Raw genomic sequence first — 105525 nt, forward strand, 5'->3', positions numbered from 1 at the left:
TGCCATATCTCTTGTGACCATGGCTGTTGGCTTTCCTGCTCACATGGTGTCACTGGGGTCTCTGCCTCCATGCAGCTGTGCACTGTGCTCACTGAGGCAGACCCAAGCCCTCCAGGGCAGCCTTAGGAGCAGACTCCTGTGGATGACCCACAAGCAGGAGTGGGGGTAAAACCACAACTGACCTCTGGGGACAGAGGAACTAAGGAAGAGGACCAAAAACCTTTCCAGCAGCTGCACAAGCTGCAGATTAAATCCACATGATCAACTTGGTAAACTCTATGCCTATGGAATATATAAAAAGACAATGAGTGCTTCCATAAAAGAAAACTCTCTAGCTGTGGATTGCAAAATAAAATTGTTTCTTATCACATTGATGATATCTTGGTGATTAAGATGTATGTGCGTGCGTGCATGCTAAGTCACTTCAGTTGTGTCTGACTCTTTGCAACCCCATGGACTGTAGTTGGCCAAGCTCCTCTGTCCATGAAATTCTCCAGGCAAGAATAGTGGAGTGGGTTGTCATGCCCTCCTCCAGGGGATCTTCCCAACCCAGGGATCAAACCCAAGTCTCCTGCACTGCAGGCAGATTCTTTACCACTGAGCCCATGGTTTTTTTTTTTTCATTTCTACTGTTGGTATTTTCTTTTTTTCTTTTTTTTTTTTTCATTTATTTTTATTAGTTGGAGGTTAATTACTTTACAATATTGTAGTGGGTTTTGTCATACATTGACATGAATCAGCAATGGAGTTACATGTATTCCCCATCCCGATCCCCCGCCCACCTCCCTCTCCACCAGATCCCTCTGGGTCTTCCCAGTGCACCAGCCCTGAGCACTTGTCTCATGCATCCAACCTGGGCTGGTGATCTGTTTCACTATAGATAATATACATGTTTCGATGCTGTTCTCTCGAAACATCCCACCCTCCCCTTCTCCCACAGAGTCCAAAAGTCTGTTCTGTACATCTGTGTCTCTTTTTCTGTTTTGCATATAGGGTTATCATTACCATGTTTCTAAATCCCATATATATGTGTTAGTATGTAGTGTTCTTTATCTTTCTGGCTTACTTCACTCTGTATAATGGGCTCCAGTTTCATCCATCTCATTGGAACTGATTCAAATGAATTCTTTTTAATGGCTGAGTAATATTCCATGGTGTATATGTACCACAGCTTCCTTATCCATTCTTCTGCTGATTGGCATCTAGGTTGCTTCCATGTCCTGGCTATTATAAACAGTGCTGCGATGAACATTGGGGTGCATGTACCACTGAGCCCAATTAAGTTGGGCTTCAGGGAATCCCAATTAAGGCATATCCTCAGGACAAAAATCATATCCCAGAAGTATTCTTTAGGTACAGCTGAAGGGTAGAAGTATGGTCTATATAAAGACTTCTGAGAAGGTGAAAACCATGCCAACTAGTTCCTTTCATTTAGACAAAATGACTGATCAGCAGATGCATTAGCATGAAGATAAGTATCTGTTGTTTCAGGCCATTAAGATATTGTGGTTGTTTGTTAGGCAGAATTCTCAAAGCAAAATTGCCCCTAAGTTTGGATGCATGTTCACAGTGGGCCGTTTCTCTCACCATACAAAGCAGAGGATCACGTGCGCTGCCTGAAGGTCTGCTAACTAGGAGGACTGCCTGTCATCTCTGGGTTTACGGCCACTCCCCAGAGGGGCTCTAGCTCAGCAGTGATTCATTTCCGGTTTACCTCCACACAGTGACATCACCCATCTGTAAACCAAACCAGTCTTTCTCTGCCTTGTCTGTCAGCTGATTTTAAGGAACTTTGCTGATATTATAGGTGTAACTTGATGGGAGATGCAGGTGCAACACTGGTGGATGGTGTGGAGTCTGATCTGCTTGCTCTTGCCCTCTGAGCCCGCTTATGTCTGATGCTGAAGGTATCACTTTGTTCTTAGAACAAAGGTCTTTGTTTAAAGGAGGCTCAGCACCTACCTCCTTTTCTGCCTTAGTGAATCTGACAGAACCCAGCTCATCATGGGCAGCTCTGGCCACACGGTCCCTTGATGTGCCCTGAGCAGTCACTCCATCATTTCCAGCACCTGGTAGCTGCAGCCTTGATTTAGAAATCCAGGGGGTTTCTTTTGTGATTCTTATACTGAGGTTTGCCATATTCTTCACACTGTCTTTTCCCCTTCTAGCTATCTTTGTAAATTTCTACTCTTTCCTATATGAGTGCTCAGTTGCTCAGATATGTCCTCTCCTTCAGTCAATGGTTTCCAACTTGAAAAACAGCTCGAGTAGGGTAACTAAATAATATATTGTAACATTTTATTAGAGATGGCATCTCTCAGCCTCCTGATTATCCACCCTTGTTTTCTTTTGGTTGTGTAGGTTGAGTTATGTCCTTGTTGGTCATCTACCTTTCTTGCACCTAGGGTTGTCATGTTCTATTAACCATTCCCATAGCTTTCTGTAGGGCTTCCCTAGTGGCTCAGAGAGTAAAGCGTCTGCCTGCAATGTAAGAGACCTGGGTTCGATCCCTGGGTTGGGAAGATCCTCTGGGGAAGAAAATGGCAACCCACTCCAGTACCCTTGCCCAGAAAATCCCATGGAGGGGGGAGACCAGTATGGGGTCGCAAAGAGTCGGACGTGACTGAGCAACTTCACTTTCACTTTCTTTCACTTTAACTTTCTGTAGTTCAGATACCGTTGGTTACCACCCCAGCCTTGATGCTCATTGCAATAACTGTACCTGTTTTGCTTCTGATCTTTAAATGCTACCAGCTGACTTCTGTTATTTTGTGATTTTTATCTTCTTTTCCTCTCTGCTCTCAGAGAACTCTGTTATTTCTCCCGTTTCTTTTTAACTGTGCTTTGCAGCTTGTGGGATCTTAGATCCCTGACCAAGGATCAAACCTGAGCCCCTGCTGTGAAAGTGTCCAGTCCTAACCACTGGACCTCCAGGGAATTCTGAGAGAGTCCTATTCTTTAATAGAATCCCTTAATGTTAGCCCTAGCCTGCAGAGGGCAGCCACCCCTGAGGTTCTCAACAATGCCACCAATGAATTCCATATTGCTGGGTGAACACAGTGTCCTTTGGACTCTCCTATGAAATACAGATGACTGGTGGGAGTTTTGACCTTATGTGATATGTCCACTCTAGCCTGCTCACTTTGATCTTTTTGATCCCTTCTCCCATCATCTCCTATGGAAGTTCTGGAATTTCTACTTCACTTGGTGTGTGCTACTAGTTTTCTAAGTATCCAAGAGAGAGTCTAGAGGAATGTTGCCTAACCTTTGACAAATATTAAACCTTGAAGAAACTTTATATGTAAGAGGTGTGTCATAAAAGGAAGAGAAAAACAGTTATAGATTGTCCTGAAATGTTGGCTATGGGGATTTTTTTTTAAAGGCAGAAGAACTCATAGTCTTGCCAAATGCTAATTATAAATGTATCAGAAAATTTTCAGGAACAATGTATTTGAAAGCCTTTTGCTTAGTCTGAGAAAATTTCACACCCTTTGAGTGAACTGTTCAAACTCCGACCTTGCCTTTCTGGGTGTTCTTCCATTACAGTTATTTTCACTTCCAACCTTAGTCAACAACCCACATATCTGGCTGTTCTGTGGCCTAGTCCCCTCAAAAACTTACTTCTTATCTGATATCTTCCACTAGAAAATGCATTTCAATATTTTTTTCTTTAACCAGTAATGTTTGATATGTCTAACTCTCTAACCTTTCAATTAGTCAACTTTTGACCTGTATCATATTACTCATAACACAGCAATCCCTGGGGTTTTAATCTGTCACTTCCTTCATTCTTTCTTTCTTCTGTATATTCAAAACAACCTCGTGGTCCATGATTTCAGTTCTATACTTACTTGTTTCTTAGATTCGTTTACTCTCTCAACCTATTGCTGAATCAAAACAACCAATTACAAATTCCGAGTGAACACATGCATCTATGTATCTCCCTCTTTTTTTTGTCTTTCAAATTGAATATTTCTGGCGTAAAAATCATGATGATGTTGATGATCTGTATATTTCATATGATCCAATCTGACTCAGACCAGGAAACAATGCTATTTACCAATCTTTTTAATCATTTCCATTTGACTTCCTGCTTTAATATCCATGATGACTATTTTGACTGTTTTCATTCTATTGAGGTCTTCTACCACATCCTTGATGCTCTGCCTCTCTGGTGAGAATGCAGGAGTCATTCTACGCATATTCTTTCAACTTGCTCTTACCTCAGAATTTCCTCAGGTGTTAACAACTTTGCTTTCTCTAAGGCACTCCACATATCCTTCCTCATGCCAAGAATATCTACATGAACATATAAAGATTGTACAAATGTGTACCAAGCTCAACAGTAAGTGAGCAAGGGTTAAACAGTACAGCTATTAATTGCTATCTCTGGGCAGAGTGTTTAATTGTAGGAGGAAAAATTATAACAGATTTCATGATTCTACTGAATAGAAAGAGAATGTCTTAGATCCAGTCTAAAATTAGTGTTCTAGCAAAAAGCAAATAAGAAAATATAAAAACTTACAAAACAAATGAAAAAAATTCAAAACCAAACCAAACAACACAACATTGTAAATCAAGAGCAACCAAAGACAAGTACAGTATAGATTTCCCATTGTTTGAACACAGAGGCAATTAGCCAGAGGCCAAAGGGTGCTCAAAACAGAGAGGCTTGAGCAAATCACAAGGCAACTGCAAATAAAGACACTTGTCATCCATGGATAATAATTAAAAATGTGGCAAGTACTTTCTAAAAAACTTTGTTTATTAATTTATGGCTGTGCTGTGTCTTCATTGCTAAACATGAGTTTCCTCTAGTTGCAGCGAACGGGAACTCCTCTCTAGTTGTGGTGCATGGCTTCTCATTGCAGTGGCTTCTCTTGTTGTGGAACATGGGCTCTAGGTGCATGGGTTTCAGAGTTGTGGCACATGGGCTCAGCGGCTCTGAGGCATGTGGAATCTTCCTGAACCAGGGATCAAACCCGTATCCGTTGTATTGGCAAACAGACTCTCAATCACTAGACCACCAGGGAAGTCCTGGCAAGTACATTGTGAAGCTTAATTTTACTTTAAATTATTAAATTAAGAAGGAGCGTGAATTTTTTGGATAAAATTTCCAGGTTCTCTTGCATCTGATTTCCAGTTAGGCTGTCGATGGGAGGTACTGGAGTGAGACTGGAGTTGTAGAGGGGAAAAGACCCTTCTTCTGCTCCCTGCTGCCTGTGTTAACTGGTGCCTCTGGCAGTGTCAGTCTGTCCCTGGCAGCTCAGCCTTTTCACCTTTCCGATATAGTCTCAGGAGTGGGAGACACTTGCCATTAACATAAGTCTCTGGGTTGCCTACTTTCTTCCAAGTTTGGCTTTTTAACTCTTCTGATGCTTATATAACTAATTTCCCATAATTAAATCCTCTATTAAGTTACCTGTCATGGGTTCTTTTCTTTTGTCTGAACCTTGACTGATAAAAAGATAGAGATTATCTTCATTGTATGGGTGGATTAAGCCTTGTACAACATCACATAGCTAGTTTAAAAACAGTCTTTCAAACCAGTTGTGCTTCATTTCAAAGCCCAAGTAAAATGACTATGCTGTATGCAAAGGATATTCTGAATGAATGTTCAAATAAACAATTTTCATGCATTGCTTATTTTTATTACTTGGCTCAAATTGTCTGCATGATAGCACTAAACAACTATTATTAATGTTTAACTCTCTATCTCTCCCTTTAGCTTGTGGTACTGCTTGAGAGTAAGCACTTATTGTATTTAACTTTGTACTCCTAGCACCAACTACTGTGATTGGAATGTAGTAGAGCCTTAATAAATATTTGTGGAGTGAATGAATAATAATCACTACTGTTTACAGAGTGATTATTCATTCTAGTAAGTTAGCTAGGAGTCTTACATAAATTTTATAACTCAATTTTCATAACAATCTTGCAAGGTAGGCATAAATATTCCAGCATCATAGATAAGGGAAAATAGACTCAGAGTTTAAACAATTCACAACTAAACTAGAATTAAAGTCTGATTATATCTGGCTGCTTCCATTAATGTGAATAAACAAATGTGTAAATAGTTGGGTTGGAAAAAAAATCTAAACATATTATTGGATTTACAGTTTTTAGAGGAGCTTCATAAACAGATGAAGTCTTATCTCTATGAGAAAAAGGGTTGGGAAAAAAATCTAAACATATTATTGGATTTACAGTTTTTAGAGGAGCTTCATAAACAGATGAAGTCTTATCTCTATGAGAAAAAGGAGTTTAAACAATTCACAACTAAACTAGAATTAAAGTCTGATTATATCTGACTGCTTCTGTAAATGTGAATTTTTGAATCTAAAACTATGCTTATGAAGGCAAAAGAAAGAGAAATTGGGATAAAAATATGAAAATGAAACAGTTCAAGTTGCTGATGTAAAAAAACATTGGCTACTCCCATAATTATCTAATCATTCTCTAGAGTTACTTGGCATGAAATGTAACACTGATGATATTCACAACCAGCTCCCCTAAAGACGTAGAAGACAGATTTTAGCTTTACTTTTCCAGGTCTTGGTTTATTATCCAATGTGTGTGCATGCTAAGTCACTTCAGTTGTGTCTGACTTTTTGCAACCCCATGGACTGTAGCCTTCCAGGCTCCTCTGTCCTTGGGATTCTCCAGGCAAGAATACTGGAGTGGGTTGCCATGCCCTCCTCCAGGGGATCTTCCCGACCCGGGGATTTAATCTGCATCTCTGGTGTCTCCTGCTTTGGCACATGGTTTCTTTACCACTAGCACCACCTGGGAAGCCCATATTATCTAGCACTAGACGGTAAAGTAACTGGGTATCCAAAGTAACTGGGGTAGGTATGTCTATTGCTGGACTACTGATGATGGTTTTTACTTATATTTCTGAGTGTTCCATTATTTGCTTTGCGTAGTAAAATCATATGTGCAAGTCTATGGCCTGATTAAGTTTTTCCCTTAGTGTTAGCAGAGTGATGCATTCCTGATACCTCCTCTGAGTTTGCACTTAAAATAATGCCTTTATTTGTAAGGCTGATTTGCAGAATCCATTGTCTTATTCTTTGATTTCTGATGAAAAGGAACTAATAGAAGCAAGATAATTTGGTAGGCATCAAACAAAGAGCTGTTGTTGACTCTCCTTGTGCTTCTTTGGCATGTACTTGCCTGGCTTGGTATTCGCTGATATGATTTCAGCTGATACCACCAGGAGGCTGTTCTCTTCTTTGCCGAGCAAGGACCCACTTGAAAATTCTGGAAATAAACAAGTTTTGTAAGATTTTTGCTGGTGTGACCCTGTCTTTTTTCCCAGGGAAAGGATGTTCTCCTAAATCTTCTTCATGTATGTACTATTAGTTTTGTCATGATAAAGTAAAGCTTTTATTATGTTAATTCAATAGTGTAGAATAATATAAATTAAATGTATGTATTTCCCCAGGTAGTTTGTAACAATAGAAGCTATGTTTGTGTATTTATCATTGGGAAAAGAGTTCAATAAGACCATTTACTTGTTTTATAAAAAATTGTATTCTTTTATGGTTGAGATGCATCATTATGGGCTGGATACCAAGGGGTGTCAAAAACCCCAGAGTGTTGCTGTTTCATGGGTATAGACTTTCAACCACATAAGATGAAAAATTTCTAGAAATCCACTAACCAAACACGTGCTAATTGTTCTGGAGTGAACAATTCCGTAATGTGATTTTACCACAATTAGAACGAAAACAAAAAGAAGACACAAAAGGCAGAGTTGTGACCAGTAGACTTGGAAAAAATTCAACTACGTTCATGCTGCACAATTACTTGCTCCCATTTGAATGCTCAGAAGGAGTTAGAGAAATAAACTGATTCTCTACTTAATAAAACTGCCGCAAGGCATTTTCATCAGCAGTGATGATTGATGGGGATTGGGTCAGTGATGCTGCAGTCCTAGGAGCGGAAATCACCATGTGGACAGAGCTGTGATGACAAAAGGGTTCATAAGGCTGACTCTAGTCTGGTCTTCAGGATATGAAGGAAAAAACATGTGTAGTCTCTGATTTAGGGCCAAAGTGCTCAGCAGTGATGGTGACATTAATTAATTTTGTTAAGTAAGAAGAATAGAACGTATTTATTTATTTCCACTAAAATGTTTCCAAAGTGTCTGAAAAGCTAAAATGTTTTCACTGTATAAGTTGGCAAATTTGGGAAAGTTTAGTACTAACTGAGGGCTTCTCTGGTGGCTAAGATGGTAAAGAATCTGTCTGGCAATGAAGGAGACATGGGTTTGATCCTTGGGTTGGGAAGATCCCCTGGGGAAGGGAAGGGCTACCCACTCCAGTATTATTGCCTGGAGAATTTCACGGACAGAGGAGCCTGGAGGGCTACAGTCCACGAGATCTCAGAGAGTCGGACACGACTGAGGGTTAACACTAGTGCTAATTGAGTCACATTTAATTCTTTCCAAATCCTTAGCTTTAAACATTGCATTTTGTTCCAGTTAAGACAATTGTTTAAAAACTTCTTTCAAGGCTGGAAACACATTTTGTAACAAATCCTTGAGGCATGATGATAAAACCTGCACAGTATCACAATGCTTATAAGGAAACACAGAATTCCCCAAGGTAGGGATTTTCTCTTACCAACTCCAACTTCTATGCCTCTGCAGCAATATGGGGAAAATGGGCATCTAGAATAGTCATGATTTTAGCCACCAAAATGCAAGAGTACAACTTTGATACCAAGAGGAATAAGTTCTCTCCCTCTTATTGTTTAGTTGGGTGGTTATATTGAGCTCTAATACATTGAAATATAAGCAAGCAAGTATGGGGGAAAAAGGGAAAAAAAGCATAGGAGAGAGGGATTCAGAAATGAATGAGAAGGAAAAAATGAGGGCAGGTAAGAAGTTTATGATAAAACCAGATAAGGACTGTGTGTGCTCAATCTCTCAGTCTGACTCTTTGAGACCCCTTGGACTGTAGCCCGCCAGTCTCCTCTGTCCATGGGATTCTCCAGGCAAGAATACTGGAGTGAGTGAGTTGCCATTTCCTTCTCCAGAGGATCTTCCCAATCCAGGATAGAGCCTGGGTCTCTTGCATCTCCTGCATTGCATCCGCATAGATGAAGACCAAAAAAGAGGAGTTCCCAGTCTTTTGATAAATCATCCCTGTCTACGGGTTTTTTTTTTTAAAACTAGTGTCATGTACTTGCACAGTACTTAAGGTGATTTGGAATTTTATGGGAGGGATTTCAGTGTGAATTCATTTGTATTGTCATTCAGAATTGCTAAGGTTGGTCTCTAATATTTTCACTTGTGACCTATGAATTTTTTTTACCACTCACATACCAAACATTTTGCATTTGATCTCACACTGTCCAGTTTTATTCCAATATGTTTTACTGAAGAGTTTTACCTTTCCCAAGAAAAATATAAGTTCCTTGGGATCTGGGTTCAAGTACCATCCACAGAACCTTATTCTTCTCTAGTGATATATATTTATTGTCTTTAGGGCAGCTTATCTGTCCTGTTCACAGCTGGAATGCTGTGACACAGCATTATGCTTAACACAATGATTGGCATAGAGTAGGCTTTTGATACATATTTGTTGTTTTCATAAAAGAAGGACTAAAGATAATTAAATTCATATATAATTTTTCAGTGGCTATTGCCTTAATGCGTGTAGGGAATTAGATTCAGGTTTTTAAAAATTAAGACCAGTCTGGATATTGTTAAATGGATATGTTTCAGAAGATTTTAGTCAATTAATCCTGGGGATACTGTTATGATAGCATCTGACAACTTGAAGTAAATTTACTAGAATAAATATTGTCAGAGTGAAATAGTTTGGTTTTGGTACAAAATATTGCCCTGGTTTCAAGAAAGGAAATAGGCAAAATCTTTGACAACGCATTAGTAGAATTTAAAAGACTATGCCATCTTTTTATTTTACATATAAAAGCATGTATCTCTATACTGTATATATATACTTAGACACACATATGTCTGTATTTAATATATATGCATATGTATAGATCACCACCTTTGTTTGGTCTTCTCCTAGACCTCACTTCTTAACTGGCAGCTGTAAGATTCCTTTCCAGATCAAAGAATTATTTGTTGTTTTTACTTAGGCTATTTCCATGATTAAAATTCCATGTCTCCCCAGGTTTCCGTGAATCAGCAGTGCCCCAGAAAGTGTTTCCCGTCTTGAGACTCCACGGAAGTCTTGGAATCCAAAGAACTTGAAGAGGGAGCCTGGCCAAACGAGATTTTTGAGTCTTTGTAGGCTTGCTAAACCCGATACTTAGCACACAAATCAAAGTCCGTGTGTTCCTAAAAGCAGCATTTTCATGTAAGTCCAGGGAGCTCATTGTGGTTTTATTTATTTTGGCTAAAGAAGTGAAAAGTTTTGTTTTAACCTTGTGATTGTTATTTTGCAAGGAGAACATAACAAATTATTTTAATCTTTAATCTCACTAAAGAGTAACTGAAGTGATTGGATGTAACTTTTTCAATGGAAAACTAACAACTAAATCTTCTCTAAGGTCATTACTTTCTGGATCTGAATCAGAAGCTTCCTAGGTATTTTTGTTACACAATGGATTCTTGATTCTGTTATTCAGAGTCAGTGTTTTCTTCACAAGAATGATGCTTTATGACTGTCAGTAATTTAATAGATTTTTGTCTTCTTAAAAGACTAGAATTAAGAAATATCAAGATTTAGAACATAAATATCTTGGACTATTCAGAAGAGCAACATGGGAGAAACTGAGGAAAGAATGGAAACTCACAGAATAAGATGTCTTTCCAAGGTGAAGGTATGGACTTGCTTTGTGTGGATATATGTATATGCACTGTATTTTCTTTTTAAACCTAGATCTTGTAAAGTTGTTTATATCTTCATGCAGTAATCTGATAATAAATTATATTACCTGATATATTGATCATTTCTTGCTTTAATGAAACTGATTTGTATCTGAGAGTGTGTCTAAATAGGATTATTGATTCAGGAAATTTAATCAGAATAGCTTTGAAGGATTTAAATGGGAGACAGGATCTTAAACATTTTCAAGCACACATAATACAGTATGATTTACTTTCCTGGCTGCTGCTGCTAAGTCGCTTCAGTCGTGTCCGACTCTGTGCAACCCCATAGACGGCAGCCCACCAGGCTCCCCCGTTCCTGGGATTCTCCAGGCAAGAACACTGGGGTGGGTTGCCATTTCCGTCTCCGATGCAAGTGCAAGTGAGAAGTGAAAGTGAAGTCGTTCAGTCGTGTCCGACTCGTAGTGACACCATGGACTGCAGCCCACCAGGCTCCTCGGTCCATGGGATTTTCTAGGCAAGAGTACTGGCGTGGGGTGCCATTGCCTTCTCCAAACTTTCCTGGATCAAAGGCCTATTTAACGTTCACCCTTCTGGTGAGAGGGGTATGGAGCTCTCTCCTGGAAAATGGTATATTGGACAGAAAAGCTTTGCTAATCTGTATTCAGTGATGACTTCACAATGACCCACTAAAACATGCTCACTTCAAGCTTTGGCAACATACCAGTCATTCTCTATAAGAAAAATGCCCATTTTGCTAGCTGTTTTGGGTATTCTTAACTACTTCAGAGCAATCCTTTTTGCATAGCCATAAAATCATTTTGCCTTCAAGCAAAATTTGAATTTATTTTAACTCAGAAGATCTGGATACTTGTCCTGATTCTACAGCTAGTGCCTGCAAGTGGTTATCAAGCTATGACACTGCCACCAATTTTCTTCCTATCGAAAGTCTGTTTTCTCTTTATATGTGTGTAGGAAAAATCTACGTATGTACAGGAAAGTTGAGAATCATGATATAGAGTTAGAAAACTACTTTTGCCTGAAATGCTGCATTAATTATGTATTTTAAAAATCCCCTTAAATTTTTCCTTAATTCTGATGTCCATCTCCTAAAACCGAGGATTTAAAAATAAAGCTTGAAGACCAGGCTTCCTAGATTTGTGCTGAGTTCAACTGCTGGTTTGCAACGTGCCCTTGGATAAGTTGCTTAACCTCTTTGTGGTCCATTTTTCTCCTCTGAAAGAGATAATGATAGTTTACTATCTCATAGAATTTTTTTTTCTTTTTACATGCTCTGAACAATGACTGGAATATTGTAAGCTTTCAATAAATACTAGTTATTATTAATAGCATTTGTGGATAAGAGTCAAGAATTATATATTAACAGTTGGCTTTTAATTTTTTGTAATGTTGGAGTTTGGCAGGATTAGATCTTGATCTGAATGTGACAGCCACGTATTGCAAGCGCAAGTTTATCAGGTAAAAGACAGCTGCTTAATAAGTCGAGCATTTGTGGATAAAAGTCAAGAATTATATATAAATGATTGGCTTTTAATTTTTTGTAACGTTGGAGTTTGGCAGGATTAGATATTGATCTGAATGTGACAGCCACGTATTGGAAGCACAAGGTTATCAGGTAAAAGACAGTTGCTTCATAAGTCGTCTGGGTTGCTCTGATTCTCTGACCTTAGAAATCTGCTCATTAAGCAAGCATTTTTCGAAAGTAATAAAGGACTCTCTTCAACAAGTTTGCTTCAAAGGTTGGGGCATTATTGAAAGCTGATAGGACTAGCTTTATAAATATTAAGGTTATTTTGTACTAGACACGGGTAGGAATAGCCACTAGTTAGACAGCCTACCTAGATGTTTCAAGAAAAGGAAAGTGGGATCATGATTTATCGAGTTTCCTTTCTTAAAATGTTAAATAAAAGAAATTATTCTTTAAAATACGATTTGTACTGTGCTTGGTTGGCTTTGCTTGTTTTTAAATACAAAATTTGAATTATAAAATCATGTGAAGGTATTTACAGTGTGCTCTGCAAAGATTTACAAGGAGATGCCAGACATGGTTTTTATAAATGGGATTTATTATAAAAGGATAAATAGCTAGAGATATAACTATGCTATCTAGTCATATGACTAGATATGTCATATGTCATATGTTATATGACATATGTCATATGACTATATGACAATATGCATTTTGACTTATATTGAACTTGATATTTAAATTTCCCAAGTCTTTTCCACATATATTTATATTCAGATTTCCCAAATTAATTGGTGAGGTAACTTTTGGCTTAGATGTAGTTAATCCTATTGAATTTCATCTATAGTCAGCTTACTTTCAGATCTGACTGCTTTTTCAAGATGTTTTTGAATGCTGATTCTGTCATTTATTCAATAAATTGCACTGAGAACCTATTGTTTGTGAGACTGAAGACACAAAGGTAAATAAAATATGGCTCCTATCATTGAGATGCTCTCAGGATAGTGAAATAAGAGGTTATAGGCATCTAAACACAGAAGTAAAGTGTACTGTGGGGAATTCCCTGGAAGTTAAGTGGTTAGGACTCTGGCTTCCATTGCAGGGGACTAAGATCCTTGTGCCGTGTGGCATGGCCAATAAAAAAAGAAAGTCCCTTAAAAATAATAAAGTGCATTGTGCTGAGGGCTGTAATAGAGGCAGAAACACAGCAGAGTGGAAAGATAAGGAGGATACCTGGGAAGTAGAAAGACAAGGAAGACTACACAATAGAAATAATGGTATAGTGAATTTTAAATATTGAGCATACATTTATCAGATGCACAAAGTGAAGAAAACACTACAAGTGGAGGACCACCTGTAAAAGTCACTGAGATTTAAAGTAGCATGATGAATTAAAAGAACTATAAGTAGAATATTATGCTTGGGGACAAGGGGCAGGAGATGATAGTGAGATATAAATGAGGCTTTGTTTGCATGTAAAAAATAGGGGTTTTTGTTAGTTGGAATCCACTGAAAAGTTTCAGGAAGTGGAATCACATGCTAATTATGAATTTTATTCATTAATTGGATGAATAACTATCATGCTCCAAGTTAGTGGTGGTGGCAGGTAGAAGGGAGATTGGAAGTCGGAAAGAGTACAGGAGACAAAAAAAAAAATGATTGCAATTGTCTAAGCTAAACTGTATATCAGTTTGAGAGATTTCAGCATCTGGGTGGTAGTTAAAGCTATAGAAATATGAGAATTACTAGAAAGAAGATATCAGGTGAAAACTAGAGGGTGTGAGACAAATGCCTGAAGAAGTTGGCCAAAGAAGAGATGACTGAATACAGAGTCTAGCAGGTAGGCAGAGACATAAATATGCATTGGGAGAGGAAATTTTAGGAAGGAAAGAGAGATTGATGATGCTAAATGACTGAGACATCAAATTAGCTGAGGACCGAGAACTGTCTATTGGATGTGGAAATCAGGAAGTTGTTAATGACCTTCTACAGAGTAGCTTCAGGAGGGGCTAGACTGTAGTAGACTGAAGGGCGAGGGGAAGGTTTGTGTAGGCAATGAATCTAGACTGTTCTTCCAAACAGCTTGATAGTACCTGGTGCAACCACCAGGGCAGAAAGAAGATTTTTTAGGACAGAAATATCTTGCATGTATTTATAAGTTAGTAGAGAGGGAGGTAGTAAAGAGTATGAGGTTGAAAACAGAGGAGGGGTTTAGTAATTGATGAATTAGGATTTCAGCAATGGAAAGAATGGGTTCCAGAGCATGGATGGAGAGATTTTCTTATATAGGGGGAGGGATCCATCCTTTTAAAAGTGGAAGGAAAATTAGAGTGGCAGGGAGAGGTAAATTTGAAGGTGAAGATGCTGAGACCATTTTCTGATCAAGAGGAGCACATGGCTGAGTTGGAGTCCTCCCTCTTGAAAGGAGTGTATAAATTATGGAGTTGGTTCAAGATTGAGAAATTGGAGGGGTAAGGATTTTAGTGTATGAGTGTACTAGCTGGACAGTGAATTGAATGGTCTTTCAGGATGGAAGTGTCATCACGAAATACTTTTAAGGAGGTCAAGGAAAAAGCCCCGTGGTATAAGATTGGAGACCACCATTCAGGTTGACATAAACCTATTTATCCATAATTTGTTGATTTTGAAGCAGTAATTAATCTACCTAACTTATGATTACCCAGTATACAATGCTCCTTTTTCAAATCCCTTTCTAAGATCTAAATCTTTTCCCTTCTTATTTAATACAATTATCAAAATGTTAGCCTTTCATATTTAACCATTCTCGTTCCTACTGATCACAATGATTCTGTTAAGTTGTCCTTGATTTTTGTTATGGATTATGTCAGTCTGGCAGCTGTCTGGAGTTATACCAATACATAGGAAATGTGATTCAATATGTGGAATATTGTATTCATATTTGTTTATCTTAGAAAGTATCTGTTCAGTTTAGAAATATTTCTATTATTGTTTATAATTAAATATTGCTTTAAATAAATTAACTGGCAATAAATAGCAAAATACTGCTGTATACATTGCATATAGCTTTGCATAAAAGAGAACTTAAGCAAATTTGCTACAGAAATAATGCCTTTGTGTAATGCTACATTCTTTTAAAAAAATTAGCATGCATGTATTCTTTTGTTCTACGATAGCATTGTAATGCTGAAAATCTATTTAAATCATTTGCTATGTCTTATTTAGAATGCTAACTTGTTTCTATGTATGTATAAGACATTTCCATAAAATAATGAGGCTACCAATGACCTACAAAATTCAATATCACTAATCAATTAGTTCAACTTTGAATTTTTAAAGTGAGAACATAGCATAGAAAACAAGAAGAGTTCACTTTAAAGGGTTCTCTCAAACATAAGAGTTACTTGAACTGGAAACAACCAGTATTTTGGTAGAAGATATTTTATCAACAAGTGGCAAATATACAATTTAAAAATAAAATTTTCATGTTTTCTTGTACTTTTTTTCTTCCTAGATGTTTCTGTTGGCAATAACTTGTGCATTTGTATCCAAAACCCTATCCGGATCTTATATGAATACCATGCTCACACAAATAGAAAGACAATTCAACATCCCAACATCTCTAGTTGGATTTATTAATGGAAGTTTTGAGATTGGTAATGAACTGTTTTTGCATTGCTTCTTTGTATGTATTGTCTATGGAGCTAGTCTGAATTTTACTTTCCTTATTTTCTGCTTTACGTCATTCAGTCTGACTGCATGTATTTTCTAAAATGGCTTAAATAACCTGGCTCACTTTGGAATATATTTAGAAAGAATTCATTTAAATATTATCCCCAAATAACACTTAAACATTGCCACATATCCAATCACAGGGCTTTTTATTCTAATGGTTAAATTTTTAAAAATCTAATAGTCTTTTGGTCAGCTAGCATGAGCAGCAGAGTGTTTAGAGTATTAATATTTAATCTATCATTTAATGACCTTTAGGGCTTTATCTTCATGTTTAGAAGATATCAAGGGGAAAAAGGGAATTCATTTTTTTTTTTAAAGCAAATATTTTTATTCTCCTGTTGTTTCTGGAAGGTTGACAATTCTCTTTTCTAAGTGGAAAGAAGAAACAGTTTTCGTGTCTCACTGACTTTATTTTAGAAACAGCCTATAGGGAAGCATAAAGTCTATTCTTGGGCTCTGATATTTGTGGTTGATTGGGAAGATGCGAGGTCAGAGAGAAAGAATGAGGAAGGGAAAGATTTCTCCTGTGAACAAAGTGGTGGGAACTACAAACGCTACTCCTGTAGTTTTAGAGTGGGTTTTACTTCCTTTAAGAGGAAAGTTGCCTTTAATACTTTTAATCAGTATCTGACAGAAAAGTTAGAATTGGAGAGAGGCAAAACTGAAACCAGTGATGCTTGATCTTGTCTCCTAGTCTTCTGTCCTGTCAGACCTCATTCAGCATCACATACGTGACAGATCCTGGCCTCGGAGCCAGAAGTCACTCCTTCTATAGGCCCTTTGAAAACCCAGCTCACAGTCTAATGAAGGGCATAGATGCAAAATAATTTAGTTGAATGCAGTAAGTTTGTGACATAGGTATATGACAGTTCCTATAGGAACACAGAGAAGGGACACTACCTCCCTTAAGGAAGATAGGCTCTTGACGTAAAGGTTTTACAGATGAAGAAAGAGGGTTGATAAGTTTGAAGAGAATTCCCGTAGAAGAAGAAGCATAAGGATGAAGCAGTATGGTAACTCATGTGTGGAGCAACATTAAGCCCAATATTACCAACTGGCCAAGCTTCAGGTGGGAATTACTAGATTATAAATCTGGAGAAATGGGCAGGAGTGAGAAATAAGCTACTGGAGAGCTTTGCATGCTCACTACAAAACTTATCTTTTATCCTCTAGGTAACAGAGAGTCACTAAGAAATTGGCCAGGGTTATTAATATTTCTGTGTCAAGGACCTCTTTGGCAATCTGATGCCAAATGTTCTTAGAATAACATTTTAATTGAATAAATTAAAAATTACAAGAGTACAAAGGAAGCCAATTATATTGAAATAAAATTATCAAAATATTAAAAATAAAATATATTTGCATTTTTTACCAACACATTAGATAACAATATCTACACCAGTTTTGAAGTAATCATCCGTGTCAATAATATTTTGAGGCATCTGCATCAGCTGTAATGTCATATGCAAATACCTGTAACTTCTGTTGGTGATAGTTGGTGACAAAATTGTACATGCTTCCAATACTACTGTAGTTTGCATCTGCTTTCATTGTCAAAGGAAATACTAATGTTTAGTTAATTTAGTGAAAATAAAGATGCAATTTTATTTTTCTCACTCAAGTTCATGGAACACCTGATTTCTATTCATGGACTATTTCAGGGTTTATAGATTGCAGGTGAAGAACCTCTGTTGAAACACATTGTAAAACAGAGCCCTCCTTCATGGCAGGAGTTGTGTTTTAATCACTTATTATTTCGTGCACCTCTAGCACCAATTCCAGTATTTGAGATATTTATTATACAATGAATGCTAGATAGTTAATGATTAGGTGAGGCTGTTAATTCAGACTTTGTTCATAATTATTGAAATATTCATTTCTCACATCAATTTTTTTTCTAGGAAATCTTTTGTTGATTATATTCGTGAGTTATTTTGGACCAAAACTGCATAGACCAATAATGATTGGTGTTGGATGTGTGGTTATGGGCCTAGGGTGTTTCTTACAATCACTACCTCACTTTCTCATGGGCCGGTAAGTATTGCAGCTTCCGACGATTTTTTAGGTGCAATTTTCAGCTGCAGGAAATAAGCTTGGATTTCCTTTCTAGAATAATGCTTCCTAAAGGCACAGAGAACTGTCATAAGAACTGCAAGAAGAACTGTAGGTGCAGATTCTGTCCTACCTACCTCTTCTATGCTCTTGGCTGTCTGACTTCCATTTGACATGTCAATTTATGAAACAGAGATTTGGGACAGAGTTGAGTCTGATGAAGATTCTTTTTTTAATTTTAATTTTTAAAATTATCAAACTATGATAACACATTTATCAGAGACTTGGAAAATACAGAATGAGGTTACTATATATTACAGTTATTTTTTTAAGTAGATAAATTGAGATTTCTGTTGGAGTTTCAATATCAAAATCTTAAAAATTAATAGAATGAATATACAGAGAAGTAGAAGGATATAGTGAACCAATTCAACATAATTAAATTTATACAATTTTCACACAATCAGTTCAGTTCAGTCGCTCAGTCGTGTCCGACTTTTTGCGACCCCATGAATCGCAGCACTCCAGGCCTTCCTGTCCATCACCAACTCCCAGAGTTTACTCAAACTCATGCCCATCGAGTCGGTGATGCCATCCAGCCATCTCATCCTCTGTCGTCCCCTTCTCCTTCTGCCCCCAATCCCTCCCAGCAGCAGGGTCTTTTCCAATGAGTCAACTCTTCGCATGAGGTGGCCAAAGTATTGGAGTTTCAGCTTCAACATCAGTTCTTCCAGTGAACACCCAGGACTGATCTCCTTTAGGATGGGCTGGTTGGATCTCCTTGCAGTCCAAGGGACTCTCAAGAGTCTTCTCCAACACCACAGTTCAAAAGCATCAATTCTTCAGCGCTCAGCTTTCTTTGCAGTCCAACTCTCACATCCATACATGACCACTGGAAAAACCATAGCCTTGACTAGACGGACCTTTGTTGGCAAATTAATGTCTCTCCTTTTTAAAATGCTGTCTAGGTTGGTCATAACTTTCCTTCCAAGAAGTAAGCGTCTTTTAATTTCAAGGCTGCAATCATCATCTGCAGTGATTTTGGAGCCCAGAAAAATAAAGTCTGACACTGTTTCCACACAATAGTAGGATACAGATCCTATTCAAATTTCCATCGGCTATAAACTGGGGAACACTGGAATGTAGCCAGGGACATCAAACAAGGTGCAAAAATTTCATGGCCTAAGATCACACAGTCTGTTCCCTTATTGTGGAATTATGTTAGAAATTGATGAAATTTCTTAGGACCTGGAAAAATTTGGGATTACTCCTTTCTAGGGACAATTTTTTTCCAGTTATTTCTGTTTAATTATGTTATTCTGTACAGTTATAGTTTTTGTTTAATTATAGGTCACCAAGAGATAGACTAGTCTTCAGGTTGATTTTTATTTTAACTTTTACCACATTAATGAGTACAAAGTTGCAAAAAGTAAAATTATTTTGAAAAAGTGTTGTCCTCCACCCCTTCAACATTGCTTATGTTACTGCTCCTCAGAGGCAGCCACTCCTAACTCGTTTTGCTCTTTTGCTCTTTGCTTCCATATTTCTCAGTAAATGTTTATCCTTTTAGTTTTTGATACTTTAGTGTTATGTAATAAACATATTGCCTTCCTACTGTAAAATCATAGTCACTATTCCTGTGACTATGTAAATATTTTTATATTTCAGCTGAACCATGCTATTTTTCCTTTTTTATATCACTTTTAATTTTTCCTAGATTAAATAATTGCCTTATTTTATGTATATTAAAAATATCAATTGATTTATTTTTGGTTGCATCAGGTCTTAGTTGCAGTGCATGGGTTCAGTAGTTGTGGCCCATGGGCTTAATTGCTTTGCAGCATGTGGGATCTTAGTTCCCTGACCAGGGATTGAACTTGTGTCCCCTGCATTAGAAGGTGGAATCTTAACCACTGAACCAACAGGGAAATCCCCCTCATTCTATATTTGATTCGTTTTCATTTCCCTTGAATCATCACCAAATTCTCTCCCAGTAGGGTGATGTCTTCTGAATATACTCAGACACATCAGAGTGTTTCATTTTTGCCTTTGAGTTGCGTCCCCTGTCACCACTGAATCTCCACCTGCAATCTGGACTAGGAACTCTCCACGTCTGCTGCATGGCTGCTTCCTTGAAATTTTCACTCACTGTTCTCCTTGGAAACTTGTTTTGCCTCTTTCTTCCATTCAAATACTTACTTCCTGGGTATCATATCTTCCGCTTTCCTTTTCATTCTTACTCTTTGTGGAAAACATTATCTAATAGGTTGCTGAGAAAGTGTAAGAGATGTAACAATTTTAAGACCTTGGACATCCGAAAATATTCCTATTTTCCTTTCATACCTGGTTGACAGTTTACCTGGTGTAAAATCCTGGTTTGAGGTTGTCTCCCTAGGGATGTTGAAAACATCATTTTCAACGTTTTTCTCGAGAATCCTGTACCATTTTAAACCCTGTGACCAGTTTCTTCTCTCTGGAGTTATTGGGATTTTCCTTTAAACTCCAGAGTTTGAATTCATGGTAATTGCCTTGGTATAAGTGTTTTTCCTTTATTGTTCTAGGTGCCTTCAATCTGGACATTTATAAAAATTATTTGTATTGTTTCTTGGATAACATCCCCTCCCCCCACGTTCATTCCCCTAAGGCACGGTGTGTGTGCTCGGTCTTGTCTGACTCTGCGACCCCACGGACTGCAGCCCACCAGGCTCCTCTGTCCATGGGATTTTCCAGGCAAACATACAAGAGTGGATCACCATTTCCTTCTCCAGGGGATCTTCCTGACCCAGGGATCCAACCCAGGTCTCCTGCCCGGCAGGCAGATTCTTTACCAACTGAGGAATGGCGACCGACTCCAGTATTCTTGCAACACAACTGAGCACACGTGCTCTGGAACTTTCACTCCTCCACTTCTCTTTATAAAACGTCCAGTCATCCCTGAATATTGTTACGCTCTGAGTTAACCTACAGTTTTCTCCTCTTATCTCTCCAATTTTCTATCTCTTTGTCTTCTCATTACTTTCAGGGGAGATTTCTTTTATCTTGCAAACATTTGAGTGCATTTCTAACTTTTGCTCTCATATTTTCAACTTTCAAGGTATTGTTTGTTGTTCTTTGAAGGTATCTTTTTAAGAAACACCTTCCTGTTTTTTAAGCATGCAATGTCTTTCTCCATCTGCTTTTCCTTCATCTGTCTTCTTGTCTCTGTCTCCTTCGAGTGTACAGTTTTTATTTGCTTTGTCTCTGTCCTTATGTTACAGGTCTTCATACCTCTGGTGGTCCTTGGTTAGTTACTCATACTTAAGAAACAGGGATAACAACAACAAACTAACCGGAAGTTCTGTGTCCATGTGTATGACGTGGTGGTGGGAGGACTTCTTCACAGCACAGGGACCAGATGGCTCAGAGCTGGCTCAGAACTGCCCATAACCCGTCAGCTAATCTAGGCAGGGGTTCTCCAATCTGCTGTCTGAGACACGGTGCAACGTGGCTACCAGCCAGGTGTGAGTGGGAGTCTCACTCTTCAGTACATAGATTCTTCTTTTACTTAATATCCCTAGTTTTTAGTGTGGCCTCTTATACGACTTAAGGACTAAATAATAACCACAAGCTATCCTCAAAGTGCCTGTTCTGACTGTCTGCAGTCAAAGGCCATTTTTTTTGGGCTGGTGGACAATGCCTATAAAGGTTTAACTGCTCTTTATACACATTTTAAATCAATCCTCTGATTTTTGGGATCATATCCACTCCCACCTTGATCTAGTATCCTGTCTGAAATTTCTAAGGATGTGTGGCTCATGTTGGGTTGCTCCCCTGCAGGCACTTCCTCAGGCCTGTGCTTCTCATATTTTTTAGTTCAGTGACCACCCACTTATTGATTTTCCCATTTTCCAAATCTTATCTTCTTGTCAAAATTTCAAATTCTCTTACTTCTTGTCAATCTTCCCTCCTCTTTACCTTTGTGGCATTATATTTCCTTTGCCATTTTATAATCCATCAGCTGTTATTTTGCTGAAGTTTTTGGGATGAACAGACTTGGAATGAATTATTTTGATGAGTTTCATGGATCAGATAAATGAAAATGATATGACATCTTCTCAGGCATTTCTGAAGGGATCAAGAGTTGTCAGGCAAAAAGTTTTTCTTATCCTTTTATTTTCTATCCTGTCCAAGACAACATCAAGTAATATTCAGCTATTATTTGCATTTCTTTCTACCCTCTGCTAAAGGTGCTAGTTTTTTGTCTGAAGCTGGCATGTCTCATGGGATCATGGGTGTGGCGACAAAAGCCTTTGTCCACAGTTCACAGCCAAGCTCTGTGGCCATGACTGGACAATAGTTCTAAGGGGAAGGTATATTGACCTTTTTTATTATGTTCAATAGCATAGAAACTAGACTTATCAGTACTTCCTAGTATAATATTCTTTAGCTTATTTGTTGTTCAGAAGGGCAAGTCTATTTATATATTTATTTTGACTTTTTCTTATCGAGTAGAAATATAGAAACTAGTCCAGCAAAAAATTCTAACAAAGAGAGACTTAGCTGGAGATATTTTCTTCCATTATTGCAGCTTATAATTTACTTTCAGAGAAAGGGCATGGGGATCTTGATGTATGCACACTATGATATTTAAAATAGATAACTAGTAAGAACTTGATGTATGGCACAGGGAAATCTACTTAATGCTCCATAAGGACTGATAAGGGAAAAGAATCTAAAAAAGAGTGGATATATGTATCAGTCTCAGTTCAGTCACTCAGCAGTGTCCAACTCTCTGCTACCCCATGAACCACAGCACGCCAGGCCTCCCTGTCCATCACCAACTCCTGAAGTCCACCCAAACCCATGTCCATTGAGTTGGTATGCCAACCAACCAACTCGTCCTCTGTTGTCCCTTTCTCCTACTGCCCTCAATCATTCCCATTGTCAGGGTATTTTCAAATGAGTCAGCTCTTTGCATCAGGTGGCCAAAGTATTGGAGTTGCAGCTTTAGCATCAGTCCTTCCAATGAATACCCAGGACTGATTTCCTTTAGAATGGACTGGTTGGATCTCCTTGCAGTCCAAAGGACTCTTAAGAGTCTTCTCCAACACCACAGTTCAAAAGCATCAATTCTTCGGTGCTCAGCTTTCTTTATAGTCCAACTCTCACATCCATACATGACTACTGGAAAAATGATAGCCTTGACTAGATGGACCTTTGTTGGCAAAGTAATGTCTCTGCTTTCTAATATGCTGTCTAGGTTGGTCATACATTTTCTTCTAAAGAGTAAGTGTCTTTTAATTTCAAGGCTGCAATCACCATTTGCAGTGATTTTGGAGCCCAGAAAGATGAAGTCAGCCACTGTTTCCCCATCTATTTCCCATGAAGTGATGGGACTGGATACCATGACCTTAGTTTTCTGAATGTTGAGCTTTAAGCCAACATTTTCACTCTCCTCTTACACTTTCATCAAGAGGCTCTTTAGTTCTTCTTCACTGTCTGCCATAAGGGTGGTGTCATCTGCATATCTGAGGTTATTGATATTTCTCCCAGCAATCTTGATTCCAGCTTGTGCTTTTTCCAGCCCAGTGTTTCTCATGATGTACTCTGCATATAAGTTAAATAAACACAGTGACAATATATTGTTTTGATGTACTCCTTTTCCTATTTGGAACCAGTCTGTTGTTCCATGTCCAGTTCTAACTGTTCCTTCCTGACCTGCATAGAGGTTTCTTAAGAGGCAAGTCAGATGGTCTGGCATTCCCATCTCTTGAAGAATTTCCCACAGTTTGTTGTGATCCACACATCCAAAGGCTTTGGCATAGTTAATAAAGCAGAAATAGATGATTTTTTGGTAACTCTCTTGCTTTTTCGATGATCCAGTGGTTGTTGGCAATTTGATCTCTGGTTCCTCTGCCTTTTTAAAACCACTTGAACATCTGGAAGCTCACGGTTCATGTACTGTTGAAGCCTGGCTTGGAGAATTTTAAGCATCACTTTGCTAGAGTGTAAGATGAGTGCAACTGTGCTGTAGTTTGAGCATTCTTTGGGACTGCCTTTCTTTGGGATTGGAATGAGAACTGACTTTTTCCAGTCCTGTGGCCACTGCTGAGTTTTCCAAATTTGCTGACATATTGAGTGCAGCACTTTCACAGCATCGTGTTTTAGGATTTGATAGTTCAACTGGAATTCCATCACTTCCACTAGCTTTGTTCATAGTGATGCTTCCTAAGGCCCACTTGACTTCATATTCCAGGCTGTCTGTCTCGAGGTGAGTGATCACACCATCATGATTATCTGGGTCATGGAGATCTTTTTTGTACAGTTCTTCTGTGTATTCTTGCCACCTCTTCTTAATATCTTCTGCTTCTGTTAGGTCCATACCATTTCTGTCCTTTATTGAGCCCATCTTTACATGAAATGTTCCCTTGGTATCTCTAATTTTCTTAGAGAGATCTCTAGTCTTTCCCATTATATTGTTTTCCTCTATTTCTTTGCATTGATCACTTGGAAGGCTTTCTTATCTCTCCTTGCTATTCTTTGAAATTCTGCATTCAAATGGATATATCTTTCCTTTTCTCCTTTGCTTTTTGCTTCCTTTCTTTTCACAGCTATTTGTAAGGACTTCTCAGACAGCCATTTTGATTTTTTGCATTTCTTTTTCTTGGGGATGATCTTGATACCTGTCTCCTGTACAATGTCATGAACCTCCACCCATAGTTCTCAGGCACTCTGTTTATCAGATCTAGTCCCTTAAATCTATTTCTCACTTCCACTGTATAATCATAAGGGGTTTGATTTAGGTCATACCTGAATGGTCTAATGGTTTTCTCCACTTTCTTCAATTTCAGTCTGAATTTGGCAATAAGGAGTTCATGATCTGAGCCACAGTCAGCTCCTGGTCTTGTTTTTGCTGACTGTATAGAGCTTCTCCATCTTTGGCTGCAAAGAATATAATCAATCTGATTTTGGTGTCGACCATCTGGTGATGTCCATGTGTAGAGTCTTCTCTTGTGTTGGTGAAGAGGGTGTTTGTTATGACCAGTGCGTTCTCTTGGCAGAACTCTACTAGCCTTTGCCCTGCTTCATTCATTCCAAATTTGCCTGTTATTCCATGTGTTTCTTGACTTCCTACTTTTGCATTCCAGTCCCCTATAATGAAAAGGACATCCTTTTTGAGTGTTAGTTCTAGAAGGTCTTGTAGGTCTTCATAGAACTGTTCAGCTTCAGCTTCTTCAGTGTCACTGGTCAGAGCATAGACTTGAACTACCGTGATATTGAATGGTGTGCCTTGGAAACGAACAGAGATCATTCTGTTGTTTATGAGATTGCATCCAAGTACCGCATTTCAGACTCTTTTGTTGGTTATGATGGCTACACCATTTCTTCTAAGGGATTCTTGCCCACAGTAGTAGATATATGTATATGTGTAACTGATTCATTTTGCTGTACAACAGAAACTAACATAACATTATAAATCAACTATACTCCAAGAAAAATTAATTAAAAAATAATTTAGTTTTTGAGAAAGGGCCTAGGATTCTTGTGGTAATTTGCCTATGGTACATAAGATATATGTTCACAATCTATTAACCATTTTGTGCTTATGAGAAGAGAAAATGTCATTACACTGCACAGTGTTTGAATATCCAAAGCTCTCTCATTATGACAGGCAAATGTGTTGTTTTTCTTGGAGCTTGGTGAATGCATGAAAAGATTATTGTTTGAATTCTCAGAAAGTGGGAGTATGTATTTTATGAGCCAACCTTAGAGAAAACAACGTGGGAGACTTGTTTCGTTATGTTGTTCCTCTCCCCCCACAAGCCTTTATTTTCCTAATTATACTTTGTAGAGTCTATTATTTTTCTTAGTTTTGTTCCTTATCCCACAGTAATATTTCCAGTAATGATCACCTAAAAACATCACAAAAGGTTGATGTTAGGTAATCTAAAGTGTAGAGATGCAGATAATCAAAAGGTAACTGTGAGTGAATCACACATTTACAAGACTGGCAAGTTCTTTTTGGCAGCATCAATCCAGAATGACTAGGTGTCAAAGGTAAAAGGACACCTCATTTCCTGGGTTTGGATGTTGTCTCTTAAATGAAGCATGAACATCTTCACAATGCTCACATTGTCCTCATCGACTCCGTAACACAAGCATGCTTTTGTGTTCATACAGATATGAATATGAATCTACAGTTTCAATTTCCGGCAATTTGTCCTCAAACAGTTTCTTGTGTATGGAAAATGGAACCCAGATTTTCAAACCAACAGAAGACCCATCAGGTTATAAATTTCATTACTTTGGTTAATTTGTAACTGAAGACTTTCTATGGAGGGGCTTTGAATGAGTTATTGGGTTTGGTTAAGTAAGGTAAATGAACAAAAAGATATTTCCCCCCAGGATTTTTGAGAGGATCACAGAGAATAGGAATGGAGAACAGAGAATATTAGTCGTCTTATATTTGCATATACTTACTAAGCCTACTTTGTCTATTCTTTAAAACGGTTATTTAAAAAAAGTCAGGGACTTCCCTGGTAATCTAGTGGCTAAGACTGCATTCCCAATGCAGGGGCCCTGGGTTCAATCCCTGGTCAGGGAGCGAGATCCCATATACCACAACTATGGGTTCGCATGCTGCAACTAAAAAGATCCCACCTGCCACAACTAAGAACTGTTGCAGCCAAATAAATAAACAAATATTAAAAAAAATAAGTCAAATATATCCTCCCAAGGGCCGCTGTAGAGTTAATTCCATTTGTGGAAAGCATCTTAGAAGGATAGGTTTGTACTGACGTTTTGGTCTATACAATTTTCTAAATAGGAAACAGAGGTAGAAAGAAAAATCTTAAGATTTGTGTTATATTATTGGCCACCTTATGCAAAGAACTGACTCACTGAAAAGGACCCTGATGCTGGGAAAGATTGAGAGAAGAAGGAGAAGGGGATGATAGAGGATGAGATGGTTGGATGGCATCACTGACTCAGTGGACATGAGTTTGAGCAAACTCCAGGTGATAGTGAAGGGACAGGAAAGCCTGATGTGCTTCAGTCCATGGGGTCACAAAGAGTCAGACATGACTGAGCGACTGAATAACAAATAATTGATATTCTATAGCAAAGAGGTGATCCTACAGACTTGCCTCAGACCAGAACTTCTTTTCCTCTGATGGGGACATTTTCATGCTGGATTCATATTAGTGAAAGTTATGGTGGTCCCCTAGGTTGGAAATATCAGTACCAGCATGGAATAAGAGGGAAGCAAAACAGTTTATTTTTCTTTAAATTTTCATTGATGTATTCTTGATTTAAAACGTTGTGTTAGTTTCAGATGTACAGCAGAGTGAATGTTATACATATATATATATCCATCCTATTTTAGATTCTTTTCCCATATAGGCCATCATTAAGTATTGAGTAGAGTTTCCTGTGCTATTATCTAATGGGTCCTTATTCAAAATAGTTCAAAGGAGTTTAAGAATAGCTGTCTCAGAAACTCTAAGCTAAAGGAACCTCCTGGGGAAACAGAGGGAAACGGTGACATCAGCAGTAGCCCGTGTTCCCCTTCAGCTGGTTTTTATCAAAGAATGATTCAGGTCCTATTTCCTATTTTTGTTCATGTGCTTTGTAGTAGATAAACAAACCTTCCCAATATGGTGTGCCTCCAGGAGAGTGTGTTGATTCCTCGATTCCTTGGTATATTCATTTTTGCCTCAGAGGAAACCTAGAGTTTGCTTAATACCTATAGACTTAAATCTTTATGCTCGTCAAAGATAAAATATGAATACCAAGAAATGGAGATTACGATTTTCTGGACTGGACATGACTGACAGATAGCCTCACAAGAAATTTCAAGATCCAGATGTGTTCAGGACCCTCACTTCTGCAGGTGGCACAGTTTACTAATCATTGGGAAAATGCAAATCAAAAACCACAATGAGATACCATCTTACACCTGTCAGAATAGCTGTCCTCAAAAAGATGACAACTAACAAATGTTGGTGATGATATGGAGAAAAGGGAACTCTTCTAGGCCCCTGATGGGAATGTAAATTTGTGTAGCCACTGTGAAAAACAGTATGGAAGTCCCTCAAAAGATTAAAAATAGAGCTAACATATTGCTGTTCAGTTGCTATGTCGTGTTTGAGTCTTTGTGACCCCATGGACTATAGCCTGCCAGGCTCTTCTGTTCACGGGATTTCCCAGGCAAGAATACTGGAGTGGGTAGCAATTTCCTTAGGATTCAGCAATTCTACTCCTGTGTGTGTGTGTGTGTGTGTGTGTGTGTGTATAACAAAAATATTAATTCATAGAGATACAGGCATCTCAATGTTCACAGTTACATTATTTACAATAGCCAAGATATGGAAGCAAGCTAAGTTTCCATCAACAAATTAATGAATAAAGAAGATGTGGTGTATACACAATGGAATATGTTAGCCACAAAGAACAATGAAGTTTTGCCATTTACAACATGGAGGGTATGCTTGGTGAAATAAGTCAGAAAAAGAGAAACACTGTCTGTTTTGACTTATATGTGGAATCTAAAAAATGAAACAAATGAATGAATATATCAAATCCAAAACAGGCTCATAAGTACAGAGAACAAACTAGTGATTGCCAGTGGGGAGAAGGATAGGAGAGGGGAAAACAGGAGAAGGGAATTAAGAGATACAAATCACTAGGTATAAAATAAATCAGACAAAAGGATATATTGCACAACACAGGGAATGTAGCCAATATTTTATAGTAGCCTTATATAGAGTATAATCTATAAAAATATTGAATTACTATGTTGTACACCTGAAACTAATATAGTATTATAAGTCACTGTACTTCAATTTAAAAAAAAGTTATTTGGGGGTCAAGTACATAGTGGACTCTATATTACTACCCAGTTAAATATTTTTAGTTTCTATAAAATAATTATAACTGTAGAGAAGTTAAACTCTTAAATCTTATAAATACAGTAACAATTCTAGAAAGAGATACTTGTGTTTTTTCCTCTCCCCAAAGTTAGTATATAAATTGGGTAGCAGTTATAGCAGTTAGCTAAGTTTAGTAATTGCTAGTAAATTAAGTCTCTGGAGGGGAAAAAAAGGCTATGACATTTAGTGCTTGTAAATTTCTGTGGTGTAAATACTCTCACCAAACTGGTGCTAAATACTGAATTGGGAAAAGATGTGTATACTCATGTCTCCTAACCCAGTAGAAACCGGCTCCAGGATACCACTTATTGTTGGCCATACCTAAGTATCTGTTAGACAATGCAAAAAAGATGGCCCAATGAGTCTTTGCTGGCATAGTAAATTTTTTTCACTTTATGAAATATTGCTTTGAATTCAATATATATATATTTTTAATAACTTTTTGTTTTATATTGGAGTCAGAGAGATTGCCTGGAGAAGGAAATGGTAACCTGCTCCAGTACTCTTGCCTAGAAAATCCCATGGAAAGAGGAGCCTGGTGGGCTACAGTCCAGGGGGTCTCAGAGGATCGAACACAACTTAGTAACTAAACAGCACCAATGAAAGGGTTGATTAATGGGCTTCCCTGGGGGTGGCTCAGTGCTAAAGAATCTGCCTAAGATGCAGGATATATGAGTTTGATCCCTGGGTTGGGATGATCCCCTGGAGAAGGAAATGGCAACCCACTCCAGTATTCTTGCCTGGAGAATTCCGTGGACAGAGAAGCCTGGCTGGCTACAGTCCCTGGGGTCACAAAGAATCAGACATGATGCAGCAACGAAATGACAACAACAAAATAGCTGATTAACAGTGTTGAGATACTTTTAGGTGGACAGCAAAGGGTCTCAGTCATACATGTACACGTGTCCATTTCCCCCAAACTCCTCTCCCATACTATAACTCTGGAATAGTAAACTGTTGGCAAGTGATGGGGTCACAGAAAAACTGTGACATGCTTACCAAAAACGCAGAGTTAAATATTGCTAATATTTCACTACTCAAACACTAATGCAATGCCTTTTTTCTTTTAATGCAGAGTGTGTGAAGGAAGTTAAATCATTAATGTGGGTGTATGTACTAGTTGGAAATATTATACGTGGAATTGGTGAAACTCCCATCATGCCTTTGGGTATTTCCTACATAGAAGATTTTGCCAAATCTGAAAATTCTCCTTTGTATATTGGTGAGTTGGGAAATCTACCTTAGCCTCTTTTCAGGACAGTAATTTCCTTGAGCATGGATATGAATTATTTATTTAGATGCTCAGGCATTTCCAGAATGTTGAACAGAGTGCTTTGGTGCAATAGGCCATCAATTAAAGTTTATTGAATAGAGCAATTATAAGCTGTCTCCAAGTAAGCCACTTTGCTAAAACTGCTTCTTACTATTGAAAAAACCAATAATCTAGTTCCCCTGGAGTTCTATTTGCCTTCTCCATTTTCTTGGCACCACTATATACCCAATCTGTGAAGAAATTTAGCAATGTTTTTTCTAAAATGTCATTTATTCAAAATCTTTCTCACTATTTTCATTACTTCTATTTTTGTTCAGGTCTTTGTTAGCTTTGATATTGTTCATTTGATCTGTAGTAGTTAAAATCAGTTTCTTATAAATTTTTTTGCAGTATAATTTTTCTCAAATATACTAAATGTTTTCTCTCTCATGTTGATGAAGCATGCTGACTCTTTACTAAATATGAGCCCTCCACTTATTCCTAGCTCTGCCCTCAATTTATCTATTTAGTTTCTTATGTAGTTTCTCTTTATTACAATCTCTCTATGATATCACAACCTCTCTACAATATTTTCCATAAGTATCTGTCTTCAGACCTTTGGTTATGTTTCCTGAAATTTCCTTTTCTAAATTCTATCAGTACTTCCCACAATAGGCAACTTAACATCCACCTTTGTATGTTGCCTTACAATCTCCTAAGGAGTCTTAATTTATTGTGCATTATTTGTTTATATTCCTTAGTTACTCCATCTGTTGTTAGTTGTAAAATCATAACTTTGAATACTGGGACATTTTGCTATTGATATTGAAATAGCTTTTTAAAACCAGAAAAATCAAAGAGGGTGAGAGAAAGTAGGAACAGAGCTACATATAATGAGGAGTTAAAATATTTAGGAGACATTATTTGAAGCAACTTTGGGAGATTTTTGATGACATTGATTTTGCAATAATCTTTTTCAGTGTCTTTCTATTCAATCCTTTCAAATCCCTCTACATACTTATATTGGAAGAATACAAAATGCTCACCTGCAATAAATTAACAAATGTCTTGTTACAATATGTATTTCTTTCTTCAACAAATATTAGAGTATATAATACATAGAAACAACTGATAATCTGTAGATGTATTAAGATGAGTAAGACATTGTCCATGTAAAATTTAGTATATAAGTAACTGCATGTGCTCAGTTGTCAAGTTGTGTCTAGCTCTTTGTGACCCTCTGGACTGTTGCCTGCTGGTCTCCTCTGTCCACAAGATTTTCTAGGCAGAATACTGGAGTGGGTTGCCATGATCTCCTCAAGGGAATCTTCCTGACCCAGGGATTGAACCCTTATGTGCTGTGTCTCCTGCAGTTAGATTCTTTATCACTGAGCCACCTGGGAAACCAAGTAACTACATAATTATAAATAAATGAAATTTGATAAATATGTATATAATTAAATTTGAAAAATTACATTGAACTTAGGGGAAAGTGAAATAAATATGGCCAGGTATAATTTAACTAGCTACATACCAAGAAAAAAATTTCCATGTATGTTTCTGGAGTTTAGGAAAGAATATAAAAGCTAGACATAAAATTTGAGAATCATCTATACAGAGACAAAAATAAAATCAAGAGGGAGAAATAAGATTGTGATAGGATGACTCATGCTATATAGTGAAAGATCCCAGGATAATATATTAAGCAACATTCTTATTTGTAGAGTAGAAGGAAGGAAGGAAGTAGAAGGAAGAAAATTTAAAAAAGGGTAGTCATAAGGGAAAAAGTAGAACAATAGATGAATGTATAGATTTCTGAGTCTTAAGAAGAAGAGCGTCAAAAGAAAGCTGGCCGGATGAGAAGATGAAGACTATAAAAAGGACACTAGATAAGTGGCTAAGCAACTAACATAGATAAGTGGCAAAGAGATCACTGAGAGTGTTTTGAGTAGAAAGTGATAGCATTTGAGTAGAGTGAGTGATGAGGAAGTTGATGCAGAGTGTAATGACAGGAAAGAAATAAGTGTGAATTTAATATATTGCAGAAATCAGTGGATGAGGGAGATTGAACAGATGCACAAGAGAGAGTGTTTGGTTGAACAAGACATCAGAGAAGACAGACAGGGTTAGCATCAAGCAGTCAGGTGTGCACAGGGTGGACTAACCCATAGAACTATGGAGAAGGCATAAGCAATAAGTGAAGATCTATTTTGAAGTAAAGAGGAAGAAAGTTGAAAAAGCTCATGCCTTGATTTTTAATGGAAGCAGGAAAGGATCACTATAGACTCAGAATTATAGACAAGTCATGAGATAGCTGATGAAAACAATCCAGACGAGTAAAAAGTCAAGTGAGGATGAAGTGGGATGTGGAGGATAAGAAAGGATATGACAGTAAGACAGAAGAGAAGTATCATTAAAAGTGAGGATAGAACCAGAAAAAGTTCAAGTGTTCTAACTTGAGAGTATTCCCCAAATTGATCTACACATTCAGTGCGATGCCTAGGAAAATTATAATACCAGTTGCTTTTTATTTTTGGAGAAATGGACAAGCTGATCTTAAAATGCAAATGGAAATGCAAGGGGCACTGGGCAGCCAAAACATCCTTAAAAAATAACAGTGGACTTCCCTGGTGGTTTAGTGGTTGGGAATTCCTCTGCCAGTGTAGGGGACACAGATTTGATCTCTGGTCCAGGAAGACCCCACATGCCTGTGGCAACTAAACCCATGCAGCACCGCTGCTGAGCCTGTGTGCCCTAGAGCCCATGCTCTGCAACGAGAGTAGCCTCCACTCACCACAACTCGAGAAAAGCCCATGTAGCAAGGAAGACCCAGCACGGTCAAAAGTAAATGAATAAATAAAATTAAAAAAAAAAAACAACCCACAAAACAACAGACTCACACTTCTGATTTCAAGATTTGCTACAAAATTATAATAATAACATTGTGATTCTGGCACAAGGGTAGATACATAGGTCATAGAATAGAAGTGCTAGTCTAAGAGTCAACCCATACCTCTATGGTTAATTGATTTTAAGATAGATGTTAAGATCATTCAATGAGAGAAGATTATTTTCAGCAAATGGTGAAAGGGCAACTGGCTATCCAGGTTCCAAAGTATGAATTTGAATTCCTACCTGATGCCATGTACAAAAATTTAACTCAAGATGGATAAAAGACCTAAATGTAAGAGGTAAACTGATGAAACTCTTAGATGGAAACACAGGTGTAAATCTTCATGACTTTGAATTAGACAACAGTTTTTAAATATGAAACCAAAAGCACAAGCAACAAGAGAAAAAAATAGGTAATTAGACTTTATCAAAATTTAAAAGTTTGTGCATTTAAAGACATTATCAAGTTGTTGATTTGGGAATGAAATTTTTCTGAAAATATGCCATAAGAAATTTATCATAACCTGATATTGCTTTAAAATTCATTCAAAAATATGACTGTGGAAAACATCAAAAGGGTTTTGCTCTATATTGTGACTTTTTCAATAGCAAGATCTCAGCTGTAATCAAAATATCCACCCATGATACAGTATTGAAAATTCTATCCCAATATGGGACACATTAATGGTTTACTCACAAAACACAACAGAATTCGCCATAAAAGGCTATCACTTTAACCAACGTACAAGAGAACCAACCTCAAGAGAAAATGGTTTTGAATCATAATATGGACAGTCTACTAATCTAATCTTTGTCTTATCTACTTACCAGGTCAATTTGAGATTGTGGAATCTGATGTCATAGAATTTAAAGATTCACATTTCCTTAGTTTCATTTCAAAATTATTATTAAGGAATGGAGTCATACAAACACTCTGATCATTTTAAGTAAGTTAGTCTTTCATTAGTGAAAAGGGATATTTTCATCTTGGAGAAGGGAGTTTGCATACAATATCCTCATCCTGCTGCAGGCAGTCACTTCTAACCACAAGTCTTTACTTGTAACCTGGCATGAAAGAGAATTTGGAGGCATAGAAAAAGTGGCGTCAAATTATGAGATTCCTTTTTCAACATTTAAAGAAACAATTGTGTTACTTATTGTAAACCAAGTTTAAGTTTCCAACAGATTGAATACGTAAGGCAAAAATATCTAAGGTAAAAACAGTTCAATCCTCAGACTCTTCATGGGATTAGACCTCTTTATGTGGGTGTAGTGCTGTACCATAACTTTATGTTTACCTTCATTTTTAGGGTTAATCGAAACAGGAGCTATCATTGGTCCTTTGATTGGTCTTTCATTAGCGTCATTCTGTGCAAATGTTTATGTTGACATTGAATCGGTGAACACAGGTAATTCCATAAAAATCTATACAATGTCTATAATACACAAAGCATCATCAAGTATGTCATCACATTTAAATTTTGCTTACTTGACCTTCAGATAGAATCTCCACTTTTCAGGTGACCCAGTTGAGGTTGAGGAGTTTAAATAATTTTTCAAGTATTTCAAACCAGTGAACAGGAGAGCATGATAAAATGCTGATGTTCTAACACAGAATCCAATGCTCATTCTATCGCATGAGTCATATTTCTTTTTTTCAGGAGATTTAAGCACATAGGTTTGAATTTTTTAAAATCAAGCAATCATTTGTGGATAACAAAGTAGAAAGTGAAAGTAATTCGCTCAGTTGTGTCTGACTCTTTGCGACCCCATGGACTATACAGTCCACGGAATTCTCCAGGCCAGAATACTGGAGTGGGTAACCTTTCCCTTCTTCATGGGACCTTCCCAACCCAGGGATCAAACCCAGGTCTCCCGAGTTGCAGGTGGACTCTTTACCAGCTGAGCCACAAGAGAAGCACAAGTATACTGGGGTTGGTAATCTATCCCTTCTCCAGTGGATCTTAGTGACCCAGGGATCAAACCAGATTGCAGGCGGATTCTTTACCAACTGAGCTATAAGGGAAGTCTCCTTATAGCTAATTAATATGTACATATTTATATATATATTTTGTGTGTGCTCAGTTGTGTCTGACTCTTTGCAACCCCATGGACTGTAGCCCACTAGTCTTCTATCCATGGGATTTCCCAAGCAAGAATATTGGAGTGGGTTGCCATTTCCTACTCCAGGGAATTTTCCTGACCCAGGGATCAAACTCCAGTCTCTGGCATCTCCTGCATTGGCAGGGGAATTCTTTACCACCTGAGAAGCCCTTGTGTCCATTTATTAATTCCTTACCTGGTAGGACAAATAGTCAAACTAGTTTACTGCTAGACAATATTGTAATACCATATGTTTTCAGACAAGTTTTGTCAGTGTCTGAATTTTATGCAAATTCTATATTTGGCTAGAACTTGACAGTTGTAATGGTAATAATTTTCTATAGTTTGTACAGGAAATGATGACAAGCTAATAAAAAAATGTGTATATCTCTTTACAGATGATCTGACCATAACTCCCACTGATACTCGTTGGGTTGGTGCATGGTGGATTGGCTTTTTGATTTGTGCAGGAGTGAATGTGCTCACTGCCATTCCTTTTTTCTTTTTGCCCAAAACGCTTCCAAAGGAAGGTCTAGAGGATAATGCTGAGACCATTAAAAATGACAAAGAGAAACAAGGAGACGTCAAGAAGGAAAGGGATGGAATCACTAAAGGCAAATATAAACATTTCGAGTTTATATAATTTCCTTTTATTTTCTATAATTGTGTCTGTATTTTAGTCTGACATTACAGTGTGCTAGGCTACATGAAGACAATTTGATATTAACAGACAGCAGTCAATTTCTAGCTTGTCTGATTCTTCACATGCTACTACATGGAAATAAGCAATATTATTTAGAACCTGAATTATCTCAGATCAGCATTTATATAAAATTTTACGTCAACCTGGGCATTCAAATAAGTAAGTAAGTAAATCTGTCCCCATTTGCCTTAAAAAACTATTTTATATAGAGCATGCTGCTGCTGCTGCTGCTAAGTCGCTTCAGTCGTGTCTGACTTTGTGCAACCCCGTAGATGGCAGCCCACCAGGCTCCCCCATCCCTGGGATTCTCCAGGCAAGAACACTGGAGTGGGTTGCCATTTCCTTTTCCAATGCATGAAAGTGAAAAGTGAAAGTGAAGTCACTCAGTCGTGTATGACTCTTAGCGACCCAATGAACTGCAGCCTACCAGGCTCCTCCGTCCATGAGATTTTCCAGGCAAGAGTACTGGAGTGGGTTTACCATTGCATTCTCCGATAGAGAGCATAGATCTAATTAAAAAAAAATTCAAACCAAGGATAAAAAGAGGAAAGATACATGCAAATCAAAATAAGTACTATACAGTTCTGAGACAAAAATACTAGCTTATCTGTGAGCTTCTTGGAAGCTAAGGCAGAAAAAGAAAAATGACAGGTCATGTAATTCTCTATATTTGATAGAGGAAAGGATAAAAAGGACTTAACTCAGTATAAGAAATCTAGAAAATAAATAGAAACTATTGAGACTCATCTATTATAACAGAATGTCAATAAACATGGGTAACTTAAGAAGCTTCAAAGAGCTCTGACACAAGTTTCTCCCCGGCCATGACTTTATTCATAAATATGAATCCTACAACTAGATTCATCTCTTTCCTTCTCTTCCAGTTTATTTATTGATCCTTTGATCTAGAATGGTTATTAGGCAGTTTATGAAGCAAACTAAGATAGTATATGATAAGCAAGGAAATCAAGATGAAGAACGTGAAGATAGGAGAAGTAAAAAGAAACCGTAAGTGACACTTTGACCCCAAATGCAGGCAGCATGACCCAGAATCTTTGCCAGGGCTAGGCCACAAATTTGACTCTGAGCTTTCTTAGTCCATAAAAACAGGAAAATGTTTTGGTTAAAGCATTTACACATAAAGAAAGAGTATCTTTATTATATACCAAATGATTTGCATGGTATATTCTTAGTCTATACCAAATGAATCAGGATCTCAGGCATGAGATCTATTTTAAGAGATTATTTGTGAACCATAAGCAGAAGCACCAAAATTGTACTGCAGAAGCAGAGAACCTAGTACTTGAGAAAATTTTTATGCTGTGAATTTCCACATGTGTCTTCATTTTAAATGCTCAGGAATGATAATATCAAATGTGAACTTCTCTATCAAATTAATTTCCTTCCTGACTTCAGAGAACAGAACAAGAGAACAAGTATCTCTCATGCTAGACGATATCTAGAGAAGAGAGGATAGTAGTAGAGGAAAAAAGAAGGATAAAAAAGGAAACGGTGTGAACTCGAACAATATTTTACTCATGTTATGCTTTTTCCTGAAGGCACGATAGTAACTTAGTGAAGGTAAATGTTTATGTTCTGATCCCTGTCCAGTCAGCAGTCTCACTGACTTGCAGAAGCTACCAAAACAATGATACAACTTTACGTTTCAAAGGGTAAAAAGAATCAAAATCAATCATTTTATAATGCACATCTTGTAGTGTGCATTACAAAACAGGAAAACAGAATTTAGAGGGCAGGTTGATATTTCAGAAAAAGTCAGTCATAAAATGCAAAGCCAAGTGAGTTTGACACCTTTGTCATTCTTTCCTTTCAGATTTTTTACCCTTCATGAAAAGTCTTTTATTCAACCCAATTTACATGCTTTTCATACTGATAAGTGTGCTGCAGTTCAATGCATTTGTCAGTATGATTTCCTTCATGCCTAAATATATGGAACAGCACTATGGAAAATCAACTTCAGAGGCAATCTTTCTCATGGGTATGTTTGTTCTTCTCTGTATTCATAGCTCGCTTTTTTCCCCCTTTGAAATGCTGAACAGTGTGATAATGAATCTAAGAAACTCCTCAATTGAAATCTGTTGGGATATTTTTGCCTCTGGTACTCTCCCCCTTTTGCTTCCAGGGAAATTGTGAGAGGGTAGGGAAGGGGAGAAGGCAGAGAATCCTGATTTTCTTTTTCTCTTTGGGTCTTTCTCTGGGCTTCCTTGATGGCTCAGAAGGGAAAGAATCTGCCCGCAATGCAGGAGATCTAGGTTCAGTCTCTAGGTTGAGAAGATCCCCTGGAAAAAGAAATAGCAGCCCACTCCAGTATTCTTGCCTGGAGAAGTCTATGGACAGTGGAGCCTGGTGGGCTTCAGTCCATGAGATCACAGAATTGGACATAACTGAGTGGCTAACACACTTAGGTCTTTCTCTAGTCAGAATGCAAATTTGAAATGTTTGTAGAAATCTTGGGGAATGCACGTATGACAAAATTTTCACATTGGTAATTTGTTCATGTAAAAAGTAAGACCGTTAACTCATCGGGAGTTGTATTTCACTTCCAGATTTTGCTTTTCTGGCTCAATCCATTAATTCCATGGTTTCTAACTTAGCTCCTCAGCTCCTCTGATTTTATTTATTTATTTATGCATTTTTGACTGTGCTGGATCTTTGTGACTATGTCCTAGCTTTTTCTAGTTGTGGTGAGTAGGGGCTACTTTCTAGTTGAGGAGCAGGGGCTCTTGAGTGTGTGGGCTTCAGTTAGTTGAAAAGCATGTGGGCTCAGTAGTTGCAGCTCCCATGCTCTAGAGCACAAGCTCAGTATTTGTGGCACCAGGGTTGAGTTGCCCCATGGCATGTGGGATCCTCCATGATATAACCCATGTCTCCTGCATCAGCAGGCAGATTCTTTACCACTGAGCCACCAGGGAAGCCCCTCTTCTGGTATTTTGAGATATCTCTGCAGCGCATATATTCTGATTTTTCTGCTACCACACTAATCTCTGTGGACTTAAAAAATATTCACAACCTAAAAGCTGAATTATGGCTTATTCAGGAGAAATTTTTAGAACTTTTAGCCTGGGAAATAGCATCTCAAGTAACCCCCTGAGAGAACTGCTTCTAAGAGGTAAGGGAGTGAGGAGCTAGGTTATAAAGTTTTTCAACAAAGGGCAGGTAGTCAGAACATCAAAAGATGGTTGCTAATTAAAGGAAATCAGATATGGCAAGTTAAGGAATTTAGCACTTTTCTTTGTATGGAAATATACAAGAGTCTGGGCTCACTGAAATCATTCCTTTGAAATGCATCTCAGCTATCTGGGACCGGTTCTGGATGTTTTAACATCCTGAGTTTCACATCCTCAGGGCTCACCATAGGCAGTGGCTGCAGTCTGATGGCTGCTAGATGTCACGTATTCTTTCTTTCCTGAACTCCTTCAGGGCTCACCAGATCGCCATCTGTGGCGGCTACAACTGCTGATGACTGTGCTGTCCTTTATTTACTGTTATGGCAGGAAGCAGTCTATTTCTCAACTCCACAGTTCTATTCCACCTTGAGTTTTTCCTGAGATCTTTTTACTGTTTTGAAAGGAGAATTTCCAGATTACATGTATCTACATCACCTAGAGTGTTAAAAGTCCATATACCTAGGACCCATCTCAAACATACTAAATTGGACTCTCTGTTATGGGACTCAAGAATGGATATTAAGCTCTTCCAAGAATGTGATTCAGTAGATAGACCTGGGTATTGTAAGGATGTAACCTAGGGCTATCTTTCTCCCCCTTTTTTCTTTCCTTTATTAGGGGATTAGGGGAGGGAGAATGCTAGTCAGTAGCAGTAAGTCATGGAATGTAAAGACACTTGACAATTACAGGCTCAGCAAAATACCTTTAAAATAACTTGAGCTGAGCCAAATTCTTAACAATCAGAGTGAGAATAAACAGCTGTAGAATCATACAAATCATACTGTTTATGATTTACTGTTACTATTTATGATTTAACAATATACATTACATATATATATATAATATATAATATAAATTACATTATATATATAATCCCACCCAAAGAGCAGAAAGTAATAAATGGCTGGTTGACTTTGATTTGTCACTTCTACCTGCATCCTAAGCAAAAAGATATAGAACATAACCCTTTCAGACAAGAAATTTATATACTGCTATTAATTAAATACATGATAGTAATAACAGTCTTCCAATATTACTTTGATGTTGTGGGGGTATTTAAAAATCTCCCTGTATGTAATATGTAACTAAGTGGGGATAAGTTTAAATTAAACTTCTTCACTATAAGTTGGACCTAAATGATTTTTTACATAAGACATAGTATATCAATGTGTTATAATATTTGTTCGTTCGCTATGTCACTTTGTATATAATATTCTAATTGCATTTATAGGTATTTATAACTTCCCTCCAATATGCATTGGATATATAGTTGGCGGTTTAATTATGAAGAAGTTCAAGATTACTGTCATACAAGCTGCCCACATAGGATGTTGGTTATCTTTTACTGAGTATCTTTTCTATTTTTTGTGTTTTTTCATGATCTGTGATAGTTCTTCAGTTGCTGGCATCACCACGTCTTATGAAGGGTATGTTGTTTTCTAATGAATATTATACTCTTTCAACTGTTAATATTTTCCACAATGATTATCCATGACCAAATTAGTTGCCTATTGGAGTTAATTTGTAGTATTTCTCCATCTTATTAAAAAGGTTGGGAATATATCACAGAGTGAGTGAGTTTATGATTGTGTTTGTGTGTCTTTGTGATATCCTAGTAGACAGTAAAATGAAGGTCACAGGAACTACCTATGGTTTTAGGTTGTATTAGGATGTGTTATGCATACATTTTATACAACCATAAATAGGTAAAATTAAGAGTTGACTATATATATATGTATATATATATACATATACAGTTACCTTTATATCTTTCCTTGATGGGCTTAAATTTAGCTTAACTGAATCCTAACACATGTATAACAATGCTTTCATACATTTATATATTTTATTTCAATATATATATCTATATCATTGAATGGTTTTAGATTCACATTTTGAGGGTTACCTGGGTTCACAGGAAGATTTTGCATATTGATGTGAATTTTCTAAATTCATTTATAGGACATATCTAGATAAAGGAGTAATTAGTTAAGATGAAATTAAGAGAATCATAAAATGGTTCCTTTAAAATTATCAAGGACTATATGATTAGAATCATATCAAATACATAATATGAGTATTTATTAGAGTACATCACCCAAATGTAATCAGATTATATCATGCAAAATGCCGGGGTGGATGAAGCACAAGCTAGAATTAAGATTGGAGGGAGAAATATCAATAACCTCAGATATGCAGATGACACCACCCTTATGGCAGAAAGTGAAGAAGAACTAAAGAGCCTCTTGATGAAAGTGAAAGAGGAGAGTGAAAAAGTTGGCTTAAAGCTCAATATTCAGAAAACTAAGATCATGGCATCCGGTCACATCACTTCATGCCAAATAGATGGGGAAACAATGGACACAGTGACAGATTTTATTTTGGGGGGCTCCAAAATCATTGCAGATGGTGGGTGACTGCAGTCATGAAATAAAAAGATGTTTGATCCTTGGAAGAAAAGCTATGACCAACTTAGCATATTGAAAAGCAGGGACATTACTTTGTCAACAATGGTCTGTATAGTCAAAGCTATGGTATTTCCAGTAGTCATGTATGGAAGTGAGAGATGGACTATAGAGAAAGCTGAGTGCTGAAGACTTGATGCTTTTGAACTGTGGTGTTGGGGAAGACTCTTGAGAGTCCCTTGGACAGCAAGCAGATCCAACCAGTTCATTCTAAAGGAAATCAGTCCTTTGAATATTCATTGGAAGGGCTGATGCTAAAGCTGAAACTCTAATACTTTGGCCACCTGAAGTGAAGAACTGATTCAGTGGAAAAGACCCTGATGCTAGGAAAGATTGAAGGCAGGAGGAGAAGGGATGACAGAGGGTGAGATGGTTGGATGGCATCACCGACTCAACGGGCATAAGCTTGAGTAAACTCTGGGAGTTGGTGATGGACAGGGAGGTCTGATGTGCTGCAGTCCATGGGGTCGCAGAGCCTTGGACATGACTGAGCGATTGAACTGAACTGAATTGAAAATCTTAAAGATTATCTCCATGTCCAATATCCTGATTCCCAGAGCAAATGTATAAAAAGGCATAATCTAATCATGAGCCAGGACTTTAATTCAGTTTCTAGACTCCCATGCTAGGGTTCATTTTTATCATATTACATTAAGCACAAGAAACCTATTGTAATTAGACTTTTAGATTTGTTTTTAAATTGAAAGAAAGTGAAAGTTGTTCAGTAGGGTCTGACTCTTTGTGACCACATGGACTGTATAGTCCATGGAATTCTTCAGACCAGAATACTGGAGTGGGTAGTTGTTCCCTTCTCCAGGGGGTCTTCACAACCTGGAGATTGAACCGAGGTCTCCCACACTGCAGATAGATTCTTTACCAGATGGGTCACCAGGGAAGCTCAAGAATACTGGAGTGGGTAGCCTGTTCCTTCTCCAGTGGATCTTCCTGACCCAAGAATTGGACTAGGGTCTCCTGCATTGCAGGTGGATTCTTTACCAGCTGAGCTACCAGGAAAGCCCTCTTTTTAAATTGAAATATGCCGGGGTCCAGCCTCGGCAGGATCCAGGGGGTACCCTTGGGATGAACAGCGTCGGCGAGAGAGAGAGAAGACATGTGAGACCAGCCTTGATAGGGCCAAGTCTGCGAGGGAGAGAGAGAGAGAGAGAGTGAGAGAGAAAGAGAGAGAGAGAGAGAGAAAGAGAGAGAGAGAGAGAGAGAGAGAGAGAGAGAGAGAATGACCAGACGGGGGTGTTTGCTGCAGAGTCTGGCAGGGTCTGGCAATGCTTTATTTTTTACCGTAGCTTTTATACCCTCAGTTAGTACATTTCTAAGGGGAAGACAGTTTAACATTACATCAGCTTGTTCTTCGCGAAACCAGGGTGTTTTCTGCATACTTCTTTGTTTATGAGGGTCTTGTACATTATCTTCTGGCCTTGGGGCCTATTAACATTTTGTGCAAGTCAGATGAATGTAAACCTATTTTCTGTTTCTATGGTGACCTTAACTGAAAGGTAGCAGTCTCATAGAGCAACAGTACAGAGTAGAAGTATAACCTTGTTAATACAAAAATTAATCCTTCTGCAGAAATTGTCAGTTGCATTTATCTAAGACGTTTACCCTACACTGACTCTGCGACTTTGGTGAGGCAGCTTCTGCCTAGCACTTCTGGGTGACAATTAACAACCATCTCATTGTTACCACACTAGGGCTAAGTTCTTATTCCTCTAGATCTTTAACTATATTAACAATGGTTTCTATGACACAACCTTAGCACATTAAAAGCAAAAACACAGCAAGCAAACATCAACCCAATAACCACCTTTAGAATAATTTTTTTAACGTTTTCTAATAGGACTCCTTCACCCCTCAAAAATGCTCTATGTCTATTAGGGCTTTTATATAATCAGGTTCTTTATGCTATTTTATGATTAGGATATTATAAGCAATCATGCATATTAGTACCAAGGGCATAAATGCATTTGGCTAACAAACTACCAGCAAAGGAGTTTAAATTAAAACACTCCTTTCACCCTGGATAATCTCATAAAATACCACCACCCGGGAAACTTATCGATTAAAGTTCTAAATTGATTCTTATTTGTGTTATGCCCGATGTCCGAATCCCCGAGCGGGAAGAGAGAAGGCTTCCAAGGCAATGCAATTCGCAAAAAAAGGGAAGTTTATTACTGACTCGAGCCAGGGCCTTCTGCCTCCGCCATCACAGTGGTGCAGGGTCAGAAAAGCCCTGAGCCCAAGCTGTTACACAAATTTATAAGACATGCATAATCAATTAGTAGCTGGCTTAAGCGGATTGGTTACATGTTTACAAAGCAATTCTATTGGTACAGACTTTCGCGGGCTTTTTCAAACCTGGGCTTTCGCGGGCTTTCTCAAACCTGGGCTTTCGCGGGCTTTCCAGCTTTCCCTTTGTCCCTTACTGGGCGCATACTGATTGGCTGGCTTCAGGTTACCTGATGGGGGTAGGGAATCTTACCATTTCGGGGAAAGCTAAAACTTAGGTCCAGGCTGCCTGTCATGGAATTAACCCTGGCAGCCTCACAATTTGGAAAGAGTTCGGGGAAGGCCTTCTGCCTGTGTCACAGAAATTAGGGAGTAGTCTATTGAAGCAAGCATCAGAAAGACAGATATCATCTTTAAGGTGAGCGCCGAGGGCAGCTTCTCAGAATCCCTGAAAATCTGATCCGCCTTGCCTGTCAGGTTTTCTCCTCACGACCTTGTCATGGGTGGGATCTCGTGTGCTGGCTCGCAGTAGAAATATAGTTGATATACAATGTGTTAGCTTCAGATGTACAGTAAAGTGATTCAGTTACACACACACACACATACACATTCTTTTTTTTTTTCATTTATTTTTATTAGTTGGAGGCTAATTACTTCACAACATTTCAGTGGGTTATGTCATACATTGACATGAATCAGCCATGGATTTATATGCATTCCCCATCCTGATCCCCCCTCCCACCTCCCTCTCCACCCGATCCCTCTGGGTCTTCCCAGTGCACCAGGCCGGAGCACTTGTCTCATGCATCCCACCTGGGCTGGTGATCTGTTTCACTATAGATAATATACATGTTTCGATGCTGTTCTCTCGAAACATCCCACCCTCGCCTCCTCCCACAGAGTCCAAAAGTCTGTTCTGTACATCTGTGTCTCTTTTTCTGTTTTGCATATAGGGTTATCATTACCATCTTTCTAAATTCCATATAGATGTGTTAGTATGCTGTAATGGTCTTTATCTTTCTGGCTTACTTCACTCTGTATAATGGGCTCCAGTTTCATCCATCTCATTAGAACTGATTCAAATGAATTCTTTTTAACAACTAATATTCCATGGTGTATATGTACCACAGCTTCCTTATCTATTCGTCTGCTGATGGGCATCCAGGTTGCTTCCATGTCCTGGCTATTATAAACAGTGCTGCGATGAACATTGGGGTGCACGTGTCTCTTTCAGATCTGGTTTCCTCAGTGTGTATGCCCAGAAGTGGTATTGCTGGGTCGTATGGCAGTTCTATTTCCAGTTTTTTAAGGAATCTCCACACTGTTCTCCATAGCGGCTGTACTAGTTTGCATTCCCACCAACAGTGTAAGAGGGTTCCCTTTTCTCCACACCCTCTCCAGCATTTATTGCTTGTAGACTTTTGGATAGCAGCCATCCTGACTGGCGACACAGATTCTTTTTCAGATTCTGTTCCGTTATAGGTTATTACAAGATACTGAATATAGTTCCCTATGATATATAGTAGGTTCTTATTTATTTTACATAAACTAATTTTTATGTCATTCCATTTATTTTCATAGTGTATATCAGTTAATCCCAAACTTCTAATTTTATCCCTCCTCTCCTTCCGCTTTGGTAACCATACATTTGTTTCCTGTGTCTGTGAGTCTGTTTCTGTTTTTGTAAATAAGTTCATTTGTATCATTTTTTTTAGATTCCACATATAAGTTTTATCATATAATATTTGTCTTTCTCTGTGTCATGCCCTTTTCCCCCTGATTTTATTAAGACATAAATGACAAAAACCATCAGGTATAATCTGATGATTTGATACATTATATATTCTCAGGGTCAGACTCTGCAGATTCCCCCAGTGATCCCTCAGTGGGTTTTTGGGGAAGATTACCGGGCTCTCTTTTCACACCAGAGAAACCATAAGCGGAGGGGAGCTCTCTTGACGTGGTGCTGTGCTAACCTGGGGGAGGAGCCATCCAGTCAGAGTTTTACTGCTCCTGTTATCCTTCTGAGGTCACCATTCTTGGCCTCTGTGATTCAGGGGGTGCTTTGGTCTCACTGCTGGGTTCTGGGATTTTCACAGCAGTGTCTATTTAAGGGTAGCTGCGAATTGGTCTTCTTGATCATCACTGAACAGCTTTTCTTACTAGAAGACTGTATTTGTTTACTCAAATAGTTACATTTCTGGAGCTACATATATTATCTGCATTATAAATTGCACTTACAGATTTTGAGTCTTTGGGATCACTTTTATAAAGCAATAATCTCGCTTGTTATTTTGCCACCATATGGAGGAGGCTCCAGCGGTAAAGAACCCACCTGCCAATGCAGGAGATGTTAGAGATATGGGTTTGATCCCCGGAGGAGGGCATGGCAACCCACTCCAGTATTCCTGCCTGGAGAATCCCAGGGACAGAGAGGAGCCTTGGGAGCTACATTCCATAGAGTCACACAGATTCAAACGTGACTGAAGCAACTTAGCATGCATGCATGGACCAAACACAGGGATTTATTTATCTTCATTTTTGAGTTCTGATTAATACCTGGAAAAATACTTTCTGTATAGTAGGTTTTCAGTTAATGCTTGTTTACTGGCTTTTACTTACTTGAAAGAAATCATTGAAAAAGTGGCTACAGTCACCAAAGCAAGGTATCTGTTAGGCCAGAGTTATAATATCCAGGTCATATATTGACAGTTGAAAGATTTTTGTTTCTGACATTTCTCCAAAGAAGACATATAGATGGCTAACAAACATGTGAAAAGATGCTCAACATCACTCATTATCAGAGAAATGCAAATCAAAACCTCAGTGAGGTACCATTACACGCCAGTCAGGATGGCTGCTATCCAAAAGTCTACAAGCAATAAATGCTGGAGAGGGTGTGGAGAAAAGGGAACCCTCTTACACTGTTGGTGGGAATGCAAACTAGTACAGCCACTATGGAGAACAGTGTGGAGATTTCTTAAAAAACTGGAAATAGAACTACCATATGACCCAGCAATCCCACTTCTGGGCATACACACTGAGGAAACCAGATCTGAAAGAGACACGTGCACCCCAATGTTCATCACAGCACTGTTTATAATAGCCAGGACATGGAAGCAACCTAGATGCCCATCAGCAGACGAATGGATAAGGAAGCTGTGGTACATATACACAATGGAGTATTACTCAGCCATTAAAAAGAATTCATTTGAATCAGTTCTAATGAGATGGATGAAACTGGAGCCCATTATACAGAGTGAAGTAAGCCAGAAAGATAAAGACCATTACAGCATACTAACATATATATATATGGAATTTAGAAAGATGGTAACGATAACCCTATATGCAAAACAGAAAAAGAGACACAGATGTACAGAACAGACTTTTGGACTCTGTGGGAGAAGGCGAGGGTGGGATGTTTCGAGAGAATATAGCATGTATATTATCTATAGTGAAACAGATCACCAGCCCAGGTGGGATGCATGAGACAAGTGCTCGGGCCTGGTGCACTGGGAGGACCCAGAGGGATCGGGTGGAGAGGGAGATTCGAGGGGGGATTGGGATGGGGAATACATGTAACTCCATGGCTGATTCATGTCAATGTATGACAAAACCCACTGAAATGTTGTGAAGGAATTAGCCTCCAACTAATAAAAATAAATGAAAAAAAATAAAGAAAGATTTCTGTTTCTATTTTGGGGAGCAGAAGAAATAGACTTGTGAATTGAGATGGAAAGAAAAAGTTTTAATATTCTTTCAATATCTATGGCATTATTTTAAATCATTTCAGATTTCATCAAGATTTACATGTGGAAAATTTCCTTGCTGACTGCAACATGGATTGTAACTGTCCAACTAAAGTGTGGGACCCTGTGTGTGGAGACAATGGCTTGTCATACATGTCAGCTTGTCTTGCTGGTTGTGAGGTATCCTCTGGGACAGGAAGAAAAATGGTAAAACATCCTGTTGGCTTTTTTCTTTTTTTTTTTTAAACATAACTTTTGTCTTATGCACTGCATTGGTACATTCCAGCTATGAACTTGGTCCATATTTGACAGAAGTAAAATTAGTCTTTCCTCAAAACCAAATTAGAAACTTTTGTGAAAAACATGTTACTTCCTATAGTAAGTCTGCTACATACAAATGCATTCCATTCTGAGAGCACGTTTGTAAATCCAATTTGTTTGTAAATCCAACAAATTTAGCCTAGATACCCAACTAACACAATCGGCTGTGTAATACTGTACTGTAATAGGTTTATAATACATTCACACTAATAATACAAAAAAAAAGCAGGCACACAAAATAAACATTTTTAACCCTACAGTACAATACCTTGAAAAGTACAGTAGTCCAGTACAAGAGCTGGCATTCAGGGGCTGGCAGTAAGTGAACAATCAAGAGGAGTTACTGATGGGAGGAGTGAGGGGAGGTGAGAGATGGTAGACTGAAGGATCGTCAGCAGTAGGAGATGGAGGGCAAGCTGCGACTTCACTCACACCTGATGCTGGGGGCACAGGTCCTTATTTCTTGCTGAATTCAATGGAATCTACCCTCTTGAAAAACGGATCCAGTGACTTCTGGATAGCAGCACTTGTTTCCCAGCATAGATGCCACAGTAGCGCTAGATTGTGCATGTTCTCCATTTGTGTTCCGTGCCTCAAAAATAAGGAAAATGCCCTTGCCATTTCCTGGGTTGTGAATCTTCATTTCCTCAGTTACTTCTCCCTCTGGCCTCTGTCCTTCCTCTGGGCCTCCAGTTCTATCTGGTCTTTATTAGTAAGCTCCTTGTGTTGCACAGAAAGGAGTTTAATATTATAAGAACAAGTGACTTCTACCATCTCTAAACCTCACTCCACTCTCTCAATTATTTTCGCTTTTGCTTCCATCGTTATTGCGTGGTGCTTCTTAGCAGTACAAGCTACATCATCGCTGCTCTTAACGCGTGCTTCCAGACAAGCCGTGCTTGAAATAAAGATACTGCACTATGGTACTCTGTACCGTGCTGTGTGATATTGGGCTTCCCTGGTGGCTCAGCAGGTAAAGAATCCGCCTGCAGTGCGGGAGACATGGGTTCGATTCCTGGGTTGGGAAGATCTCCTGGAGAAGGGAAAGGCTACCCACTCCAGTATTCTGGCCTGGAGAATTTCATGGACTGTATAGTCCATGGCGTTGCCAAGAGTCGGACAGAGTTGAGCGACTTTCACTTTCACAGTAAAGGACACAAAAGCACACCCTCCTGTAAGTGATACACACACGTGAGTGTACGCCAGACACACGAACGAACTTCCGTGATTGGAGGTGTGCATGCAGGCTGACATCTTTGAAAGTTCAACACTTGAAGGTTCGTGTGTGGGGGACCTACTGTGTATGTTCACTTGGTTTACACTTTAACTTCCTAGATCTTATTTGAACGCTTTAGCATTCCTGAGTATTGATGTTTAGCTTCATAGCAATTGACATGATTACTCAACTTCATTTAAAACTGTCTAGACTGAAAAATAATACTCTCGACTGAGATAGAGTTAGTAGTTTTGATCTCAATTATTCAGTCAATTGTTTTGCTATTTTTTCCTTCTTTCTGTGTATATACACGTGCGCTTTCTGTGTTTTTTACATCCTGACAGCTTTTTAAGAAGATGGAATTGGGCATGTTTTCTTGCTTAAAAAGTGTCACTTAAAATCTTGGTTGGTGATCAAAATAAAATATAAATTTTGATTCTTATTAAAACCTGGGAACGTAAGAATTCAAAAAGGGTTGACTTTATTCTGTTTGTGAAATAAACGTTATTTTAAACAAAGCTTTGTTTATTGGTAAGTATCTAAATACTTCAATTGGGCATTCTGAAGCAAATTTTATTTGTCATATTTAGCGTATGTCAAAATAGTGTGTGTTTGTAAAAAGCATGACTTTAGGACAGCTGAGTTATTGCAAATTTCTTAACAAATTTAGAAAGAAGTACCATTTTTTGGAAACCACCCTTCTATGTTTTGTCACATGCTGTAATCCTGAGACAGATCATAAAGGATATGAGAATAAAGGGAGTAAACAACGTCTATCTTGATCTAACTGGGAAAAGAAAATATTTAAGATTTGTGTTCAGGAGTTTCCTTCCTCACATAAGGTAATATATTATTTTTGACAGGTGTTCCAAAATTGTAGCTGCATACGAACACCAGGAAATTCATCTGCAGTTCTTGGGCTATGTGCCAAAGGAAAGGACTGTTCCATGATGCTGCAGTACTTTTTAATCTTGTCCGTGTTCAGTAGTTTCCTATATTCTTTATCTGCCATACCTGGATATATGGTTCTCCTGAGGTACAAGAATTATTTTCTTTGTTTGGGTTTATTTCTGGTTATTTTAGTATGGAAGCTTTTTCTACGAAATTTCACTTGAAGCTCACAGTATCTAAGAACTTGGTGCTCTAATATATTATACCACTTATTAAGATTTTCCAAATAAGCATTGCTGAATTTTACAAAAATTTTTAAGTTAGCAACTTTAAATGTTCATCTGCTGGTATTTCCCTCCCTATCTTTCCTACCTTATTACTTAGAGTTAAATTAGCAAATGCTTATGGTTTACCAGAAAAAGAGACACATTTATATTTTAGGGTAAACCATATGAAATGGTCATTTTCCTAGGTAAGAATGGTTGCCTATAGTTCATTTCCTGTAGTTGATGTATTAGGACAGTGGAATTAAAAGCTGTTGGAAGTCCCAGTTTCACCAGTTATTATCAGTAGGGGAAAGGCACGTGAATTGATCTTTCTGAGCTCTTTTTTTTTTGTTTAATAAAAAAATGGATATAATAATGAATGCTCAACTGTTTTAAGAGGCTCTTGTGAGACACAAATGTTGAAGGGCTTACTAAAGCTAGGAAATTGGAGAGCTAGATTGTAACCTTAGGTTTATCACACAAGCTTTTTCAATGACAGCATCTTCATGACTCATAAGCAATTTTAAACATAGCTTAAGAAGTCCATAGTTTTCTTCATCTTGAAGAAGAGTTAAATTAATTGTAATTCTCAGTTCATAGTTTGTCCTAGGTGGGGTAAGGTTTTTCTCTTAATTTATTTTACTTTATTTTTTTTTCATTCCATGTCCCACTTCCTATCACCATAGGCATCCACATTAATATGATAGACATACAGTTTTAAATACATGCTTTCCTTTGTAAAATACTGTTTGTTGTGTATTGTGTTTTATATTCACAGAAAAAGTACTGTGCTACAAATTTGTTTTGGTTCAAAATGCACATGCAAACATAAATTCACCAAATACTGCTATTATTTATGAGTTATTCTCATACCATCAGCTCATACCTCCTTATTGGGTTTCCCTCATAGCCCAGTTGGTAAAGAATCCTCCTGCGATGCAGGAGATCTTGGGTCAATTCCTGGGTTGGGAGGATCCCCTGGAGAAGGGATAGGCTACACACTCCAGTATTCTTGAGCTTCCCTTGTGGCCCAGCTGGTAAAGAATCTGCCTGCAATGCAGGAGACCTGGTTTCGATCCCTGGTTGGGATGATCCCTTGGAGAAGGGAAAGGCTACCCACTCCAATATCCTGGCCTGGAGATCTCCATGAACTAGAGTCTCAAAGAGTTGGACATGACTGAGCGACTTTCATTTTCACTTTCATAGCATCACTAATATTTAGAATTACTGAACTTTCTGACTTTTACTCTTCCAAAGGGTATTAGATGGTAGCTTACTGATGTTTTAATATGTGATTTCCTGATTCAATGAGTTTAGGAGTTTCCTTAAACTTTTTTCTAGCTACTAGGTACTTTTACTTCAAGATGCTTATACATTATTTTTGTCCATTTTCATGATAATTCTTATACTTTTCTGGTGAATTATAGATGTTAATCTAATATGTTTACTTGATACAATTATCTTCTCCTGATCTCTCATCTTTTCTTCAAATTTTTTCATAGTTTTTTTTGTGAAATTCAACCCTAACTTTTGTTGTACTGAAATCTGACAATTTCCTTGCCTTAGAGTTTATGTATTGGGGAGTCACATTTGAAAAGGGTTTTATATTACTAATTTATAAAAATATTCCCCTAAATTTTATCCTACCAGTTATATAGCTTTTACCTAGTTCTTTTAATCAGCATAAGTTTATCTTTATGTGTGGTGAAAGGGAGAGAGATATTCAATGTTATTTTTATCCAAACAATTGTTTTCCCAACATCATAGCACAAATAAGAAGTCCTATTTCCATTGATTCATGGTGCCATCTTCATCATATTTAAAGTTTTTATATAACACAGGATGTTTTCATGCTTCCAGAGTTTTATTTGTCTGCTCTCAAAGTAGTGACACTGCATAGGTTCATATCACATACTGTAGCTCTTCTTCATCCACTCATCACTTTCACCTTCATTCTTCCTTTTTTCCCCCCAAATTGGTTTAGCTATTGATGCATGAATCTTCATACTTACATATGAATTTTGATTGTATGGATTATATATATTAATTAAAGAAACTCAAATATTTGTGACCATGAAATATTTTTCCATTTATTTTAAATTTCCTGTATAGATACTACACATACACACACACAAAATATATATATATATATGTATATATACGCACACACAAACACAGCAAATGTACCATGTACAACTGTATATGTACCCATTTATATCCAAACACACATATATATGTGTGTGTATATATATATATATATATGGATATGGGCTTATTTGTAATTTAATAAGGTACTATTTTCTCTTATATTTTCTAGTTGGTTATTGTTGGTTTAGAGAAATGCTGTTGATTTGTTAACATTTACTATTTATCCAGCAATTTTTCTTATTTCTTCTGGTAACTTGCTGACTTTGTTAGGTTTTTTAATAAAAATATGTGCACACAAGGAGAGTTTTATCTCTTTGCTTCTAAAGCTTATGCATCTTAGATTTAAAAAAATTTTCTTTTAGCATCAACTTGGACCTCCAAGACTGTGTTAAACTGTAATGGTGATAATAAGTATTCTTGTTGTTTTCTACTTTTAATGGAAACCATATAAAATTTTTCCATTAGATATGATGCTTGCTATAGATTTTTAGTATATAATTTTCATCTAGTTTCTGAGTTTTTAATCACAGAATCAGTATCAAACTACTATTTTTCTTTTTCTAGGAAAAAATTTACATATAATCTTCCAATTCAGTACTTTTAGTGTAGTGAAAAAAAGTGATAGATTTTTCTATGTTGAACTGCTTGGACGTCTAAGAAAAACCATAGTTAGTCACATTTAAATAGTAATTTATTTAAAACTATTGTATCTATGTTGATTGGTAAAACATGAATGTTATTTTCTATTCTGTTTGTTTGTTTTTGAATCATTCTAGGCCCACAAAATGAATTGATAAATTTTCTATTTTTCAATTTCTGGAACTACTTACATTAAATATCTATTTGTTGAAAGTTTTATGAACTCACTCATAAAACTACTTGTACTTTGGGCTTACTTGGTCAGTGAAACTTGGTTATTATTTTCATAAATATTTCATTATAGCATTTCAATTTAATGTTAGCATTTATTTCCATTTTCCATTTACACTTATATCAGATGTTACTGTATAACTGTTTATAATATTCTTTGATCATTCTGATATTCTCTAATGTATCTGAAGGGTTTTCCATTTTTTCTGTATTTTGTTTATTGCGTTTTCTTTTTATCTTTCTTGATCATTGTTGCCAGAGGATGGTTTTAATTTCTTTTTTAAAGAATCAATTTTTAGTTTTGTTGCTCTTTATTTCATCTATTTCTGCTTTTTATTTTATTTATTTAATTTTTTTTTCTTTTGGGGCATTTTTCTGTTGTTCTATATCTAACTATTTGAGTTTAACACTTACATAATTTGCTCATTTTGATTAATAGATATAAAATGATACGTTTTCTTCCAAGTATTGCTTTAGCTGCTGCTGCTGCTAAGTCGCTTCAGTCATGTTCGACTCTGTGCGACCCCATGGACTGCAGCCCACCAGGCTCCTCCATCCATGGGATTTTCCAGGCAAGAGTACTGGAGTGGGGTGTCATTGCTTTCTCCATAGCTTTAGCTTTACCTTAGCTAATATTTTCTATGAAGTTTTATTTCTGTCTTGTAACTTCTTAGCTATAAGGATTTCATGCTTTTGTGAGATCATAGGCGGTACGTTAGAGGTGGAGGAGAAAGAAAAACTCTTCAGTAAAATTTAAATACCATATTTTCTACATTAAATGGTAACCATGGGAGCAAGAGGGTCATGTGAGGTCTCCTGACTTTAACTACTTCCTTCTGAATAAAATCATTGTTGTTGCCTAAATAACCAGTGTTAGATAGTGAACTGGTCAACTGTATCTCACTCTTTTGTGCTGAAGAGCTATTTAAGATAGTAAAACACTTATGCCAAGAAAATGTCCGTCAGTTCAGTTCAGTTCAGTCGCTCAGTCAAGTCAAACTCTTTGCGATGCCATTGACTGCAGCACGCCAGGCCTCCCTGTCCATTACCAACTCCTGGAGTTTACTCAAACTCATGTCCATTGAGTCAGTGATGCCATCCAACAGTATCATCCTCTGTCATCCCCTTCTCCTTCCCCCTTCAAATTTCCCAGCATTAGGGTCTTTTCCAATGAGTCAGCTCTTCAATCAGCTACCAAAGAATTGGAGTTTCAGCTTCAGCATCAGTCCTTTCAATAAACACTCAGGACTGATCTCCTTTAGGATGGACTGGTTGGATCTCCTGGCAGTCCAAGGGACTCTCAAGAGTCTTCTCCAACACCACAGTTCAAAAGCATCAATTCTTCAGTGCTCAGCTTTCTTTATAATCCAACTCTCATGTCCATACATGACTACTGGGAAAACCATAGCTTTGACTAGACATATTTGTTGGCAAAGTAATGTCTCTGCTTCTTAATATGCTGTCTAGGTTGGTCATAGCTTTTCTTGCAAGGAGCAAGTACCTTTGGTTTCACGGCTGCAGTCACCATCTGCAGTGATTTTGGAGCTCCAAAAAATAAAGTCTGCCACTGTTTCCACTGTTTCCCCATCTATTTCCCATGAAGTGATGGGACTGGATGCCATGATCTTAGTTTTCTGAATGTTGAGCTTTAAGTCAACTTTTTCACTCTCCTCTTTCACTTTCATCAAGAGATTCTTTAGTTCTTCTTTGGTTTCTTCCATAAGGGTTGTGTCATCTGCATATCTGAGGTTATTGATATTTCTCCCTGCAGTCTTGATTCCAGCTTGTGTTTCATCCAGCCCAGCGTTTCTCATGATGTACTCTGCATATAAGTTAAATAAGCAGGGTGACAGTGTACAGACTTGATGCACTCCTTTCCCTGTTTGGAACAAGTCTGTTGTTCCATGTCCAGTTCTAACTGTTGCTTCCTGACCTGCATACAGATTTCTCAAGAGGCAGGTTGGATGCTCTGGTATTCCCCTCTTTTGAAAAATTTTCCACAGTTTGTTGTGATCCACACAGTCAAAGGCTTTGGCATAGTCAATAAAGCAGAGGTAGATGTTTGGTATCTCTCTTGCTTTTTTGATGATCCAGCTGATTTTGGCAATTTGATCTCTGGTTCCTCTGCCTTTTCTAAAACCAGCTTGAACATCTGGAAGTTCACAGTTCACATTGTTGAAGTCTGGCTTGGGGAATTTTGAGCATTGCTTTACTAGCATGTGAGATGAGTGCAATTGTGCAGTAGTTTAAGCATTCTTTGGCATTGCCTTTCTTAGGGATTGGAATGGAAACTGATCTTTTCCAGTCTTGTGGCCACAGCTGAGTTTACCAAATTTGCTGGCATATTGAGTGCAGCACTTTCACAGCATCGTGTTTTAGGATTTGAAATAGCTCAACTGAAATTCCATCACTTCCACTAGCTTTGTTTGTACTGATGCTTCCTTAGGACCACTTGACTTCACATTTCAGGATGTCTGGCTCTAGGTGAGTGATCACACCATTGTGATTATCTGGGTCATGAAGATCTTTTTTGTATAGTTCTTCTTTGTATTCTTGCCACCTCTTCTCAATATCTTCTGCTTCTGTTAGGTCCATACCATATCTGTTCTTTACTGAGCCCATCTTTGCATGAAATGTTCCCTTGGTATCTCTAATTTTCTTGGAGAGATCTCTAGTCTTTCCCATTCTATTGTTTTCCTCTATTTCTTTGCATTGTCACTGAGGAAGGCTTTCTTATCTCTCCTTGTTATTCTTTGGAACTCTGTGTTCAAATGGGTATAATTTTCCTTTTTTCCTTTGCCTTTGGCTTTTCTTCTTTTCACAGCTATTTGTAAAGCCTCCTCAGAAAACCATTTTCCTTTTTTGCATTTCTTTTTCTTGGAGATGGTCTTGATCCCTGTACATTTTTTGTACAGTGGACATTTTCTCCTGTACAATGTCACGAACCTCTGTCCATAGTTCATCAGGCACTGTATCAGATCTAATTCCTTGAATCTATTTGTCACTTCAACTGTATAATCATAAGGGATTTGATTTAGGTCATACCTCAATGGTCTATTGGTTTTCCCTATCTCTTAAATTTAAGTCTGAATTTGGCAATAAGGAGCTCACAATCTGAGCCACAGTCAGCTCTGTCAACTATATATCATCTCTGCTTAGAAAGCAAAATTTAAAAATTACTATCTTTACCTATTCTGCCAGCTGGTGGAATCATATATTCTGCGTGTCCCTGACTCACCATACTTCAAAATTCCCTAGTGTAAACATGTGGAGTCCACTAAAGCTCCAAAATATTTAGGTGCAGGAATTCAAATTAAATTAAAGGGAGAAATTAAATTTAAATTCCAGTTTAAATTAAAGGGAGAATTTCTCCCTACAATTAAAAGGGAGAAAGAAGAATCCATTAGCAAGGTAAGAAGATAATATGATAATTGGTAAGATAATTGGTAAAAAGCAATATGATGTTTTGCTAAAAATATATTGTGTCCTTTTGTGTAAAAATTTGCTTACATTTTCTCAGCTTTCGTTAGTCAAAGAAGGGAACGGAATACAGAGGAAAACTCTAAGTGAATTCATTGAGCAGATAGCCATGCTAATGCTAAAGTGAGTGGAGCATAGAAAATTCCAATGGAAATGATAGTCTTTATTTTTATACATAAGGGCTTCCCAGGTGGCGCAGTGGTAAAGAATCTGCCTGCCTGCAATGCAGGAGACCTGGATTTGATCCCTGAGTTGGTATTCTTACCTGGAGAATTCCATGGACAGAGAAGCCTGGCAGGCTACAGTCCAAGTGGTTCCAAAGACTTGAACATGACTGAGTGACTTACACACACACACACACACACACACACACACACACACACACACACACAATGTCTATGTAAGGAATTTCAGGCAATGGTGAAAAGGTGGGGGAATTTTTAGAAAGAATGGATGAATCTGTGCAGCTTTTAAATAGATACCAAAACACTTAAAATATGTTTGCTTTGGACTTTTTAAATCACTTTCCTTGGAAAACTTTTATTCTTGTTTTCTTTTCTGTTTACATTTACTTATGTAAATCCTTGGCTTTTCTGTATTTTGTTAATATGAATAATTTAAATACACCTAACATTGCATTCTTCGTTGGTTTGAGGTTAAAGGTGTAACCATTAGAATCACAAACTACTTTGAGAAGAGGATGCAGGGGTAGAAATCAATTGATATTAAATGTTTTCTTCTCTGATAACTTTATGATAGAAATGAGTGAGCAAAATGTGTGATGAATAAAATGCCAAAGACCAGAGGTGGGGCTTCTGTGAAACTTATGAATGGAATAATTAGGCATTGAATAGCCAAGACTTGAGTATGCAAGAAAATTTGCTAATGCTCAATGCATTACTAGCATACAAACAGTTGTTTTAAGAAAATATGGTAGTTTTAAAATTTATGAATTCATTAATTTTTTAGGTGTGTCAAGCCTGAAGAGAAGTCTCTTGGTGTGGGATTACATGCATTCTGTACACGAATACTTGGTAAAAATAGTTATTTTTCCCAATATCACATCAGACTGCTGTTAAACGCCAAGTAAATGAAGTAAATTGTTACTCCCTCAGAGTAACAATTTAGCGAATATCCCTTCTGCTTGTAAATAGCACTTTGTAATTAGTATGAGAATAAAGAACAAGAAGAAATGGAAAACTTCTTCCTTTTACTTGAAAAAGACCTACCTGACATTCTACTTTTCATCAATACACTTGAAAAGCAAAGGGGCAATGCTTTAAAGTGTGCTTGTGGTTCACCCAAAATATTGCAGAAAAAAGTATAAATAATCATCAATTCAATGGTTTTCTCTACTGATAATTTTTTATTTTGCCTTTATCCATCTGATTACTTACCTTTTTTAATCTAGAAACTTGACTGTAAAAGTAACTTCTAGTTTCTAACAGTAAAATTTAAAGCTGTATATTTATATTCTGTTAAACTGTTCTACAAATAGAGAAAATTTTAATACTTTCAAACAAAACAACGTATCTTCTTATCTTGCTAATGGATTCTTCTTTCTTCCTTTTAATTGTAGCTGGAATTCCTGCACCTATATATTTTGGAGCTTTGGTGGACTCCACATGTTTACACTGGGGAACTTTGAAGTGTGGTGAGTCAGGGGCATGCAGGATATATGATTCCACCAGCTTCAGGTAAAGATAGTAATTTTAAAAAATTGCTTTCTAAGCAGAGATGATGTATAAAATGGTACATGGTACCATGGTACATGTCTAACACTTTCTTTGTCAAGTGACTGGACTACTTTTGGTTTTATTTACAAAATAGGTACTGATACTATCTCCATTTCTTATTTACATATTCATTTTATTTCCTCAATATTTTCAAAGCACTTGATAAATATAAGCACAGGTGGCTTTCAAAAGGTTGTTCCTTAAATTGGTTGCAATCAGTATATTATTGAAGGCCATGTCTGTGCAGTAAATACCTATCGAAGTTATATTACTCTCAAGTATCCTCGTTTAATCCTACATCATTCCAGCATTTTACTAGCTTAAATCCTTACTTCCTTTGGCCATCCACTTCTGATCTCTAAAATATTTTTTCTCCCTTAGTAAATTTCACTGACACAGTATTTTTCATGTTTCTTCAAGTCTTTTTTTTGTAAATATAGATCTGATTTTGAAGAAATTTCATCAGATATCAACCTGTTTTGAACAAAACTCTTCCATTTTTCTCTTTATTTTCAGATTCTCTTACATTTGGAGACCTGAATTTTGTTTAGATTTGTCTTAATTGCTCACTATGGGCAGTAAGAAAACTCTTTTAATTACTAAAAAATGATTTGGTATTGTCTAAAAGAGTCTAAGGTCTTCTCTTGATCAGTAAAAGGATATATACGTCAAGAACTGTGAAGAGAGCAGACAGAATGAGATTCATGTTTTCATCAGTTCCCTTTTCCTCAGTTATATTGACTATAAGGCAAACAGAATTTAAAGTAAGAAAAAATCACAGAATTAAAAAAGGGTATTACTTAATATAAGAAATACTTTACCAAAAATATATAACAATCATGAACCCATATAAATCTATCACTATAACCTCAAATATATAAAACAAAAATTCACAAAATTACAAGCAGAAATCTACAGAGTAGAAAATTGCAACACACTTTTACAACAAGTGAATATAAAATACAGGTGAAAAATTCATGAGGATATAGAAGATTTAAACCATCTGACTATGCTATATATATAGTGATTTTTTTTTTAACCCAACTATCAGCAAACATAGGAAAATAATAGAAATCTCATTGTAAAACAGATTAAAAAAAATCTTTTGCATATTATTGCTGTGATACTAAGGAGGGAATAAGACACAGATACACCCAAGAACTAGAGTAAATGATCTGCTCCCTCTGTGATTATTTCTAGTATCACTATGAAAAAAACTAGGAAAGGCCTAAGAACCTGGGAAGCGGGAAAAGCAACGGGAAAATGAGCAGATTTGGAGAAGTAAATACAGAGAGACAGAGCAAGCAAAGAAAACCAAAATAGACAAACAACAACAAAATACTCAAGAAGAGCTTGTAAACTAAAACATTAAAATACATGAATAAATTCAATAGTAAAAATGACAAGCACATAAATTACCAGTTGAAACATGACTTCATTCCAGATTAAATTTACTTTAATGTAAGAGTCTGACAAACTTTAAAATAAGATGTTTAACCAGCTCAATAGGATTAAAAATAAGTTGATCGCATAATACCCATTAAAATGAATAAGAAATAACAAAAAAAATTCTAGCAGAAATAAGAATATGAATAAGAACTCTTGGAAATATTAGAGATTAAATGGATAACACTGAAATAATAGGAATTCTAAATAGATAATAAATTTCAAGTCCACATAAGTTAAAATGAGAATTGGTGAACTGAAAGTGGTTATTGTAGAAATTATCTGGAATGAAAACTAATGATTTGAACTCATAAACAAAAAATAACCACCTTAGTAATTTTAAAGATCAATTAGCAATTAAAAGATATATCTCAGAAATTTTCAGAACAGAGAGCAGAAGAAATAGCAGAGATAAACTAATGAATTAATGGCTTAGAATTTCCTAGAATTTAATAGAGACATACATTTTCAGATCAAAAGTGCTCTTTACATGCCTAGTAGGATGAACTAAATGTACATATCAAAGTGAAACTACAAATGTTCAAATTAAGAATAAAACATAAGCACAACCCAGAGGAATAAACATATGGCTTATAAAGAAATATGATTAGACCAATAGTGATAGATTATCAACAACCATAGATCCTAATATCTTTATGATCCTTATTGCCTTGGGTTTGAGTTGAAACAAAAAGGCAAACTAGAGAACAAGAAATGGGCAAATGTGACTGCTTATAAAACTAAAAACTTATTTGTAATTAAAGGCACTGTACACAATGAAGAATGATAGAACATAAATCGTGAGCATCAGGAACTCTCATACACTGCTGGTGGTGAATAAAAACTACTGAAAAGAACTTTGGGAAATATTTACTAAGTTGCAGGCATCAAAAGATGTCTACTTCCCTTGTGGCTCAGATGGTAAAGCGTCTGTCTACAATGTAGGAGACTTGGGTTTGATCCCTGGCTTAGGAAGATACCCTGGAGAAGGAAATGGCAACCCGCTCCAGTACTCTTGCCGAGAAAATCCCATGGACAGAGGAGTCTGGTTCAGGCTACTGTCCATGGGGTCACAAAGAGTCGGTTTCTTTCTACTAAGTTGCATCCTCTAAAATCCTTAGACATATTTTAGAGAAATTCTTGCTCACACGCACAAGGAGACATGTCAACCAAGGTTTATTGCAGTTTTATTAATATTAGAAAAAAATCTGAACAAAAGTGTCCAATAGGAAAATGGATAGTAAGCTGCGGTGTGTCTATTACCGAACTCAGGCTTGGTTGCTAGGAATTCGAGAGGCAGTGTTGGTAGAGAGGAAAGGTGCTTGAGTCAGAAAAGCTGCCAATCTTGGGAGAAGGTGATCATGTCCAGAGACCAACTCCAAGGATTCTGCTCAGTCATGACTGTTTTTAAAGGAAAAATATTGGGGGGAAGGATCTCAGTGAATCATGGAGGCAGGAGGGTGGGTTCTGTGTTCTCCACTGAGTGCAGACTGGCTGACTCTCTCTTCAGGTGTTATCTTGCCTGAATGATCTTCCTGCAGGATTGCCAAAAGGGCTGTTGGGGGGCAGAGAGCTTATCATTTTTTAACTATTTAATTCTTCATTCGTACCTCTTTTTATCTAGGAAAAGAGTCAACAGGTTAGGCAACACATGGTGTACATTCAAGAAAGCCTAAGTCAGGAATTGGTTTCAATTGTTTAGTGATTTCTTTACTATAATTAGGTTTTTAAAGTTACAGAGGACAGAAATGGCTAACAGAAAAGGGGCAAAACAATTGCTTTTATGTTCATATGCGCAATGTAGTTAAATAGTTAAAAAGCAACAATGTAGAACTACATGTATAAGCCTTGCTTTAAAATGGTGGACTGATAGAAAAAAGTTTGAGAATAAAAACATAACATTATGCCAATTATTTAAAATGTAAAATATATGCAATAATTGTATAAAGTATGAGTGAATACATGCATAATTTGTAAAGCTATAGAAATAAAGTAGGAACAAATTCCATAAAATTCAACATAGTATTACATCTGGAGTGGGTTAGACTATAATAGGATCATAGGAATACACAGAGGAATTAAATGTATTAATATCTTTTAAATTGGTCTGAAACAAAAATGGCAAAATTTAATCATTTAAAAAACCTGGCTGATGAGTATAAATACGTTTAGATCTTTTTTTCCTTCATTCTTAATATGTTTCCTAATAACAGAAAATTCTTAGGACTAGGAAAATAAATACAAGAAGCAGAAATTCATAAATAGACTATAGACCATAGAAGTAACCAAAAAGCTGTGCTTTTGAAAAGATAAAAATATAATAATAGCAATCTGGAAAGGCAAATAAAGAGAAGAGGCACAAATAAGCACTATTAAAAATGGAAAACATTTAAATACAGATACTTAGGAATTTTAAGCATTGTAATTTGGAAGCATATTAAATAGAGAGTTTTTTAGATAAATATGTATTACCACATATAGAAAACATGAATATTTTCATAGTCATTAAAAAATGTGAATGCGTCACAAATTCTCATCTTTCAAAGGCATCTAGTCCAGAGGCTTTGAAGGCAAGTTTTACAAACCTTCAATGAACTGATGATCCCTGCTTTATACAAGTTATTCTTAGACATGGAAGAAGAGGGCAAATTTCCCTGTTCATTTTATAAAGCTAATGAAATCTTGATATTGACATTAGACAAGTTCAGTACAAGGCAAAAAGTACAAGCTGATTTTAGTTATGCATGCAAAAAGTTAACAAATTGAATCTATTAATGTGTAAAAACTAACAAATAGAGGTTGCTCAGAATAATAATAATAGTCTTGGCTATTCTGCTAACTACATACAGAGAAATGATTTGGTGATATTTTACAAATTCAAAACTGAAACTTTGAGCAAACTCAGAAAAGAAAGCAATTTCCTTAACCTGATGAAGATCATCTAAGGAAACACAGGAGTAAATATTACAATTAGTGGTGCTTCTTTGGAAGCATTCTTGCTAAACATTGAAATAAAACTGCTATCACTGTCAGTATTAAATTTAAGTTGGAAAGTGTATTTAATGTAAAAAGATAAAATAAAAATAGTAACAAAAGATTAAAAAGAGGAAAATAAATTTTGATTTTCCTGGATAAAAAATTTCCCAAATCATTTTTAACAAAAGTTAGAATTCATCAGCTAGCGAATGAAAGCTCATGAGGTTCATCCTAAGATTCATGAGATTCATTCGTAAGGCTGACATGCAAAACAATTAGCTGCTGTTGTCCTTATGGGGTAAAATATTAATAATTTAAAATATGCAAAGCTAGTTATTATTCACTGCAGTATCTTCATAAGTTTTAATATGTTTTAATTTTTTTTTTAAATAGATACATCTACCTTGGATTACCAGCAGCACTAAGAGGATCAAGCTATATTCCAGCCTTTTTGATCCTCTTTATTTTGAGGAAGTATCGACTACCTGAGGAAAATGCCTCTTCAGAAACTATGCTTGTGGCAAAGTTTACAGGGAAGGAAAATGAGGGCAAGGAAATGGATCAAAATGCCAAAGTTTTGAATGATGGTGAATTGAAAACAAAGCTATAATGCTCTTTTATGTCATGCTTTCCAAAATTGGAGAACACAATACGACTTAATCATCTTTAAAATCAGTAGAGGTACTGCAGATAACTTTTCCTTATTTTTAAGAACGTCAACATTTTTTTTTAACTCAAGGAGAAAAAATATTCATGATAGTATTTCTGAGGCAACAATGGCATTTGAGATTTTCCTCAGAGAGACATTTATAAACAAAACAGGACATTAGAACCACAGGTTTATTTTTATGTTAAATTGTTAAAACAACAATTTCTCTTTTAACTCAAACAAAATATTTCCCACATATCTTCCAAATGATTTTTTAAAATTTCCTATTATGAAAATCTACTTAATTCTATTGAAATCCTGCTTTGATATCGTGATTATTAGGAGACTGAAATTCCTGTCTTCGTATGTGAATATCTAAGAATTTTGTTCAAATTTAAGTGAACAGAGTGAAAGAAATGAACAAAGTCAAAGACTTTAAGGGAAAGAAGCCTAGATATTTTTGTTTTATTTTGGGATTTTTCTTAAACTCTTCCTATTTATTCCAGACATGATTCTTTTAAAATAGATTATTCACAATAAAGGACAGAAATGGTATGGACCTAACAGAAGCAGAAGATACTGAGAAGAGGTAGCAAGGATACACAGAAGAATTATACAAAAAAGGTCTTCATGACCCAGATAATCACGATGGTGTGATCACCAACCTAGAGCCAGACATCCTGGAATGTGAAGTCAAGTGGGCCTTATGAAGCATCAGTACAAACAAAGCTAGTGGAGATGATGGAATTCCACTTGAGCTATTTCAAACCCTAAAAGATGATGCTGTGAAAGTGCTGCACTCAATATGCCAGCAAACTTGGTAAACTCAGCAATGGCCACATGACTGGAAAACGTCAGTTTTCATTCCAATCCCTAAGAAAGGCAATGCCAAAGAATGCTCAAATTACCACACAATTGCACTCATCTCACACGCTATGAAAGTAATGCTCAAAATTTTCCAAGCCAGACTACGTGAGCCATGAACTTCCAGATGTTCAAGCTGGTTTTAGAAAAGGCAGAGGAACCAGAGATCAAATTGCCAACATCCACTGATCATCAAAAAAGCAAGAGAGTTCCAGAAAAATATCTAGTCCTGCTTTATTGACTATGCCAAAGCCTTTGATTGTGTGGACCACAACAAACTGTGGAAAATTTCAAGAGGTGGGAATACCAGACCACCTGACCTGCCACTTGAGAAAACTGTATGCAGGTCAGGAAGCAACAGTGGACATGGAACAACAGACTGGTTCCAAATAGTGAAAGGAGTATGTCAAGGCTGTACATTGTCACCCTGCTTATTTAACTTATATGCATAGCACATCATGAGAAATGCTGGTTTGGATGAAGCACAAGCTGGAATCAAGTCTGCAGGGAGAATTATCAATAACCTCTGATATGCAGATGACACCACCCATATGGCAGAAAGCAAAGAAGAACTAAAGACCTCTTGATGAAAGTGAAAGAGGAGAGTGGAAAAGTTGACTTAAAACTCAACATTCAGAAAACTAAGATCATGGCATCTGGTCCCATCACTTTATGGCAAATAGATAGGGAAACAGTGGCAGACTTTATTTTCTTGGGCTCCAAAATCACTGCAGATGGTGACTGCAGTCATGAAATTAAAAGACACTTGCTCCTTGGAAGAAAAGTTATGACCAACCTAGACAGCATGTTTAAAAGCAGAGACATTAATTTGCCAACAAAGGTCCATCTAGTCAGGCTATGGTTTTTCCAGTATTCATGTATGGATGTGAGAGTTGGACTACAAAGAAAACTGAGTGCCGAAGAACTGATGTTTTTGAACTGTGGTGTAGGAGAAGACTCTTGAGAGTCCCTTGAGCTGTAAGGAGATCCAACTAGTCCATCCTAAAGGAAATCAGTCCTGGGTGTTCATTGGAAAGACTGATACTGAAGCTGAAACTCCAGTACTTTGGCCAGCTGATGCAAAGAACTGACTCATTTGAAAAGGCCCTGATCCTGGGAAAGATTGAAGGGGGAGGAACAGGGGACAACGGAGGATGAGATGGTTGGATGGCATCACCGACTCAATGGACATGAGTTTGAGTAAACTCCAGGAGTTGGTGATGGACAGGAAAGCCTGGCGTGCTGCAGTCCATGGTGTTGCAAAGAGTTGGACTCGACTGAGTGACTGAACTGAACTGAACTGACTCACTAATATGCTATCACTTGCTTTCAGTTCATTCCCTCCTTTGTGATTCATATCATATATTTTCTCATTTTGTCCAGAGTACTGACAAACTTAATCAAGTAATTAAAAATCATGTAGCAAAGATTGTTGAGGTTTTTTTTTTCTTCACATATTCAAACTTGGCAACTAAACTTTGCAGACCAATACGATCCCCTGAAAATTGGTTGCATCATTTAAGAAGAAAACAACAGAGAGGACCGAGTAGAACATGTTTGGGTGGAAGATTAAAAGTTAAATTCTGTGCTTGTGAGATTTGAGATTTCATCTCTGAGTGTATTAAAAAGAACCATGATTCAAGACAGGAAGTGTTGACACTGGAGAGAGGAGCTAAAATCATTGCAACTGAGAAGTTCCAACTCAGGGGAGGTGTGGCAACTGCGATGAGGGACCATTGGGTGTTAGGGTCAGGTGAAATGAAACTTGGAGCTGCTGTATTTGGCAAGGGAGGAAATGGGGAGAGTGGTCTGCAAAGTAAAAGAGGAGCAAGGACTCACCTTGTATCTAGAGAGTTGTGAGAAAAACAGCTACCATATGAGAAGCTTTTTGGGGAAGCAGCATCGTCAGGAGAAAACTCAGATTTTGGTGAGGCTGAAGCTGTGAAAAAGAATGCTGGTTTATGAGTTTTAGAATATGAACAGTTTTGGAGATGAGGGACTCAGAATTCCAGGGAACACACTGAAAGTAGGAAGATTTCAAAATTTGAGTCTGAGAGAAAAAGTTGATAATTAGAAGTGTGGAAATTGGACAATGAAAATTAGAAGAAACGGAATGAGGGAGCATCCGGAATTCTGGGAATTTTTAGGTAACTGACATAGAGAGATGAGTCCTGATGGATTTCAAGGCAGATGGTGTTGGCAAGACCATGAGTGTCAAAATCAGGTGGTGTCGTGACTCGGTTCCCTCATGACTCCTTGTCACTGAGGCAAAATGAAGAAGCAGAATCTTGCTTGAGGACCTGTGGCTCGTTGTTGACTACTATTGATGGGTTTAAAGTGATCAGGGAAAGCTGAATCTTAACTCTGTGCATGGTTCACCCACTTGAATACCCTAAATGGAGCAAAGTAGGTCAAGAGAGATATGATTTTGGACCCAGTGTCTTGGGCTCACCCTTAATCCTTGCTGGGAAAGATGGCGTCTTGCTGTAGGGTTCTTTTTTGATGCTTCTTGAATGTTGGAATGCTTTGTGACCACTTCTGGCCTCTGTTGTTCAAGTTCGTGAAGCCTGGGAAAGTCAGTTATTATTCTGGGCATTTGGCCTCTCTCAGGATAGGTTAGAAGTAAAAGTATAGCAGATGAAAGTAGAGGAGAGAAACAGCAGGAAACAGGTAATGGGAAGCCTAGACTCATTCATGGTCTTATTTAATATTGTGAAGAGCCTAAGTTCTTGGAATAAGAAATGGTTTAATATATTATTTATAATTGTAAATATAACTAATATTTATGGGAACTTTACAAATAAGTACTTAGAAAAACCATGAAAATTGGGGAAAAGCATAAAGGGAAGGAGAGGAATTTTTCATATTTTATAGCACAGAGTTAAATGTGTTTTAATCATGATAAATTCAGATAAAATTGGCAAACACATCTTATCGGAACCACAGAGAAGTGATTGCCTCTGCAGCATCAGACCCAGGAAGAGATGCAAAGAGCAATGTATTTACCTTTCATTTTTGTCTCTTTTATATTCTGATTTCTTTTCCCTGTCATCCACTTCCATAGTGGCTCAGACTGTAAAGCATCTGTCTATAATGCAGGAGACCTAGGTTTGATCCCTGGGTCAGGAAGATTCCCTGGAGAAGGAAATTCAACCCACTCCAATACTCTTGCCTAGAAAATCCCATGGATGAAGGAGCCTGGTGCAGGCTACTGTCCATGGGGTTGCAAAGAATCGGCCACGACTGAGGGACTTCACTTTCCCTGTGAATGCAAAATACAATGAAGAAATAATGTTTCACAGAGAATACATCAGCAAAAACAATAATAAAAGTAAGGCATTTTAGAGAAAGGGAAGAAACTGAGTCCTCCAATTGTGAGAGCTTCAAAGTGGGTGTTTATTGAAAAAAATTTTTTTCTATACTTGGTTCTAGAGGTTTGTGTGTTGGTGCGTGTATGTAAGGACATGGTAATAAACTAAGTTGTAGGCTGTAAAATTCAAGTTGGTGCCATTTTATTAGGTGAATACATATACACAGAAAACAATGACAGAATGATAAACAGCACAAAGTAATTTCAAACTCTATGAGTCACTAAGTAATGAGTGACTCATAAGATGAATCACTAAGTAATCAGAATTTTTTTTCCTAAAAGCTTCCCATCCAGTCTTGAGGGTAATGATGACTCTGGGTTGATAAAAGAAAGATTAACACTGTGTCTTGATTCACAGAAGGGTAGAAACAAATGTAAGAACATCTCCTTTGCTGCTGGTTACAGTTACAGACTAAAAGCTTTGATCAATGAGATACTGGCAGAGGCATAGATGGGAAGGGATTTCTTTCCAAAATAAGAAGACAAAGCTTTCTGGGAAGACATTTTGCCCTTTTTTCCTTCTTCCTTTGGGAAGTGAAGATGCTAGACTCAAGGAGTGGCAAGAAGTACTGGGATGAAAGATGATGAAACATGGTGTGGCAGGGAGACAGGAAGAGCCTGGCCACTAGCTGATACAGGGCTGAGTTTTATGGATTTTTAAACTTACCAAATTTGAGAGAAAGGCCTATAAAAAAATTCAAAATGGAGACTTCCCTGTGACCCAGTGGCTAAGGCTCCATGCTATCAATGCAGGGGGCTCAGGTTTTATCCCTGATCAGGAAACTACATCCTGCAGTTAAGATCTGGCACAGCCAAATAAATAAATAAATATTTTTACTAAATTCAAGATGATGAATACAAAATAAAGTTAAATGTGAATATTTATTTAGAATAAGAATCAAAAAACGTCATAACAAATTCCATGTGCTATACTTCAAGAAGATCATGATTTTTTTTTTTTTTTAATGTCTAAGAGTCTTAGCTTTATTTTTATTTTTTATTTTTTTTAAATTTTTATTTTTCAGTGGGTTTTGTCATACATTGATATGAATCAGCCATAGAGTTACACGAATTCCCCATCCCGGTCTCCCATCCCACCTCCCTCTCCACCCGATTCCTCTGGATCTTCCCAGCCCAACAGGCCCGAGCACTTGACTCATGCCTCCCACCTGGGCTGGTGGTCTGTTTCACCACAGATAATATACATGCTGTTCTTTCGAAACATCCCACCCTCCCCTTCTCCCACAGAGTTCAAAAGTCTGTTCTGTACTTCTGCGTCTCTTCTTCTGCCCTGCATATAGGGCCATCGTTACCATCTTTCTAAATTCCGTATATATGTGTTAGTATATTGTAATGTTCTTTATCTTTCTGGCTCACCTCACTCTGTATAATGGGCTCCAGTTTCATCCATCTCATTAGCACTGATTCAAATGAATTCTTTTTAACGGCTGAGTAATATTCCATGGTGTATATGTACCACAGCTTCCTTATCCATTCATCTGCTGATGGGCATCTAGGTTGTTTCCATGTCCTGGCTATTATAAACAGTGCTGCGATGAACATTGGGGTGCACGTGTCTCTTTCAGATCTGGATTCCTCAGTGTGTATGCCCAGAAGTGGGATTGCTGGGTCATATGGCAGTTCTATTTCCAGTTTTTTAAGAAATCTCCACACTGTTTTCCATAATGGCTGTACTAGTTTGCATTCCCACCAACAGTGTAAGAGGGTTCCCTTTTCTCCATACCCTCTCCAGCATTTATTGCTTGTAGACTTTTGGATAGCAGCCATCCTGACTGGCGTGTAATGGTACCTCATTGTGGTTTTGATTTGCATTTCTCTGATAATGAGTGATGTTGAGCATCTTTTCATGTGTTTGTTAGCCATCTGTATGTCTTCTTTGGAGAAATGTCTGTTTAGTTCTTTGGCCCATTTTTTGATTGGGTCATTGATTTTTCTGGAATTGAGCTTCAGGAGTTGCTTGTATATTTTTGAGATTAGTCCTTTGTCTGTTTCTTCATTTGCTATTATTTTCTCCCAATCTGAGGGCTATCTTTTCACCTTACTTATAGTTTCCTTTGTAGTGCAGAAGCTTTTAAGTTTCATTAGGTCCCATTTGTTTAGTTTTGCTTTTATTTCCAATATTCTGGGAGGTGGGTCATAGAAGATCTTGCTGTGATTTATGTCAGAGAGTGTTTTGCCTATGTTCTCCTCTAGGAGTTTTATAGTTTCTGGTCTTATATTTAGATCTTTAATCCATTTTGAGTTTATTTTTGTGTATGGTGTTAGAAAGTGTTCTAGTTTCATTCTTTTACAAGTGGTTGACCAGTTTTCCCAGCACCACTTGTTAAAGAGATTGTCTTTTTTCCATTGTATATCCTTGCCTCCTTTGTCAAAGATAAGGTGTCCATAGGTTCGTGGATTTATCTCTGGGCTTTCTATTCTGTTCCATTGATCTATATTTCTGTCTTTGTGCCAGTACCATACTGTCTTGATGACTGTGGCTTTGTAGTAGAGTCTGAAGTCAGGCAGGTTGATTCCTCCAGTTCCATTCTTCTTTCTCAAGATTACTTTGGCTATTCGAGGTTTTTTGTATTTCCATACAAATTGTGAAATTATTTGTTCTAGTTCTGTGAAAAATACCGTTGGTAGCTTGATAGGGATTGCATTGAATCTATAGATTGCTTTGGGTAGAATAGCCATTTTGACAATATTGATTCTTCCAATCCATGAACACGGTATATTTCTCCATCTGTTTGTGTCCTCTTTGATTTCTTTCATCAGTGTTTTATAGTTTTCTATGTATAGGTCTTTTGTTTCTTTAGGTAGATATACTCCTAAGTATTTTCTTCTTTTTGTTGCAATGGTGAATGGTATTGTTTCCTTAATTTCTCTTTCTGTTTTTTCATTGTTAGTATATAGGAATGCAAGGGATTTCTGTGTGTTAATTTTATATCCTGCAACTTTACTATATTCATTGATTAGCTCTAGTAATTTTCTGGAAGAGTCTTTAGGGTTTTCTATGTAGAGGATCATGTCATCTGCAAACAGCGAGAGTTTCACTTCTTCTTTTCCTATCTGGATTCCTTTTACGTCTTTTTCTGCTCTGATTGCTGTGGCCAAAACTTCCAACACTATGTTGAATAGTAGTGGTGAGAGTGGGCATCCTTGTCTTGTTCCTGATTTCAGAGGAAATGCTTTCAATTTTTCACCATTGAGGGTGATGCTTGCTGTGGGTTTGTCATATATAGCTTTTATTATGTTGAGGTATGTTCCTTCTATTCCTGCTTTCTGGAGAGTTTTAATCATAAATGAGTGTTGAATTTTGTCAAAGGCTTTCTCTGCATCTATTGAGATAATCATATGGTTTTTATCTTCCAATTTGTTAATGTGGTGTATTACGTTGATCGATTTGCGGATATTAAAGAATCCTTGCATTCCTGGGATAAAGCCCACTTGGTCATGGTGTATGATTTTTTTAATATGTTGCTGGATTCTGTTTGCTAGAATTTTGTTAAGGATTTTTGCATCTATGTTCATCAGTGATATTGGCCTGTAGTTTTCTTTTTTTGTGGCATCTTTGTCTGGTTTTGGAATTAGTGTGATGGTGGCCTCATAGAATGAGTTTGGAAGTTTACCTTCATCTGCAATTTTCTGGAAGAGTTTGAGTAAGATGGGTGTTAGCTCTTCTCTAAATTTTTGGTAGAATTCAGCTGTGAAGCCATCTGGTCCTGGGCTTTTGTTTGCTGGAAGATTTTTGATTACAGTTTCGATTTCCTTGCTTGTGATTGTTCTGTTAAGATCTTCTATTTCTTCCTGGTTCAGTTTTGGAAAGTTATACTTTTCTAAGAATTTGTCCATTTCATCCAAGTTGTCCATTTTATTGGCATAGAGCTGCTGGTAGTAGTCTCTTATGATCCTTTGGATTTCAGTGTTGTCTGTTGTGATCTCTCCATTTTCATTTCTAATTTTGTTAATTTGGTTCTTCTCTCTTTGTTTCTTAATGAGTCTTGCTAATGGTTTGTCAATTTTGTTTATTTTTTCAAAAAACCAGCTTTTAGCTTTGTTGACTTTTGCTATGGTCTCTTTAGTTTCTTTTGCATTTATTTCTGCCCTAATTTTTAAGATTTCTTTCCTTCTGCTAACCCTGGGGTTCTTCATTTCTTCCTTCTCTAATTGCTTTAGGTGTAGAGTTAGGTTATTTATTTGGCTTTTTTCTTGTTTCTTGATGTAAGCCTGTAATGCTATGAACCTTCCCCTTAGCACTGCTTTTACAGTGTCCCATAGGTTTTGGGTTGTTGTGCTTTCATTTTCATTCGTTTCTATACATACTTTGATTTCTTTTTTGATTTCTTCTATGATTTGTTGGTTATTCAGAAGCGTGTTATTTAGCCTCCATATGTTTGAATTTTTAACAATTTTTTTCCTGTAATTGAGATCTAATCTTACTGCACTGTGGTCAGAAAAGATGACTGGAATGATTTCAATTTTTTTGAATTTTCCGAGACCAGATTTATGGCCCAGGATGTGATCTATTCTGGAGAAGGTTCCGTGTGCACTTGAGAAAAAGGTGAAGTTGATTGTTTTGGGGTGAAATGTCCTATAGATATCAACTAGGTCTAGCTGGTCCATTGTATCATTTAAGGTTTGTGTTTCCTTGTTGATTTTCTGTTTAGTTGATCTATCCATAGTTGTGAGTGGGGTATTAAAGTCTCCCACTATTATTGTGTTACTATTAATTTCCTCTTTCATACTTGTTAGCGTTTGCTGTACATATTGCGGTGCTCCTATGTTGGGTGCATATATATTTATAATTGTTATATCTTCTTCTTGGATTGATCCTTTGATCATTATGTAGTGTCCTTCTTTGTCTCTTTTCACATCCTTTATTTGAAAGTCTATTTTATCTGATATGAGTATTGCGACTCCTGCTTTCTTTTGGTCTCCGTTTGCGTGAAATACTTTTTTCCAGCCCTTCACTTTTAGTCTGTATGTGTCTCTGGTTTTGAGGTGGGTCTCTTGTAGACAGCATATATAGGGGTCTTGTTTTTGTATCCATTCAGCCAATCTTTGTCTTTTGGTTGGGGCATTCAACCCATTTACATTTAAGGTAATTATTGATAGGTGTGGACCCATTGCCATTTACTTTGTTGTTATGGGTTCACGTTTATTCAACCTTTCTGCATTTCCTGTCTAGAGAAGATCCTTTAGCATTTGTTGAAGAGCTGGTTTGGTGGTGCTGAATTCTCTCAGCTTTTGCTTGTCTGTAAAGCTTTTAAATTCTCCTTCGTATCTGAATGAGATCCTTGCTGGGTACAGTAATCTAGGTTGTAGGTTATTCTCTTTCATTACTTTCAGTATGTCCTGCCATTCCCTTCTGGCCTGGAGGGTTTCTATTGATAGATCAGCTGTTATCCTTATGGGAATCCCTTTGTGTGTTATTTGTTGCTTCTCCCTTGTTGCTTTTAGTATTTGTTCTTTGTGTTTGATCTTTGTTAATTTGATTAATATGTGTCTTGGGGTGTTTCGCCTTGGGTTTATCCTGTTTGGGACTCTCTGGGTTTCTTGGACTTGGGTGGCTATTTCCTTCCCCATTTTAGGGAAGTTTTCAGCTATTATCTCCTCGAGTATTTTCTCATGGCCTTTCTTTTTGTCTTCTTCTTCTGGGACTCCTATGATTTGAATATTGGGGCGTTTCACATTGTCCCAGAGGTCCCTGAGGTTGTCCTCATTTCTTTTGATCCTTTTTTCTTTTTTCCTCTCTGCTTCATTTATTTCCACCATTCTATCTTCTACCTCACTTATCCTATCTTCTGTCTCCGTTATTCTACTCTTGGCTCCCTCCAGAGTGTTTTTGATCTCATTCATTGCATTATTCATTTTTAATTGACTCTTTTTTATTTCTTCTAGGTCTTTATTAAACATTTCTTGCATCTTTTCAATCTTTGTCTCCAGGCTATTTATCTGTAACTCCATTTTGCTTTCAAGATTTTGGATCATTTTTATTATCATTATTCTAAATTCTTTTTCAGGTAGATTCCCTATCTCCTCCTCTTTTGTTTGACTTGGTGGGCTTTTTTCATGTTCCTTTACCTGTTGGGTATTTCTCTGCCTTTTCATCTTGTTTAGATTGCTGTGTCTGGAGTGGGCTTTCTGTATTCTGGAGGTCTGTGGTTCCTTTTTATTGTGGAGGTTTTACCCAGTGGGTGGGGTTAGATGATTGGCTTGTCAAGGTTTCCTGATTAGCGAAGCTTGCGTCAGTGTTCTGGTGGGTGAATCTTGATTTCTTCTCTTTGGAGAGCAATGGAGTGCCCAGTAATTAATGAGTTTTGAGATGGGTTTATGTGTTAGGTGTGACCTTGGGTAGTCAGTATGTTGACGTTCAGGGCTATGTTCCTGCGTTGCTGGAGAATTTGCGTGGTATGTCTTGCTCTAAAATTTATTGGCTCTTGGGTGGTGGTTGGTTTCAGTGTAGGTTTGGAGGTTTTTGGACGGTCACTTATTACTTAAAGATCCATGTAGTCAGGAGTTTTCTGGTGTTCTCAGGTTTTGGGCTTAAGTCTCCTGTCTCTGGATTTCAGTTTTATTCTTCCTGTAGTCTCAGGACTTCTCCAACCATACAGCACTGATAATAAAACTTCTAGGTTAATGGTGAAAAGTTTCTCCTCCGTTAGGGACACCCAGAGAGGTTCACAGAGTTACATGAGGAAGGGGAGAGGGAGGAGGGAGATAGAGATGAGCAGGAGGAGAAAAAGGGGGACTCAAGAGGAGAGAGACAGATCTACGAAGTTGTCTGATCCCAGAGTGTTCTCCGTAGCCCAGACACCCACAAAGATTCACAGAATTGGATTGGGAAGAGAAGGGGCAAGGAAGAAATAGAGGTGTTCTGAGGTAGAAAACAGAGAGTCAAGATTGGGCGAGAATAATCAACACACTCCTGAATAAAAATGGGAGCTGAATATTGGATTCTTAAATGTTCACAATTTATATCATATACTGAAAAACAAAAATTAAAAATCTAGAGTAGAGGTTAGACTCTTAAAAATACTATATTAAAAACAAAAACCAAAACATAAAAAAAAAAAAATTTAGAAATATATATGAAGTTTGGTTTAAAAATAGGGCTTCTCTTCTTTTTTTTTTTCCCTATAAGGTTATAGTGTATTGAAAATGAAAATTAAGGAGTAGTAAGAGGAGTACTAGATGACTTTAAAAGGAACGAGAAAAAGAAAAATAGAAAATAGAAGAGAAGAAGAAAAAAGAAAAGGAAAAAAAAGAAGAAAAAGAAAAAAAAGAGAAAAAAAATTGTTTTACCTAATAAAAAAAATCGTAAAAATCTTATGAAAATGAAAGTTAAGGAGTAATGGGGGAGTAATAGGGAATTTTAAAGGAAAAAAAAAAAAATAAAAAAATAATAAAAAAAATTTAAAAAAAAGAAAAAAGAAAAAATTATATCTAGGAATTTCTCTGGAGCTGTTTCGGTCAGTGTGGGTTAGGCTCAGTTTCAGATATCTCCTCGTTCCAGCTTATACTTCTCGATATCTATAAGTCCTTCTGGTGAAGGCGGTGTTTTCTTCAGGGATTTTAATCTGTTGCACCGGTCCCTTCTGAAGAGGTTCCCTTTGTTTATTTGGCTTCTGTTGCCGGTCTCTTCAGGGCCTAATTTCCGCCCTGACACAGGTGGGCGGAGGTGGATTCTTATTCAGGTAGCTAGTTCCGTCGCGCTCCGGGGTGGAGCCGGCGCTGCAGGGAGGGGCTGGGGCTATTTTCTCCGTCTGGGCTGTTCAGGCTCCAGGCGGTTCCAGCCCTCGGGTGATTCACAAAAGCGCGGTACACAAAGCTGCGCCTGCGGTTTGTCCCTACGCCGCCCGAGCGGCCCAGGCAGCCAGGCGCTTGTCAGGCGCTCTCTCCCCGGGTGCGGCGCGTCTTCTGTCCTGCGCGATCCCAGCCTCAGTTTCCGCCGCGCCAGTCGGGTGCGTGCGCCTTCTGCCCTCCGCGTCCCCAGCCCCAGTCCCGCCTGCACTGGCCGGGTGCGTGTACTGTGTCTAGCCACGACCCTCCCGGCGGATGACCATCCAGAATCCCCGGATGTCGACCATCCAGAATCCCCGGAGGTCTTTGATTAGAAGGCGGAGGCCCGTTTGCAGTGTGGCAGGGGATGCGGTCCTTGGGGCCGAGCCTGCCCCCTTCCCCTCCCCCCTGCCTCCTGCCTCCGGCGGGGCTGGGCCGGTCCGCCGCCTGCGAGCTCTTCTCAGGACTTTCTCGGTCCCTTTGTTCTGCGAACGGCCGGCAGTGTGTTCGGGCCGGTTAATTTTCTCTCCCTCTTTTGCTTCCCACAGTTCAAGCTGGGAACTCACAAAAGCTCCCTCCGATTGTCCTCAGGGCACTCAGGCCCGGACCCTGCCCCAAGCAATGCCGCCCGCTCCTCTCCATTCCGCCCCCACTTGCTGGTGGCGGATGCGGGCGTCTGGGGTACTTTTCTGTTGGGAGTTGCTTTTAGGCTCGTAATCTGTGGGTTTTATTTATTCTATCCCTCCCAGCCAGATTCAAACTCCGAGATTCAAACACTTCCCCCAGGCCCGCCAGTGCGAGGGTTTCCCGGTGTCTGGGAACATCCTCTATTAAGACCCTTCCCGGGACGGATCTCCGTCCTTAGCTCTTTGGTCTCACTTTTTATCTTTTATATTTTGTCCTACCTCCTTTTGAAGACAATGGGTTGCTTTTCTGGGCGCCTGGTGACCTCAGCTAGCGATCGGAAGTTGTTTTGTGAAGTTTGCTCTGCGTTCAGTTATTCTTTTGATGAATTTCTAGGAGAGAAAGTGGTCTCCCCGTCCTACTCCTCCGCCATCTTGGCTCCTCCCCCATGATTTTTTTTTTTTTTAATCCCAATACAAACATTAGTGTTAAATGGGAAATTTAATTTAATTTAATTTTATTATTATTATTATTATTTTTTAAATTTTATTTTATTAGTTGGAGGCCAATTACTTCACAACATTTCAGTGGGTTTTGTCATACATTGACACGAATCAGCCATAGAGTTACACGTATTCCCCATCCCGGTCCCCCCTCCCACCTCCCTCTCCACCCGACTCCTCTGGGTCCTCCCAGTGCCCCAGGCCTGAGCACTCGTCTCATGCATCTCACCTGGGCTAGTGATCTGTTTCACCATAGATAATATACATGCTGTTCTTTTGAAACATCCCACCCTCACCTTCTCCCACAGAGTTCAAAAGTCTGTTCTGTACTTCTGTGTCTCTTTTTCTGTTTTGCATATAGGGTTATCATTACCATCTTTCTAAATTCCATATATATGTGTTAGTATGCTGTAATGTTCTCTATCTTTCTGGCTTACTTCACTCTTTATAATGGGCTCCAGTTTCGTCCATCTCATTAGAACTGATTCAAATGCATTTTTTTTAACGGCTGAGTAATATTCCATGGTGTATATGTACCACAGCTTCCTTATCCATTCATCTGCTGATGGGCATCTAGGTTGCTTCCATGTCCTGGCTATTATAAACAGTGCTGCGATGAACATTGGGGTGCACGTGTCTCTTTCAGATCTGGATTCCTCTCTTTGGAGTGGGACTCTCAAAAGTCTTTCCAGCACCACAGTTCAAAACATCATTTCTTCAGTGCTCAGCTTTCTTTATAGTCCAATTGTCACTTTCATACATGACTACCGGAAAAACCATAGCTTTGACTATATGGACCCTGAGATCAACCAAATACAGATTCAGAACCAAGTGAAGCAAGATGATTTGCTGAAGAAAAATCCCAGAAGAAATGTCCCATAAAAGGGATCCAAATTACCATGAGGGCTTGACTCTCTCTCTGAGTCTGCCTGTGTGCCTGCTATCCACATGGACTCTTTTTCCTCCTAATAAACAAACACTTTACTTGTTTTACTCCTTTCCATCTCTATGTGGAAATTCATTTCTATGGAGTTGATGGGCCAGGGGCCTTGTCTCTGGTCACTGGTGCCTGATGGTCTGCTGCTGCTGCTAAGTCGCTTAAGTTGTGTCCGACTCTGTGTGACCCCATAGATGGCAGCCCACCAGGCTCCCCCGCCCCTGGGATTCTCCAGGCAAGAACACTGGAGTGGGTTTCCATTTCCTCCTCCACTCTTATGGCCTAGTGGTTAGGATTCAGTGCTCTCACTGACTTGGCCTGACCTCAGTCTCTGGCTGGGAACCAAAACTTGCTTCAAGCTGCTGCAGACTGAACCGCCTGAGATCACACCCATGCTAACAGGATCCAGTAAAAAGAAGAGTGGGTGGGGTATATTTGGGTGAATGGCAAGAGACAGATTTTTCCTGGGTAGCATGGCAAAGAGAACCAAATCCACAAAGGCAATAGATCCTAAATAAAAGTTTTCCTAGAGGAATCTGAAGCTCTTGGTGCACTGAGGGTAGCCACGCGTGTGTGCACGCATGCTCGGTCACTCTGTGGTGTCCGACTCTTTTGCGACTCCATGTACTCTAGCCTGCCAGGCTCCTCTGTCCATGGAGTTTTCCAGGCAAGAATACTGGAGCTGGTTGCCATTTTTAACTCCAGCGGAATCTTCCCGACTCAGGGATCGAGCCTGTGTCTCCTGCAATGGCAGGTGGATTCTTTATCACTGAGCCACCTGAGAAGCTCCTGATGGTAACCAGAGCAACAACACACCTCAAACCCAGCCTCACTCTTGATACAGAGCCCACACTACAGGTCTAGAAGAAGGAAAGATGTGCTCATCTCCAAGTTTGAAAAATATTTACCTCCATGTCAACTGTCGGCTACTACATTTACAGCCTTCAACAAAAAATTATGACACTAAAAGGTAATACAAAACACAGAATAGACAAGGCAATCATCAACCCCAAGCCCAGATATAAAACAGATTAGTCAAATTATTAGAATTATTTAAAAAAATAGCTTTAAAAAAGTGAATGTGACTTAAAAGGACATTTTTACAGAGGGTTTAAATGTATAGCATCATTATGGTAGGATCAGTCTTAAACATGATGGTGAATAGACAGAAGTTGTTTAGTGCTTATGATCTCACTTTTCTGTTATTTTTGCTCTTGCTTCCTGAATATCTTCATGTTTTCTACTTCCACTCCTTTAAAAAATATATTGCTTAAAAATGGTTTAAATCTCTGGCCCACTGTGATTGGAATCTCACTCTGGGTAAATATATGATCTCTTCCTACTGAACTAGAGATGAAGTCTTAGTTCAAAGGGATAATGTTCTAAGGATAAAAGTTGAAACAATCTCAAGTTTAACAGTGGAGATTGGTTGAGACTCAGAGGTGTATCTGTGGGGGTTTTTTAGTGATAATTTTAAAATTTTATTGTTGACTTAAAAATGCACAAGGTGAGAGTTGTAAGTTAAGTTTTATTTGGGGCAAAATGAGGACTATCAGCCAGGAGACAGATTCTGGATAGGTCTGAGAAACTACTTCTAGGAGGCAGAGGGCAAGGTCAGTATATATGTGGTTTTGGTAAAGGGGGAATAAATGCAATCAAGCCCATATTTTTTGCAGAAGATTTCTTCTAGTAATGAGGAGTAGTCATCATCATGAAGGATTTTAGCACTTTTCTAGATACGAAGAGGTACAGGTACAAGAGGGTTCCTAAAATTGGCTCCTGAAAATATCTGACTCTCTGAAGTTCTGTTCTGCCATTTTCCCCAGAGCACAGAGTGCCTCATTTCTGCTCTCCACCATGAACCCCTCTCAGAGGGTGTTGAAAGTCAGCAGCTGCAGCAGCATATGACTTAATTCTTATAGAGCTAGATGGCAAGTGCCAATGGCAAGTGCCAATGTGTAGTTGACACCACTTTTCATCTCTCTCTGAGGACATTCCCTTTACAAAACCTTGTAGTCTTTTTTTTTCCCATTTATTTTTATTAGTTGGAGGCTAATTACAATATTGTAGTGGCTTTTGCCATACATTGACATGAATCAGCCATGGATTTACATGTGTTCCCCATCCCGATCCCCCCTCCCACCTCCCTCTCCATCCCATCCCTCTGGGTCTTCCCAGTGCAACAGCCCCGAGCACTTGTCTCATGCATCCAACCTGGGCTGGTGATCTGTTTCACCCTTGATAATATACATGTTTCGATGGTGTTCTCTCGAAACATCCCACCCTCGCCTTCTCCCACAGAGTCCAAAAGTCTGTTCTGTACATCTGTGTCTCTTTTTCTGTTTTGCACATAGGGTTATTGTTACCATCTTTCTAAATTCCATATATATGTGTTAGTATACTGTATTGGTCTTTATCTTTCTGGCTTACTTCACTCTGTATAATGGGCTCCAGTTTCATCCATCTCATTAGAACTGATTCAAATGAATTCTTTTTAATGGCTGAGTAATATTCCATGGTGTATATGTACCACAGCTTCCTTATCCATTCGTCTGCTGATGGGCATCTAGGTTGCTTCCATGTCCTGGCTATTATAAACAGTGCTGCAATGAACATTGCGGTGCACGTGTCTCTTTCATATCTGGACAAAACCTTGTAGTCTTATAAACTACAGATTTACACTTGGTGTTTATGAAACCACACTGCTTATCTAATCATCTCGTCAGGCTGGTTCTTGGTTTCCGAGTGGTGAGCAAGCCTATTTAGGGTTTCCCTGGTGGTGCTAATGGTAAGGAACCTGCCTGTCAATGGGTTTGACCCTTGGGTCGGGAAGATCCCCTGGAGGAGGGTATGGCAGTCCACTCCAGTATCCTTGCCTAGAGAGCCCCGCAGACAGGGGAACCTGGTGGTCTACAACCTGTAGGGTTGCAAAGAGTCAGACACGACTGAAGCGACTTAGCAGAGTGCACAAGTGCACCTTAGCGAAGGGGCACAAGAGGAAAGTGGCAACGGCCACTGCCAAATTTGCTGTGATTAATTCTCATTACTTTTTTCAGGGGGTACAGTCTCCAGAAAGATGAATATTGAAACTGAGACAAAGATTAGCATGGCCTATGAATGAGATATATGAACATCTTTATTCTAATATTTATTACATTGTATATTATCATACATTTGTATTTTTAAGTCTTTAATAAATTTGCTAGAATACTGCTTCTACTTTGTGTTTTGGTTTTTTAGCCATAAGTCATGTGGGATCCTAGCTCCCCAATCAGGGATTGAACTCACACCTCAACCCTCTAGTTTGGAAGTTGAAGTCTTAACCACTTGACCAAGAGAATACATTATCATACATTTGTGTGCCTATTCTCCACCTCATTTGTGGGCTCCCAGAGGGCCAAGATTCTGTTTCATAAATGTTTTAAATCTCTTGTGCTTAGCATGAGATGGCAGTCAAAAAATACTTTTTTGACATTAAAAAATTTACCTTTTCATTTAAAGATATTAAAGAAAATCTTCAAAAAATCAGAAACCATCATTACCTATCCAATGACTTAATGCAGCTATTTTTGAATGTTGTTTTTAGTTCTTATTTATAACATTCATATTTCATGTGATTGGCACTTTTGGAGTTCATTTGCTCATTCATTCTTTCAAGAATAATTCTTTCAAGAATAATTGATAAAGCACCTATTTGTCAGACACCAGCTAGATATTGGGGGCTTCCCTGGTGACTCAGATGGTAAAGAGTCTGTCTGCAACTCAGGAGACCTGGGTTCGATCCCTGGGTGGTGAAGATCCCTTGCAGAAGGAAATGGCAACCCACTCCTGTGTGGGGTCACAAAGAATTGGACATGACTGAGCAACTTTCACTTTCAACCAGATAGTGGGAATAAAATAAGTAGGTAAAGTAAGTTTCTACCCTCCTAGAGCTTGTGATTAGTGGGGTACAGAGATAGTTATCAAATAACCATAATAAGTGTAAAATTACCATTTTGATAAATGCTACACAGCTCCAAATATATTGAAAGTTGTTTTTTTTAACCAATGAGGAAGTCAGAGACATTGAAGGAATATTGACTGAACTTAGATTTGAAAGCTGAGAAGCAGTTACATGGAGAAAAAGAACATTTCAGGAAAAGACATCGTAATCAAAGACCACATTTCATGAAGGTGAAAGAGAGTGTGAAGACAGTGAAAACAAGGAGACCTCAGTCTGGATGCTCAAGTCTTTCTTCAGAGCAGGAAGGTGTTCTACCAGTAAATCTCTGACTAATACTTCTTTCCCAACTCCATTTCTTCCTCAAAAATAGATTCCGTAGCTTGGTGCTTTGTTTGTCCTCTCAATCACTTACCTTTGTTTCACAAATGGCTTCTTTATCTTTTTATTCTACATTTTCACTGATGTTTAAAATATCTACTCTTCTTTAGATTCTATTCCCACATAGGTCATTACAGAATACTGAGAAGAGTTCCCTGTACTGTACAATAGGTTCTCATTAGTTATCTATTTTATATAAAGTAGGTGTGTATTTGTTAATCCCAGTCTTCCAGTTCATCCCTCACCCTCCCATCTCTCTTTCCCCTTGCTAACCATAAGTTTGTTTTCTATGTCTATGACTCTATTTATGTCTTATAAAAAGGTTCATTTGTACTTTTTTTTTAAGATTCCACATATAAGTGGTATCATATAATATTTGTCTTTCTCTGTCTGATTTACTTCACTCAGTGTGATAATCTCTAGGTCCATCCATATTGCTGCAAACGGCATTATTTGTTTTTTTCCAGATGTATCTTTTTCATCATGGATTTAGGTTTTGGGCCATTGACTTCTTTCAATTTTATCCAATGTATGATTGAACTAGAGTCTTGAATTATTTTGCTTCCTCGAAGACTTTTCTTATCATATTCTTATCTCCGTTGAATTTTTCCCCTGGGATCTGTATTTGTGTTTAATAAATGCAACTGAATTAAAGATTAATATTTATTCTGGATACTTGGATTCTGAAGTAGATCAAGTAATCTGCTGTATATGTGTTAATGTTCCTTTCCTTCACTGTACATGTCACATATAAATATAAAATTATCTTTAATTTATATAATTTCATAATTTAATCTTGTTAATGTTCTTCTTCCCCTTTAAAGTGTAAGCTCCATGAGGTAGTATCCTTCTTTGTTTATTTTACAGTTATATTTCATTTTACCTATCAGTTTCTTGACATTCAGTAATTGTTGAAATAAATATTCAAGATACTCCCTTTATTTTCATGCAATGTTTTAAAAAACAGCTCTGTAATTTTTTCTCTTTATTTTTTAATGAGAAAAGATTCCATTAGACCTGTCATATTACCTTGCCTGTGGGTGATTTTTCCAAATTTCTGCTTTTCTGATTAATGAATCTTTCTTAGGTCTACAGTTTGAGAAGACATTAATATCTATAACTTCCAATGTAATTCTCAGATTCTAGCAAGCATTCATGTGGTGTGTCTTTGGAATACTCAGGGATATCATCTCCTATCATATGGTTTGGTTTTTTGTGTCTCTTTATCAAGAGTTCTATGTAAACTTTAAAAAATAATTCTGTTTATTTTTTTTTGGTTGTGCTGGGTCTTCATTGCTGCTAGGCTTCTCTCTCGTTATGGAGAGTGGGGCTGTTCTCTAGGTGCGGGGTGCAGGCTTCTCGTCACGGAGCGTGGGTTCTCGGGTGCACAGGCTTCGGTAGTTGTGGCAGGTGGGCTCAGTAGTTGCAGATCTTGGGCTCTAGAGCACAGGCTCAATAGTGGTGGTGCGGGGACTTCTTGCTCCATTGCATGTGAGATCTTCCTGGATCAGGGGTAGAACCTGTGTCTCCTGCATTAGCAGGCAGATTCTTTACCACTGAGCCACCAGGGAAGCCCTATGCAGATTTCTTTAAAGGGGAGGTCCAGGCTTGTACCACAAATGTCTAGAATCAGAATCTTGGGTGGGTGTATGATTGTGATTTCTTTAAAAACATGTTTCACAGGTGATTTTAATGGCCTCTAATTTTTTTTTCTTTTAGCCTGTTGAGAATAAAAACTACATATTTTAGCTTTCATTATAAAAAGCTGTCATCACTAGCAAATGCAATATTCAGATATTTGTTCTCATTTGCTCCACTTCTTGTCCAACTTGTGGAGGTGTGAAAGATGACTCTTTGTGCGCTAAACACAAACACAGAGAGCCAGCAATTCTGAGACAGTTGGTAAATGATTCAGTGCAGAATCCATTTCTTATAGAGAGCAGACAAAGTGTAGACACACCCTTAAATGGGCTTTGCTTTCTCAAGTTAATGTCAGTGTTTCTTAATCACTTCCATGGACCTGAAAAAAACTTAACACAGTCTGTAATACGCTCTCTGAGAACCACAACTTGCAAATTTTCAATTAGCTCTGTTTCTTCAGTAGTATTTTAATAAGAGGTTGGAAGAACATGCATCAGGGGCTGTGTGATAGACAAACACAATTTCAAATTATAAAATAATAAGGTCTGAGAAATATATGACTTAATTTATGAATGACAGATGTCATGATAGCATAAGTCCTCCATTGTAATAGACTTTAGGTTTGAATAACATAGTTCAAATTGATTTATTTGTAAGGTATCAGGCTTTTCTCCATATTTAGACTACTAATTTCTCTCTTCCTTTTTCACCTATACCTATTTTCTAGTCACTAGTTTTATTGTACTACAATCATCTGAACAGATATTTTTCTTCTGTTACATATTAATTATAACTTTTACCTTAAATTTGCATAGATCATGCATTCTAATCTTAACCACAAATGCATAGTCATATGTTAACAATGAGTACTCCCATTTTTTTTCCCCTTTGGTTTTGGCTTCATATAGTATAGAATGTGGAAATTGTCAGTGAAAAGACCAGGAACTCCTCAAAAATAACATCCCACCCAATTAATACCATGTTATTTAAAAACACATCAGCAGAAAAAGAAGTTTTTCTCCCCTAAATATGTGTTTCATGGTCCACTTTGACATCATTAATTAATGGTCCTGAGTTTGCTTCATTCATGGCTTTTGTTTCATTTTCTGATGCCTTAATATCTTTCCCTTGGTATTTTTTCTTCATAGCAGAAATCAATACAACAAATAAAATAAGGACTGGGAATTTTAAGCCTGTAGTCAAGCCAAAGAAAGTATGTCTGTGAAAAGAGAAAAAAGAATCCATGTATAAAACACTTTACATTGTTGCTCTCCAGTATGCAGAAGACCTTAAAAAATGATGCTTGAAATCTTATGTAGAAATACTGAAGTAGCGATTCCAATGACTCTTTTGATAGGAGCAGAAGAAACCTGTGATTATTTTTAAAGGAATGTTGACCCACAGAAGCCAAGGATGGTTCAAGATCTGCCCAAGTGCTATCCATAAAGTAAGGTGTGTTTGGAATGTTTAACTTTCTCAAAGACTGATTAGTTCATGTGTAACGAGAACAGATTATAAAGGAAATGAAGTGACTGTGAGATAATCAAACTAAATTCATTTAGATTGAACCAGGAGTCTATGTTTACCTTATAGGCTTATGGTCCACAATATCCTTGTAGTCTACTGAAAATTTTTTACAACCACCACATAAAATTACCTAGCATGCATGATCTATTTCTGTGATTTTCAACTGGTCAAACATTAGAATCACCTGAGGGGATTTTAAAACCCTCATTCCCCAGGCCATACCCCACAGACCAATTAAATAAAAATTGCTGAAGATGGGACACATAAATTAGTATTTTGAGGGGATTCCCTGGTGGTCCAGTGGTTGGGACTCTGTATTTTCACTGCTGAGGGTGTGGGTTCAATCCCTGTTTGAGGAGCTAAGATCCTGGCAAGCTGTGTGGTGTAGCCAGGAAAAAAAAAAAAAAAGAGTATTTTTAAAAGCCCCTCAGGTGATTATAATGAGCAAGAAAAATTGATGACTACTGACCTGGTAGGTTAGGAAGCTCTTGTCTCATAATGTTGTTAACTAAATGCTGACAAACTTTATGCAAAAGATACTTTGAACAGTTACTAGGTTTAAATGAAGGTGAATAGAATCAATTTTATAACTTTGAGCTATTTATAAAGTTTATTAAATGGTGGCTGTAATTATTAATACTGTTACTACACTGAAAATGATATCTCATTCTTTAGGAATAACAGAGTCAAAGGAAAAAAAATAATGAAGTATATTTATGACAACTTACCCATATAATGAGGAATTATATATCCTGCAAGCCCCTTGCTTCCCATGGTTGTTGATGGACCACTTCATACAAGCTCTATCAATCAGAGCCCCAAAATATATAGGAGCTGGAATTCCTCCTGTAACATCAGATGAGACAATATCAATGGAGGAGAATGTTTCAAACGAAACAGTGACATTCCATATTGATACATTTTGGATTCTGTAGAAGTTGAAAATTTTGGAGGACTCATCCATTGATTTGGTTTAACTCTACTTAAGAATCAAGATTCGAAACATGTATATTATCTATAGTGAAACAGATCACCAGCCCAGGTGGGATGCATGAGACAAGTGCTCGGGCCTGGTGCTCTGGGAGGACCCAGAGGAGTCGGGTGGAGAGGGAGGTGGGAGGGGGGATCGGGATGGGGAATACGTGTAACTCTATGGCTGATTCATGTCAATGTATGACAAAACCCACTGAAATGTTGTGAAGTAATTAGCCTCCAATTAATAAAAAAAAATAAATTAAAAAAAAAAAGAATCAAGATTACTGGGACTTTCCTGGTGTTCCAGTGGTTAGGACTTCGCCTTCCAATGCAAGGTGTGAGGGTTTGATTCCTAACCAGGGAGCTAAGATTTCACATGCATTGTGGTCAAAAACTAAAGCATAAAGTAGGAGAGATATTGTAACAAATTCAATAAAGACTTACAAAAAAGTATAGTTATTTTTTTTTAAAAAGATTCAAAATTATTAGGAATCTCCAAAGCTCAAATCACATACAATAGCAAAGACATCTTTCATCTACCTTTACCATGCCAACACACATAGGGAAAAAATGAGATTACATGTCTTTACACTATTCTTCTTATAATACCAATTAACTTAAGCCTGGTTGGCAAAAAGCAGAAAACTGTCAGTAAAACACAGAGGTTATGTTGGTCATATGTAAATTTTTTCTTAGGCAAGGACAGCTGAAATAGAAGGAGTAGAGATATAACTTCACAGGGAAAGCAAAAAACTCTGCTCAAATGCAAAGACAGAAGCTGCAAAGACAGAAGATTTTCAACTCGATTTTTAAGCAAAATTTAAGGTGAATGCCAGGTTTCACTGGTGGATCAGTGGTAAAGAATGCACCTGCCAATGCAGGAGATGCAGTTTCAATTCCTGGGTCTATAAGATCTCCCGGAGAAGGACATGGCAACCCACTCCAGTATTCTTGCCTGGGAAACCCCATGGACAGAGAAGCCTGGCAGGCTACAGTCCATGCGATCACAAAAGGGTTGGATGTGACTTAGCAACTAAACAGCAAACAACAACAAGGCTCCTGGTTGTACTTCTTTCTTGCCTCAGGGCTCCACTCCCATCATCTTGGAGTCATTGGAGCCCACAATCACGCATTTTCCCCTCTATTAATTGTGTTCATTTTTAATACCTCTTGAAGCAGCCTGGGCTGTCCAAATTACAGACTCTGGTGCTGAATTTGTTTTCTGTTAATGTTCTGATCATAATGATGTCGAGGTCTTCAGTGGTCTGTTGCCTAACCGAGTTTTCACTTGTAGTGTATGGTCTTGCAGTTTTCGAGGCTTTTCAGGAACACTTTTGTTGTTTTATAGCGAAGTGCCCACTGCTCTTGTTGCTATTTCTATATGTCACTAGTCATATCTGACTCTTTTGCAACCCCGTGGACTGTAGCCTGCCAGGCTCCTCTGTCCCATGGGATTTCCCAGGCAAGAATACTCGAGTGGGTTGCCATTTCCTTCTCCAGGGGATCTTTCCAACCCAAGGACTGAATCCATGTCTCCTGCTTGGCAGGCAGATTCTTTACCACAGAGCCACCTGTGAAGTCCATCTACCCTTACTGCTATTTTAATAAACTCTGAGATTGACTCCTAGATCTAAGCAGTGGTAATGTGACCAAAAGTTTAGAGATATGCTGAATTTCAACTTCTGTATTGTTACATAAAAATGATAGTGATTCATAGTTCACACTTTTGGAAATTCCATTTACTTATGAAGTGAAGTGAAGTGAATGTCATTCAGTTGTGTCTGACTCTTTGTGACCCCATGGACTATAGAGTCAATGGAATTTTCCAGGCCAGGATACTGAAGTGGGGAGTCTTTCCCTTCTCCAGGGGATCTTCCCAACCCAGGGATTGAACCCAGATCCCCTGCATTGCAGGTGGATTCTTTATCAACTGAGCCACAAGGGAAGCACATTTACTTATAGTCAGTCTCAATTTGAGACTTCTAATGAGAAAACTCAGAATGTCAAGGAACTGGTGTCTGAGACAAAGATACCTGATGAAAATTGGTACTGAGAAACCAGGATTAGGAATTCTCAGGTTTTCACAAATCAAAGCCACCCTTTGTAAAATGAAAAATCAATTCAATTCAGTCACTCAGTCATGTCCGATTCTTTGTGATCCTATAGACTGCTGCACGCCAGGCCTCCCTGTTCATCACCAACTCCCAGAGTTTACTCAAACTAATGACCATTGAGTTGGTGATACCATCCAATCATCTCATCCTCTGTCATCCCCTCCTCCTCCTGCCTTCAATCTTTCCCAGCATCAGGGTCTTTTCCAATGAGGCAATTCTTCGCATCAGGTGGCCAAAGTATTGGAATTTCAGCTTCAACATCAGTCCTTCCAATGAATGTCCAGGACTGATTTCCTTTAGGATGGGCTGGTTGGATCTCCTTGCAGTCCAGGGGACTCTCAAGTGGCTTCTCCAGCACCACAGTTCAAAAGCATCAGTTCTTCGGCACTCAGCTTTCTTTATAGTCCAACTCTCACATCCATACATGACTACTGGAAAAACCATAGCCTTGACTAGATGGAAGTTTGTTGGCAAATTAATGTCTCTGCTTTTAAACATGCTGTCTAGGTTGGTCATAACTTTTCTTCCAAGGAGCAAGTGTCTTTTAATTTCATGGCTGCAGTCACCATCTGCAGTGATTTTGGAGCCCCCCAAAGTAAAGTCTGTCACTGTTTCCACTGTTTCCTCATCTATTTGCCATGAAATGATGGGACCAGATGCCATGATTAGTTTTCTGAATGTTGAGTTTTAAGCCAACTTTTCCACTCTCTTCTTTGATTTTCATCAAAAGGCTCTTTAGTTCTTCTTCACTTTCTGCCATAAGGATGGTGTCATCTGCATATCTGAGGTTATTGATATTTCTCCCTGCAGTCTTGATTCCAGCCTGTGGTTCATCTAGCCCAGCGTTTCTCATGATGTACTCCGCATATAAGTTAAATAAGCAGGGTGACAGTGTACAGCCTTGATGTACTCCATTCCTTATTCAGAACCAGCCTATTGTTTCACGTTGCTTCCTGACCTGCATACAGATTTTTCAAAAGGCAGGTAATGTGGTCTGGTATTCCCATCTCTTTAAGAAATATATATGCCAACAATTTATTTTTCCAATTTAATAAAGTCACAGAATATTTCATGGTCTGATGTACTCCCTAGAGTTGTTTTGCAGATATCATAACTGGGATATCATTCTGCTCCAAAAGGGAAAAGCAGAATCTTCAGAGTTGGTTTTGGGACATGAGTCTGCCTTCTCTCCAGAATGCTGGCTTTTTTGATTAAAGCAACTTTTCTTTCTATCAACACTTGCCTCTGGAGTTTTGACTGGAGTATTGACTTTTTAGCAGGCAGCAGCCAAACCTGAGTTCAGTTAACACCCATTCCCTTTTGCATTTTAAATTTCTAATAAAGTTTAGCAGCTTCTGCTTTACAGAACTAGTCAGTGGGACTGTGAAAGTCTGCATTTGTTTTTTGGCATGATCTGTGGGCCTTTGGAGCTGTTTTGAACATTAAGTCCCTCAGTGCATAAGGACAACCCTCCACTCTGTATATGGGAAGAAATATCCCTACATCTTAAGTTAAAAATCTTTGGAGGCCACTGATTCCTGTTTTAGAAAGAATATAATACAAGTGCAATGATGCCTTATTCTTACAGATTGATTTTACATAGAACTGACAATCAAATTTTCTTTTAGGTCATTTAGTTCTCCTTTATCTCATTATTTTTCATTTACCACAAAGATACAAATAATTTTTACTTATACCTTTAAAAAACTTTCTTACAATTAGAAATCAATTACATTTAGTCTTTGACATGAAAAATTGTATCTGGAATTTAGCATCTACATATTTATCATACCTAGTGTTCGAATAGTTAGTGAATGGAAACCCATGGCAAGTGATTTCAGTTCAGGTTCAACATTTCTGAAATAAGATAAAGGTAAAGAAACATTAAACATCCATACAATACCAAACTGAGTTAATATTAAAGCATTTTTCAGTGTTATTCTTTATGACTGAATGAAAACCCTCAAGTGAAGCATTGACATTATATTTTCAGTTGTTTTAGAAGGCAAACATCTGAATGACATTAATAGTTATTATTCCTTTACTTATTCAATGTGTTACAAGTTCAAGACAGTTTTACAAACATTTTCATGCTTTATCTTTAGGAAATCCTGAGATAGTGGTTGAAATAGAATTTATGATATCTATGAAGACAATAATTTCATGTAATCTATTTAGTTGACATAGGCCAAATGAGAAAGCAAATATGTTTATGTAGGTTTTTAGACTGAGTAGAATTCTTTTTTGTACCTTCTTTCTATCATTGCTGTTAACAGAAAAGTTAACTAATATGTTTCATAAACAACAAAATATAACCAGGAAGATCAAAAAAGTTATCTATATTCTAGTGTCTAGTGTATTTAAATGTCATTTTAAAGGTAGTACATATTTATCCTTTCTTAAAAATTAACTCAGTCTTGCATTTAGGAAGTTCTTTCCACAATTCCATTTTTCTATGTTTAGTTAGCTAATGACATGACCATCTCTGATACAGTGAGGGACTAAGGCTCAAAAATTCTGTTTTTACCGAAATATTGATTTAACTGATACAAAGGCTTATTTTTTCTTGGTTTGAATGACTATATTTATTCAGAGATAAACTTCGTCATTCAACAAACCTTTGCCAAGTTCCTCCTACGAGATTCTATGCTAGTCTTTGTTCTTGATAATAAAGAGATAAATCATAGTTTCATAGTGACTAGATGCCTTTGCTTTTGTTATTCTTTAGTCATTAAACAATGTGTCTGACACTTTGCAGCTCCATTGACTGTAGCCCACCAGGCTTCTCTGAGTGAGATTTCCCAGGCAAGAATACTGGAGTGGGTTACCATTTCCTTCACCAGTGGATTTTCCAGACCCAGGGATTGAACCCATATCTCCTGCATTGGCAGGTGGGTTCTTTACCACTGAGCCACCAGTGAAGTCCAACTAGATGCCTTTGGTAAGTCATTTAGCCTCGCTTAGCCGTAGTTTCCTTATTTTCTTAGTAGACTTATCTTGTATGTTTTGAGGATCCAACATAGTGAGCTAGCCCTCCAATCCTCCATTTTCTTTACACAAAATTGTCAGTTAAGTCTTTTAGGAGTGCTACTGTTGAGTGAGATTCTCAAAAGTATCCAAGAAAGCTTATAAAAATAGACAATATAAAAATTAAATTAAGCATAGCAAAACAAAAATTAAACACAGCAGAGTTATTTATTAAAAGAGAAAATAAATTGAAAGGGGTTTTTGTCTGCTTTTTCAAAAGACAGGGATACTTCCAACTAGCTGAACTGAGGACTCACAACAATGTACTTGAGGGCAGTGAAGTCATGCTAGCATGCAGAGGATGTCAGGCTATTCAAGGAGGTGGTTTCTTCCCTGAGGACATAGTCATGAGGGAACCAACTGTGACAGTTAACTAGTGGATTTAGCTGTCTCTCATGAATATCAGAATTTTTAAAAAGGGCTTTTGGAAAGAGAGAGAATGCAGTTTGGGCTGAGCTCTCTGTAACAAGTGCCTGAAGAGTTACTTTTCATTGCTGTTGATTTCCTAAAGGGTGTTTTGGCATGCATGCCGGATACAATAGAGGCAAAATTGAGATATTTGTTATCAACTTGTATTTTTACCCAAGGAGTGGGATAGTGGGCAGGAGAATTGAGGGAACTTGGAGATTGAGATAGTACCTTCCTGCAAGGGGGCTTGAAATCTTAGACAGCTCAGTGGAAATGATAGATTTATGTGTTACAGTCACACACACACACACACACACACACACACACACACACACACACATGATCACAGACACTCCTACATTCACATGCACACACACTCACAGACCCCCATGCTCACACTTACATGCATGATCTCATGCATACACACATCATTATCATGTAAAATATTGTTCACTGCAGTGTGAGTCCTACATCAATCTGTATGGGAACAGGTACTTTAGGTATTTTATTCACAATGAATTATTCTTCACCAAATGTGGTTTAAATATTTGCCTAATCAATGAAGAAAGGAATCAATTCTGCTCATACGTGTTTCTTTTCTCTATGAGGGTATTGGAGAGACTAGGTCAAAAGCCATTCTTTTGGCTAGGATTAAAAACTTTGGAATATCATAGACTGTTTATATTAGTTTGTCTGTTTGGTTCCCAAATATTTTAAGAAGAAATGAATAGGTGATTCACTCTGAGAGGCATCTTAAAATGAAAATTAGAAGTTCTTTTAGAATCACAACAGGATTCTTCCACATTGAGGCAGTTGTCAATCAGTCTCTGTCTTAAAATTCTTATTAAGAGAAGAAATTTTGTAGTGGTGATCAAATTTTGTAGAGTTTGTAGTGGAAGAATCCAAGGCAAAATTATTAATAATTATGGCAGTGAAGTATCACAGTAATTCTAAGAAAATACACTCAGAAAATTTAAATGTTACAAAATCTGAATTTGGTTTCCAAATATATTATGGAAAATATGTACATTATTAGGTATGTTTATAGGCTAATATACATAAAACCCCTTTTAAAAAGATGTACTCACTTAAAAATCAGCATGATAGTTGAGGTGCTTCCCAGTGCAGCAGAAAAAAAGATAAGTATTTGCACTACTGTGTAAATATAAAATTTTTTCTTACAGTCATCACTTTTCGGACATTCACCCAACTTCATCGAGTTATTTTTGCTCTGGAAACCATTTTCTTCCACACAACTACAGTTATGAAACACCTAAAAAATAGTATTTGAAATATTATAGAATATATTTGCAAAATATGACTGGGCTATAAATATATTCCATTATATTTAAAGACATCTCACTCATTTAAGTTAAAATATTTACAGTTTTAAAGAAAACATTCTAACAATGTGAAGTATTGAAAGGCATAATAGTTTTCTGGATTCCTTTCTAGATAAAAAAATATTTTATTAACTTTTCAGTCATCCCTAAATTAAAAATTAGGAAACAGTAGAAAAAAGTAATGTCTAGAACTCTGTAAATAATTTTCTCATTAATATGAAATTTTAGAATATTTCTCTACTACTCACTTTTATTTTCTATAGCATGCTTACATACTCTCTTTAAAAATTTCTATGATGTGGGATGATCCCTGGTTAGGAACTGTCTAGGGAATCCAGAAAACATAGTAGTTTTGAAGGGGCCAAACCCAGGACTAAGTCCACCCACCAGAATGGAGCAGAATCCCAGGCAAAAGGAACCAGGCAGAGATGCTAGAATTATGCTTTGGCCAGCAAACACACCATTCGATTGCATAATGACAGATTCTAGGATAAATAATGCCATTACCCAAGAGGTTCAGCACAGCAAAATACCCTAAAAGTGAGGGTTCAGCAGGAGAAAATTTAAGAGCAAATGCTTTTAGAGACTTACTTTAGCAGGCAATTTATGTAGCTAGATGGCTTTAATGAATTCTTTTCTGAGTCTAAACTAAATCAATGTTTAAGGGAAGTTTGAACCTGTTAATGCCAAAGACAAAATACTGAGGGAGGAACTGAGGAAGAATTTGAATTGATACTTATTTGATCGAGTTTTACCCTTTTACTAAGTATAGTATGGAGAAGCTCTTTATATAGCAAGCCTATTGGTCAATAAAACCAAACTTAGGTACAAAGAACATTATTTTGAGTGATTAAGAAGGGATGATGTATTATTAAGGATTTGGTAAAAGAACTCCCCAGCGGTCCCCAAATGATAAAATCATTGCTAGTTTTAAGATATTTCCACAGTAGACAGAGCTCTCTTTAGGATTCTAACATCATGTCGCTTCCAATCCTTCATTCATGGACATGGTGGAACAAGATATTAAAAGGGGACCTCTTAGTGAAAGGCACTATAGCCATAAATATGAGATGTGGTTTTTTAAGTATAGTCTTTGGGGAATTTTTGTGCAAATTTATGTTTCAACTTCAAAGAATCTAGGTTTTTCAAAGTTCTTGGTGCCATTCATTAATGCAATTAGCATGACTATGAACAAGAAAAATGATGGGAAAAGTTTGAAAAGCAAAGATAGAAGGATGTGGTAGAGAGCAATGATCATATTGGATGATATTGCTAATACTGGTGATAGGAAAAGGGCCCAGGAAATGAGATATTCAGTGGATTGGAAGTGGAATGGATAACACCATGGGTGATGCCCAGCTGTTGGAAGTTACCTAGAGGATTGCGAAGAACTCATAATTTGTATGGAAGGGGATATTTTTAGTGAAGAAGGCAGTGACATTCCTACGGGAGATGTTAGCAATAGGTAAATAGAGTATTGTTACCTTGGATAGGAGAAGTGCCAGCTTTGGAAAAAAAAATCAAAATTAGAAGTAAAAAATTGGACAGTCAAGTGAGCAAGAAGCCTTAATCAATTTCTTGGGAAGTCAAAGGATATTGAGCTTAGAGATAAGCTCGCTAGAATCTCTATGCAAGACCACACATAAATGGCTGTTCATCTAGGTTGACAAGGGATTGGCTCAAGACTTCCACTTAGCATCTGAAGAGTAGGGTATCTCCAACCTAATGGAAATCATATCCTTTAGTCAAATGAAGTGCTTCCTAAAGATCTAAGTGTTCTTAAATTTCAAAAGGCCATAGTCTTATAAACGCAAGAAGAAAAAGTGGGAGTAACCTTCTGAGAATTCAAGCCACTTTGTTTACACATTACAGCCATCACAATGACAAGCAATAACAGGAATCTTCTTCTATCTCTTTACTGGGGACTTTAGTTGTAAAAACATTTGACATGTCATTATCAAAATGTAGTAAGTTATATCAAATCTGCAACTTTGATTAAGGAGAAGAAAGTAAAAACCAATACTCACAATAGACTTTTTGCTGCCACTTGAAGACGTACATCCTGCTAAACAAGGTGATATGTAAGTTATCCCATTGCTCCCACAGAGTGGCTCCCATTGAGTTGGATCACAATTGCAGTCTGAGTTGCAATAAGAAAGTGGTACATTTAGATGCGATGCCACTGGAGCATTTCTGGAAATATATGATAGACATGTGTCAGAGAGAGAAGAGAAGAAAAAGGGGAAGGAGGAAAAAAGATGAGGAGGAGAAAAAGAGAAGGAAAGGGAAAGGAAGAGAGAGGAAGAGGAGAGGAGGAATAATGGAAAGTGTTGTCTTTAAATCAGAGAAATTTTGCTTTTGCTTTCCCAAAATGACAAAGTTTATTTTTGGTGCTTATTTTTTACCTTTTATCACTACCCAGACACTATTTATTATGCAGAAAGAGTAAAACATAAAAAAGAGACCAAAGAGAGTAGGTCTTTATGAGGCTATTAAGAAATTACTAAAAAAATCACTTTATTTTTCTGAAAATAATTCTGTTCAGTAGGGTCATTGCATTAGGCTAAGGTTCTTCCCAGCTCACTGTGAAGTCTCATGAATCTGTGAATATTACTCAATTAGTTTGAATTTTAAAATCTATACAGAAGAAAATAATTCAACATGGACAAAGGAGAATACTTAAGAATCAATTTTTTAAAATCAAGAGCAATATAATCAATTGAGAGAGACTAGAAAAGCTTCATAAGGAGCTACAACAAATTTTATAATAATTTACTGTAAAACATAGTTGTGCTTATGAAATATAATCTTATGGCTATATTTATAAAACAAACTATTTGCACAATTAACTTTCTGACTACAGATTTTTTTGAAAAATTCTTGTTTTTGGTAAAAATCTTAATAAATTATCTTTGAATGAGAAAATAATTTTCACAAAGAAAGAAAGAGGTAGACTCAAAAATTCTGTAATCAATAATTTTACTAAAAGCATCTAATGTCTAATCCTGCTTGGAGACATATAACAGATGGGGAGTAATTTAGCGTAATGATTAATAACCTAGTCCAGACATTGCAATTAGACAGTCCTGTGTTCCCATTAGGTCTGCCACCTCCTAACAAAGTGACTTCACTTTCCAAAATCAGTTTTGCCATTTCTAAGTCATAAATCCTCATAGAAATTTGTTTTGGAAAAGTATTAGTTTAACTGTTCTCAAACTTTGTGTTCTCAGCAGTATTTTCACTCTTGAAAAGTATTGAGGATCCTAAAGGTTTTTTCTTCAAGTGAGTTCTATTTAGTGATATATATGTACATCACATATATATATACACTACTAGAGATTAACAGCAGTAAAAAATTAATACACGAGAATGCACAAGTGCACACATCTTTAGCCATCAGACTGATATTATTATCACATATCTTGTAGCCTTAGAAAATGTCACTATACAAGCACTGGAAAGTCCAGCACTCTGTAATATCCTAAACGGGAAAAGAATTCTGAAAAAAATAAATACACATGTATGTGTGTCTGAATCACTTTGCTATACACCTGAAACTAACACAACTAACTAATACGTGATTTTTAATCACCTATACTCCAATATAAGATAAAAATTAAAACAGAAAACATCACTAGATACTCATGAGAAAATGAAAAAAGCAAACGCTATCTTGTATTAGTATGAAAATAGTTTAGAATGTGTTGGCCTTCTGATAAAGTCTATAGGTTCTCAGACCACATTCTGAGAAAAGTGAAAGTGAAGCCTCTCAGTCATCTCTGACTCTTTGCAGCCCCATGGACTGTAGCCTACCAGGCTCCTCCATCCATGGGATTTTCCAGGCAAGAGTACTGGAGTGGGTTGCCATTTCCTTCTCCAGAGTATCTTCCCGACCCAGGGATCAAACCCAGCTCTCCCGCATTGTAAGCAGGACGGTTTACCGTCTGAGCCACCACCTCTGCACTGTCACACTTTAAAAATACACCCTAGTGACTAGCACTTCATAAGCGCTGCATATATACATTCTGTAAATAGCCATCACTAGATGATGAGTTTCATGAGGGCGCTGGTATATCCTGTAAATCTTCTTGACCTTTAAGGAGGCATTTAGTGCAATTTTACTGAATTAAAAGTCACACAGAAGTCTAGCTGCCTTCTTTGACTAGATAGTACTGTTACTGAACTGTTTTCAGGGAATTGACTTTAGGTTAAAACCTATATGCTTGTGATGTGTGAAGTAGCATCACTCTGGAGTCACTGAATGCTTTGAAACAAGTCAAGGTTTCTCCAGGTCTCAACTAGAAAAGGAAGAGGATATAAGAGGGTTGGGTTGTGTAATCTCCAGGATTCTCTCCAGGGTTCTAGGTACTCTGTATTTTGATTTACCAGAGTGAGTGAGAGGTGATAGGAATATTCAACAACAAAGCGGATGAGATAATTCAAGAATAAGTTGGCGAGCCTCCAAGAATGAGATGATGTTAAGTGAATGTGGGAAGGTTCAAATGGACACCTTTTAGGATCCAGAGTTTAAAAGCTCAAGCCAACAATAAGCAGTGCTAAGAACCATGGTTACTAAACTGTGATCCAGGGATCTTTACTTGTTACTTGATGTGAACTTTCCTAAACCAAAATTGTTGGTTATATTCAGGAGATGACAATAAATCTTCATAGGATCAGAAAGTACATTTGGTAGAGGCCAGAGGTTTGGGGTGGAGGGCATGGGGAGAGGCAATGGGGAATTAGTGTTTAATGGGGACAGAGCTTCAGTTTAGGAAGGTTAAAACTTCAGGAGATGGATTTTGGTGAGATTTGTACAGCAATAAGAATGTACTTAGTAGGCACTGAACTGTACAGTTAAATATGGTTAAAATAGTGTGTTTTACACCATGTGATGTTTACCACAATAAACAAACAAAGAAAGCTGCACAAAGAAGCGTGCCCTTGATTTGGGGTAGAGATCATAGTCCTGGTGGCTCAGATGGTAAAGAATCTACCTTCAAATCGGGAGACCCAGGTTTGATCCTTGGGTTGGGAAGATCCCTTGGAGAATGGAATGGCAACCCACTCCAGTATTCTTGCTTGGAAAATTCCATGGTCAGAGGAACCTGGTGGGCTAGAGTTCATGGGGTCACAAAGAGTTGGACACAGCTAACACTTCCACTTTTCACTGTAGTACTAGGTATACTGCACAATGTGTGATAATAATGAAAAGTAGAAGTTTTCTAGGCCTAATATGCTATTATATGTAAAGAATATCAATTCTAGTGCTAATAAAGATAATACCAGAAAACATAATAGGTGTACAGAAAAGGAGAAGTCAGCACAATGTAAGGGTTTTCTTATAAAGATAATTGTTAAACATCAAAGTTAACTGCAGATAAAGATTGGTCAGTCACTTTTGGAAAATGTCATTTATGTTTCTCTCATGTGTCAGCCAAGACCATAGTGGTTAGGAATAAGAGTTTTGGAGTCAAAATCTTAAGATTTGAGTCAGAATCATATAATCTGTGTCTCTCTCTAAGTTTTGCTCTTTTTATCTATAAAATAGTGACAAAAGTACCTATCATTCATTGTAAACACTCCATAAGTAATAACTATTATTATTACAGACTATATAGCTTTTCTTTTGTGTATCTATTTTTTAAAGAATTTTATTTTATATTGGAGTACAGTTGATTAACAATGACTTGTTATAATTTTTCTTTAAGGAGGGAAAAAAAGGATCTTAGGAAATGAATCTTTTGAGATCTGAAGAAATGTTTTAAGAATTTATAAATTGACATTCCTCTCAGCTTAAAGTTTAGTAAAAATTGGTATCTGTTTTGCTTTTCTTACATTCTCTCACATTAAATAGCTTACATATTGTTCAATTGATATATTGATATATACAAACCCATCATAGGTCAGGGTTAGTCCAGCAACTGATTTGTTTTCACAGATTAGTGCAAAGTTTAAGAGATGAAATAGGAAGGACATCAAATGGGCACAAAGTGCAAATTTGGCAATTCCAACCAAGGTAAACTTGAACTTTTTAACAATAAATCCTCCTGTAAACATTCCAGCTGCCAAAGATGGTATGGTTATGAATCCTAGAAGTAAGAGAAAAAAAATGTAATTATGTAATTATATAAATATGGTTATCCCAAATGTCTTCATGTGTGAAATGCTATCTATCAACCAAATTAATCCAATCTTATTACTTCTTAAACAGAAGACTGACAGTCTAGGATGGAGGTAGAGGACTAGTGTACCATGTGGAAGAGACAAAAATAATTTCTCCCTGCCAACACTAAAGGTTTAGCTTCCCAGTAGTAAAAGTCAGTGACTGAGAATATTTGTATATCTGAACATATTGTTTCTATAAGGTACTTTTTGTTCTCTCCCTGGAAAACTACAACAAAGTATCATCTTCCTGACTCTGAGACTTTTATCCTATCACCTAAATCCTATATATTTCTTTAAACGAGGACATATTTCTTTAAAATGAGGATTTCCTATCCTTAAAAACTTACTATAAAGTTTCTCAGTACTTTAGACTTGAATACTTAATTAATATCTCTTCTTTATTCATATAAACACACATATGTCCTGAGGTGATAAACAGGCCTATATGTGATATCACGGATAACTGATTCCCCTTGTAACTTTCATTTCATAGTCCTGCATGATTTGTTAAGGATGAAGATTCTCCTAACAAAAAAATTAGGCTGAGAACCTTATTAGGAGTTAAATTTATAGTTTTAAGTTCTCCAAAATTACTGCAGATGGTGATTGCAGCCATGAAATTAAAAGACACTTACTCCTTGGAAGGAAAGTTATAACCAACCTAGAGAGCATATTAAAAAGCAGAGACATTACTTTGCCAACAAAGGTCCATCTAGTCAAGGCTATGGTTTTTCCAGTAGTCATGCATGGATGTAAGAGTTGGACTATAAAGAAAGCTGAGCACAGAAGAACTGATGCTTTGAACTGTGGTGTTGCAGAAGACTCTTGAGAGTCCCTTGGACTGCAAGGAGATCCAACCAGCCCATCCTAAAGGAGATCAGTCCTGGGTGTTCATTGGAAGGACTGATGTTGAAGCTGAAACTCCAGTACTTTGGCTACCTCATGTGAAGAGCTGATTCATTGGAAAAGACCCTGATACTGGGAAAGATTGAGGGCAGGAGGAGAAGTGGACGACAGAGGATGAGATGGTTGGATGGCATCACCGACTCAATGGACATGAGTTTGGGTGAACTCCAGAAGTTGGTGATGGACAGTGAGGCCTGGCGTGCTGTGGTTCATGGGGTCGCAAAGAGTCGAACACGACTGAGCAACTGAACTGAACTGAAGTTCAATAAGAATATCATAAACAATTATTACTTTCTTGTTTACTTATGACCTGTTTATATACCTCTTTTTTTTTCATTTATTTTTATTAGTTGGAGGCTAATTACTTCACAACATTGGAAGTAATGTTGTGAAGTTGTGAACCCACAACATTGGGTTTTGTCATACATTGACATGAATCAGCCATGGAGTTACATGTATATATACCTCTTGATAAATATAACTTTAACTTATCAAATATTAAGTTTCTACAGAGAGCTGGGCTCTATACTGGGTATCTACTGCTCTTCAGAATCTTATATTGGTGGTGTTGCTCTGTTAGTCACTGAGTTGTGTCCTACTTTTACAGCCCCATGAACTGTAGCTCACCAGGCTCCTCTGGGATTTTCCAAGCAATAATATAGGAGTGGATTGCCATTTCCTTCTCCAGGGGACCTTCCTGATCCAGGGATTGAACCTGTGTCTTCTGCATTGGCAAGTAGATTCTTTACTGCTGAACCACCAGCAAAGACTACACTGTGGGTAGGGAAAGAGTAATATGAGGAAACCTTTGCTTCATAAACAAGCCTTCATGTATCATTGGAAATAGATACTGTAGCTCCCCACCCCTAAAAAAACTCTCTATAATATGATATTTTTGTTTTGAACTATGTAGATATCAACGATGTGTTTACATTGATTTTTCTTTTGGAAACAACAATGCCCTAGTTTTTATAAGTATTTGGGTCCTAATTCAAAGTTCATGAATGATGGGAGTATAATAGTCACATTATGAAAGGATTTGCCTCACGATCTCAGCACTAGATTGTAAGATCCAGTTATACAGATGTCATGGCTACATGTATATTCATGTTCACATGTCACTTTTCCTTCAGGAATTCATCTCCTCCAAAATTATTTGAAGGCTTCGCTGGTGGCTCAGTGGTAAAGCAACCACCTGCCAATGCAGGAGATAGAGGCTCATTCCCTGGCCCAGGAAAATTCCACATGCCATGGAACAACTATGCCCCTGGCCCACAACTACTGAGCCTATGCTCTAGAGCCCGGAGCCACAGCTACTGAGCCTGTGAGCTGCAGCTACTGAAGCCTGACCCCACAGAGCCTGCGCTCCACGACAAGAGAAGTCACCACGGTGAGAAGCCCACACACTGCAATGGAGGGTAGCCCCTGCTCACCACAACTAGAGAAAGTCCTTGCAACAATGACCCAGCACAGTCAATAAATAAAGGAATAATACCATAAAAATAACATGAGATACAACTTCAAAGGCAGAGCAATGGTAATATCACAAGATGGATGGACCTGATAAAATTTGAAAAAAAGCAAACTGTGTTTAATAAAACAGGAAATTGCCTTCACAACAAAATATCACTCGGAACTCCTTTCCTCGGGAGTTTGTCATTTATAAAGCAAACATAAACAGTGGGTCTCACCAAGCAAAATGCTCGTCTCAGATGCTGACTTGCCATACTGCTGCTCTACGTATTTGAACACGTAAGTAACAGAACCAATATGACTGCTGGCTTGTAGCAGTGTCAAAAATAATGTTAAAACATACAGGGGATTGGTAAGGATGCTTTTCAAGGACTGGAAGAAACCTATAAAAACACCAAAAGAAAGAAAATGTAATGCAGCTTGAAGATACATTAATATCTTAATCTGGTAAATATAATTTATATGACCTAAAATTCCATAAATTTATAGAACAGAAAGAGTACTCTGCAATTCTACTGTCAGCAGTTTTCCCAAAATATATTACTTCCATTCTTTCCATATGTACATTCGTATTTTTATGAATAAACTAAATAAAATGAAGTATTTATTTTGTTCATTTTATTCCCAAATGGGATCAAGCATACATGCTGTTTGTTATATCAGCTTGCTTATTCACTTCATACTTGGCTAATAGCCCTCTACCATACAACTGTATACATGTTAGTTCATTTATTCATTTATTTAACAAATGTTTGGGTTTTGATTTGGTACCAGGTAATATGTTAGGCACTGAAAGAACAAAAGCTAATGAAATTCTCTTTTTTATTAGGATTTAATAGTATAATGATTATGTTAATAACATAATCATTAAGTAGAAATTTACCTTAAAGATAGTATGAACCCAAAGCTCACAAAAATAGAATACTAAGGTTCAAAAATCATAAAGATTAATTTAGTACCAGGACTCAAAACTGTTTTTTTCTGGTATATAGTTTCTACCACAAAATACTGCTTCAATAATTCTGGCAGTATTAGCAATCACCTTTATTAAACAGATATTGTGTCTCAAATGACATTATGACAGCAGTAGGCAAAAACCCATGCCTACAGACAGGAGTGTTAACAAATCCATAATTTCTGTACCTAGCAAGAATTATGTGATTTCAGTCTATGATTACCAGGTTAACCAGCTGCAATGAAAGTTAAAGTGGAAAGAACCACTTAGAAAAACAGTGGGAAGTATCAAAGCTTAGCAAGACCGAACCAGATATCGTTCTTGAGAGATGGATGGTGTGGACTTTGAAAGATCTTGTTCTGTAGAACTCTAAAAGTTTCCATTAAACATGGTCAGAATCAAACCTTCTACCAATGGTAATTAAGAAATAGCTTCATCTGCTTATAATAATAGAAAAAAGATTAGGGCAAAGGACATAGAACAGGAAAGAAGATGTACAGAAATGTATAGCAGGAATAAATAGCATTTAAAAGTATTAGGTCAAAGTGCTAAACTTCGCTCTTTGGGATTCCCCAATCAGGAAGAACCATTGACTTATGAGGCATTCTATGTGAGTTGTGATATTTGATCAAAAGAAATAAGACATATAGGTTCACCAAATCATTGAATTTTTGAGGTGACTGAGAACCTGGACATCATTTGTACTTCTACATAATCATGATCCATTATGTAACCTCAATAACTGGATCAATAAACAACTCATGTGACATTAAGCTGATTATCTCAGAAAGAAATTGCTCCATTTTTGGTCGATTCTCCATGTTTACAAATTGTTTCTTTAATGAACTGAAAGCTTTATTTCTTTCTAATCAATTAGTCTTATTTCTGTTCAAATTAGATATATACTTTTTCTGACTAAAACTTCTTAGTTATTTCACCTATTCCTAGTAGCACATATGAAGGACCTCTTTGCTATCTTATATTGGTCACTATCTTGCAAACACAGTTGATAATATAGATGATGGTGTTGGAGAAGACTCTTGAGAGTGCCTTGGACTGCAAGGAGATCCAACCAGTCCATCCTAAAGGAGATCAGTCCTGGGTGTTCATTGGAAGGACTGATGCTGAAGCTGAAACTCCAATACTTTGGCCCCCTCATGCGAAGAGTTGACTCATAGGAAAGGACCCTGATGCTGGGAGGGATTGGGGGCAGGAGGATAAGGGGGCAACAGAGGATGAGATGGCTGGATGGCATCACTGAATCGATGGATACGTGTCTGAGTAAACTCCGGGAGTTTGTGATGGACAGGGAAGCCTGGTGTGCTGCGATTCATGGGGTCGAAAAGAGTCGGACACAACTGAGCAACTGAACTGAACAATTGTTCTAATTTTGTATTTTCATTATCCTCTCCATTCTTTTTGGGCTTACAGTCAACCATGTTCATTACAGGTTTAAATAATCAACTACTTTTAATGGATTTAATTTGCTGCAGTATGAAAATAGTATAAATTGGATGAAAATTCAATGGGATGTTATTTTTAGTGTGCATATTAATTTCAGAAACCTCCTCAGTGGTGTGCTGGTAAATGTTAACAACTGATTCTTGGGAGCACAGTGCCTGATTTGGGTATTTTCCCAATTTTGGTGATAAGTTGTGGTAACTTCTCCTATTTGGCCAATTTCAAGTTACCAATGTAGTTGAAAAATTAAATCTCTCATGAGCCCATACAAGTAACACCACTACTTTCAGATTTAGAGCGGTGGAGAGGGGAAAGTAACAATAAAAGGAGAAGGTGGAAGAACTGATGGGAGGGAGAACTTGGGCTACACCAGCAGTCTCTAATGTCACTTCAGCCTTTAACTTGAAAGGTTGCCAGGGGTTCAGGTGTTGCCTCTGCTTTGACCCTCATTGCTCCACCATTGCTGTGTGATCTGAAAACTGCACTGTTAACATCTCATTGTTTTAACCATCTTGCTCTGACTGCTGCTGGATCAATCATAGATTAGCGCTCCTAAATTGTTCTCTATTAGTCTTCGGCGGCTTATATTGGAAAGGAAAGTCACTATCCTCTACTGTGGGGGATTCTTATTCATAAGACTGACTCCAGTACTCTTTATTACTACTCTTGTTTCTACTTCATTTTTGAATATTTAGGTAAGCAATTTTTTCTATATAAGTGCCAAGAAGGCAATCTTACTCTGATTATCTAGAAAGAAACTTGATCTGATTTCCTTCTGCATACTCCATGTCTCCACCTAAGTATAATTAAGTTGCCCAGTTTATAGGCACTCAGAATTTTTTATATAGGCACTACATGGCTGTTGTCTATGTACTTCTTGTTACAACCTCACTGTATGGTAAATACTTGAAAAACAGAGGCAATATTCTATTATCAGGGCATAATATGATTCCTGGTACCATTTGTGAAGTGAAAGAAAGGAAGAAAGGGAGGGAATAAAGAAGGAAAGGAGGAAAGAGAGAGAAAGGAAGGAAGCGAGAGAGAAAGCAAGAAAGAAAAAGAGAGAGAGTCCTTTTAACTCATAATTTGTACTATGTAATTGGAAATGACTATATACTCTTTGGTTTACTAATAGCTGATAGTTTTTTTAACCTTTAACTGGTTTCTCCCTGCTAAAGGCCACAGCCTAATCCTCTTCTCTACAGAGCTGATATGTGTTCAGACAATATTATGAAGTTTAGTAGAAATCTTAGAAGAATAATCCAACCAAATTTAGTACAGAACACTCACTGAGATGATTTGAGTATGACATTATTTTGGAATATTCACCTCTCTCTTTCACTGGGATTAAGCAACTCCAAACTGACTATAAGTGTGAAATACTTACCAGTTACAATCTCAGTAACATTTTTGCCCAGTCTTGGTCAAACTAGCCATTTGACTCTTTTCTTCATTTTGCATAGGGCAAAGATATTGAGGATGCTGAAGCTTTTTTTCTTATTTGGTTTATCCAAAGTTTTGGGCAAGAAAAGAATGGTATGGAAGAAATAATG

General features: G+C 37.5%; 2 protein-coding genes across 2 annotated transcripts in view; one reads left to right on the top strand and one right to left on the bottom strand.

The window, feature by feature from the left end:
* Positions 1-10721: 10721 nt before the first annotated feature.
* On the top strand, positions 10722-63605 carry SLCO1A2 (solute carrier organic anion transporter family member 1A2). The gene is made up of 14 exons (XM_065921923.1): positions 10722-10806; positions 15796-15937; positions 17918-18050; positions 26229-26335; positions 30054-30200; positions 34433-34531; positions 35624-35839; positions 37763-37927; positions 40348-40543; positions 47616-47778; positions 49972-50144; positions 57733-57797; positions 58343-58460; positions 63315-63605. The coding sequence occupies exons 1-14, from the start codon at positions 10747-10749 to the stop codon at positions 63529-63531; spliced, it is 2001 nt and encodes a 666-aa protein (XP_065777995.1). The 5' UTR covers positions 10722-10746; the 3' UTR covers positions 63532-63605.
* Positions 63606-84641: 21036 nt separating this feature from the next.
* Positions 84642-105525, bottom strand: part of LOC136165995 (solute carrier organic anion transporter family member 1B1-like) — a 58104-nt gene continuing 37220 nt past the window's right edge. Inside the window, 11 exon segments of the mRNA XM_065932066.1 lie at positions 84642-84837; positions 85874-85991; positions 90027-90091; positions 92758-92942; positions 95040-95205; positions 98906-99101; positions 101775-101939; positions 105360-105381; positions 105383-105436; positions 105438-105468; positions 105470-105495. Of these exon segments, the coding sequence (XP_065788138.1) occupies positions 84642-84837; positions 85874-85991; positions 90027-90091; positions 92758-92942; positions 95040-95205; positions 98906-99101; positions 101775-101939; positions 105360-105381; positions 105383-105436; positions 105438-105468; positions 105470-105495 (1224 nt within the window).

The sequence above is a fragment of the Muntiacus reevesi genome, chromosome 1 (genome assembly GCF_963930625.1).
Source record: "Muntiacus reevesi chromosome 1, mMunRee1.1, whole genome shotgun sequence".
Classification (NCBI taxonomy): Eukaryota; Metazoa; Chordata; class Mammalia; order Artiodactyla; family Cervidae; genus Muntiacus; species Muntiacus reevesi.

Excerpts from the sequence above, each read along its gene's own strand:
- SLCO1A2 (XM_065921923.1), top strand. The coding sequence starts at position 10,747 with ATGGGAGAAACTGAGGAAAGAATGGAAACTCACAGAATAAGATGTCTT. Across the intron at positions 18,051-26,228 it reads CCTCACTTTCTCATGGGCCG|ATATGAATATGAATCTACAG; the intron begins GTAAGTATTGCA and ends GTGTTCATACAG. Across the intron at positions 35,840-37,762 it reads AAGGGATGGAATCACTAAAG|ATTTTTTACCCTTCATGAAA; the intron begins GCAAATATAAAC and ends CTTTCCTTTCAG.